We start from the raw sequence: 144179 nt of genomic DNA, 5'->3' as shown, positions 1-144179 counted from the left end.
AAAGAATATGCACATCTTGAGTGGGAAGGATAGATCATCTTCAGGAAACACAAAACCAGTGTTACAATGCAGACAAAGCCTTTAGCAGGAAAACGTTGGGGCAAAAGATGGTGACTGGAGGGAGGACTGTCCAGCACAGATGGCTTTTCACCATCCTGCAGCCTTCTCCCCTGGGAGGCGACGGAGCCAGGAGCCAATAACATGTCATGGTCTGGGCTGTTCTTCATAAACACACATTCACACACACACACAAACCTCAAATGCACAAACACACACACACACACACATACACCTATACATGACACATAAATGTACAAATATAATATGCTCTTATCCACATGCCCACCCACCACACACATGCCTACATACACACACGTTTGCTAATACATGCACACTCAAAACACAGATACACACATACATTCCCATGTACACAAGGGCACACGCACATAAATGTGTATATGTTCACTAAACAGAAGTCTCTCATACATCACACACATACACATGCACACATCACATGTATATACATCACACACACATACACAGCCATTGCACACATCACACACATGCAGGCTCATTCTACTTCACTTTTTAAATGGAACTTAGCAAAATTTTGCTGGCACACCATCTTTAAGGGTTTCCCTTGCCTCCTCCAAGCAGCTCAAGATGACACCACCCTGGAATGGGGATGCCTGCCTGCTTTTGTTCTGAGATGGCCCCAGAACATGCCCCATAAGTGCCGTCTCAGGGGCAGGCTCCAGAGAGCACTTACTTCTGACTCCCTAACTGGAGGCTCTGTCTGTTCCCTCGAGCACTGAGCAGGTGTCAGCTCCCAGAAGCTCACACCCAGAAAGAACCCACACCCTCCTAAGCGGCCCCACAGTGCAAGGAGAGGCTGAAGTGTGCAGAATCCACACTTGCTCCAAGGGAGCTTATGAAGCCAGCCCACCCAAAAAGGCCGTTGGAAGCAGAATGCATGCTTGGGTAAAGCAGCTGCTCTTTCGTGGGCCTCAGTTTCCTCAGCTGCATTGGAAGGACTCTCGGCTCTAAGAACCAACACAGCATGTCCCATGGAAGCTACATCAGGGCCTGTAGCTCATATTCCTGTCTGAGCCTCCTGATGCTACAGGCAGCTGGAGAGGAATTTAATTCAGAGGATGAGTGCACCCAAAGTCCTTGGCCACCACTGTTTATTCCCCAGGCTCTCACAGTCACTGCCACTATAAATAGCTCCCTCCACCACAGAGCCCAGATGGCCTGGCTGGGAGGCCAGGGGGTGGGAAACTCCCAAGCGGTGCATTTCCCCCCACCTGCCCCCACAGGTTGACCACAGCCAAGTGGTTTGCCAAAAACATCTGCCCACATGTTTCCTGGATGACATATTGAGCAGCAAAGGGCCTGGGGTAAGGGGCACAGCTGGAAGCTAAGGGCCTCCAGGCTGGTCTTGGACAAAAAGAGGGTAGCAGACACTGTGTCTGCAGGTGTGGGGAGAGGGTCATGTGGGCAAGTCATGGGCCAGTGGCTTTTGATCACCAAGGCCGGGGACCTGCTCACGGTGAGCTAAGATTCCCCTCTGCAGCAGGGTAACCTTCCAAGGAGATGCCCCAGCAGAGACTGAGCTTAGGGCTTTTCTTCTTTAGGGAAAGACCTTGTCCATTACATCGCAGGATGGGTAGGTGAGGACAGGAAATCAGCTTCAAATGTCCTGAACGTGGAAGAAAAGGAATGAGCCCCCTATAGTCCAAGGAGTAAGGAGTGGGCCCACCAGCAAGGGGGAAATTCCTGAATGCCCAGCAGTCATGCTGCCCTTGACCCTGGTGAGAGACGCCCCTGCTCTGGGCGTCAGGCCCTACAAAGCCCCACACTGGCTCTTCTGGGCCTTGTTCCTCCTGTCCATCAGGTAGGGAGTTGCGGGTGCCAAGGGGAAACACCCAGCTAGATGATTCCACCTACACCCTTCTTCTAGGATAGCATCACTGGCTGAAGGGGGTTCCTGGGGCCACTATCTGAAAGATGTTTACCCGGGAAGATGTAGTAACAAGGGTTCCAGTAGGGAAAGAATCCAGGCCAAGTGGTTCAATAGTGAATTAATACAAGGAAGGAGTTACAAAGGTGTTGGAAACAACCTAGAGATTAGAAGCAGCAAGAAACTGTTACTTCCCTAGGGCTGGAGGGACAAATGAAGAGAGGGTATTATCAGGAGCTGGAACCATGTCCGGCGGGAGCTGGAACTAGGAAGGAGACACAGCCATCACTGGAGACAGCACTTAGAGCAGAAAAGTCTTGAGGGAGCCTTCCCAGGCTTCTTCCTGCCTCCCAGGTGCCAACAATCTCCCACCAGGGCTTCCCATTGGATGAATCTACCGGAAACCAGCATGCAATGGAGCCTGGGAAATGTAGTCCACAGAGTCAGGCCCCCGCCCCCCCCCCCCCCCCCCCCCCCCGCCATAACACAGTGTGGAGCAGGGAAGGGAGGGATGGATCAGATGGCAAATAGGAAAATGAAAGGCTCCACTGCCTTTGCTGTTTGATGGAGATGAAAAGGTCTCCCATGCTTACCTGAGGGCAGGCGATTGCCCCAGCTGACGCCTTTGAGTCTCTTCTGATCCATACTACCTGGAGAAGAGGAACACGGAAGGAGAAATCTCTGTCACCCTGACCCCATCAGCAGGGAGAGTGGGCAGATGACCTTCCCTGGCACTGGGGAGCCAGCATATCTGGATTCCCAGTACTTGACCTTCTCAGTGCAGTGGCTCTTGGGGGCCCTGCCAGGCAGAGCTGAGAATCTCACTGTTTGTTAGCAGGCAGGGATGGCCAGCATTGTGGGGAAATAATAATAGCAGCAATTGCTGTTAAAGCATTTACTAGTCTAGACACTAAGCTTCCAGCTTTAGGTGGATTATTTCATTTAGTTCTTTTAACAACCCTCTAAGATAAGCACCAAGGGTGTCCCATAAAACTCAGAAAAAAATTATCACCGTCAAAAAAAAAAAAAAAGCATGTCCCAGGTGTCCACAAACAACTGAACAAAGTCAAAGCCCTGAAACTGAAAAATGAGAACATCCCAGAAGGTCTGAGTATGTAGTGAGGTTGTTTGAGGCCAAATTACACCTTTGGGTCAAAATAATTTTCTATTAAATGGATAGAAAAAAATTAACTTGTGTATATATTCTACGTAATAAAGCATGCCTCATCACTATGTATATTTTCATTTAATATTTATGTGATTCAACATTGTAAAAGTTTCACATGACATATTTTAGAGGAAGAAATGAGAGAGCAGAGAGGTGGAGTACCCTGCCTAAGGTCACACAGCTTGTCAATGAGAGACATTGTGTTATTCAATGATGGAGTGAACTGCTAATTAACCCTCTACACACTATTGACATTTCTTCACCTAAACCAGTCAGAAGGGGGTAATATTGGATGGGTATGTTCAGACAGTAACCCAGGCCAAACACAAACTGGGGGAGAATATGATGCCATCTTGGCATCCTCATCAGCACAATGAGTACATTGTGTGCTAAGGGAATGAGAAGAGGGTCAGGCCACACCCACGGTGGTAACGTGCACAGTACAGTCAGGAGCCTCTTGGCTTTCCCTGGATGCCCCTTTAAACCAATAAAAAGTCCACATCTGGAAGGGATGATGGAGCTCTCCAGGTCCCATTGTCATATGCAGGCCCAGAGGGATTGGCTGACTTGCCCAAGGTCACACAGCTGTGAAAGGAGACGCCCACCCTGGCCTGCAGCTACAAATCTGTTTTGGGACCTGCTTCCTCTCTGGTTCTCTAGAATACCTCTTTGCTGCTAGAGAGTTTCGAAGGTTCAAACCTAGAGGGCAGAATGGGTTGGGGTTGAATTTTCACCCACTCCTTCACAAGTTACAGGCAAGATTTTACTCTTGAACTGATGGTAGGAATTTATTATTTAAGACCTAGCTCTCTGCCTCCTGACCCTGCCCCAAATACATTAGAACCTTCTTCTCCCTCCCTCCCCTCAAGGCATAAATATTCTACAGGGCAGAAAAGGTAAATTTGTGAGTTTTCCTGTTCCTGGTGGGGCATTTCCCAGAAAAATTAACGAAGTCATCACCACTTGATAGGAAAAGGGCAGATCCCAGACTACAGTCGCGTGGGACAGGCAACATCAAAGGAGAGGAAAGCACATCTCTGCTCAGATCTAAGGCCACAGATTCCAGGCCTCTTGCCTAACTCTTCCATCAGGGAGCCAGTGGGCCCACATCTCCCACATTCCTATAGGCTGTGTTTAGAGGAAGATTAATAATCCACCAGAGCTCATGTTCTGTGGGGGCCAGCAGTGCTGGTACCTCCTGGAGTTCCTGCTCAGAGCTAATGATCTGCAGGGAGCAGAAGGCTATTTCTACCTCACTCAGAGATGGACAAGCCCATGGAAAGCCAAGCTACTTCTAACTGGGAAGATGGTATTGTATCAAACAGCTTTTGCTATGTAACAAACCACTGTAAAACTTCATGGTCTGAAACAACGGCCAGTGATTTACCTCATGATTCTGCAGGTCAGCAATATGGGCTGGACTCAACCAGGTGATTCTTTGGTCCCAGCTAGGCTTACTCCTACATCTTTGGCTAGCTGCTGGGTTTGCTAGGCCTGGCCGACCTAGAATGGTTCAGCTGAGATGGTGGGCCTCTGCTCCATGTGGCCCATCATTTTCAGCAGGGTGATCTGGGCTTTATACATGGTAGCTGGCAGGATCCCAAGACAAGAGCAGAAGTGCTCAAGGCCTCTTGAGGCCCCAGCTTAGAATAGTCATCAAGTCACTTGTACAATATTCCAATAGCTAAGTCAAGTCACAAGGCCAGTCCTGATTCAAGGATTGAGAAATGAACCCCAGCTCTTGATGGGAGAAACTATAAGGTCACATTGCAGAGGGACATGCATATAAGGAGGAGAGAAGGATTATCACCATATTTGCTAATGATCCTCCACAGAAGTCCATTCTAAATTCTTCTAGGAACAAGGTAGGGCCTCCAGAAGGTGGGGGGGGGGGTGGGGGACACATTGGGGGGAGGTATTGAATAGAACAGTCATCCAAGCAAAGATTCTGTGGCATCTCCTGATGTGTACCTACTAAGTACAAATGTTAAGCCTAAGCAGTGGGCAGCCCCTTAAGCAGGGGTGAGCTGAAGCACATGAGTGTTGGTCCATGAGAGCCAACGGTTAAACATTCAGGAATTTTTGAGCCTGTTGTTAAACTATCATAGCCTGAAACTGGCCACAGCAGGAGTATTTACACCATGGGAACTGGCAAGCGGGTTCAAATCAGGTACAAATCAGAGTGCTTTTTTCCCAGACAGCTGGTTTACCAGTACCCTACTGCACATTTTCTTTTCTAATCTAATGAGTGAGGTGGGCAGATACACAGTGGAAAACTGTAACACACTAATTCCAATGTGATGAGTGCAGTACAAGATATACACTGAGACTGGAGACTTCAGGGAAAGGAACAACTAGTTCTCAGGGAGGTGGAGATCAGGTACAGCATCATGGAGGAGGTGGCCTTTCAGCTGGGCCTCCAAGAGTAATTAAATATTGCTATGGCCAGAGGTCAGGCTACAGCCTGAGCAGACAGCACAGCAAAGGTGGTGTGCGGGGCTGAGGCCACAAGTTATCACTGGTTAGTATCAGCTTGGCTTCCAGTGACAGAAAAAAACCCCATCCAGCAGTGACTTGAGAAAGTCAGCCATCTGATTCTCTCCCCATCATGAAATTGGAAAGGCAGTTGTCCAGCGCAGGCAGCAGCTCTGCCCCCTACCCAGGCTTCACCCCACCTACATGTTCTAGCCTCTCAGAGAATGGGACAGGAACTTCTCCCTCTCTCTCTCTCCTCAGGAGCAGGGCACTGTCCACCAATCCTGGTTTTGACACCCAGCTTCCTCCTCACTGGCTGTGTGAGTCTGGACAAGTTGCTTAATCCTTTTGAATCCTGGTTTCCAACTCAGTAAAATGGAGTGAAAGTTAACTCACAGGGCCACAGGGATTTGGTGGTTGGCCTGGGGTGGGCACTCAGCAGGACCGGTTGGGGGGGCGGGTGTACACGAGAGATAGACAGACAGGTTGGTTCTTTCCTTCTTTCCAGACCCTGTCAGACCCTCCCAGCCTGTCTCTATCTGCCCTGAGGGGTGAGACCCTCTCCTTCTCAGGCTGGGATGCGCAGGAGGGCTGTGGTGGGGAGAAGGCCCTGGGGGCCTAGCCAGTGGAGTTTGCCTCCAGGTGGGCAGCTGTGCTGAACCTTGACCTCTTCAGTCCAGCTTCACTAAGGTGTCACTTCAAAGGTCTGTGGGGACACCTAGCCCCAGCCCTCAGTTCCCAGCCTGTCCACCTTTGCCCACAACCCATGCCCCCTAGAAGGGGACCGGACAGGCCCGTTTAGGTAACACCTGCCTGGAAAGGCCTCTTTAGGTAACAGTGCTGACCCTCCACTGGCAAGGCGTAGGACTGTCTGGTTGTGACAGGACCCAGGTACAAGCAGGGAGGCATTGGAAGTGGGAAGTTCTCTGGGTCAGTGATCCAAGCAAATATTTGGCAGATCAATGCTCACAGTTGATCTTGACAATCCATCATCCAGGTCATCAGGAAGTGGCTTCCAGCCACTCTCCCGCTTTCCTGCCCTCACGTGGCATTCAGGGACAGACATTTCCAGCTGGGCTCAGGGGTCCACCCATCCTCGTGGCCCGTGGCCCAGAGACCCCTGCCTTACCCACCTAACCCTAGTTCCTCCTAGTGAAAGGCCAGCTCACTTGCTCTGCTCCTAACCACCTGGCACACACCCCTGTCCCCCCCACTAGCTGGTAAAGCCATCCCTCTCCCAAGCCCTTGAGGGAGAGCATCTCAGAGGGAGTGAGGGAGCTGGACCCACATCCTGCTGAGGCTGGAGCAGGAGTCCTGCACTCTCGGAATGCTACTGATCATTGCCCGGTGCCTGGCGCCAAGAACGCATGCTGCCTCTCAAAGTGCTTTGTTCCACTTATAGGAGGGCTAAAAATACACTGGCACCGCTAAAGGCAGTCCTCAAGAGCCCAGGGGAGCCAGCAGTGGGGAGTAGCTACCCTAGCACCTGGCACAATTCAAAGGAGAAATGCAGTCCCCTCTTCAATACAAAATTAACCAGCCTCCTGGGCCCCCCTGCTGCCTTTATCTCCCAGGCTGGCCCTTAGGCTTCTTCTCCTAGAACCTGTGGACTTCCCTGCACCCCTACTCCAGCCCAGCTTCCTTTCTCTTCCCCAGCCTCGACCACCTTCACCCCTGGGTGGAGCCCAAGGCTGCCTGTATGACTATGCTTTTACACATGTCAAAACAGCAGCTCTCCTGCAAAACACCGAAGAAGCTTCCAATTCCTGCAGCAAAGCCACAATTAGCAGCAAGGCTAAAAAATGAAAATCCCCTTAGTGGGCAATAACCCAGTGGCTTAACTTCAAGAACCATGTATTGACACCCAGCTCTAATCAATCTTAATCTTTTCAGGACCTCAAGCCTCTTTGAGAATCTGGAGAGACCTCTGAACTCAGGAAAAGAACTCATCAGCAGCATTCACCAAGCAATTTTAGGGAATTTATAGATAATACGAACCCCACCCAGGATCCCATTCACACCCCAAGTGAGGAACCCTATATTTGCTAAAAGCCAGGCACTGAGGTAGACACTGAGATGGAAAGATAAACGAGAGGATTGACTTGCAGACAAGTATCAGCCAACACCATGAGTGTGGGGAGAGGCGGGAACCCTGTGTGGTGGGATCAGGTGTAGGGAGGAGGGCCAGGGTTTAACTAGGGTGTGGAAGAAGGGAGAGTACATTTGAATGGAGTTTTGAAGGATTTTGACAAACATGATTTTCCAGAGAGAAAATACAAAGTTAGAGACTTTGTGTACAGAATTTGTGTTCTTAGCAGGGCAGAAAAAGGGAAACTGTTTGGACACAGGGACAACCTAAGGACATGTACAGGAAATGAAGGGCGAGTGTATTGGTTTTCTGCTGCTGAGTAACAAACTGCCACACATGTGGAGGCTTAAGACAATACACTCTAATTATCTCACAGTTTCCATGGGTTGGGAGCAAGTGCAGATCTGCTGAGTTCTCAGCTCACTAGCTGCAAAAGGTGTCAGGCTGTGAACCCGTTGGAGGTTGATGAGGGGAAATCTGCTTCCCGGTGCATTCAGATAGTTGGCAGAATTCATTTCCTTGCAACTCCCAGACCGAGAACCCTAGCCTCCTCCTGCGTCCGTCAGCTCCTTGGAGCCCAGTGCCATTCCTGGCTGCCCCCTCCACGGGCCATTCCCAGCATAGTTGCTGGCTTTTTCAAGGCCAGCAGGAAAATCTCAAAAAAGTGAGCTGAGAGAATCTTACATAAATGAGCACATAGGGGAGTGGCACCCCACACTGAAGGGGTGGGATCCTGCAGCATGCAACAAAGCAGAGATCGTGGGGCTTCTTGGAATTCTGACACAGTAGGGTGTTCCTGGAAAGAGGGTTAGAGCCCAGGTGTGAAGGCCTTTGTAGGCCATAGTTTGGAGTAAGAACTTTATTTTGTGGGAGACAGGAAGGCTCTGAAAGGGGTGAAGATGGAAGGATAAGAATGGAGGCAGAATTCATTGCCCTCTTGAAAGGTGATTGCCATGGTTTGCGGTGGAGCAGATGAGGGTCTGTAGCCATGGGGATGGAGAATAACGACCCCGAATGGCTGACCCACATTTCCTTTTGGTTTCTATTCCAATATCCCCGGATAGGTAAGGCTCTCCCTGTCCACCAACATAAAATCACCACCTTGCCTCCTCTCCCAACCCCTCACCTGGCCTCCTTGTATTACAGGTCTTAGCACCATTTGTGTTTGCCTATTTATCTGCTTATTGTTTTTCTCTCCCTTGCAGAATGTGAGAACTTTCTTTGGCTTACTGCTATGTCTCCAGCCACTAGAACAGTGCCTGGCTATAGTATATGGTCAGTAAGTATTTGCTAACTCAAAGAATGAATGAATGGGTTCAAGAGATACACTTGTACAGACTTGCTAATCTCCACCCCACTAAAATGTGGCAGTGGAAGAAGGATGCCTTTGTGATACTCAGGTTTCTAACCTTGATAGCATGGGTGGTGACACTCACTAACACGGGAAGGAATTGATAAAATGGGAAGTGGGCACAGGTTTAACTTTGGTCTAGTGGGTCCCAGATGGTTGTGGATTAGCCAGGGCAGAACATCTGGTGGGAAATTGGAAATGTGAGATTCAGAGCTTGAGAGGTAAGTAAGAAACAAGGGAACAGATTTTGCAGCCAATGCTACTAGGGAATAGATGAAGTCAAGGGGTCATGTGAAAGAAGAGAACCGAGGATACGCCCTGAGCAGAAGCAGCCAGCATGAAAGGTAGAGAAGACGTGGGGGGCACGGGGCACAAAAGGAGTTCCTAGGAGGAAGGCAGGTCATGTTCAGTGCTGCAGAGAGTCCAAACAAACAGGTGGAAATGGAAGGGATTTAGTGATCAGAGGGTTAGGGGGCACCACCTGAGAGCAATCTCAGAGGAGTGGAGGCTCCTCCAAGAAGGAACCTGGGGTAATTCTGAGAACAGATTTGATGGTGAGGAAGGGAGGGGGGAAAAAAGGGATATGAAAAAAAATGTGGGCAAAAGAGAATCTGTGGTGGACAAAGTGCAAGCTTAGTAAACTCACCCCGAAGATTCCTTCCCAATCTGTGGGACAAGGGCAGGCCCAGAGCTGCTGAGGAAAGAAGAGACAGGCAGAGAACACATCTGAGACCCTTGAACCTGCCCATGACCTTGGGATTATCCTGGATGTTGAGAGAAGCTCAAAGGGAATATTCCGTGGGAGTGAAGTGAGGTCTGTGTCTTTTACTTTGAACCTGGTGGCCTTTGTGACCTCCTCAACTAGGAGAGGCTGGCAGAAAGAAAGTTGGGTGACTTCACCCTCATGGTTAGACAGGGCCAGTCAACTTCCCCAGGTTCCTCTCTCTTGAAGACATATGTCTTTGAAGCCCTGAGCCATCGTGCAGTAAGTCCAGCTACCCTAAAGGCTCCACAAGAAGAACCACCTCCTCACACCCACCACACCCCACCTGGCCTCTGCTGAGCTCCCAGCCAGCACATCCAGGCCATGCCTCACCTCTCACCATGACTCCTGACCACAGTCTGCCTTGTCCTCTGGGGTTTCACAAAGCCCTTCCCCCTTGCCCCACTGTGCACTCCTTAGGAAGGCAGCTTTATTCCCCATGTATACCCTGCCCAAGCCCCAGAGTGATGAGTAAGCAGGCCCTGGGGGGAGTGATAAGGAGCAGGTCCTATGGTGGCGGGCATGATCACCTGCCCTGCTCCCCAATCCCCACCCATTCCATTCCAGGAAACACTGAATATCCAGACCATCCCAGGCCCAACTGCACTCCAGGAAGAAACTGGGCCGGCTGCCCAGAATTACACAGAATGGACTTTGGGCTGATCGCCCAAGCTGGACTAACATCCCCACCTTGTTAGGAAGGGCACTCTTTCCGGAACCAAGGCCACCACTTGTCACGAAAGCCAGATGTTGGCAGAGCAGGACAGACGGGGTGGAAAGAGCCCTGATGCCTCTTCAGCCCGTTGATTGGGGGAGGGTGGGAAACCGTCACATGCAGCAAATTCTATCATCCTTGAATTGTAAGCAGCCCAGCTGCTTCTGAGAATGGGATCCAGGGCACTGGGACTCATCCTCCTCCTCCCAGCCGTTAACAGTGAGATAGTTTGGGAGCATAACAAGACGGTACTACTTAAAGCAAAACAGAAGTAAAAACTAGGAAAAATTACTCCATAGCTTGTCATTGTGTTACACTACGTCTAACCTGTACCCCCGGGGTATTTAATATAGGTTTGACTGATTATTTAAATTGCTTTATTCTCACTTATCTATTCTTTCAACAAATATTCATTGAGCATCTACTATGTGCCAAGTACCATAGAAAAGGACATATTTTCATAAATACGTATGCAAGGGATATCTCTGGAGCAGTGGTTTTCAACCAAGGTCCCTGGGGACGTTTGTCAATGTCTGTGGACATTTTTGGGATCTAGTGGGCAGAGGCCAGGGATGCTGCTAAATACCCTGCAAGACACAGGATGCCCCACCACAAAGAATGATGTGGCCCAAAATATCATTAGTGCTGAGACTGAGAAGCACCTGGTCTAGAAGACTATACAAGGAGCAGGTGAGCAGAGGGTACCTGGTGGGGTTGGGAAACTGGGAGGCCATGGTGCATGGCTGTGTGACATGACTGCTTTGCATTCTGTGCCCCTTTGAGCCATTTTGTACTGTACTTCTTCCCAGGTACATGTATTACTTTTTTTTTTTTTTAAAGAGTAACTGTGACTTGTGTTAGCCATAATTATTTGGTGGTCTTCTGTAGAAGGAAAGGAATTCGAAAAGATACAATGCCTGGCGCCAACAGCCCATGAAGTCACCAGCGTCCTCTAAACCAGGGCTTCTCAGCCTCAGCGTCACTGACATGGACCAGATCATTCTTTCCTGTGGGAACTGTCCTGGGCTCTGCAGGATGCTTAGCTGCCTGACTTCTACCCACTAGATGCCAGAAGCACCTTTCCACTCAGTCATGACAGTCCAAACTATTTCCAGCTATTTCCCAGTGTCCCAAGCTGAAAGGAATGCCTCTAGTTGGGAACTACTAAGCTAGACCTACTCTGAGCAATTCCAAGCATGAATAAGTACCCATTTGCTGGCCCTGTCAACTTACAGTCCAGCTGGACCCTCAACTAGACATATAACCATGAAAATAGGTTCAGGGCCGTGGAGCAAGTGGGGTGGGGGGTCCAAGTCACCCACAGATCCCTGAGCGTACAGATGGGCCTTGGGGCTTCTCATAAACATCCACCTATTTCACAGAGGAGGAAACAGAGCAGGGAGGTGATGCAGCCAAAATCACAGTGGATGGTGGCCAGGTGAAACTGAAACAGCTCTATTCCCTGTAGCATCCCAAGATGCCCCTCAGAGAATTTCCTTGTTCTTTATCCATTCCTGGCTCCATGCACACCCTGGAGACTCCCGGTACCCCCTCTTGAAAGTGGATCACCTACAATGGTGTGTTTTCTGCGCTCACTGTGTCTTTCTAGGTAAGTGATCACTAAGCTGTTCCCTAGCACAGCAGCAGGCTCAGGGGGAACTGGCTGGTTTGGGGACACACACAGGTATCCGCTAGATGCTGGAGGATCAAACCAGCAACTAGGAGCAGCAGACTCAGGAAATGTCCCCATCACTGTGGCCGTGGCCCCTTTTGCAGCCACAGGCAGCGGAGGCCTGGGAAAACCAGTTTATAGAACTCTCTGACTTCTCCACAAGAAAGGCAGGGAGGAATGGCAAGAGAATCAAAACCCACCTTGCTTCAATTCCCTGGGGAAAGCAAGTCAGAGTGAGCCTGGCCTTGAAGTCAACCAATCAGTCAGTCCCTTCTTTCCTCCTGGGGTGAAAAGCCAGGCTGGTCTTCCCACGGTTAAAAAACCAGGCTTTGAAGGTAGGCTGACTGGGTTTAAACCCCATTCTGCTACTTCCTGGCTGTGTGATCTCAGACAAGTCATTTAACCTCTCTGAGCCCGAGTACCTGCATCAATAAAATAGACATAATAACAGTGACCTCCTCACAGCATCATTAGAATCAGCTGAGATAAAATGTGTGCTGTTCTTAGCTCAGTGACCAGTACATGATAACTATAAGTTGTGTGATTTCCACTGCTGTTATTTTATTACTAATTATAAACATAATAATAAATGCTTTACCACAGCTCCTGAACTGATAAGTGGAGCCTGATACAAATTTTCACAAATGTAGTCCAGTTTGGGGACAGAAGGATTGGGAAACTAATGAGGAATCTCTGGTCATTTGTATAACATCCCACCGCCCATACTGGAAAATGAAAGGACCTTTAAAAAACATATTCTCATAGTGTTTTAGCTCATCTGAACAGCTAAGACACGATTGCCACCTTCATGGCTTCGGCTGTTTTCCAGCTGCGGTGTTCTTCTCATTGATCAGAGAGAAATCCCCAAGGTCTGGCAAAGGAAGCTTTTAATTGCTCTGGATGGACTGATTTTTGGCTTAGCTGCTCAAGCATATAATTGAGTGAGAGAGAGAGAGAGAACGAATCACTTTGAGATTGCTTTGAGATAAATATGCAGTCAGACCTCCCCCTTCCTGACCAGACCTAAAAGATACCCCTGGCCTGGCTCCCACAAGCTCTGGGGAAGGGGAGCTCAAAGCAGGAACTGCATTTTTCCTGACCTTTAGCAAAATAATAATGAGCGATAGTAGCAGTCGCTATCCTTTATCACTTGTGCTTGCTCTAAGTTGGATTTCCCCCAAGCAGACCCTGAGACAAGCATGCTAGTCAATGCTTTTTTTTGGAGGGAATCCTGGAAGCGCCAGGGAGGAAGTGGAAAAGATAACGGAAGCGTAAGTCAGCCAGTTAAGGATGTGCTATTACGCAGGTTACCGCTGGGGCACTTGAGGCTCAGCCCCCAGGAACCATGGTGGTCAGTGCAGAACACACGTTCAGCACCCTCTCCTTTGAGGGAGGAGGGAGCTGGGGCATTTATGCCCCAAGCCCCATCAGTCACTGGGACTGGCTGCTCCTGGAGGATATTCATTCCAGCGCAAGCCCCAAACCCCGGGGGGCAAAAAGCCACAAGGAAGAGCAGTGCAGAGCTGGGCCTTCTGGAGAGGGGATGGAAGGTGGGGTACCAAAGAGTCAAAGTAAATGACAACCCCTTATGATTCCCCATTTCCCCACTCAAAAGATCCAAAGGACTTGTGACCTAATTGAACATTGAGTCTTTTTTTTAAGTGAACGAAGTAGTTAAATATCATACCATACATATAGCATATGTATCATACCATAAAGATAGCATACCATACATGCCTGCAGTCACAAATACATGATTGCTCTACGCGTGACAACAGATCCATTTAGAGGGTTGCTTTCTTGGGCCTCATTCTACGACCCAATTGCCTGCCAGCTCTTCCAAATCATCTTTGCACCCAGGGGCTTTGCCATTATCAAAGCCACTTTTGAGTCATCTGAGTTTTCTGTAGCACATCTCCTCCCCTCCCCTCTCAGTTCTTAACTGATACCACATTTTTGGAATCTGGAGAATGCTTTCCACAGAATTTTTATCACAAGTCTTGAGCATCTGTTTGCATAATATTAGGGCAGCTAGTTGATCCATTCAACCTGAGTGTCAATCTGTGATCTCCATAATGTAACCACTGACTGTAGGGCTTTCTTAAGTGTCCTTAAAGGACTCATTCACACTCACATTGCAGCGTAAGGAATCGGTTCCAAACCTGCATTAGACTTCCTAGCCTCCTTTTAGCAATTCCTTCAGGTGACCTTAGTAAATGGCCAAAAGGAGCACCACTGGAGGTCATAAAAGGGACTCACCCAAACAGCACCTAGTTGTTAAAAAGAAAATGATCGAGAGCACCCACTGATGTGGAAGACTGTAGGGGGGCATTTCTGGAAAATAAAGTTTCCCTTATCCTGGGGATCAGCTGGAGAGTGGGGACGTCCACAGCGTATCAAAATGCTCTGTGTTAGTGGTTACATGCATACTCCCCTAATCCTCACAACCATCCACACAGTGGGGGCCTCTCATCCTGCCCATTTACAGATGGAGAAACTGAGGCTCTGAGCAGTTCAAAGAGCAGTGGAGTGACAGTGGCAGATGTGACTCCAAGATGTGCACACCCTCCCCCTTACACACTGCCACCCTGATGGGTGAGGAGAAAGCCCATGGACTAACTAGTAGACTCCCACACCAACTGGGAAACTCCCATGGGGAAAACGTCCCAGGTGACCCAGCAGCGCAGTAAGGTCCTCTCTCTGCTACCCCAGCTTCCACCATTCCAACTGGGAACTTCTACAAGGAAATGCAAAGAAAGAGTTTTCTGCATGCAGGGATATGGGGCTCCTTCCAAGAGCATTTCAGATGCACAGGCAAACGTCTGCAAGAGTTTTAAAAACAAGACAAAACACAAAAACCTAGACTTTCTTTTCTTTTCTCTTTTGCTGATCATCCAATCACACTTGGGGCGTTTGCTGATTGATAGAGCAAAAGAACCACGAGGACAGGAAGGGAGGGGTGGGACTCCCAGGAAAACGATGGGTCATGGAGTCCAAGCCCGGTAGGGCTGAGGTCACCGCCTTCTGGACACTCAGCCTCAGTTTCACCTTCTGCAAAGTGGATGCTGACCCCTACCTAGAAGAGTGGATGAAGATCAAGCAGAATGCAATGTTCTCCTCAGAGCCCAGTAATATGAGTGCCCTTCCCTACTATCTCAGCCAGCCATTCTTTGAACACCTACTAGGCACCACACACTGGGGGGAAATTTAAGACTGAGACAGAGAGAATCGTCATCTCACCCAATGGGAGAGAAAGAAAGAAACATAAAACAACCACAATCATAACAGGCCCCTGTGCCCTTTCGTATGCACTGTCTCTGTCATCACCATTTTACAGATGAGGACACCGAGTCACCAAGATGTGAGGAATTTGCCCACCTTCACATAGTAAGTGGGGCGATTTGAACCCGGGTCTGACTGGAAGTGGAGGAGAGTAGGCAGGGTGAGGAGGGCTGTGAGGGGCTGCAGAGGCATACACCAGGCCCCTCCGGAGCTGGGAGGGTGCCTGGATGGAGGAGAGGAAGGCATTCCAACAGCAGTGGAGCCCCCCACTTCCTGCCCTCTGCCAGACCCCGGGAGCCTTGCCTGGGGGGCAGCCGATGTGCCTGTCTGCCAGAACTCCCCCTCGGCCCTGCTGGAGGGCACCCCAGGCCTGGCACCAGCAGCCATGTGTGGGAGCACCCTGGTCTCCCCAAGCTGGGGGGTCAAGGGAGCCCAGCGACTGTACTTGCACCCCTGGGTCCCAGGTAGTGTCTCCTGACTTCCAGAAGCTAGGATGTGAGCTGAGAGAAAAGGAAGAAACAGGGAAGAGAAGACAGGGGGACCTGATTTCCCCCAGAGGTTCCGTGAGAGGGAGCCTGGAACCCTGGTCTGCTGAGTCCCTGCACAAAGGCCTGGGCACCCAAGGGGCACTGGGGGTCTCACTGGAAGGCTGCCCTTGGCCTTGTGCTCTCATCTCTTCACAGCTGTGATGTGCAGAGGGCTCTCAAGGGCAGGGTTTCAGTTTTGCAAACAGATCCTCAGAAAATTGTGCCTCCCAGCTCCCCGCAGTAGCCACATCAGCAAAACATACCTCGGAAGAGAAGACTGCTGTCAACAGGCTGGGAAGCAGCCCAGGAGCCAAATGCAGTTTGGGACGTTCTGTTTTAGATTAGTGAGGACCGTTGCTTCCCACTGGTGACAATAACCAGATTTGGGGGTGAGCTGGCATGCCCCTTATCATGAACAGCTGGCAAACAATCCCCAAAGCCTACCACAAGACTGGGCCATCTTATGGCCCCAACAGAACGTCCAGCGCATTGTCCTCAAGAGGGAATGAGGGGATTGCACAGGGTGGCTGCCAGGCCCCTGCCCAGCTGGGACATTCTCTCATTCCATGTTTTCCCCTTGGGTTCCTTTAAACATTTCCACATGGTCTGGTACCAGGATCCCTTAGCAATCCCCTCACTACCTAAAAAAAGGAATATGTGTACTTGGGGCTGATAGCACTTAGCTCACAATTTAGCTTCAAGTAGACAATTGTCATTTTTTGGTAACATTTTCCTATTTGGAGAACAGGGGGAGCACCTGTTGTGTGGATCTTGGTGGGGGTAGGTCCCTGCCTCCTATTTCAGCAGGCCAGCGTAAAGGCAGGCCTTGGCCCAGAGAGCTGGGACTTCAGATGTTAAGGGAGAGATGGAAATACTCAGGAACCATTCAACATTCCTTTCAAGGAGACAGCAGCTAGTGGCTGAAGCCGACAGCGGTGTCCCCCAGTGGCAGTGTCCAGAGGTGGTTTCCCAGCAAGCCCATCCCTGAACTTTTGCCTGCAGTCCTGCCACCAGACCACCCATGGCTGTGGTCAATTCCCAAACCCACAAATTTGGGCTCTCTGTGGATTCTGCAAGCCCCCCAAAATCTCCCAGTATATTCGTTTTTTGCTTAAGGTTAGCTACAGTTGATTTCTGTTGCTTTCTCCCGGCAAATACTGACTGATACGCCTTGCTGAGGATGAAGCAGCAGACAGCCAGGTTTAAAACAGATGATCCCTTCCTTTGGGGCAGGAGAAAAGGGAGTGGATAAAATTTGAACTCAGAAACACCCAGGTGATGCTGGCCCTGGAAAGGAAAAAAACATATACAGTCGGGGCCCTGGTTGTTACCTTGGCAACTCAGAATCTGTCACATGCTGAGTATGGGGCTGGAGGACATAGTCCATGTGCAGGGAGATGGGAGCAGGCTGGCAGAGAAGTGACCACAGCCCCAGGTTGCCCGGCAGCCTCTGGTTCTCCAGGCTGCCAGACTCCTCCTGGGGACTCTTTCTCCCTTGAGGTCATTTGAATGGATCTCTGCTCCTTGCCCCCAAACAGGCTTTAAGGAGTATAATGAACTTGGAGCCATTTCCTCACCAACACCTACCATCCCTGCATTTGGGGGAAAGTTTGCAGAATTGTTGAATGAATGAATGAATTGCAAGTGGTATGACATCCCATCATTTCACTTCTCTCAGAAGGACCCAGGACCTTCCTCTTCATCCTCCACTTGTTTGTCTGTGGGTACTTATCAGTGGGCACTCACGATGTGCCAGGCACCGTGCTAAGCTCAGCACCTTTCAGAGGTTATTTTCTGAGCTGGTTTCTGAGCCAGGTTCTTGAATTTAAAACTTGGCTCTACCTCGTGCCAGCTGTGCGATCTCAGGAAAATTACTTACCTCCTGTGTGTGTTGGTTTCCTCACTCATAGAATGGGGACAATGCCGTACCCTGCCTGCAGAGCGTTCTGTTATGCAGTTTAAATGTTTGCTGTGCATCTACTAGGTGACAGTGCAAGGTGCTGCGGAGACAGCTGTCACCGAGCTCCCAGTCCCTGCGCTCAGCGGCCACCCCAGCCCCCGACGCCTTCCGGGGCTGAGCCTGCTGGCCCCTGATAGCCCTTGCTGAAGCCCTGAGCGTCTGCCTGGAGGGTGCGCCCTGGGGGCTCGCGCCTTTGGGCTGGGAAGGACGGAGAGACCCACGGCAGGAGGGATACCCTCTGGTCAAGGGTGCCCGCTGCATCGCTCCCTGAAGCTAGCAATGTTTAGCTCCATCTTTTCATTAAATACAGTGAGACCTGCAGTAAAATCAAGGGAGACGTGCCCTTCATCTGCGAAGCCTTGCCCAGCTCTGGGCGGATTGGCAGCGAAAGCTCGGGGCTAGCTGCGGGGCTGGCCGAAGTCTGCCACGTAGCAGAGCCAGCCTTCTGGTCGCTAGCCCGGCCCACTCCTCAATCTGCTTCTCATTAGCTTCGCAAGTGAGCTGTCGGGGCAGGGCTGGGAGTGGGAGGTGCCTGGCCCCTCACACCAAGCTCCTCCTGCCTAGTCTGGCTCCCCCACCCCAGCCCTGTCCAGCAGCCCAGCCACCCCTGCGGGGCTCCTCGCGCGCGCGCGCACACACGCACGCGCGCGTGCACCTCTGGCTCCACCCTGCACAGGCCCTCCAGGCTTGCTTTCCTCTCCTAACCTGACACTGTAGCCCAGAGGATCAAGGGCACACGGTTCAGCATCCTCCAGGCTCGGGTTCAAATCCTTGTGTATCACTTGCTAGTTGCCTGATTGTGTTACTTTAAATCTCTGTGCCCAGTTATTTCATCTGTAAAATGGGGATAATAGTAACAGTGTCTGCCTCCTAGGGTTAGTGTGAGGATTAAATAAATAACACAAGTAATTTAGCCTGGCTTAAAATCAGTGCTAGTTGCCTAGAAGCATGAAAGGGACCATTAGAATTTGGAGTATTAATCTTCCCAAAGAGACTTGCAGTTGTTCAAGAGAGCCCTGTTTTCAGGGACAAGAAGGTGTTTTTTAAGGATAGGCACAAGGGAGTAGGAGACTGAAGCAGCCTCTCTATATATTCTGGATATTTCAAAGGCAGCCAAATTCCACATTCTGTATTCCTTGAACATTTACTGAGCGCCATCACTGTGTCAGGCACCACGTGGAAGAACCAGCTTCCTGCAGATCCAGGTGCTCTCAGAACCAGAGGCAGGAAGAAACATAAAAATAAAGGTTCACCAAGCAGCGTTACTGAAGGCAGTAATAGAAGAGTATAGAAAGTGCTACAGAAACAGGAGAGGAAACAGCCCGGAGCTAATGGTTATAGCCAGGAAACCTTTCTGGGGGGACAGGGAGCTGGGGCTCGAAGGAGGCCATCCCATGGACACAAGGCACCTCTCTTCCTGAGCAGTCAGGTGGGAGGTCCCATTTGCTCTGCAAAGAAAGCAGGCAGAATTGCTTAGTCCTGTTGACTGATGAAAAAATAAAGGCACTTTGACTAAGTGACATCTTCCCCAAGAGCAGACTATCAGTAAAGGGATATTCTTTTCCATCCCAAATTGCCAGCTCTTTCTGCTTCGAAACTTGTCAGGAGTTTGCCAGGAAGATGAGAAGATGAGGGGGAGGAGCAAGGCTGGAAAGATTAGCCAGGCTGCGGGGGCCACGGGCCTGGTATGGGGTCTGGACTTTGTCCAGTGTGGGCTCAGGGAGCCAGGCACGGCAGTGTCCACACCCTCACATTGCTCCTCAGGCTGCTGGGCCAGTTTGTCCTTGTAATTCCCAGAACTGCCCTGAAACCGGACACCTCACCATTATGTCTGGTTTAAAACACAGTGATTTAAAAAGAAGCCTGCAGGGGAGAGAAGGGGAACCCTCTGAGAAAATCATTTGCTCACAGGCCCAGTTGCTGGGACCCTTGCTTTTAAAACTCAGAACCTGCAGCAAGCATATTGACACCAAGCAAGGCAGACCGTCAGGGTCCCAACAGCCTGGAATGAGAGTAGGACAGAAGCCCAGCTCTGGCTGGGCTGTGCAGACAGGTCAGGAGGCTGTGGAGGCTTTGACTTCCCTCTCAGTGCTACAGGAGGGGAGTGTGAGGAGGGCAGGCTGGGGAGGCAGGGAGCTATCCTGCAGGCCAGGTAGCAGGACAGGAATGGGTTTGGGAGGGGCTGAAGTCAGATGGAGCAGAAGGTACTGTGGGGCAGCCAGACTTTCCAGATAAAATTAGAGGACACCCAGTTGCATTTGAATTTCAGATAAACTAGAAGTAATGTTTAGTATAAGGTGCCCAGAGATGAGGACCATGGCAATGGGGAGGAAGAGAAGGGAACAAATTTAAGATTTGATTTGGAGATAGGCTCCATGGAGACTGGCAATAAATTGATGTAGGAGATGAGGCTGTGGAAGAAGTCAAGGATGACCCCAGGCTCCAGGCTGAAGCAACAGCATGGCTTATAGGGCCACTAAGTAAGAAAGGAGGATGGAGCAGGAGCAGATTAACAGGGGGCCTGCTGGTTCCGTTCCTGGTGATGGTGAATTGGAGATGTCTGTCTCAGCCCTAGGGAGAGGTTGTAGGGCTTAAGGAAGGGCCTGGCTAGGGAACCACCAACATGTGGATAGTTCTGGACACAAATACCTAAGCAGTGAGAACTCAGAGAGCAGAGACAACGGTCCAGAATGAGACCTTGAAGACCCTCAACATTTGCAGGTCACTCAGAGGAGGAGGGCAGCCAAAGAAACTGAGTCAGAGCAGCCAGGGAGGCAGCAGGGAAATCCATAGGAGTGGACAAGATAGCAACCAAGGACCAAGATTCTGGAAGGCTGGGCCTGACCAAGCTGGAGGCTGCAAGGAGGTCTGGTAAGGTGGGAAGTGGAAACCAAAGTCAGCCTGCTGTGCCTGGAGGCAGCAAATATACCCTCGTCCATCAAGAAATACTACAGTGCCAGTGGGAGTGGGGTGGGGAATGGACAGGTGTCCATCAGCAACCTCTAGGGCAATTCCCTGCCTGGAGCCATAGAGACAATTTTTCCTGCCCTCTGACAGTGGGACCCCAGACCAATCAAGTGAAATAGAAATTGTAAACAAGGACCTTTTAAAATGTACTGAGTGATCCAGAAGCATGTGAGGGGTGAACGCACCATGGTGTACACAAGGTGGAACTGATCCACACAACATGGATGCGTTTCAAGCCCTATAGGGACTGGAAAAATCCAGACTTGAAAGAGCACAAGCAGTATGAGTCCATTTATAACACGTTCTAGAACAGGCAGTACCAGTCAATGATGAACTAAGGACGTGAATAGGGGCTGGCTCTGGGCACAGGGTTGGGTGGACTGACTGGGCAGAGGCATAAGGGAACTTCCAGGTGATGTCATGGTTTGTACCTCGATAGGGATTTGACTCACGCAGGTATGTGCATTTTCCAAAACCCAGTCAATGTTACCCTTAAGATCTGGACATTTCACTGTGTATGCATTTTACCTCTCAAAATGAACTATAATTATTCAACTCTGATTAACGATACACATGCTGAAGTGTTTAGGGGTAAAGTGTATTGAAATTTGCAGCTTTCCTTGGAAGATATAAAAAAAAAATGAGGTGGGTTGATGGGTAGCCATAGAGATGGATGGATATGATGAACCAAACAGAGCAAAATGTTATCCAGCTGGTGGGTATATGGGTGTTCAACTTTTCTGTATGTTTGAAACTTTTTATAATAAAATATCTGTGGAAAATAGACAAAAACGGATATGAGAATAGTTTTCATCCAACCCAAAGACATGTTTATAGTGAGAACAAATTGGTGGTTACCAGAGGTGGAGGGGCATGGGGTGTGGAAAATGAAAGAAGAGGAGTCAAAGGGTACAAACTTCCAGTTATAAATAAGTCCTGAGGGTTTAACATACAGCATTGTGACTATAGTTAATAATGCTGCATTGGGTATTTGTAAGTTGCCAAGAGAGTAGACCTTGAAAGTTCTTACCATGAAAAAAAATTATATGTGATGGATATTAACTAGACTTATTGTGATCAGTTTGCACTATATACAAATATCAAATCATTACATAGTACACTTGAAACTAATATGTTATATGTTAATGTGCCTCAGTTTATATATATATGTAAGTATATATAGAGAGAGGGAGAGAGAGAACATGCTGCACATGAGCACACGAGCAGCAGAGATGCCCAAAGCTGTGGCGTGAGTTGCCATCTGACTAAGGGCCAGCTAGGCAGCTTCTTACACCAGAAAACTGTCCCTTCTCATGGAGGATACCCAGGGTGAGAGGCCAAACAGCGGGACTAGAGTGAAGGAGAAAAGCCTGCATAGGTCGGCCAGGAACTGATCTAAAAAGACAAGTCTCTGGAGCCTGTGGGAGGGTGGACAGCTGGGTGTCCTGGCCCCGGAGATTCAGATTGGGATACTTACCTCCCTCAGAGAGTCAAAATACAATCAGGCTTCCAAACAACTCCTGGACTCCAGTGGTTGAAACATGCCCTAACTAATTTGCCCATTGGTTGTGGGTTTTGAATACTGTTCTAGCCGTTCTGTCTGTTCATCAGGGGAGTAGAAACCTCCAGTACCTCCCCTGCTCCAGACGTATCCTGAGGGATGTTCATCACAGGGGGAAAGTCTGGCAACAGCCAACATGTGCGTGGTGGGAGGTGCTGGTTATGATGGTTTATAAATGCAGTGGAATTCTATGGAGCTATTGATTAAAAATCAATGAGGTAAATCTATGTGTCCTAAACTTCAGATGACTCAATTATTAACAAAAAAATAACATTAAAACATATAAATGTAATGATCCCATTTATATAAAATTACATGGGGGTAAATGTGTATAGATATATATAAATGGATATGAATACAAATACATATCTGTATTATACGACACTGCACGTTTGTGTCCCCCCAACCCCAGTTCATAAGTTGAAACCCTAACTCCTAAGGTGATGGTATTAGGGGGAGGGGCTTTGGGAGGTGATTAAGTTTGGGTGAGGACATGAGGGTGGAGCCCCCAGGGGGATTGGCACCCTTGTAAGAAGAGCAAGAAACTCACTCTACCCTACATGAGGACAGTGAGAAGATGTCCATCCACCTGTAAACCAGGGAGACGGCATCACCAAATCCACCAACACCTGACCTTCGGCTTCCCAGCCCCCAGACTGTGAGAAACAAGCGTTGTTTCAACCACCCAGTCTATGGCATTCTTATTGCAGCAGCCCCAGCTGACTAAGATAGTATGGAAACACACACACATACACACAGCACCATAAAAATATTCACCAAAATGCTAATAATGGTTACCTCTCCATGACGGAATTTGACTTTTTTTTCTTCACTTTCTTCTTGGTATTTTTCTGTATTGCTTAAAATTTTCATAATAAGTACATATAATGACACATTAATGAAACAACTGCTTTCAAAGATAATTTTGTCAGAGGTTTTAGATTACAGTGACATTTGCAAAATGCTTAAGAAACTGTCACTTAACCCTAAATGCTTCCGGCTGCCTCCTGTAGTCCTAACCTGTGCTCTGAGGAAGAGAGACTTTTGAGGTGGCAGGTGGGCTGAGGACGCTCTTGGGGTCTGACTGGGTTCCCTCCTATCCCTTCCCTGAGCCCTGAGACAGGAACAGCAACACAATTTGTGGAGCCCAGCATAAAATGAAAATGAGGGGCCCCTTGTTCAAAATTAAGACTCAAGATGGCGACAGGAGAGCATTAACGTAAGCACAAGGCCCTTCTGAGCTCAGGGCCTGTGTGACTGTGCAGGTTGCATGTCTGTGAGGCCAGCCCTCTCTGGCGAGACCATCTGAACAAATTACAGAGCATCTGCTAACAGAGAAATAGCCAGAAAGGAGGCAGGGAAAATGGCCAAGGAGAAGCTGGTCAGGGCCTCAAAATGCTGGGGCCTGAGTGAGAAACTGACTCACACGGACCCGCCAACTCACAGGAATCTCACAGGCTGACGTGGTAAACATTCACGGTGTGCATGTGGACCCCCAGCCCTCTGAGATGTGTAGGGCTTACCAGCAGGCTCCCTGGGCCCTGGGGGCTAAGTATCATTAATTAGTAACAGGTACGTGAGCAGGGTAATCAGGTTAGCCGAGGGGGTGTGGTAGCTGTCCACTGTGTGGGGTCCCCTGGCTGGCCGGAGGAAACCTTCTCCTGGGACCTCCCATACCCTGGACACTGACTGGCCCCCTTGACCCTACCTGTTCTCTTCCCACCCTGTCTCTGTGGGGCCCTCACCCCAACACCACACTGGAGCTGCTCCATGCAAAACCTGTTCCTGTGCCTCCCACCACCCATCACACCCCCGCACCTCAGCTCCTGAGCCCACAAAGAGAGCCTGTGTTGGAGCCGTGGTGCTGAGCCAGCAGACAGCCCATACCTCCCCTGTGCCTCTCAGCACAAAGGCTGGTCTGTGCGCCCCACCGGGAGGGCCCCCAGCATCCCTTCCTCTGCCAGGCCCTGGGATCCAGTCATCAGAGTCACCCATGAGGCTGCCAAGTCTGAGGACAGCCAGGAGGCCCCTGAGACAGGGACATGCTCAGGTGAGGTGACTTGAAGAACTCCAGAGTGTTCAGCAAGAAACACCGGTTCCAGGCTCTCCGGCAGGGCCTGGACAGCCCCAGCCACTCGGAAGCCCCTCACTCCCTCTAGGTTCTGACCTCCTGGTGGCTGAAGGCTTCCATCCAGCCTCCACCCACCCAGCGGGGTCCCTGCCATTAGCCTTCCCACAGCCTCCAGCCCACCCTGAACAAGACATTACTGAGGGATTCAGAGACCTGCCCTGGTCCCCACTGTCTGCAGACAAAAGCCAACCCACACACCCAGGCATCCAAAGTTCCCCTCACCAGAGCCACCTTCCCCCCCAAGATCTGCCTGCCCCATTCTTGGGCCTGTGGCTCCAGCCCCATTTGCCTTCCAGCTCTTGAGACATTTGTGCTCCAGATGAACGCAGGGACAGCCCTTAACTTCCTTCTCCCCATTCAAACCCTGTCCCCTCCAGTCACCTGGATACTACAAGGAACATCCCTTCCAAGCCTTTATTGAGCCAAGCACAGTCTCCTCTGTGCATCTTTCCTTTGGGGCCTCAGGACCTGGGTGGTGGTTAGCTCTGGGGGTGCCATGTCCTATTCGCCTTTGGGCACACAAGAAGTGCCCTGTAAGTGGGCCTTGGAAGAAGCAGCTGGTTTCTCTTCCATGGACCGGGCAGCAGCACTCAATGCCCCTCCCTACCTCTGGCCCCCCCCGGGGGCCACCTGCACTTAGGTAGACAGTGTCCAAGAAGAAATGCACCTTTCACCCCTGGGACCTGCATGGCTTGGCTTGGCCAGCTGGAGGCCTTCCCAACCACTCAGCCTGCCCTCAGAACAGCCCAGAAGTAATGGGGATTTATGTCTCCAGGAGCCTCCCTCCACCCACAAGGGTTAGGAGCTGGTGGATAAACCCTGCAGCTTGCCCTTCCTGGTGGGACATTGCTGAGGTGCATCCTACCCATTTCCTCAGAGGACCCCGGTAGAGTGGAGCCCCAGGTGCCCACGCTGGTAACACCCACGAGTACGCCTACCATTGGCCTCCCCGTCCTGCCTCCCAGGCCCCACACCCTCCCTTGTGCTTCGGGGAATCCCCTGGCAGATACACTGCTGGCACCCAGGTCCCTGCTCATGCCTGCTGTGGTATTGAACAGCACTCCAGGCCCTCTCCCAGGGCTTCGGGCTCATTCCTGCTCATTCACAGGGGCTTGTTGATAGCAAGGACAACTGTTCTGGGTGCTCCCTGCTCCACTTCCCCTGAGCCTTTGGGGGCTGCCACTTTCTGGGGAGAGCTAGAATTTCCTCTTTAGGTCAACCCCCTGGTTCTGGCTGTCAGGCACTCTGGCTGCTTCTCCAGAAAACTCCGCTGTGCATGCCTGGTCCCCAAGTCCTATGAGCTCTGGAAGGTTAGGACTCAGCTGCCCTCTGCATCTCAGATCATTCCCTGCCTGCCCTGCACCCAGGACAGCTAAGCCTGGGTGGCCAGTCCTCCTCTTCCGGTTGGATCCAGCCCATCGAGGAGATTGTGGGTGGGGAGAGCCCGCCCCCTGGCTCCTCCCTGCTTCATCTAGTTCTGGCAGGAGCTCCCAGCAGAGGATCTCCTCTTCCCAGTACTGGAAACACTCTTGCTCCCCAGCCCTTCAGGTGGAGTGTGCAACAGCTCCTCATGGCTGCTAGCAGGGCTTTGACACCCCTTGCTGGTTCCCTCTACTCTGCCTACCCGGCTGTAAGTGCCCCTCCATTAGGAAAATGTCCTTGGCAGTCCCCACAGCGTCTCTCCCGTCTCCTGGCTTGTGGCCGGGACAGCATCTGGCTCCCGCAAACCGTAAAAGTTCAGCATTCAACTCAGATGGCCTCAGTTCAAATCGCAAGGCCACCATTTACTTCCAAGCTGCTTGGCCTCTGTCAGCCTCTGTTTCCACACCTGGAAAATAGGCAAAATAACAGCAAAACTGACCCTTGTACTCTCAACATGGCAAATACCAGACGCCTCTTCCGACCTGCTCAGGAGAAGAGGGGATTCCAGAAGGGCGCACGGTCCTGAGGAGAGTGAGCGGACACAGGCTCTCACCGCTGCTTCTTTTTGTCTCTGTCTGCATCTCTCTTCTTCGGCACCTCTCTCTGCCCCTCCTTGAAGGTGGCAAATATGATTCCCCTTCCACTCACAAGTTTCTATACTTAAATAAATATAAACTTCACTCCACAAAATGGGTTCACACTTGCATACTGTGCTGTGATCTGCTTTATTTGCCGGCCACCAGGCACCTGTCCCATGTCACTGAATTCTTCTCCACTAGAGAATAGATGTACAGTAACATGCTGAGCAGCCACCTGAGCACCTATTGGATGCACAACCAATATTTATCTTGTTGACCTGTCCCTTAGTCTAGGACGCTTTTGTAATAACTATCACTGGTATCTGGAACACATGTCCCTTCCCCGGAACCATCTCCAGGGTCCCTTTTGAAGCAGGGAACCGACTTACTCTCCATCTTGATTTCTTTCCTCTGCTCTTATGCCTTGATCTGGCTTCCATTTGAAGCTCACAACAGTGCATGTGGTGGCAGACCCAGCATCCTCTCTCTCCAGTCCTGCTTTGACTCACTCTGAATTTTCTGGAGCTGTTTCTCTTGGGATGAAACTATCTTCAGTTTACCCCATGATCCCTGGCAGCAGTGACTTTTAAACCATGGTTGACTTTTGCACTGAAGAATGGCACACAGCTACTCTTCCTGCCTTCTCCAAAGGCCAGCTCTGCTCTGTAAGTTCAAACAAGAGAATTCGACTGAACACACACATCCACATCTCTCCTGAGGCCTTCAAGAGAAGAAGAGGACACTGCGGAGCTTTTTAAAATATTGTACAAAATAAGATTTTGAATATCATGTCAGTCACAGTCCCTGGGGACACAGATGGCACCCTCAAACTGGGCAATGTGAGGGGAGTTTTATAATAATAGAGATATATAAAAATTTGTATGATATGTATAAACAATAGAGATATATAAAATTTGTATAATATGTATAAACATACCATAGTTTTAAACAAAGAGACTATTTACAAAAGTATAGGCAGTGAGAGGCCTCCCAAAGGTGAGGGAATGATCACTGGAACCCAGAGAGAATGACTGGGTGGGGAGGGTCCCGGACAGCAGCTGGGGCCTGTAGGAAATGGATGCACCCAACCCATGGGGCCCAGAAAGGAAGGAGCTGGGGGTACAGATATCCAGACCTCCCTTATCTTCTGCCCTCCCTATATCCTTCCATTGGATAGATCTACCTGGAAAGCAGATGTCATGGCTTCCCATCCTTGCTGGCTTAAGTGTCCAGCATCCCAGGACAGAGATCAGAGAAGAGAAGGAGCAGGGACGGCTGGGAGGGGAGCAGGGGAGAGGGCAACAGAAGGTGTATTTCCACAAATGCTGTGAAAGTATGCAATCCAATTAGAAATGATAAATCTAGTGAACAAAAACTAGGGAGTCACTGTTTGCACAACTAAATTTTTTTTTTTTTTGGTTTTACAAACATTTCTAACTAGTTACCTTTAAATAACAAACTTTCCCCCACAATTAAAGTGTGGTTCCATCTATGGAAAATTCCACTTACTCAGAGCTGTTCAGGACCCCAGACATTCAGGTAAATATGAGTATGGAGTAAACTTCGGTTGGCTTTGAGTTAAGCACATTTCCCACAATATTCCCTCCAGTGGCCTCCTTGATTGCATTCAAGTCAGGAGAGGGCAGACAGCTCCCCAGAAGGAAATTAGAGGGCTGTTGAAGTGGGGGGCAGATGCTGGAAGGCTGCAGAATGCCAGCCAGCCATTCCATGAAGGTGCAAATTAACTTGCAACGGTCACCCCATTCATAAGTGCCTGAGCCCTGATCGAAATACCAGCCTGTCCTCCCTGGCAGCTAGCACAAATATTCCAGGTGGCCCTTCCACATGGCACCATGATCTGTAAGCCTCCAATCAGCAGGGCCTTTCCCAAAGTCATTTTCCCTTGGTGCTCCCATCAGGAAGATCCAGATCTACCTGTGCACCCCTTGCCTTGGGCGACCTGGCTGCCAGTGCGTATTTTCCAAGGAAAGTCCCTATAACAGGGTCTCTTAGTGTCCCAGGTATGAGACATCACTACAAAGTCATACTTCACCGATACTAATTTAACATATGACACCAATAGATAGACCCCACTTCTAGCTCTGCTCAAACCCAAGGTCCCAGCCACCCGTGACCCCAGGTCAGCAGACGTGCAGCTGAGTCCACCATACCAGCGCCCGCTCCCAGGGGCCAGTGTCCTGCCTGACACATCATGTCAAAAACAGAAGTCTCGAAAACACACGAACCTCAGGGAGCTGGCAAGACTGTTTTAAACATGTCATGCTCAAACCCTCTCTTTCTACTAATTAATTAATCTCTTCTAACCTTATAACAGTGGATAACGGTGGCTTTATAAACTTGGAAAACAGATCCACGAAGTACCACCGTGAACTGAGCGAGGACAAATGGTACCAAGGTCAGAAGACACTGTGTGTTTAAAAAGCAGTTTTGAACAACTGACCTTTTCAGACAAATCCCAGCAAAATTTCTCCCCTGGCACTATCTCTGAGATGGCAGAGTCGGGAGGGCATGCAGGGCATGGTGGCATGTTGCTGGCCCACTCAGCAACACCTCCTGTGCCCTCTTGAAATGCCTATTGTTTCCTGATGTGGTGGCCGTGAACTGGCTGGTCCATTATGTCATATTTCCTCAATGGAGGCCATTGTCTCTTGCCAGCATCCCCACGGCACTTGTCCTCACAATGCAGGGCCCTCACCCTCATCCCCTGCTCTGTGGACAGCGTGATGCGATCCTGGCAGGGCTCAAAGGAGGCCTTCACTCCCTCCCGGCATGTGCAGAAGGGCCCCTGGTGGGACTGGGGAGCAGAGATCTCTGTCCTGGAACTGGGGCTGGACTTGGCCAACCTGAGTCAGGCAGACTTCATCACCCCCCTCCAGCCCCAGTCTTTCCTGATTATCTTCTAGACACATCACATCCCCACCCGCTGTTCGGGTGGTAGCCAGGCTTTAAGATGGACCCACCTCCCAGCAGTCCAGCCCTTGTGCCATGCCTGCTCACATCACAGAGGGCTGACCTGTGTGATGGGCTGTGGGAACAGCACAGTGTGACTAAGTCATAGCAGACATTGTGGCTCCCACCTTGCCCTCTCTGGGAACACCAATGGCCATGTGGGGAGGCCCACAGGGAGAGGAATCGAGGCCTTCTGCCCACGGCCGGCATGAGCTCGCCATCCATGTGAGTGAGCCGTCCTGGAAGCCAACTCTCTGGCCCCCATTCAAGGCTCCAGGTGAGGGCAGACCCAGCTGCATCTTGATGGCAGCCTCATGAGAGACCCTGAGCCAGGACCCTGCTAAGCCACTCCTGGATTCTGGGCCCACAGAAACTGTGAGACATTAAAGATTATTGTTGCTACAGGCCACTATGCTTTGTTACACAGGATGATTTATTTCATAGCATTAGATTAATATTCTGAGTGATAAAGTTCAAAGAAGTCAGCCTCCAGGAGCTCCTCCTGAGGTTCCAAGTGAAGTGAAGAAGGGCAGGGAATGGACATGGCAGGACAAATGTCACTAATTCAGCACACTTGGTTTCCTGATCCCTTATCAGCCTGCCTCTCTTTTACAAAAATGTAGGTGTTAAAAATGAAAGGTTGTCCAATGCCCTCCAGCCAGGAACAAGGGCCTAGGACCATCCCCTCCTATGAACTGGACACTACCCCCCCATAAAGTGAAGAGCACAATAAAATTATCTTCTTATTAAAAAGCTACACTGCATTATTGGCTACTAACATCCTGAGCTCCTTTTCATACTAATTACTGCCCAGCCAGACCCCCTCAACCAGTTCTGTGCTGGGGTAACAGATTTCTCTTCAAAATCCAACTTTTTCTCTTATTAGTTTCATCTTGACTTTAATCTAAAGTTCCAATCTGTTAAAACAACTTTCATCTTAATTGAGCTATCACTTTGGCTCTTCCCTCCAACATGTGTCATATTTGATGCCATAGTTTCTCACTATCTTCATCCAGAAAGTTGACTGAAATAGTGTTTTGGGCAGAGCTAACCCCAGAGTCCCGTGGCCCTCCTTGGATGAACACGTTAGAGAGAGTTGTGTCTCCTGCCATAAATCCCCTGGAAACACTTTCATTATCAGTGGGTTTGCCAAGTCTTCAATAAAATACTGGCTGGACCCAGGCTTATTTTCTCTCTTCACCACCACTGTCTACAGAGGAATCATCTTAGCATGTGTATTAGTTTACAGCAGCTGCTATAACAAATGATCACACACTGGGTGGCTTAAAACAATGGAAACTTCTCTCACAGTTCTGGAAGCCAGAAGTCTGAATTCAGTGTCCCTGAACCAAAATTAAGGTGTCAGAAGCACTGTGCACCCTCTGGAGGATCTCACGGGGAATCCCGTGCATCTTCCAGGGGCTGCTGGCATCCTTGGTGTGGGGCCACATCACTCCAATCATCAGTCCAGCATCATCAAATCTCTCTGCTCTGTCTTCACATCACTTTCTCCTCTGCCTGGGTATCAGGTCCTGTTGCCTGTCCCTTGTAGGGATGCTTGTGATGACATCTAGGATAATATATCTATTTCAAGATCCTTAATCACCTCCACCAAGACCCTTTTTCCTTATAGCATTTACAGGTTCCAGGGATTAGGATCAATATCTCTGGGGGGCTATTACTCAGCCCACCACCACTTGCCACCATTCACTCCCACCAAGTTTTTAGTGGATACAAATAGGCTCTGTATGCTCTGCTTATCATTTTCCAAAACTCAACTGCCTCTAACTTTTGGAATCCACCTGAGATCTATTCTTCCCCAAGTCACATGTCTAGACAGAAAATGTAATAAACAAAAATAGCATTTCTCAAGTTTGCCATTATTGCTGGCTCTCCAGCTTCCTAGAAATCTTGGGGATCCCTAGAATGTATCTCTTAAGTAGAGGCAGCCTAGAGGTTGACATCATAGTTTCTCAACTCAGACTGCCTGAGTTTGAATCCTGGCCCTGTCACTCTTGTCCACTATATTTTCCAAAGATGGCCACTCAAATATCTCCCATCCTCGCATGCTCTTCTGTAGTGTGGACTTGGCCCCCATCCCTCTGAATCTCGGTGAACCTATAAATGCTTTCTCCAATAGTATATGGTGGAAATGACCCTGTGCTATTGCCAGGCAAAGCCCTTACCTGCACTAGCAGTTTCCACCTCGCTGGACTCAGTCAATCCACAGAACCATGAATGATAAATTGTTGTTCTAAGCCATTGAGCTTTGAGGTGGTTTATTATACTGCAATAGATATTCAGATGAGCCATTTATTAACTGTGTGACCTGAAGCAAGTAATAGGCCTTAATTGAGGTTCCAGCCAGGAGCAGACCTGGCAACAAAGACTTGGTGTGTATAGTTTGACTGGTTGGTGATTTCAGGAAATTCAGATGGTAGAGAAGGGAATTGAGGAAGAGAGGAGAAGACAGCACAGAAAGAAAGCATTTATGAGCAGGTTATCATTATGATCAGTTCTGCTGAGGGCCCCTGAGAGAGGATGTAAAACTCATCTCACAGTTCTCTCAATAAAATGATGCAGCCGCTGTGGAAGACATTATGAATATTCCTCAAAAATGTAAAAACAAAGTTACTGTATGATCCAGCAATCTCACTCTGCGCACATATCTAAAATAATTGAAAAGCGGATCTCAAAGAGGTATTTGCATACCCATGTTCATAGCATTATTTGCAATTGCCAAGAGGTGGAAGCAACTCAAGTGTCCATCGATGAATAAATGGCCAAATAAGATGTGGCATATACCTACAAGGAATTATTATTCTGCCTACAAAATAAGGAAGTTCCATCATAAGCTGCAATATAGATGCACCTTGAGGACATTATGCATAGTGAAATAAGCCGGTCAGAGAAGGACAATACTGCATGCTTTAACTTGCATGTGGTAAAGTAGTCAAATTCATAGAAACAGAAAGTAGAATGGGGGTTGCCAGGGACTGGGGGAGGAGGAAGAGGAGAGTTGTTCAGTGGGTAAAGGGTTTCAGTTTTGCAAGATGAAAAAGTTCTAAGGATCCTGCACAACAATGTACATTTGGTTAACACTACATACGTGAACTTAAAAATGCTTAAGAGGGTAAATCTTACGTAATGTGTTTTCTACCACAATAAAAAATATTATCTCATCACGGAGCAAACAAGTTGGGGTGTTCACCATCAATTCCTGGCTAAGAGTCACTCTTGGGTGTTACCTCCTCACACTCCAAAACCAGAGAACAACACCCCTGCCAAGGGGTGCGGTGGGGTGTTGGGGGGGACCACCAGCGCACACAGGGACTCTCCCAGAAGACCTCCAAGTGACTGAGGACATTAGATGTTTCATGGATGGAATCTGCCACATCATTTACCTTTGAGTCTCAGTTTTCTGGGCATGAGAAATACCCACCTGGACAGGCAGTTGTGAAAGCTTATTCTGGGGGACAGATGCTCCCTGCCTGCTGCACCCTGGGTCTGAATCAGGGTACACACTGCTTAATCTCAAATTGGGGCTCCCCCCAACCACACACCCTGCCTCCCTCCAACTCTGGCTTTTATTATTATGGATCATTAAAACATTTTACCAGCTCCAAAGTTTTGGGGCTAGCCTCTGAGTTTTGCAAAGACCAGATGGTGGTTCTGGGCTCTCAGATGCACCCTTCGCCTCCTCTCTGGGTTTGACTCTGTGCTTGGCTCCATTGCTGAGTGAAGCGGACACAGAGGCAGCCCTTTCTCTCCGGCCTCTGCAAGCATGACATCACCTTCCCCAGAGGAGACTGGTATTTCCTTATTTTGTTGCATGCTCCAAGCACAGCGTTAAAAGCCCTTTCTGGAGGCTGGGAGGAAATGTACCAAAATATTAGCAGTGGTTAGAGTGGGCTGTAGGACTTAGAGACTTGCCGTTTTCTTCTTTATACTTTTTGTATTTTCCACAATAGGCACATTTTATTTTTTTATTGACAGAAAAACAAAGTCGTGGTTTTTTTTAAGCAAGCAATTTAAAAGCCCATTTGGCTGCCTCAGCATTTTTCATAGCCTCAGCTCATCTGGCCGTCCACTTCACAGCCATTATTCTCTCTGTTGTCTCCTTCTCTGTCTCGATCCCTCTGCCTTTAAACATTTGCTCCTGTCCTTTGAAAATCTGTGCTCAGTGCAGTTGATGCAAACCACCAGTCTCCCCCTATGCTGCTTGATTTTCCTTCCCACTGGGAGTATGAGTGATCCAAATTTGTTTTAAAATCTCCCAAACCAAGAAACTGACCTCATGTTCTCCTAATATGATGCATGAAGAAGAACACAACACCCCTTTCCTGGCACTCTTGCCAAAAATGTACAACCTGAGATCTAATCACAAGGAAATACCACAGAGACCCAAAATGAGGGACATTTTACAAAATAACTTCCTACACACTTCAAAAAGACTGCTGTTGTGAAAGACAAAGGAATTTGGAGGGAAAGTTCCCAATGGGAGGAGAAACAGGACAGCCATGTGCAGCATGTGACTCAGGATATTGTTTTGCTGTAAAGAATATCATGGGGACTGTTGGTGAAGTCTGAATTTCAGTAAGGTTTGTAGATTAAATCACTGTATTGAGTTGATATGTTTCCTGAGCTGGGTAATTGCACTGTGGTTATTACAAGAGAATGTCTTTCATATTTTTAAAAATTATACCACTGAAGCTTTGGGGGGTAAAAGATATAATGTCTGCAACTTATTCTCATATGATTCCAAAACATAATACACAGAATCTGGATGAAAAGTAAAAAAAAATCTTTGTTGTTCTTGCAATTTTTTGAAAAGCCTGAAATTCTGTTAAAATAAGAAGGGAAAAGGGAAAGAAATCCCACAAAGCTCAGGCACCACAAGTATTTCAGCCACGGGACTGTCCTTGCCTCACATGTGCACTTAGTCCCATGACAAGAATGTCCTGTCTGGGGGCCGGTCCCTCTCTCACCCACAGCTCCAATTCTTCACCAACCTTTCAGAATTCCCATATGGAACTATCTTATCTAATGAAGACAACAAGCCTCCCCAAATCCAGCACTAACACAGGAATCCCCCACACTGTGGATCCCCATAATTAGCACAGTGGTTCTCAACCTCAGGAGACTAAAAACCCCAAAGTTTAGAAAACCCTCTAGGTTGGGATCTATGGCTGTGGACCCAAGCACCAGGGCTTTAGAAAGCTATCCAGGTAATTCTATTGAGTAGACAAAACTTTAAAAATTTTACTATGTGTCCCACCCAGGAAGACTTAAATATTTCAATGCCTAGACTACATTCCAGACCAATCAAACCTGAGTCTGTAGGGTTAGGAACCAAGCCAACAGATGTTTTTTCTTTTTAAAACTCCCCAGGAAATTATATATCTATGATGCTGATTTTTAAATGCAAAAATAAATAAGAAAACTATCGAAAACAAATTTTTGTAAATAAAGAAAAACAATCAACTGGAAACAGGGGATTCCAAAAAGCAGCTGAGTTTGATAACCAGTGATTTAGAACAATGATCCTCAAACATTAGCTTGCCTCCAAATCATCAGGTATGGTTTGATACAGCACAGATTGCTTGGTTCCACCCAGAGTTTCTGATTAGGTAGGTCTGGGATGGGCCCCAGAGTGTGCATTTTCAGAAAGCTGCTGGTTAGGACATGCTGATGCTGCCAGTCTCGGGACCACACTTTGAGAACCACTGATTGAGACAATCCTGACAGCAATATCTTGACACCTGAGGGCATGTCAGGAACGCAGACTCTCCGCACTCCCAGAACTCTTAAATTAGAATCTGCATATTAACAAGATTTCCAGGTGATCTGTGCCCATAGGAAAGTTTGAAAAGCATTGTTTTAAAGGAAATCTGCACCATCTCACACACATTCAAGTTCCTTAGGGTCTCGAGCACTTAGGACTCTGGCTAGGATGGGTGCAGGTGAGGAGAATCCCCATCAAGATGACAAAAAAACCCTCTAGTAAAAGTTGGTTAACATAACCCAGACAGGCCAGAGCAGCCAGTCTGCTGGACCCAGATGGGAGTCCCAACTGCTCTGTTTTTCCAGCCCCCACCATGGCCAGAGGGAGGGAGAAGGCAGAGGCCAAGAAGGGGTTAACCATCCAGAGAGCACAGGTGAGGATGAAGACCCTGCCCCTTGGAGTTCAGCCCTCTGGCATGCCCCTTTGCTTTTGACCTCTGGATGAATGAAGTTGACACAGAAGCCTGACTCCCAGGCAATTCCTGGCTAATTCATTTGCTTGATGTCCTTGACCTGGGATTTGTCCTCAACCTGTAGAACACTGAGCAGAAAGACCAGCCCGGAGTTGGGTGATCTGTCACCACCATGACGTCATCAGCAGGGGCAGCAGGCCCATTTGCTGAGCACTTACCATATGCTGGTATTACCTGAGAGCTGTCCCTCACTCCCTCCTCACCATAGTTTTGAAGTTGGTGTCATTACCCCCAGTTTACAGATGAAGAATCTGAGGCTCAGAGAGAGATAAGCTAAGAAGTCCAAGACCACAGCAGTTATGAAGTTGCAAGGCCAGAACTGACTCCCAGATCTCTCTGGCTCCACAACCCGAGCTAAACCAACCTGAAGTGCAATCGTGATTGGGGACATTGGTGAAGAGGGAATTAACTCTGTTCTTGCATCGCCTCTCTTGCTTTTTCCTTTGCTGAAATGATAGAAATAAAAATGATTCTTCAATTGTGCTGCCTGGTATGGTGACTACTGGGTACATGTGGCTATTTAAAGTTAAATTAGTTAAGATTAAATACAATTTAAAATTGATTTTCTCAGCCAGACTAGCCACATGTCAAGTGCTCAGTAATTACACGTGGCTACTGTTTACTGGCATCTGACTGCTCAGATTGTAGAACAAATTGGCAAAAGTTCTACTGGACAGCACTGTTCCAAAAGATTTTACATGCCTTTCACTACCCAAGGTCATTCTTTATTCAAAATTAACTTTTTTTTTTTAAAATCGAACTTCAAATCCACAAAATTTACTTTTTGCACTGTTTTCATTTGCCACATGGGAACCAAGATTTTCAACCTTGGGAGAATGAGGAACTAGAAGGGAGGCGCCTAGTGGTAGCACATGGAATTACAACCTAGCCCAATCAGGCTCTGGAAACTGGCCAGAAGCTGGGGCCCAATAGCCTTTGGTGGGTTATTGGGGATCCACAAATCTAGGACAGATCCCATGCCAAGAGAGGATCGGCGATGAAGTGCCAGGAGGAGAAACTGAGTTAGAAAATCCACCCACTACTAGACTGAAATCTCCAGTATAATATCCTTCATGCCTAGCACAATGCCCGCCACCAGTGAGATATGTAATAAATGTTAGCTATTTAAATGATTGATTGATTGATTGTTTCTAAGGATCCCAGAACTGCACCACTGAGCATTTTATCTCTATAGCATTTTCTTTAACCAGTTGAACACATCTCTTATATTATGAAGTCAGTGCAGAAACAGGATTTACTGGTTCAAACAACTTAGCTGACAGAAAAGTGTTCAATAATCAAGAAAGATTAAGACTTTATGAAATAATTAAGAACAAAAAGACATCAAAAGTTTTTGAGTCTCTGATAAAACATGAAAAGATGCTCTGGTTTTCTCCTGTGGCAGAAAGGAAAGATGGCTTGCCTGATTAGATGAATCAGACTCTAAATGGTTCATTTATCTGTTCAGTTCACAGATACTGATTGGGCTGCTTGGGAGCCAGGTGGCAAAGGAAATGAGCTCGAGGCTGCTTATCTGAGTCCTGCACACAAAGGAACATGATGCATCCATAGTCAATCCCTGATCTGAAAGTCATCCTAGGCGGAGCATACAGGCCCACAAAGCCAGGATCAGGGAGGGCAGCCTACAGTTTGTGAGGACTCTCCTGGGGGTGCAGATCTTGACTTGGAAGAAATTGCAGTATAGATAGTGATTGAACACATCTCTTATATTATGAAGTTATTGCAGAAACAGGATTTACTGGTTCAGCGTAATTCATCCATGGTATTGCATGTAATAGCACTTCACTCATTTTCTTCCTGTGCTATGTATAATACATTGGTCTGTTCTTTGATGAATGGCATTTGGGTTGTGTTTAGCTTTTGGCTGTTATCAACTCAACTGCAATGTACCGTTTTGTACATGTCCTTTGGTGTGCATAAACAGCTCATTTCTTGGTGAGTATATATCCAAGAGTGTAATTCCTTGGTCATGTGTAATTGCTTGGACTAGGGAGGACCCCCAATGACTGGGGAGGTTTTACCTGGGATCCAAGCAGGCTGATAGACAAATATGAGTCAGTGTTATATTAGTGAGCTGGTAGCCCAAGGCTGCTTATGGGCCAGTTGTCCAGAACTGGAGGGGACTCAGTGTATGGGATAGCTTCAGAGGATAGAAGAGAACAGTGAAGAATATCATTCATTGCATGATCCACAACACACCGCCCTCCCCCAAAAACAAACGACAGCCCCCTTATTTAATTTTTTGAAATTTCCTGGATTCCAGTCTTGTGCTCCCCTGTTCTAGGTTCTGGAAAGTTAGGATTGATAAGCTTTAGGGGACTGGTGTAAGATTCATTAAGAAGGCTCCTTCTTGCTCTTTCTCTTCACAAGCCCATCTGAATCCTCTCCCAATTCTTGGCATAAGTAAGGCACTATTTCATGATACTTGTACTTTTATTAAAAGGCCTCAGATACCCAACAGAAAAAATTGGGCAAGCAATGTGGACAGACACTTCCCACAAAGTCTAGGAAACATGAGAAGATGCTCAATATCAGGGGCTACAGGGAAATATAGATTAAAGCTACAAGTTTCATGACTACACACTCATTTCAATAACTAAAATCAAACCTCTGAAAATATCAAGGGTGGGTGAGGATGTACAGCAACCAGAGTGCTCATACACTACCAGTGGGAGTGTAAAGTGGTAACATACACATGATCAAGCAATTACACCCGTGGGTATATACTCAAAAGAAATGAGCTGTTTATGCACACCAAAGGACATGTACAAAACTGTACATTGCAGCTGAGTTGATGACAGCCAAAAGCTAAATGCAACCCAAATGCCAATCCATCAAAGAACTTATCAATGTATTGTATACAGCACACACAAAAAATGAGTGAAGTGCTCTTACATGCAATAATATGGATGAATCTCAGAAACGTTAAGCAAAAGAAACCAGACACAAAACAGTACATCCTGTATAACTAAATTTTTTTATTAAGGTATCATTGATACATAATCTTATGAAGGCTTCACATGAGCAATATAGGGGTTACTACATTCACCACTATTGAGTCTCCCCCACACCCCACTGCAGTCACTGTCCATCAGCGTAAGATGCCACAGAGTCACTACTTGTCTTTTCTGTGCTACACTGTCTTCCTCATGACCCCACACACACCATGTGTGCCAATCCTAATTTCCCTTAATCCCCTTGTCCCTTCCACCCCACCCTCCCCAACCCCTTCACTTTGGTAACCACTAGTCCCTTCTTGGAGTCTGTGAGTCTGCTGCTATTTTGTTTCTTCAGTTTTGCTTTGTTGTTATACTCCACAAATGAGGGAAATCATTTGGTACTCGCCTTTCTCTGCCTGGCTTCTTTCACTGACCATAATACCCTATAGCTCCATCCATGTTGTTGCAAATGGAAGGATTTGTTTTCTCCTTATAGATGAATAATATTCCATTGTATATATGTGCCACATCTTTATCCATTCATCTACTGAAGGACACTGAGGTTGCTTCCATATCTTGGCTATGGTAAATAGTGCTGTAATAAAAATAGGGGTGCATATGTCTTTTTAAATCTGGGATCTTGTTTCTTTGGGTAAATTCATAGTAGTGGAATTCCTGGGTCAAATGGTATTTCTATTTTCAGTTTTTTGAGGAACCTGCATATTGCTTTCCACAATGAACTAATTTACATCCCTACCAACAGTGTAGGAGGGTTACCCTTTCTCCATATCCTTGCCAGCATTTGTTGTTCCTTGTCTTTTCGATGTTTGTCATCCTAACTGGAGTGAGGTAATATCTCAGAGTGGTTTTTATTTGCATTTCCCTGATAATAAGTTATGTGGAGCATCTTTTCATGTGTCTGTTGGCCATCTGAATTTCTTCTTTGGAGAAGTGTCTGTTCAAATCCTTCACCCATTTTTTAATAAGGTTATTTGCTCTTTAGGTGTTGAGGCATGTGAGTTCTTTACGTATTTTGGATGTTAACCCCTTGTGGAATATGTCATTTATGAATATATTCTCCCATACTGTAGGATGCCTTTTTGTTCTACTGACGGTGTCCTTTGCTGTACAGAAACTTTTTAGTTTGACATAGTCCCATTTGTTCATTTTTGCTTTTGTTTCCCATGCCTGAGGAGATGTGTTCAGAAAAAAAGTTGCTCATGTTTATATTAGAGACTTTTGCCTATGTTTTCTCGTGAGAGTTTTACGATTTCATGACTTACATTCAGGTCTTCTATCCATTTTGAGGAATAAACCTATGGAGATAGACAATAATCCAGTTTCATTCTCTTGCATATAGATGTCCATTTTTTTTGTTGTTTTTTTGTTCTTTTATTTATTTGGGTACCATTAATGTACAATTACATGAGGAACATTATGGTTACTAGACTACCCCCATTATCAAGTTCCCTACCACATACCCCATTACAGACACTGTCCATCAGCAGAGTAAGATGCTGTAGAATCACTACTTGTCTTCTCTGTGTTGTACTGCTTTCCTTGTGTCCCCCATGCCCAACATAATGTGTGCTAATCATAATGCCCCTTTTTCCCCCTTATCCCTCCCTTCCCACCCATCCTCCCCAGTCCCTGGCTCTTTGGTAACTGCTAGTCAATTCTTGGGTTCTGTGACTCTGCTGCTGTTTTGTTCCTTTAGTTTTTGCTTTGTTCTTATACTCCACATATGAGTGAAATTATTTGATACTTTCCTTTTTCTGCCTGGCTTATCTCACTGAGCACAATACCCTCTAGCTCCATCCATGTTGTTGCAAATGGTAGGATTTGTTTTCTTCTTATGGCTGAATAATATTCCATTGTGTATATGTACCACCTCTTCTTTATCCATTCATCTACTGATGGACACTTAGATTGCTTCAATTTCTTGACTACTGTAAATAGTGCTGTGATAAAAAGAGGGGTGCATATGTCTTTTTGAAACTGGGATCCTGCATTCTTAGGGTAAATTCCTAGGAGTGGAATTGATTGGTCAAATGTTATTTCTATTTTGAGTTTTTTGAGGAACCTCTATACTGCTTTCCACAGTGGTTGAACTAATTTACATTCTCACCAGCAGTGTAGCAGGGTTCCCTTTTCTCCACATCCTCACCAACATTTGTTGTTGTTTGTCTTTTGGATATTAGCCATCCTAACTGGTGTGAGGTGATATCTCATTGTGGTTTTAATTTCCATTTCTGTGATGATTAGCGATATGGAGCATCTTTTCATGTGCCTGTTGGCCATCTGAACTTCTTCTTAGGAGAAGTATCTGTTCAGCTCCTTTGCCCATTTTTTAGTTGGATTATTTGTTTTTTATTTGTTGAGGTGTGTGAGCTCTTTTATATTTTGGATGTCAACCCTTAATCGGATATGTCATTTATGAATATATTCTCCCATACTGTAGGATGCCTTTTTGTTCTATTGGTGGTGTCCTTTGCTGTACAGAAGCTTTTCAGCTTAATATAGTCCCACTTGTTCATTTTTGCTTTTGTTCCCCTTGCCCAGGAGATATGCTCATGAAGAAATCGCTCATGTTTATGTTCAAGAGATTTTTGTCTATGTTTTTTTCTAAGAGTTTAATGGTTTCATGACTTACATTCAGGTCTTTGATCCATTTTGAATTTACTTTTGTGTATGGTGTTAGACAATGATCCAGTTTCACTCTCTTACATGTAGCTGTCCAGTTTTGCCAACACCAGCTGTTGAAGAGGCTGTCATTTTCCCATTGTATGTCCATGGCTCCTTTATCATATATTAATTGGCCATATATGTTTGGGTTAATATCTGGACTGTCTATTCTGTTCCACTGGTCTATGGGTCTGTTCTTGTGCCAGTACCAAATTGTCTTGATTATTGTGGCTTTGTAGTAGAGTTTGAAGTTGGAAAGCAAGATACCCCACCTTATTCTTACTTCTCAGGATTGCTTTGGCTATTTGGGGTCTTTTGTGTTTCCATATGAATTTTAGAACTATTTGTTCCAGTTCATTGAAGAATGCTGTGGATATTTTGATATGGATTACACTGAATCTCTAGATTGCTTTAGGCAGGGTGGCCATTTTGACAGTATTAATTCTTCCTACCCAAGAGCATGGAATGAATTTCCATTTGTTAGTGTCCTCACTAATTTCTCTTAAGAGTGTCTTGTAGTTTCAGGGTATAGGTCTTTCACTTCCTTGGTTAGGTTTATTCCTAGGTATTTTATTCTTTTTGATGCAATTGTGAATGGAATTGTTTTCCTGATTTCTCTTTCTGCTAGTTCATTGTTAGTGTGTAGGAAAGCAACAGATTTTTTCTGTGTATTAATTTTGTATCCTGCAACTTTGCTGTATTCTGATATTAGTTCTAGTAGTTTTGGAGTGGAGTCTTTAGGGTTTTTTATGTATAATATCATGTCATCTGCAAATACTGACAGTTTGACTTCTGCCTTACCAATCTGGATGCCTTTTATTTCTTTGTTTTGTCTGATTGCCATGGCTAGGACCTCCAGTACTATGTTGGATAAAAGAGAGGAGAGTGGGCATCCCTGTCTTGTTCCCAATCTCAGGTGAAAAGCTTTCATCTTCTCATTGTTAAGTATGATGTTGACTGTGGGTTTGTCATATATAGCCTTTATTATGTTGAAGTACTTGCCCTCTAACCTATTTTGTTGAGAGTTTTTATCATGAATGGACGTTGAAGTTTGTCGAATGCTTTTTCAGCATCTATGGAGATGATCATGTGGTTTTTGTCCTTCTTTTTGTTGATGTGGTGGTTGATGTTGATGGATTTTCAAATGTTGTACCATCCTTGCATGCCTGAGATGAATCCCACTTAATCATGGTGTATGATCCTTTTGATGTATTTTTGAATTCGGTTTGCTAATATTTTGTTGAGTATTTTTGCATCTACGTTCATCAGGGATATTGGTCTGTAATTTTATTTATTTTTTTGGTGGTCTTTCCCTGGTTTTGGTATTAGAGTGATGCTGGCTTCATAGAATGAGTTTGGAAGTATTGCCTCCTCTTCTACTTTTTGGAAAACTTTAAAGAGAATGGGTATTATGTCTTCTCTATATGTCTGATAAAATTCAGTGGTGAAGCCATCTGTCCCAGGGGTTTTATTCTTAGGTAGTTTTTTGATTACCAATTCAATTTCATTGCTGGTAATTGGTCTGTTTCGATTTTCTGTTTCTTCCTGAGTCAGCCTTGGAAGGTTGTATTTTTCTAGAAAGTTGTCCATTTCTTCTAGGTCATCCAGTTTGTTGGCATATAATTTTTCATAGTATTCTCTAATAATTCTTTGTATTTCTGTGAGGTTCATCATGAGTTTTCCTTTCTCATTTATGATTCTGTTTATGTATGTAGATTCTCTTTTTCTCTTAATAAGTCTGGCTCAGAGCTTATCTATTTTGTTTATTTTCTCAAAGAATTAGCTCTTGGTTTCATTGATTTTTTTCTATTGTTTTATTCTTCTCAATTTTATTTATTTCTTCTCTGATCTTTAGTATGTCCCTCCTTCTGCTGACTTTGGGCCTCATTTGTTCTTCTTTTTCCATTTTCAGTAATTTTGACTTTAGACTGTTCATTTGAGATTGTTCTTCCTTCTTTAAATAGTCCTGGATTCTATATACTTTCCTCTTAGGACTGCCTTCACTGTGTCCCACAGAAGTTGGGACATTGTGCTATTGTTGTCATTTGTCTCCATATATTGCTTGATCTCTGTTTTAATTTGGTCATTGATCCATTGATTATTTAGGAGCATGTTGTTAAGCCTCCATGTGTTTGTGAGCCTTTTTGTTTTCTTCATACAATTTATTTCTAGTTTTATGCCTTTGTGGTCTGAAAAGTTGGTTGGTAGAATTTCAATGTTTTTTAATTTACTGAGGCTCTTTTTGTAGTCTAGTATGTGGTCTATTCTAGAAAATGTTCCACATGCACTTAAAAGGAATGTGTATCCTGCTACTTTTGGGTATAGAGCTCTGTAGATGTCTGTTAAGTCCATCTGTTCTAGTGCATTTTTCAGTGCCTCTGTGTCCTTACTTATTTTCTGTCTGGTGGATCTGTCCTTTGGAGTGAGTGGTGTGTTGAGGTCTCCTAAAATGAATACATTGCATTCTATTTCCTCCTTTAATTCTATTAGTATTTGTTTCACATATGTAGGTGATCCTGTGTTGGGTGTATAGGTATTTATAATGGTTATATCCTCTTGTTGGACTGACCCCTTTAGCATTATGTAATGTCCTTCTTTATCTCTTACTTTCTGTATTTTGAAGTCTATTTTGTCTGATACTAGTATTGAAACACCTGCTTTTTTCTCTCTGCATGAAATATCTTTTTCCATCCCTTGACTTTTAATCTGTGCATGTCTTTGGGTTTGAGGTGAGTCTCTTGTAAGCAGCATATAGATGGGTCTTGCTTTTTTATCCATTCTATTACTCTGTGTCTTTTGATTGGTGCATTCAGTCCATTTACATTTAGGGTGATTATTGATAGATTTGAGCTTATTGCCATTGCAGGCTTTGGATTTGTAGTTACCAAACGTTCAAGGTTAGCTTCTTTCCTATCTAACCATCTATCTTTAACTCACTTATTATTCTATTATAAACACAGTCTGATTATTATTTCTCTCCCTTCTTATTCTTTCTCCTCCACTCTTTATATGTTAGGTGTTTTATTCTGTACTCTTTTGTGTTTCCCTCGACTGCTTTTGTGGATAGCTGATTTAATTTTCTGCCTTTAGTTAGTATTTGGTTGGTCTGCGTTTTTTGCTGTGATTTTATTTTCTCTGGTGACATCTATTTAGCCTTAGGAGTACTTCCATCTAGAGCAATCCCTTTAAAATACCCTGTAGATGTGGTTTGTGGGAGGCAAATTCCCTCAACTTTTGCTTACCTGAAAATTGTTTAATCCCTCCTTCAAATTTAAATGATAATCTTGCTGGGTACAGTATTCTTGGTTCAAAGCCCTTCTGTTTCATTGCATTAAATATGTCATGCCACTCTTTTATGGCCTGTATGTTTTCTGTTGAGAAGTCTGTTGATAGCCTGATGGGTTTTTCTTTGTAGGTGATCTTTTTTCTCTCTCTGGCTGCCTTTAATACCCTGTCTTTGTCTTTGATCTTTGCCATTTTAATTATTATCTGTCTTGGTGTTGTCCTCCTTGGGTCCCTTGTTTTGAGAGATCAGTGCATCTCCATGGCCTGAGAGACTATCTCCTTCCCCAGATTGGGGACATTTTCAACAATAACCTCCTCAAAGACACTTTTTATCTCTTTTTCTCTCTCTTCTTCTTTTGGTACCACTATAATGAGAATATTGTTCTGTTTGGACTAGTCACATAATTCTCTTAATATTCTTTCATCCCCTAGAGATCCTTTTTTGTCTGTGTGCCTCAACTTCTTTGTATTCTTGTTCTCTAATTTCTATTTCATTTTCATTTACCATCTCCTCTACCTCTACTAATCTGCTTTTAAATCCCTCTGTTGTATGTTCCATTTTGGATGCTGTGTTTTTCAATGTTTCTATCTCTTTCTTGAAGTCTTCCCTGAGGTCTTGAATATTTTTCTATAGCTCTGTGAGCATGTTTATGATTTTTTAAAAATCTTTATTGTGAAGATTGGTGATTTCAGTTTTACTTATCCTTCTTTCTGGTGTTTGTGGGATTTTGGTTTGTACCAGATTCTTTCACCATTTCATATTTGTTATGATTACTATGGAATAATAACTTTGTGTAGGCAGGGCCCTCTAGTGCCCAGAATCTCTATTATCTGGAGCTGCCCAGCACCTGGAACAATGGGGTGGGAGGGGGGTTCTCAGGTGAGTGGTGCCAGTGCCTGCCAGGAGGAAAGAACTCTTTGCTGCTTCCCAGCTGCAGTACCAGCCTCCACTGCTAGGGCCAGTGGGCTGAGCACACAGGGAGAAGCCTCTCATTTCATCCCTGTAGCTTCCATAGGTGGTGCTGCCCTCTGGCTGGCCTGGCACAATGGCGGGGGCCGCAGGTTTGCAAACCGAAGTTGGCTGGAAGGAAGGAATGACAGGCTACATACTGCATTGGGGCACCTCAGCTTGCATTGCCAGCCATGGGGCTGGAATACCTGAAGCCCCTGAAAGTTCCCAGGAACCTATCCCAATTTCTCTGCCTTCCAGACATTCTGACATGTGTGCAAGTGTGAGGCCACTGCTTCTTTAAAAGTCTGCATTGCTGACAGGTTCCCAGGTGATGCAGCTGCAGGTATTCTGGGGACCACACTGTGAGAACCTTCACTGTCTAACGGGCAGAGCCAAGCTCAGAGGGAGAGGGGGGAATTCCAAGCTACCCAGGCAAGTGACTCGGATGCAGATGCAGGTTAATAAGAGCTTTCACACACTTCCATCATCTAATCTGGCAGGAGGCCCACACCTAAGCAGATGAGGCAGTTACAGGAGAAGAAATACAGTTTTTCCCTCAACATGACCCAACTGGGGCCTCTTCATCTCACAAAATGGCAATTTGAGGTTCCTGGTGTTGCAGGATTTACTTTCTAGGTACCCAACCCTGATAATTTGTTCTGGCTCTACTGGACCTGGAGAATTTTCTGGCAGAACACTTAAAATAAAAGCCTCAATTGGGAAAGACCTGATTTTACCCTCAAAGGTTAATCTTTGGTCCAAGATAGATTGGATCTAGCCTGAGGGTTTTAGCCCCAGGCAAGTTCACTATGGATTGAGTGAGACCAAGAAATGACAATGAAGCAGACCAAGAAAAGACTGCTCTTGGGGTAAAAGGGTTTATACCCAGCTTTATTCTCCTGGCAGTAGGTAGAACACTAAAATCATGTCTGCAGGCCTGTAATCCACCCTGGTCTCTGCCTCTGCCCAGAGCACTGGGCACTGGGCAGAGCTCTTTATATACTGACTCAGTCAGTAATGGCTAATTGCCAAGGGTGTTAAAGCTGTAGCCCAGCAGTAGACGGATTACATCATCAAGTACTTTAGGGTCAGGTGAGGTTCCTGGTCATAGGAACTTCCATTTTCCCCACATACGGGATACAAGGGCAGGGGAAATTAAGGAGGAGTACAGGGAATGAGCAGGAAGAAACTGTGCAGGTCTGAGTGAGAGACAGGGACTGAGGGAGGAAGGGAGGGAGAGCCACAAGAGAGAAGGGTAGGAAGATACTTTCTTCTTTCCAAAGAGGCCTGACACATGTTTTTTTTTAACTGAGCACTGAGAAGGGTTCTTTGCAAGATGGACACAGAAAGCAGGAAAGAAAAAGACTAAAGTGAGTCAGGTGGGACCCAAGGGGAATGAGAGCTGCCAGGGAGGCTGGCACGCCACAGGAAAGGGTCAGACTTCATCAGGATTAAAACCTCCTGTATTGAAAAGGCAAGCCACAGCCCAGGAGGAAATATTCACAATATATATACCAAAAAACAAACTTGCATTCAGAACTCATACAACTCACTATTAGGAAGGCAAACAGTTCAATGAAAAAAATAGGCAAAAGACATGAATAGACACCTCACAAAGGATATACAAATGGCTAACAAGCACATGAACAAATGCTCAAGAATTAAACACTTGTAATACCAAGTGTTGGCTAGGATGGATGGCAACTAGAATGCTCATATCTTGCTCTTAGGGATTGAAAATAGTGCACCCATTTGGGGACCACTGGAGTTTCTTTTAAAGTTAAACATACATCTACCATATGACCCAGTGATTCCACTCTTATCTATTTGCCAGAGAGCAGCAAAAGCAAGTGTCCACAAAAAGACCTATAGACAAATACAAAGAGCTGGTGGATAAAGTGAAGGTCCCTATGGCCAGTATGGCCAGTATTCTCACCTGGCCCTAGTTGGCTTGCTCACTACACACGTATGGGCAATACATTGCTATTGACTCTATATAAAGAGCTCTGCCCAGTGCTCTGGGTGACAGAGTGGTGTGGCTGCAGGAGAGCAGAGACTGGAGTGGTGGCAGTGCAGAGGACAGAGACTGAGATGGCTGCAGGGGTAGAAAGGCCCAGACGCAGAGACCAGCTTGCTACATGCAGACTTCTCTGAGTGGATGGGATTCTAGTGACTGACCTGCCACCGTGGGAATAAAGTTGGGTATAACCCTCTCACCCCAAGAACGTTCCATTATCATTTTTTGGTCTCATTGAATCCATAGTGAACTTGCCCAGGGCTGAAACCCATTGGCAAGACAGTCACACGTTGCTGAAAAAACATATTGGACATGTCAACTCTATATGACCTGTTTGCTCAAATGCTTGTGAAAGTCTACAATAAAATGGGGACGTTTTCTTAAAGGAAAAAATAAAAACTTGCACACAAATGTGCATAGCAGCTTTATTCACAATGCTAAAGAGTGGAAACAATCCAAATATCCATCAACTAAGTAATGGGTAAACAAAATTCAGTTTATTGATAGAAAGGGGCAGTAATAAAAAGGGTGAAATAACAGATAGATATAACATGGATGAATCTCAAAAATCACTGTTTAGAATAAAAAGCCAGATGAGAAAGAATGCCTACCCTATAGTTCTGTTAATATAAAATTTTTAAGCAAGCAAAACTAATTTATAGTGACAGCAGATCAGTGGTTGCCTGGAATTGAGGAGACTGTAAATAGGCACCTGGAACTTTCTGAGGCAATGAACATATCCTATTAAGGTGCAGGGACTGGTAAAAAGTCATCAAAATGAACACTTAAAATATATGATTGAATTTTCCTATGTGTAAATTATACCTCAATAATGTTTATTTTGAAAACAGCAAAAATTTTAAAAGTATTAAAAAACAAACATGACAACAAATAGCATAAGAGAAAAAGAAACAAAAAAATTTTTTTAACAATACAAATTAAAGTTTAAAAAATGACTTAATGATAAAATAAATAATAAAATAGTAAAATGGGGTACATGGAATGGGAAGAGAAATGGACCCAGATGGAGACTTGGAAGCACGGCCCAACTTGAAGAGCTGAAAAAGAAGAACCGGGGAAAAGGACAAGGCGGTGGTGAGACTCTGGTCCCCTGGGGGGTTAGGCAGGAAGCAGAGAGAGGTGGGACAGCAGAGAACAAAGGGAGCATGGAGGGGAGGAGGGCTGGGTGACCTGTGGAGGGAATCAGAGGTTCAGAGTTCCAGTTATGAAGTAAATAAGTCACAGGGATGAAAGTAGAGCCTAGGGAATATAGTCAATAATAACGTAATAACTTTTATGGTGACAGATGGTAACTACATTCATCATGGTGAACATTTCATGATGTATATAAATGTCCAATCATCTGAAACTAATTTAATATTATGTCAACTATATGTCAATAAGAAAAAATTTTTTAAATATATTAACCTCAAAGAAAGATAAGCAAATAGAAAATCTGCTGAGGAATAAAAACAAGCAATTTGCCTATAAAGGTACATAAAAATATGAAAAGTTTTTCAACCTTACTAGGCCACATGAGCATGCAAATTCAACTAACTATGAAATAATATCTCTACACTATCATGTTGGCGAAAATCAAAAAGCTTTAGAGTATAAACTATAGGTAAGTGTGTAGAGAAACAGACGCATTTGTACACTGCTAGTAGCTGTATGATCTTACGCAGTCACTCTGAAGGGCGGCCTGACAATGTTTAAACATTTTTAATATGCATACTGTATGATGCAACAATTCCTTTTCACTTTTACTACTCCAGAGAAATACTCATATATATGCCCAAGGAAGCATGTACAAGGATATGAATTTTAAACAACCCAATTACCATCAGAAGTGGAAAAGCTAGCCAAAATGTGTATTTATAAAATGGAATAATATGTAACAGTTAAAAGCAAGAGGTGGGTCTACATATACTTAAAAAGATAGAACTTCAAGATACTACTACAAACAAACAAAAATAAACAGAGCAGAGGGGCCTAGAAACAGAAACAGCTGTAGGGTGGGGCTCTTGAGAAGCTGGTCTCCTTTTTTCCCATTTTATTGATATATAATTGGCATACAACACTATCAGTTTAAGGTATGCAACATAACGACTTAACATATGTATATTGCAAAATGATTACCACAGTAAGTTTAGTTAACATCCGTCACCTCATATAGTTACAATTTTTTTTTCCCTGAGATGAGAATTTTTAGGATCTACCTTCTTAGCAACTTGCAAACATCCTATAGAGCAGTGTTGTTAACTACGGTCATCAGATTGGACATTACATCCCCAGTACTTATTTATCTTATAACTGGAAGCTTGTAACTTTCTTCTCCACACCCCCCCCCCTTATTTCTTGTAACCACAAATCTGATCTCTTCTTCAATGAGTTTAGTCTTTAGATTCCACATGTGAGATCATATAGTATTTGTCTTTCTCTGTCTTGTTTATTTCACTTAGTATAATGTCCTCAAGGTCCATCCATGTTGTTGCAAATAGTAAGATGTCCTTTCTTATGGCTGAATAGTATTCCATTTTATATGTGATATATCACATATGCTTTACCCATTCATCTGTGGATGGACACTTAGGTTGTCTTTCCATGGCTCGACTGTTGTGAATAAAGCTTTACTGAGAAGTCATTCTTAAGAGGCCAGTTCCAATGACGGGCTGAGAGTGATGACAGGGGTTAAGGAAGTAGAGAGAGCACCTTAACCAAGCAGCTTTGCCTGGAAGTTTGGGGAAGAAGAGAGTGGGCTCCTAACAGGAGGTTGCTGTAAAAGCCCCAGGAAATCCCACCTGGCAGCCTGAATTTCCTGACATCCATTGTGTATCAATTTTTCATTCATACAGAAGGATGGACATTATTTTAACTGCTGTTCTGGAGCAAAGCATGCCATGCCAGAAATCACCGTGTCCTTCTTATGTATGGAGTTACTGTATATTTGCCTTGATGAAGCCTGAAGAAACTAGGTGAATCATCCTACCTCAAGTTCCCAGGGATGAGGCTGGCTTGCTCCAGCCGGTCTGCCTTTCCCACTCCTCTGCATTGCTGGCAGAAATATGTATTGGTACAACAAATGCACATCCCTACACTTCCGCCTGGAATTATTTATTTTACAAAAAAACTCGCACACAGGTGAAACCACATACAGACCTGGTTATTCATTGTCTCACTGTAACACTGACCAGAAACAACCCAAATGCCCCTCAATAGGGGCATTAAATAAATATTAATATTTCTTAAATTATTTATATTACATATATATTGTGCTTATATATATTGTGCTTATATTATTATTTGATACATATATATTGTGCTTATATTTATGTTGTGCGTATATTTCAAATACGGCGCATGCAAAAATGAATACTGTTCAGACACACACAAAAAATATGAGAATGGATGCTTTCTATGTACAGACATTGAAAAGTTCCCATGATAAGTTTTCAAGTGAAAAAAAAGCTAGATGCATAACAATTGTACAGTATAAAACTACTTGTGTTTAAAAAAATAAACAAAAGGTGTATACGTGGGGTACAGAAGAATATATTTGTTTAAATATACCCTCAAAACAAGTATTTGCAAGTTTCCTCTACCCTGTTAAGTTTATGAGTGGGGGGCCTGCAGATTAAACTGACAAAAGATTAGCAAGAGAAAGAAGAATTTATAAATGCATACAACATGCATGCATGCTGTCATGCTCAATGTTAAGCAACTTACAATTAGAATTTGGGCTTTATATATTTATATGCCTTACTTAGTAGGGGAAATGGAAGGGGAGAAAAAAGGCTTCTATGAAAAGAACAACTAAGTTTCTTTAGGGAAGACAAATGAGTTTGGAGATCAAGCCGAAGATTGTGCTGTGTGTTTATGCAGAAGTGGGTGGTCTTTCCATCTTCGTGGCCGTGAAAGTCTCCCAAAGAGGGGATTTAGGGCTGGACTCCCCGGCTCTCTCCTGGAAGGAGAAACTGCCCCCAGAGAGACTTTAAGGCAGCCCTCATTTCTTAGAAGTTTCTGCTTTTAGTCAGATAAGGGAAACTCTGAGAAGGCTTCTTTATGCATCTGTTGGATCTCAAATGTCTTCAATTTAAGATAATCTTCATACCGGCTCTGTAATTCTGAGTGAGTCATCACACAAGGCTACCCAAGAAACTGAAAATAGTGGTTATACATTTGCAGGGCAGGGGTTGGAGGTGGAGGGGAACTGAGAGGTTGGGGACAGTGCTGTGGGGAGGGCATTTTCCGGTACACTTTTTTACCTTTTTTTCTCTTAATTTTAGAAATGAGTACACTGCCAAGTAAAAAAAAAACCTTTAAGTTCTAAGTATGTTTCTAATCTGTCTAAGCAATGATTTCCCCTACTATTTAAGAAAAAAAGGATTTTTGCTTCATTAGCAAGGCTTAACGGACTCCAGCCCTGAGGGAGACAGGAAGATTTTATCATCAGTGGCTGCAACTTCTACTGGGAAGAGGTTATAAAACGTAGCCAGGACACCCTTTCCGCCTTTCTGGAAGGGACACTTCCAGCAGTGTGTCACCTGAAAGTCCCAGGACCCTCTCCGGGTAGTCCCATCCACTCTCCAGGACACAAAGTCAGCCGCAGAGGGTGGGGAGGGTGGGCTGGGGGTGGGGCCAAGGCCCAGCACACAACAGAAACCTTGTCAGGTTCTCTGCTGGGGTTTTGCAGGTGGTGGAGGGTAAAAAAATTGGTGAATCTGACAAATGCTGGATCTTGTCCTCACTTTCTGACTCATTGCCCACGAAAAAAGCAAAATATTTTCTAGCTCAGAGAGAGAGCTGCTTGCATCTGAAGACAATTCCAAAGTAGGAACTCAAGGCGGATTGAAGGTTTTTCACATAGAGGTGCAGGTCTCCAGTGCCCTATAATTCAAAAATATAAACCCGAGAGAGAATGGATGGGACCTGGGTCTGGGACCACATCAATCCAAAACATGCCAAACACATTGCCACCTGAAGGCATCTACACTAGTAACCCCATCTACCTAGAAACCTCAGCTCTGAGTCATCTCATGCTGACCCCTGCTGCTCATCCTGATCTCAGTTTAAATTTTCCTTCCTCAGAGAGGCCTTCTGTGATCACCCAAAATACAGGTCCACCAAGCAGTCTCTAACACATATATTACCTATTTTGATTTATCTCTACATAGCTCTTACCACCATCAAATTCTTTATTGGTTTGTCATCTTTCTCTCCCAGCTAAAATGTTCTCTGATGGCACAACCATAACCGGCTCATTCTTCCCAGGTTCCCAGGGTTTAGACTGGTTGCCTAGTACATAGTGGGTGATCCATTGAGACTTGCTCAATTAATGAACAAATGAGTAAAAATTAAAGTTGTGATGTCTGTGACATATCCAAGGAGGGTGTCAAATAAGAGAGCTGTGAAGTCATCAAGTGTGGGGAAGATCCAGGCTGGAGGTACATTACTTATTTGAACATCATTAGAACAAATTTGGTGTTTAAATCCATAGGAATTGCTGAAACTCCCCTGAAGAGGGATTCAAAGAAGAAAGAGTCTGAGCTCAGAGGAATCAAAAATGTAGAGGTTGGGAGAGAAAGGGAGGAAGCAAAGAAGAGAGAGAAGAAGAGAACAGCAGCAGGAAGAGAGCTAGAAGCAGGTGTCCAGGAGGCCAAGAGGCAAGCAGAGAGGAAGGGAGCAGCCACCTGAGGGGCACACCGCCCTCAGAGTCGCCAGCATGGAGGCGTGAGGACCTCGACCAGAGCAGCTGCGGCACCATGCTGGGGCAGAAGCCCTCCAGGATGGATGGGAGGGTGAATGGGAAGCGAGGGGCTGGCAGCAGTGCGTGCCCATGACTATCCAGAAGCCCAACTGAGCTGGATGGCGGATACACTGGGTGTGGTCATAGGCAAATGTAGATCAAGGGAAGATTCTTTTTCTTTCCTGCTCAGCTTTTTATTTTGAAAAATGTCAAACTTGCAGAAAAATTGAAAGAGTAGAATGCATGCCTCTTCACTCTTTTCCTTAATCCATCATTTGTTTTGCCACTCTTACTTCCCACACACACTCCTGTATACTCACTTTGGGGTGAATCATCAGAAATCAAGTTGTAGATGACCACAGATACTTCCACACACTTTTCCTAAGAACAGGCCATTCTGCTACAGGACTTCAATGGCATATCCTACCTGAAGAAATTTAACATTACATCAGTAACATCAGCTAATAAACAGACCATGTTCACATTTCCCCCAACAGTCCATGAAAGTCCTTTACAGCTGCTTTCTTTTCTCCTGGTCTTGGATCCAACTGAGGTTCACGCATTCCATTTGGCTGTGACGCGTCTCTTGTCTTCAATTTGAAACCGTCTGAGTCTTTCTTTGTCTTTTGCGGCACTGACACGCTTCACACTTGAAGACTTCGGGCCAGTTGTCATGCAGCATGTCCCACATCCTGGATTTGTCTGATTGTTTCCTCATGATTGGATTCAGGTTAAACATTTTTGGCAAGAATACCCCAAACATGATGTAAACTTCTCAAGGGAGAGTATTTTTTAAAGATGGAAAACACTCAGCCTGGTTAAATGATGCAGTAGATCAGGGGTGGATGATGGGGAAGGAAAACAGAGAAGTGAATGAAGTTGGGGAAGGAAAACAGAGAAGTGAATGAAGCAGTGAAGTCAGAATTGGCAGAGGAGCTGGGGGAGACGCTGGGGTGGAACCACATGTAGAGATTTGCTCCTACTGGAGGTGGACATGTCTCCTAGGTTGTAGAAAAGAGGAAGGAGAAGGAGAAGATGGTGTAAGTGAATGAATATAGCCTGATGTAGGGAGGGAGAATGTTTGGAGCTGATGACTTTTACTTGCTCAGTGAAATGGGGCAAAGTTAGCAGCTGAACTTGAAAGGTGTGGGAGAGGGGAAGAAGGAGTTTTGAAGAAGGAAGATACAGTGTGACGTGGTCACTGGTGGAAGAGATAAAGTAGGCTTACTAGAGAAATATTCAAAATTGGACAGCACTGTTGGTGGGAAAATAAAATGATGCAGCCAGTATGGAAAACTGTATGGCAGTTCCTCAGAAAATTAAACAGAGAATTACCATATGATTCAGCAATTCCACTTCTGGGTATATACCCAAAAGAAATGAAAAACAGGGTCTTAAAGAGATATACACACACCTGTGTTTATAACAGTATTATTCACAATAGCCAAAATGTACAAACAACCCAAGTGTCTGCAGGTGAGTGGATAAACAAAACATGGTACATAAATGGAATGATTCTCAGTCTTAAAAAGGAAGAAAATTCTGACACATGCTCCAACATGGAGGAAAGCTTGAGTTACACCAAGTGAAATAAGCCAATCACAAAAAGACAAACCCTATATGATTTCACTTACATGAGGTACCTACAGTAGTCAAATCCATAGAAAGAAAGAAGAAGCGTGGTTGCCAATGGCTATTGGGAGGGGTGAATGGGATCTGGTGTTTAATGGAGAAAGAGTTTTAATTTTGTAAAACAAAAAAGGTCTGGAGATCAGTTGCACAACAATGTGAATATTCTTAACACTACTGAACTGTAGTACACTGAGAACTGGTTAAGATGGTTAAATTTTATGTTATGTGTTTTTTGCCACAATATGTTAAATAAACAAATAGGAAAGTTAGGCAAGCCATGTTTAGTGTCATTCATCTGTAGAGAAATCAGTCAGCTCAGGCACACAGTGCTCTCCACAATGCTTTGCTGCTCGGGCATATACAGAGAAGACAAATGTTTGTGTTCACCCAGGATTGGTCCTACAAAGGGAGAGAGGCCAGGGAATTGAAGGAGTTTATAAGGAAGTATTGTAGATGGTATTATTGTCAAGCAAATATTTTCATCACAGGGTATGGAAAAGAGTTCCCTGCCCCACTGACTTTAGGCTTGAACAGGTAACTTGCTCTGACCAATTTACAGGCAGAAGTGACAGTGTGCCTGTTCCAAGCCTAGACTTTAAGAGATCTTGCATGTTTCCACTCCCTCTCTTATCACCTGGCCATCTGACTTGACAAGAGCATTCCCTAGACAGCCACTGCTCTTTCACCCAGTCCCAGAATAAGAGATACTGGAGCCTACATCCCGGCTGTATCAAAGGAAACCAGCAGAACTATTAATAAGAAGTAAACTATGTAGTATAAGCCACTGAGATTTGGGGGCTGTTTGTTAACTGCAGCAAAGACTGACTAATACAGGAATTATAATGATAGACCTATGGAGGGAAGGAAGAAAATTACTGACAGACAGTGAAAAGATGAGGGGTTATCAGAGGTCCTGATGAAGTAAAATTATTCTGGAAATGAGAAAATGTCCAACAAATGAGCCAGGAGGGTAAACGGTTGTCAGAGAGAGGAAATATTTGAGAACAAGGTATCAACACTAATTTGAATTCTGGTAATGACACAGTCCAGGTGTGCTCATAAAAGTGGGTGGCTGAGGTGGACAATGAAAAGGCTGACAGAGTTGGAAGGCTTTATCTCTGTAGGGTAGAGTTTGAATTGAAACAACTGATTGGCCACAAGGTCTGCCCATCAGCAATGAATCCATTTAAACTGGTAGGAAGAAAATAGCAGCACTAACTTTCCTGTGAGAGCAGTAACATGTCCAAAGTTAAGACAGAGCATCTCATGGTGTTTTTAAAGTTGTTGGAAGCTATACTGCCACCTAATAGATGGAGATGCTTTGCTGTTGATAACTTCCTTATCTTTTAGAATTCATGATGCAGAAAGTCCACAGAAACATGGCTGAGAAAGAGAAAAGTGGAAGAAGGAAGATTATATCTCCCCCATGGTAAGCAAGAGCCTTTATTTTAGATGAGAATAACCCAGATATTAACTGAAAACTCTACCTCAAAACAAACCCCTTAGACTACAGTTGCTTTTGAGTGAGATAGAAGAATGTGGAGGCTGATGGCAAATAGATTCTTACTAACTGTATAGCCCAGAACAAATTACTCAAGTACATTGAGGCTCCTTGATTTTTTCATCATAAAATTGGAATAGTGATGTCTGGCTTATAGGATTGAAGATAAATTATAGAGAGCCAAGCATGTGGTAGAAGATAGAATGGAAATAATTATTATTGTGGTGGTCGTTGTGTCCTTAAGCATGAAGGAGAAATTTCCCTTCAGTGAAAGTACCTGGAATATTATTGGTTGTAGGAGTAGAAATCACATCAGCTAGCTACACAGAGGGTGCCCTAAGGAGGGTTAGTGGGGGGCCATAGGCAATCTAAAAATATGCATGGACAGATTGGAAACTAAGTTCACACAGGCAACATAGGGAAGGACTGGTCAATCAATAATTTGACCAAGTACAGTTTTAGCTTCAATAAAGATGTATTTGCAATAAATTGAAAAACCATCAATATGTCTAAATGCATGTATTATAACAATATTTTTAATGCTAACTGGTTGTCATTTTAGTTTCCTATTCTGCTGTAACAACCTACCACAAATGTGGTGGCTTAAGACACAGATTTACTCTCTGAAAGTTCTGCAGATTAGAAGTCTAAAATCGCAGGGGAGCAGGGCTGTGTTCCTTCTGAAGGCTTTAACAGAGAATCTGATTCTCTGCCCTATTCAGCTTCTAGAGGCTGCCTGTACTCCTTAGTTCATGGCACCTTTTTGTAACCACTTCATCTTTTGCTTCTGTTGTTGCATGTCCTATTACTAAGGTTGATCTTCCTGCCTCCTTTTTATAAGCACTCTTATGATTATGTTGTGTCCACCCAGAGAACCCAGGATAGTCTTCCCATCACTTTTCTCAAAGTAAAGAAAAAAAATACTTTAAAAAAGAAACAGGATCTCTAAGAACTGTGGAGCAACTGTAAAAAAAGCATAACACATGCATAACGGGACTGTCAGAAGAAAGAGAGATCAATACAAAAAAAAAATGTAAAGCAATAATGACTGAGAATTTCCCCCAAATTAATGTTAGAGACCAAACCACAGATCCAAGAAACTCAGAGAACACTAAGCAGGATAAATGCCAAAAGCAAAAACAAAACAAAACAGAAAACCCTATACCTAGGCATATAGTATTCAAACTGCAGAAAAACGAAGATGAAAAAAATCTTGAAAGAAGACAGAGAAAAAACCACTCATCTATAGAGAAACAGAGATAAACATTATATCCAACTTCTCTTCAGAAACCATGCAAGCAAGAAGAGTAGAGTTAAATATTTAAAGTGTTAGTGTTGAAAGAAAAAAATGCTAACCTAGAATTCTGTATCCTATGAAATTGTTCTTCAAAAGTGAAGAAGAGATTCAAGATGGCAGAGTGAGAAGTGAGATGGAGAACTCCTCCCAAAACCACAAATAGTATGAAAATATAGTTAATTGATACAACTAACCCTAAAACAGCAACAAGAAAGAAGGCTGAACCAGACTGCAACACAGACCTCACGAAACAGGGTAACTAGGAAAGCCTTAATCCGGCGGGACCCAGGCCCTTCCCCCACCCCAGCTCACCGGCGGGAGGAAGAGAACCAGAGCGGGGAGCGGGTGGGAGCCTGGTACTGCTGAACACCCAGCCCTGGAGGTCTGCTTTGTGAGCAGAAACCTATACTGTGTGGTGTTCTGGAGGTTGGGGAGCTGGGACAGGCAGAGTGTTTGAGAGACTGAGATTCTGGCCATTTGTGGAGGACAGGGATCCACATCTGGCCGCTCTGAAAGAGGAAAGGCAGGCGGTCTGAGAGGCTTCCTGGTGGCGAGAGGGCTACTGAAGGGGCGGGGTTTGCATGGAGCTTGCTGCACGTGGGAGGAGAGAGCTGGACAAGGTTCTCTGAGTGCTCTTTGCCCAGCAGATTGGGAACTTTGAGGCACTTCAGGTGCTCCATCCCCCTGGCTGGCTGCTCAGCTCCAAGGCCCCCCACTGTGACATGCAGCCTGCTGCACCTTCCTCCTGGCCTGCCAGCACCAGTTCGCAAACCTGAAGTCACTGAGCTGGTGTCAGGCAAACCAGAGGGAGGCCCTGCCTACAACAGCTAGACTCAAAGCACAAAGGCTTACACCTGTGTGCTTGGCCCACTGGCTCTGACACCAGAGACAGGCACCACAGATGGGAATCAGGAAGCAGATCTTTCCTCCACCCAGGCAACAGCTCTGCTCCCTACGACTCCCAACCTCACCCTAGGGGATGAGCAGCACCATAGACTGGAGCTTCTGGGCACTAGTGGGCACCACACAGAAATATGAAATGTCAGAAGAACATAGTTCAGACCAAAATCTCACAAACCCCAGAAAAAGGTTTGTGAAACTGACTCACCAATCTGCCTGAAAGAGAGTTCAAAATAAAAATCATAAACATGTTTATAGAGGTAAACAAAAACATTCAGGAACTCAGGAACGAATTTAACTCAGAGATTCAATCATTAAGAAATTCCATATTTGAAATGAAACATACAATGGAGGGATTTAAAAGCAGATTAGATGTAGTAGAAGAGATGGTAAATTGAATAGAAATTAGAGAAGAGGAATACAAAGAAGGTGAGAAACAGAAAAAAGAATCTCTAAGAATTAAAGAATATTGAGAGAACTGTGTGACCAATCGAAACAGAACAATATTCATATTATAGGGGTACCACAAGAAGAAGAGAGAGAAAAGGGGATAGAATGTGCATCGAGGAGGTAATTGCTGAAAAATTCCCCTATCTGGAGAAGGAGATAGTCTCTCAGCCCACGGAGGTACACAGATCTCCCAACACAAGGGACCCAAGGAAGACAACACCAAGACAGATAATAATTAAAATGCCAAAGATCAAAGATAAAGACAGACTTTTAAAAGCAGCTACAGAGAGAAAAAAGATTACATACAAAGGAAAACCCATCAGGCTATCATCACACTTCTCAACAAAAACCTTACAGGCCAGAAGGGAGTGGAATGATATATTTAATGCAATGAAGCAGAAGGGCCTTGAACTAAGAATACTATACCCAGCAAGGTTATCATTTAAAGTTGAAGGAGGGATTAAACAATTTTTAGATAAGAAAAACTTGAGAGAATTTACCCCCCACAAACCACCTCTACAGTGCATTTTGGAGGGACTCTTATAGATGGGAGTATTCCTAAGGCTAATTAGACATCACCCAAGGATAGACAAAGAGTACCAAATATGATTCATAACAAACAAAGAATGGAAGAGGGAGAAAAAGGAGGAAAAAAAAAAGAGGAACCTTTAGTTACATTTGATATTGTAAGAATATAGTAATTTATCCTCCATTTGCCCCATGGTCCCAAGCACATAAGCTGGTGAGAATTATGCCTGGGCTTACCCCACCTTATCTCTAAACATCCCAACCCTCCCCCAAAGCAACAGGCCGAGCGGATCCGCCACAATAAAAGGCACCACGCTGCTGCCCTCTGTCTCTGTGTGTCTGTCTGTCTCGCTGCCCTCTCTCTTTCTCTGTCTGTCTCTCTGCTGCTCTCTCTCTGACTCTGTCTCTCTCTCTCTGCTGCTCTCTCTCTGACTCTGTCTCTCTCTCTCTGCTGCTCTCTCTCTGCTCTCCCTGCTCTCTCTCCCTCTCTCTCTCTCTCTCTCTGCTCTCTCTGTCCCACTGCTCTCTCCCTCTCTCTCTCTCTCTCTCTCTCTCTCTCTCTCTCTCTCTTTCTCTCCCCACCCCCCTCTGGGGCAGCCACTTTCTCCTTCAGATAATAAAGTCTCTTGCGTAGGCCCGTGTCTCCTGAGTTATTCTGGGTAAGGAGGGTCGTGGCGAGATACCCTTTCATTGGTGCCATGACTTCAGATGAGGCTCTCCCATTGACTTTGCTCTTCCTCCGGGAACCTGAGCTGCTCTGGGAACCCTCACTGCCCGATTCTCCTCCACAGGCTCACCATCCATTTCCCCGGTTGCTCATCTTCTCGCCCAACACCAGCCTTCGATTTGGTGAGTCTCCCCTTGATGGTCGATTTAAATGCCCCTTTGGAACCTGGGAAGTGACCGTTGAGTGTCTGGCACCCCCAAGGGCTCCTCTGAGACAGGGGCACCCCTAACCATGACTTTCAGAGTCACAGTTGATCCCCATAGTCAACCCTTCTCTGCCTCTCCATGGTGAGAATCCTCACCCACTGAGGCCCGGTCTCCCTTTATCTACGTATCTACTCGACTCAAAAACTCCTGGTACCAGGTACCGAGCCTTCCCGGCCTTTTCGCCTCTGACCCCACAGTTAGAGGTGGTGACGACCCCCTAACTGTGCCTGATCTTCTCCATGACCTTCTCAATCACTCAGGGATGCCTCAGCAACTTCTGAACGGTCTCATTCTCACCATGGGATCTGGCCCTTCCATTCCCGCAGATTCACCGCTAGGGTGCTTAGTCAATAATCTAAGGCCCCTCCACCTCACTCCAGACCTCAAACCTGTTCGCTACTGTAATAAGATCTGGCCACAATATCCCTTGGATAATCAGTCTAAATGGCCCCCAAATGGCTCTTTAGATCCTAAAAATCTCTGCGACTTATACAACTTCTGTGAGCGTACGGGCAAATGGAAAGAGATCCCATATACCCAGACTTTCTCCTACCTCCGAACCAAGCTCTCTCTCTGTCTCCCCTGCAGTCCTAAACACCTACTACTTGCCTTAAAGTCCACACCCCTAAGCTTTTTTCACATTCCCAAATATCCTCAAGTGCCTATAAAACTCCTAGACAATGCACCACCACGGGCTCTCTTGCCCCTCCTGGCTCATGCCAGGAGCTCTGTCTGTCCTCTCACTGTATCATTACGTCTCAATCTGTATGTTTGTGTCTAAGTGTGTAAATGAAAAATATTTTTTTACCTCCAGATGGTATTAATAAAAGTTTATTTAAAGACAAGCGCTTGTAAAAATTTGGCATACTAAAATTTCCAGAAAATTCTAATAGAAAATATTAAGCATTAATGATAATTTAAGTTGAACTGAATAGACATGTCCTTATGGTTATCAGCTGCCTAAGTTTACCAAGTCATTTAAGTTGATGGTATCTGTTAAATCTTTCGAAGAAAAATGCTTAAAGTGAAGTGTAGTTTTGTCTAATGTGAGTAACTATTTAAGCAAGTGCCTTAAAACTTTTAACAGCTTCCCAAAATCAAATTCAAAAAGGTGCTTTTTACCTCTAGTTCACTCTGATATTTTCCAGAGGGCCCCTGGAACATGTCAGAGAAATTTTTTCTCATTGAGGAAAATATTTGGCTAATTTGGCTTATTTACCTGCTTAATTACCTAGAAGGCACTGTCACAGGGAATGATGCTGAACTTTGTTACTGAATGTTTTGTGTTACAAAAATATCCAAATTTCCCTATGACAACTGACTTACAGTAAGCTCTCATCAGATCTTTAACCATTGTCATTTGTAAGTCTTTTGTCATCTATACTCACTGTTTTATTACTCCTAAACTAGTAAAAAACTAGATTTCAGCAGAACAGGTATTAGTTACATAGGATTAAGTTAACTAAGGAAGATAATTTTGTGGAAGCTGACAATAGTTTAGTAAATGACTGCCTTTGTAAGCAGAATTGAAACTTTATCTTTCTCTCTACCTGATCCCTCCAGAATTTAAAAACTCTCAGTGACTATTTTTATATTTCATGGCAGTATGTTAATTTGCACAAGTTCAATAGAATCTGCTTTCCTTGTAAGAGGACCAATTAAAAACACTGATTATATTACCAAGGCTTTGACTGGAACGTCATACCTGAGAGACACGTGTGTAAACTCAGATATGAACAAACAGCTTTAAGGAACCAAGATTGACTTTATAAAGCCAACAAAGCCCCTTAGAAGAACTGGCCTGGTACCTTGCTTACAGGGTTCCCAGCAGCCTTACCAGGTAAGAAAGGTCACTTCCTGGCAGGTGCAGGAACCTCAGAATGTCTTGGGAACCTCAAGAAGAGAGGAATTCACCCAAATGTACAGGTACTGCAGGCACAACCTGATGGCAAGTCTGGCTTAGCTTTCTGGCCTCCAGAAGCCCTTAAAAGTTCAATCTGAAATTTCTTACAAAAAGTTCCAGCAAAGCACATTTAAAAGATCCCATGTAATCAATTACTCTTCTTGCTGCTCTTATGCAAATAATCAAGCCAACTGTTAATTATTTTCTTAATCTGGCTACTTCTAATAAAAATGAGGGTGATTTTAGAGAAAAGTATTGTTTCAATAATGCAGTCTTATCTATACTAAATCCTAATACTAGTCATTGAGATGTAAAGTTGATCCAGAATTCTAGTTTCCCCATGAAACCTGGCTATGATTCTCAATTAGACTCTTCATACTTCTAGTTCTCATATTCAGCCATGCATTCTTAATCTCATCAAGTTTGTCCTTCCAGAACGGAAAATCCAACTCCAGATGTTGCTACTTAACCTAATAACAATTTGTTCTATCTTGCCTAGAAGCCACAAAACTGCAAATAGTAATAGAAATGAAACCCAGAATAGAAGCGCCAACCTTCCGAGGCCCTCTCAACTGAGCAGTGATGAAGACCTAGCTGCACACTTTACTGCACCCCCTCTCAGCATGAAGCAGCAGAGCGGTCTTCGCCCCTTTTCCCTAGCAGCAGCTAGAATTCTCCATCTGTAGAGGGGGGGGATGAGACAGGGACCATAGGCTTAGAATAAGGTGAGAGCCTCTAGAGAAAGCAAGGCAGGATATTTGCAGTCAGAGCAATGTAAAACTACATGCTAGGTAAGGAATATAGTCAAGATATTGTAACAGCTTGGTAGGGTGATAGCTGGAACCTAGAATTATGTATATAAATGTTCTACCACTGTGTTGTACACTTGAAACTAATGTAATGTAATACTGTGCGTCAACTACCCTTCAATAAAAAATAATTATTAAAAAATAAAAAAATAAAAAAATAAAAAAATAAAAACTACATGCTAGGAAACCACCCTGTACTAAAACTATGTTGAACATTTAAACATTAAGCTCTAGAATCATTCTTCAGTGAGATCAGTTAATGTTACCCAGATAAAGAAGAGTAGCACGCGTTTTATTATGCTAATCATTTGTAATCATGTATAAGATTCACTTTAGCATACTAAAAGGCCCAAGCCTATGTGCTGTCTTTCCTCCTTCAGATCTGACGAGGTAATTTTGCAAACTGACCCAGCTGTAGACGGCACAGTAAAAGACAGGATTCTTTAGCAAATAGACAATACCTCAGCCCACCTTGGGAGCTGAGCAGGCAGCCTTTTGATATGCTCCCAGACCAAGATGCCGGTATCCCAGAGAAAAATCAAGGCAGGAAATTCCTTATGTTAACTTAATTTTTAATATTCAGAGAACACTTAACAAGTCCTTCCCCAAGGCTTTAGAGACAGTCCCCACCTTTTTGGACAGGCTCTAACACAAGACCTCAAATCCCTTACTCTCTCGAGCTCCACCCTCCTTCAATATGTAGATGATCTCCTCCCATGCAGTACCTCCCTACAAACCTCTCAACAAGATATTATTCTCCTTTTAAACTTTCTCTCAGAACACAGCTATCGAGTTTCACCCTCCAAAGTTCAGCTGTCTGCCGCTCAGGTCACATATCTGGGAGCTCAGCTATCCTCGCGCTACAAGGCCATTACCATAGACAGGAAAAAACTTCTCCAAACCATGCCCATTCCAAACACCAAGCAACACCATCCCTAACTCCCAAATGGCAAAGACCATACACGGTAATCCTTTCCACACCAACTGCAGTTAAACTCCAGGGTCTTCCCCATTAGATACACAACTCCCACCATAAGCCATTTGTCTCAGCTTATTCCCCTCCCACCAAGTCTCCCACAGCTTCCTACTCCTCCACCCTGAAGGGACCTCTTACTCCGCATTTCACGCTGCTCATCTCCACTTCCACTCATCACTGAAGAAGTTTCTGCCAGCACAGAGTCCTAAGACCTCCCTTACAACAGCCATGCGTCACGCCTCAGGATTGTTAACCCTGGTCTCAACACTTATTCTCTCACCAGACCTATCTTCCCAGTGCCAGCCCTTTCTTCTCTTTCAGACCGTCCAAAAGATTGGACCATCAAGGATTCCCTTTGCCCTACAGGTTGCTTTTCTGCCTACACATATGTCCCAAAAAATGCTATTAATTCAGCCACCCTATGTAAACATAGCAATCAGCCCAAATGCAAAAAATTTCTAACCAAACCTTTAACCAGTTTATATTACAGGATTACCAACCCCTCTCCAACGACGATGATCCTTATTGAACCTGGAAAATGCCATCGCCACTGCAGACCAAGGGCTCATCTGAGGACCGCCCCCATCAATACAAAAATGGACTTCATCTCCCCTAATCAGCAGGAAGCAGTTACTGAAGACTAACCTTCACCCCTTCCCAAATCCTCTACCACTTATAAAACAGAAAAGAGAGGAATGAAAGAATATAGTAATTTATCCTCCATTTGCCCCATGGTCCCAAACACATAAGCTGGTGAGAATTATGCCTGGGCTTGCCTGGGGCTTGAATGGGTTTACCCTGCCTTATCTTTAAACATCTCAACCCTCCCCCAAAGCAACAGGCCTAGCAGATCTGCCACAATAAAAGGCACCATGCTGCTGCCCTCTGTCTCTCTGTGTCTGTCTGTCTCGCTGCCCTCTCTCTTTCTCTGTCTGTCTCTCTGCTGCTCTCTCTCTGACTGTCTCTCTCTCTCTGCTGCTCTCTCTCTGCTCTCCCTGCTCTCTCTCCCTCTCTCTCTCTCTCTCTCTCTCTGCTCTCTCTGTCCCACTGCTCTCTCCCTCTCTCTCTCTCTCTCTCTCTCTCTCTCTCTCTCTCTCTTGCTCTCGCTCTCTCCCCACCCCCCTCTGGGGCAGCCACTTTCTCCTTCAGATAATAAAGTCTCTTGCGTAGGCCCCTGTCTCCTGAGTCATTCTGGGTAAGGAGGGTCACGGCGAGATACCCTTTCAGATATTACACATGAAGTGAGTTAAATTAGACTGTTAGATAGTAAGGGAATTACCCTTGAATCTTTGGTAACCACAAATCAAAAGCCTGCAATGGCAATAAGTACATACCTATCAATAATCACCCTAAATGTAAATGGTCTGAATGCACCAATCAAAAGACATAGAGTCACTGAGTGGATAAAAAAACAAGACCCGTCTATATGCTGCCTACAAGAGACTCACTTCAAACCCAAAGACATACACAGACTGAAAGTAAAGAGATCAAAAAAGATATTTCATGCAACTAACAGGGAGAAAAAAGCAGGAGTTACAGTACTTGTATCAGACAAAATAGACTTCAAAACAAAGAAAGTAACAAGAGACAAAGAAGGACATTACATAATGCTAAAGGGGTCAGTCCAACAAGAGGATATAACTATTATAAATATCTATGCACCCAACACAGGATCACCTATATATGTGAAACAAATATTAACAGAATTAAAGGAGGAAATAGAAAGCAATGCATTCATTTTAGGAGACTTCAACACACCACTCACTCCAAAGGACAGATCAACCAGACAGAAAATAAGTATAGAGACAGAGGCACTGAACAACATATTAGAACATATTAGAACAGATGGACCTAAAAGACATCTACACAACACTCCATCCAAAAGCAACAGGATACACAATCTTTCTCAAGTGTGCATGGAACATTTTCAAGAATAGATCATATACTAGGCCACAAAAAGAACCTCAGTAAAATCAAAAAGATTGAAATTGTACCAATCAGCTTCTCAGATCACAAAGGTATGAAACAACAAATAAATTACACAAAGAAAATGAAAAAGCCCACAAACACATGGAGGCTTAACAACATGCTCCTAAATAATCAATGGATCAATGACCAAATAAAAACAGAGATCAAGCAATATAGAGAGACAAAAGACAACAATAATTCAACAACACAAAATCTGTGGGACGCAATGAAGGCTGTGCTAAGAGAGAAATATATTGCAATACAGGACTACCTCAAGAAAGAAGAACAATCCCAAATGAAGAGTCTAAACTCACAATTAACGAAACTTGAAAAGGAAGAACAAATGAGGCCCAAAGTCAGTAGAAGGAGGGACATAACAAAGATTAAAGCATAAATAAAAAAAATTGAGAAGAATAAAACAATAGAAAGAATCAATGAAAGCAGGAGCTGGTTCTTCAAGAAAATAAACAAAATAGATAAAACCCTAGCCAGACTTATCAAGAACAAAAGAGAGTCTACACACATAAACAGAATCAGAAATGAGAAAGGAAAAACCACTATGGACACCAGAGAAATACAAAGAATTATGAGAGAATACTATGAAAAATTATATGCTAACAAACTGGACAACCTAGAAGAAATGGACAACTTTCTAGAAAAATACAACATTCCAAGCCTGACCCACGAAGAAACAGAAAATCTGAGTAGACCAATTACCAGCAAAGAAATTGAATTGGTAATCAAAAAACAACCTAAGAACAAAACCCCTATATCAGATGGTTTCACTGCTGAATTTTCTCAAACATTTGGTGAAGACCTAATGCCCATCCTCCTTAAAGTTTCCAAAAAGTAGAAAAGGAGGGAATATGCCCAAAGTCATTCTACAAGGCGAACATCACTCTAATATCAAAACCAGGCAAAGACACCACAAAAAAAAGAAAATTACAGAGCAATATCCCTGATGAACACAGATGCAAAAATACTCAACAAAATATTAGCAAACCAAATTCAAAAATACATCAAAAAGATCATCCATCATGATCAACTGGGATTCTTCCCAGGGATGCAAGGATGGTACAACATTCGAAAATCCACCAACATCATCCACTATATCAACAAAAAGAACAACCAAAACCATGTGATCATCTCCATAGATGCTGAAAAAGCATTCGACAAAAGTCGACATTCATTCATGATTAAAATGCTCAACAAAGATGGCCACATGAGTAGGGCAGTGGAAATCTCCTCCCAAAGCCATATATATATTTGAAAATACAACAAATACAACTATTCCTTAAAAAGAGACCAGAAGATACAGTACAACAGCCAGGCTACATCTACATCTGCGAGAACTCAGTGCCTCACAAAGGGGGTAATAGACAAGCCCCAACCGGGCAAGACCTAAGCGTCCCCTCCACCCAGCTCCCTGGCGGAAGGAAAGGAGTCAGAGTGGGGAGTGAGTGGAAGCCCAGGACTGCTAAAAAGCCAGCCCTAGTCATCCACACTGGGAGCGCAGACACACATTGCGTGGTGTGATGAATATTAGGGAAATGGAACAGTAAAATCTGTGAGCAGGTCCCTGCAGCCAACGCCCCTGGGACAAAAGAAAAGCGAGTGCTTTTTGAAAGTCTTAAAGGGACAGGGATCTCACAGCTGGACAGAAGTGTCCCAGCAACCTCAGCCCAGCAGCTGGGAATCCCAGGGAAATTCAGGCACTCCAGCCCCCTGGGAGGCAATGCAGCTCAAAAGCCCACACAGCAATAAACAGCCTCCCATCCGTTCTCCCTCCAGCACAGCCTCGCCATGGCAGGGGAGCAGCCTGAGAGCAGCCGCACCCAGAGCCTCCTCTGTAACCACCCAGGCCAGACTCAGAGGCTCCGCCAGAGCGCACAGACAGAGGAAGCTGGGACAGGGCACAAAGGCTGGCCGTTCTCGCAGGAGAGCATACTTGGCATGCCTGAACTTCCCCACAGGGCTCTGGGCTGCCCAGACAGCTGCCCCACCTGCAGTGGAGAAATAAAACCAGAAGCTGGTCTGAGGAGGGTAAGGTGACCAGCAAGCAGGAAGAGACTTTGTTCTCCCAGCTAACACACATGCCAACTGCCCACGACTACCTATATAGCCATGAAAAGGAAGAAGAATCTGATCCAGTCGAGACTCACCCAGACAAACCTGGAGAGGGAGCCTGGGGAAATAGATTTAACCAATCTTCCTGACAAAGAATTCAAAATAAAGGTCATAACCATGCTGATGGGCCTGCAGAGAAATATGCAAGAGCTAAAGGATCAAGATAGGAGGGAGAATACAGAAATAAGACAATCTCTGGAAGGACTTAAAAGCAGACTGGATGAGGTACAAGAGGCCATTAATGGAATAGAAACTAGAGAACAGGAACACAGAGAAGCTGAGGCAGAGAGAGATAAAAGGATCTCCAGGAATGAAAGAATATTGAGAGAACTGTGTGACCAATCAAAATGGAACAATATTCGCATTATAGGGGTACCAGAAGAAGAAGAGAGAGAAAAAGGGATAGAAAGTATCTTTGAAGAAATAATTGCTGAAAACTTCCTTCAACTGGGGGAGGAAATAGTCTCTCAGACCATGGAAACCCACAGAACTACCAACACAAAGGACCCAAGGAGGACAACACCAAGACACATAATAATTAAAATGGCAAAAATCAAGGACAAGGACAGAGTACTAAAGGCAGCCAGAGAGAGAAAAAAGGTCACCTACAAAGGAAAACCCATAAGGCTATCATCAGACTTCTCAACAGAAACCTTACAGGCCAGAAGAGAATGGCATGATATATTTAATGCAATGAAACAGAAGGGCCTTGAACCAAGGATACTGTATCCAGCACAATTATCATTTAAATATAAAGGAGGGATTAAACAATTCCCGGACAAACAAAAGTTGAGGGAATTTGCCTCCCACAACCACCTCCACAGGATATTTCAAAGGGACTGCTCTAGATGGAAGTACTCCTAAGGCTAAGCAGATGTCATCAGAGAAAATAAAATCACAGCAAAGAAAGCAGACCAAACAAATGCTAACTAAAGGCAAAAAAAAAAAAAATCAACTACTCACAAAAGCAGTCAAAGGAAACACAAAAAAGCACAGAATAAAACACCTAACATATAAAGAATGGAGGAGGAAGAATAAGAAGGAAGAGAAATAAAGAATCATCAGACTGTGTTTATAATAGCTCAATAAGTGAGTTAAGCTAGATGGTTAGATAGTAAAGAAGCTACCCTTGAACCTCTGGTAACCACAAATCTAAAGCCTGCAATGGCAATAAGTACATATCTTTGAATAATCACCTTAATGTAAATGGACTGAAAGCACCAATCAAAAGACACAGAGTAATAGAATGGATAAAAAAGCAAGACCCATGTATATACTGCTTACAAGAGACTCACCTCAAACCCAAAGACATACACAGACTAAAAGTCAAGGGATGGAAAAACATGTTTCATGCAAACAACAGGGAGAAAAAAGTAGGTGTTGCAGTACTAGTATCAGGCAAAATAGACATCAAAACAAAGAAAGTAACAAGAGATAAAGAAGGACATTATATAATGATAAAGGGGTCAGTCCAACAAGAGGATATAACCATTATAAATATGTATGCACCAATACAGGAGCACCAACATATGTGAAACAAATACTAACAGAATTAAAGGAGGAAACAGAATGCAATGCATTCATTTTAGGAGACTGCAACACACCACTCACCCCAAAGGACAGATCCACCAGACAGAAAATAAGTAAGGACACAGAGGCACTGAACAATGCACTAGAACAGATGGACTTAACAGACATCTACAGAGCTCTATACCCAAAAGCAGCAGGATACACATTCTTCTTAAGTGCACATGGAACATTTTCCAGAATAGACCACATACTAAGCTACAAAAAGAGCCTCAGTAAATTAAAAAACATTGAAATTCTACCAACCAACTTCTCAGAACACAAAGGTATAAAACTAGAAATAAATTGTACAAAGAAAACAAAAAGGCTCACAAACACATGGAGGCTTAACAACATGCTCCTAAATAATCAATGGATCAATGACCAAATTAAAACAGAGATCAAGCAATATATGGAAACAAATGACAACAACAGTACAAAGCCCCAAATTCTGTGGGATGCAGTGAAGGCAGTCCTAAAAGGAAAGTATATAGCAATCCAGGCCTATTTAAAGGAAGAATAATCCCAAATGAACAGTCTAAAGTCACAATTACTGAAATTGGAAAAAGAAGAACAAATGAGGCCCAAAGTCAGCAGAAGGAGGGACATAATAAAGATCAGAGAAGAAATAATTAAATTGAGAAGAATAAAACAAAAGAAAAAATCAATGAAACCAAGAGCTGGTTCTTTGAGAAAATAAACAAAATAGATAAACCCCGAGCGAGACTTATTAAGAGAAAAAGAGAATCTGCACACATCAATGGAATCAGAAACGAGAAAGGAAAAATCATGATGGACCCCACAGAAATACAAAGAATCATTAGAGAATACTATGAATCTATATGCTAACATGCTGGAAAACCTAGAAGAAATGGACAACTGCCTAGAAAAATACAACCTTCCAAGACTGACCAAGGAAGAAACAGAACATCTAACAGACCAATTACCAGCAACAAATTGAAGCGGTAATCAAAAAACTACCCAAGAGTAAAACTTCCAGGCCAGATGGATTTACTGTGGAATTTTATCAGACATACAGAGAAGACATAATACCCATTCTGCTTAAAGTTTTCCAAAACATACAAGAGAAAGGAAAACTTCCAGACTCATTCTATAAAGTTAGCATCACCCTAATACCAAAACCAGGCAAAGACCCCACCAAAAAAGAAAATTACAGACCAATATCCCTGATGAACATAGATGCAAAAATACTCAACAAAATATTTGCAAACCGAATTCAAAAATACATCAAAAGGATCATACACCATGACCAGGTGGAATTCATCTCAGGGATGCAAGGATGGTACAACATTGGAAAATCCACCACATCAACAAAAAGGACAAAAATCACATGATCATCTCCATAGATGCTGAAAAAGTATTCGACATAATTTAACATCAATTCATGATAAAAATCTCTCAACAAAATGAGTATACAGGGCAAGTACCTTAACATAATAAAGGCCATACATGATAAATGCACGGCCAACATCATACTTAACAGCAAGAAGCTGAAAGCTTTTCCTCTAAGATCAGGAATAAAACAGGGATGCCCACTCTCCCCACTGTTATTCAACATAGTACTGTTGTTCCTAGCCATGGCAATCAGACAAAACAAAGAAATACAAGGAATGCAGATTGGTAAAGAAGAAGTCAAACTGTCACTATTTGCACATGACATGATATTGTACATAAAAAACCCTAAAGACTCCACTCCAAAACTACTAGAACTAAAATCAGAATTCAGCAAAGTTGCAGATACAAAATTGCTACACAGAAATATGTTGCATTCCTATACACTAGCAATGAACTAGCAGAAAGAGAAATCAGGAAAACAATTACATTCACAATTGCATCAAAAAGAATAAAATAACTAGGAATAAACCTAACCAAGGAAGTGAAAGACCTATACCCTGAAAACTACAAGACATGCTTAAGAGAAATTAAAGAGGACATTAACAAATGGAAACTCATCCCATGCTCTTGGGTAGAAAGAATAAATATTGTCAAAATGGCCATCCTGCCCAAAGCAATATACAGATTTGATGCAATTCCCATCAAATTACCAACAGCATTCTTCAACAAACTGGAACAAATAGTTCTAAAATTCATATGGAATGCCCAAAGACCCTGAATAGCCAAAGCAATCCTGAGAAGGAAGAATAAAGTGGGGGAGGATCTCGCTCCCCAGCTTCAAGCTCCACTACAAAGCCACAGTAATAAAGACAATTTGGTACTGGCACAAGAACAGAGCCACAGACCAGTGGAACAGAACAGAGACTCCAGACATTAACCCAAACATATATGGTCAATTAATATAAGATAAAGGAGCCATGCAGATACAATGGGGAAATGACAGCCTGTTGAACAGCTGGTGTTGGCAAAACTGGACATTATAAATGTAAGACATGTAAGACATGTAAGACAATGAAACTGGATCATTGTCTAACCCCATACACAACAGTAAATTCGAAATGGATCAAAGACCTGAATGTAAGTCATGAAACCATAAAACTCTTAGAAAAAAACATATGCAAAAATCTCTTGGACATAAACATGAGTGACTTTTTCATGAGCATGTCTCCTGGCAAGGGAAACAAAAGCAAAAATAAACTAGTGGGACTATATCAAACTAAAAAGATTCTGTACAGCAAAGGATATCACCAATAGAACAAAAAGATGGGAAAGTATATTCATAAATGACATATCTGATAAATACAGTATGGGAAATAAAAACAGTATGGGAAAATATATTCATAAATGACTTATCTGTTAAGGGGTTAACATCCAAGTTATATAAAGAGCTCCCGCACCTCAACAAACAAAAACCAAATGGTCCAATTATAAAATGGGCAGAGGATATGAACAGACACTTCTCCAAAGGAGAAATTCAGATGGCCAACAGGCACATGAAAAGATGCTCCACATTGCTAATCATCAGAGAAATGCAAATTAAAACCACAATGAGATATCACCTCACACCAGTTATGTTTGCCAATATCCAAAAGACAAACAACAACAAATGTTGGTGAGGATGTGGAGAAAGGGGAACCCTCCTACACTGCTGGTCGGAATGTTAACTAGTTCAACCATTGTGGAATGCAGTATGGAGGTTCCTCAAAAAACTCAAAACAGAAATACCATTTGACCCAGGAATTCCACTCCTAGGAATTTACCCTAAGAATGCAGCAGCCTAGTTTGAAAAAGACATATGCACCTCTGTGTTTATCACAGCACTATTTACAATAGCCAAGAAATGGAAGCAATCTACGTGTCCATCAGTAGATGAATGGATAAAGAAGATGTGGTACATATACATAATGGAATATTATTCAGCCATAAGAAGAAAACAAACCCTACCTTTTGCAACAACATGGATGGAGCTAGAGGGTTTTATGCTGAGTGAAATAAGCCAGGCAGAGAAAGACAAGTACCAAATGATTTCACTCATCTGTGGAGTATAAGAACAAAGCAAAAACTAAAGGAACAAACAGCAGCAGACTCACAGAACCCAAGAATAGACTAACAGTTACCAAAGGGCCAGGGACTGGGGAGGATGGGTGGGAAGGGAGGGATAAGGGGGAAAAGAGGCATTACAATTAGCACACATAATGTAGTGGGGGGAACATGGGAAAGGCAGTATATACAGAGAAGGCAAGTAATGATTCTATAGCATCTTACTACACTGATGGACAGTGACTGTAATGGGGTATTTGGGGGGGACTTGATAAAAGGGGTAGTCTAGGATCCATAATGTTGTTCAAGTAATTGTACATTAATGATATCAAAAAAAAAAAGTGAAGGAGAAATAAAGAGCTTCTCAAACAAACAAAATTTCAGGGATTGTTGCCAGTAGACCTGTCTTTAGCATAAATGCTAAATGAAGTTTTTCAGAGAGAAAATGATATAGTTCAGAATGTAGGATGTGCATAAATAAAGGAAGAACGTTAGACAAAGAAAAAGTGATAGTAACATAAAAACATTTTCTTATTCTGAATTGATCTAACAACAATTTTTTCAAAAAATTATGTATTTTCAATGATTATAGCTTATGTATAAATGAAAATGTTAGAAATGATACAATGGAGACAGGGAAGAATTAGGGGCACTTTGTCATTACAACATACTTGTATTACTCATGAAGCAGTATAGTGCTATTTGAAAATGGACTTAAATTAGTTGGAAATGTATTTTGCAAACTATAGAGCAATCACTGGAAAAATTTCAAAAAGGAAGGATTGGCAGGCTAAGAAAGGAGAGAAAATGGAATCATATAAACAATTGAAACCACAACGAGCAGAAGAAGACTGGAAGACAAAAATAAGAACAAAGAACAAGGGCAACAAATAGAAAACAGTTTCCAGTATAGTAGATATTAATCCAACTATATCAATAATCACTAAACATCAAAGTCTAAATGCATCAGTTAAAAGGCAGATATTGTCAGAGTGGATGAAAAAACAAGACCCAACTATATATTGCCTACAATAAATTTACTTTATATAAACACACACATAGATTAAAAGTAAAGGGATGGAGAAGGATATATCATGCTAACACTAGTCAAAAGAAAGCAGGACAGAACAGACTTCAGAGCAAAGAAAGTTATCAGGGATAAACAGGGGTATTACATAATGATAAAAGGGTCAACTCTTCAAGGAGAGATAACAATCTTTAATATGCTATGTCTAACAACATATGTGTCAAACTATGTAAGGCAAATATTAATAGAATTACAAAAAGAAATAGATGAATCCACTATCATAGTTGAAAACTTCAACACCCTTCTATAGATCCAACAGGACATATCAATCCAAACCACAAAGGACAAATCAACAATCAACTGGATATAATTGACATTTATAGACTACTTTATCCAATAAGAATAGACTGCACATTGTTGTCAAGGTCAAATGAATATCACCAAGTTGGACCACATTTGGAGCCATAAAACATACCTTAATAAAATTAAAAGAACAGAAAGCATACCATGTCTACTTTCAGACCACAGTGGAATTAAACTAGAAATCAATAACAGAAAGATAACTGGGAAATCCAAAAATATGTGGAAATTAAGCAATACATTCCTGAATAACAATGGGCTAAAGAAGAAACCTCAAGAGAAACTTTAAAATACTTTCAACTAAATGAAAATGAAAACACAACTTATTAAAATTTGTAGGATGCAACAAAAATAGTCTTACAGAGAACTTTATGGAAGTGAATACATATACTAGAAAAGAAGAATGACCTAAAATCAATTATGTATGTTTCCACCTTAGAAAACTATAAAAAGAAAAGCAAATTAAATCCAAAGTAAACAGAAGAAAATAAAAGAGCAGTAATCAGTGAAATTAAAAACAGGAAATCAATAGAGAAAATCAGTAGAGCCAAAAGCTGATTCTTTGAAAAGATCAATAAAATCAATAAACTCTAGCCAGACTAAGAAAAAAAGAGAAGACAAAAATGACTAATACCAAAAATGAAAGAGGGGAATTCATTATAGATCCTGCACAAATTGAAAGGATGTTAAAGGAATACCATGCATAACTCTATGCCCACAAATTTGATAACCCTGATGAAATGGACCAATTCCTTAAGACATAGCATGCCAAAGCACACAAGAAGAAACAGACAACCTGGATAGGCTTATACCTATTAAAGAAATCAAATCAATAATTAACATCCTTCCAAAACAGAAAGTACCAGACGCAGATGGTTTCACTGGTGAATTCTACCAAATATATAGGAAGAGATTATACCAATTTTCTACAATCTCTTTCAGAATATAGAAGTAGAGTGAATACTTCCTAACTTATTCTATGAAGCCAGCATTACCCTGTACCAGACAAAGATATTACAAGAAAAAACAGAGACCAATATCTTTCATGAGCATAGATGCAAACATCCTCAACAAAATATGAGCAAATTGAATCCAACAATGTATAAAAAAAAGTACACATCATGATCAATGGGATTTATCCCAGGTATGCAAGGCTGGTCCACATTCAAAAATCAGTTCAGTGTAACCCATACATCACAGACTTAAAAGGAAAAATCACATGATCATATTAATTGATACAGAAAAGGCATTTGACAAAATCTAACACCATTCATGATAAAAATTCTCAGTAAACTAGGAATAGAGGAGAACTTCCTTAACTTGATAAAGATTGTCTACAAAAAGCCTACAGCTTATATCATACTTAATGGTGAAAAACTCAAAGCTTTCCCACTAAAATCAGATAAAAGGCAAGGATGTCCTTGTCACCACTCCTTTTCAAAATCATACTGGAGCTTTCAGATAATGTAGTAAGACAAGAAAAGGAATTGAAAGGTACATATACATACTGGAGAGGAAGAAATACAATTACAACTCTTCATGGGTGACATGATTGTCTGTGAGTTGCTCTGGCACATTTTTCAAAAACCAGAGTATTTTTGCAAGTCCGTGTGCACCAGTTTTTGAGTTCTCTATTCTGTTCCATTGATCAGTATGTCTATCTCTCCATAGAGACCATACAGCTTTGATTGCTGCAGTCTTTGTAAAAAGTCTTAAAATCTGATTCCTCCCTCTTTATTTTTCTTTCTCAAAATTGTTATAGCTTTTTTGGCTCCTTTGTCTTTCAATATAAATTTTACAATAGCCTTCTCCATATCTAAAAAAGTCTAATTAAGATCTTGATACGAGTTGCTTTAAACCTATATTCAGTTTGTTGAGAATTGACATTTCTATTATGTTGGGTTTTCTAATCTATAAACATACTATGTTTCTCCATTTATTTAGATCTGCTTTGATTTCTTTCATCAGTATTTTGTAGTTTCAGCATACAGATTTGTACAATTTTGTTAGAAGTACACCCAAGTATTTCACCTTTTTGTGTAATTATAAATAATACTGCATTTTAGACTTTGGTGTCCACTGCTGAATACTGGTAAATAGAAATACAATTGATTTTTATACATTAATTTGCATCCTGAGACCTCGTTGAACTCATTAATTCTAGGATGTTTTTTCTGATTTCTTGGGGCTTTTCTACATAGACAATGATATCATCTGAAAATCGGGACAGTTTTATTTCTTCCTTTCCAGTTGTGTGCTTTTTGTCTCCCCTTCCCCCCTTTATTTTCCTTATTGCATTGGATAGAATTTCCAGCATAGAATAAGAACCACGAGAGCGCATTGACTTGCTTTTTTCCTGATCTTACAGGGAAAAACATTTAGTCTTTTGCCAATAAGTATAACATTAGTGGTAACTTTTTGGGTAGATACTCTTTCTCAAATTGCAAAAGTTCCCTTCTATTTCTATTTTTCTGAGAGTTTTAAAAAATATCATAAATGGAATTTAATTTTATCAAATGCTGTTCTGCACTGATTAATATGGTCATATGACTTTCTTCTTAAGACTGTTACTATAGTGGATTGCATTGATATATTTTTAAAATATGGAACCAGCCTTGAATTCAAATATTTTGTTTGAGATAAACCTTAATTGGTCATTATGTATGATTCACTTTATATATTGCTAAATTACCTCAGAGACACAAAAACTTATGTTCCTAGATAAACCTGTACATGAATGTTTAGAGAAGCCTTATTTATAATAACCAAGAATTGGAAAGAAACTAAAGTCTTTTAAGGGGCAAAGACTTTTAAAAAATGGTAGTACATCCATACCATGGAACGCTACTGTGCAATAAATAGGAATGAACTATTGATATAAGCAATAACCTGGATCAATCTCCAGAAAAGTATGCTGAGTGGGAAAAACAGCTGATTGAAAAAGGTTGCATGCTGTTGTGAGTCAGTTATGATTCCATTGTTGAAATGATAAAATTATAGAAATGGGTCAAGGAGGGAATGGCTGCAGGAGGCAAGTGGGTGTGGGTGTGGCTACCACAGGGAAGCATGAGAGAGCCTCGTGGTGACAGAGTTCTGTTTCTTAACCATATCAATGTCAGTGTCCTGGCTGTGTTGGTGTGCTATAGTTTTGCAAGATTTTGTCACTGGGAGGAGGGGAAAAGGCACACAGGATCTCTCTGTATTATTTCTTACAACTACATGTAAGTCTACAGTTACCTCAGAAACAAACAAGTTTACTTGAAAAAAAAATCCAATTAGAAAATGGAGTCAATGACATTTTCCCAAAGTAGAACAGCACAAAAAATGACCTGTTAATTAGAAAAGCAAACGTAAGAAATATCCAGTATTAGTCCAGGCGGACTGACATCCAGCTAAGAAAAGCTCCAGAAAATGAACAGAGGAAATAGTGGGGGAAGAGATTATCAAGGAAATTATGCCATAAAACTACCAGATGGAAGGGAGTGATTTTCCATATTTAAACATTCATATAAAGGTAAATCCATAAAACATCAGAACTCAAGGCTCAAAGAACCCAGAGAGGAGAAAACCTCAGGGTCTCTATGGGGTTCTGTGGGCAAGTCATGTAACTTTCCTCTTCCCACTGCTGCCTGAGGATTCCCTTGTCTTCTGTCTGCCTAGTCAGTTAACGACTCCTCCATCCACCTTCCAGCTCCATCCTGTCCATCTCTGTTGGGTTTTGTCTCCCTTTACTGTCATTTGAGCCAAGATTCAAGAGGCAGCTGAGACTAAACACCTGTGCTCAATCTACCTGCAACACAGAAGTCAGATGCCAGAATTTTATTCTTTCTTCTGCCTCTGGCCACCTACCAGCCTCTCACACCAGGCCAGGATGCCTTCTCTTTCTCATGAATTTGCCCTTGATCCTTCCGTTCACTTAATCCATATTCCACCTGCACTGCAAAGGGGCTGGTGTGTCCCTCTGTTGAGAGACAGGGAGGTGTCTGGAATATTCAATTTCCAGAGTAACTTGAGGGGTGAGGAGAGACTTCTGCTTGCCTTAGATCAACCTTGCCTGGAAGTTAGATTTTTTTTTTTAATTATATGAGTAATAGTTGAAAGCATTCTTTTTGTAAAAATTAAACCATTACCAAAAAATTTAAACCAGCACAAAAAATTCTCCCATTACCCGCCATTCCTAATCTCAAAGTTGCACATGCATTTCTAGTCCCTCTTTTATATATTTTCATACATATTCATGTACCCATAGCAAATACAGAGTTTTATTGTTGGTTTCGTTTTTTCTTTTTTACATTTAACACCTAAGGAAACTGCATCACTCTGTAACTTCTTTGTTGTTTTCCACTCAGTAATGTGCTTCACTCAGCCACCTTTCCACATCAGATCTTACAAACCTCCCATCTTTATTTTTCACTATTACATGGATTTTATGGTTGTGGACATTACACGTTTATATAGTCATTTTTCTATGGAGCTTCTTTCCAGTTTTGTTTGTTTTGCAAGCCACACAGCAGATCAGTACTCTTCAGTCTGTGGTCCAGGGCCTGGGGCTGGCCCACAAGCTATTTATTTGCAACCTACGATGAGATAAGAAAAGAAATAGGGGGTAAGCTCTGAGAAACTGCTATAGCACATGTACAGAGTAATGTTATGTTGAATCCCACAATAAAAATCGGAGGCTTATACTTTGTAAGTCTTTGATTTTTAAGATTGCATTTCTCTAGTACAAGTTTGCAACAGATGGGAAATAAAGGTTGGATCTTGCCAACAGATTGCTGAGAAGCGCTACTTTAGTGAACAGCCTTGAGCATACCTATGTCTATCCTGGTGTGCCAGCGTCTCTTTGCTGTGGATTTGAAGAAGTGATTCTCTGGGTTATAGAAAATGGACGCTTTTATTGTAGTCAACAGAGTCAATTTGCCCTCATAAAGGGCTTAGGTCCTCTTCAGCCCCCATCGCTGTTATCTTGCTTCAGTTCCTGTTCCTGAATACCAATGAGATGGAGCTTCTTTTTAGATGCTTATTGTCTGTTCATATATCTTTTGAAGCCTCAAGCCCAGGAAGTCAGCCAGGTGCTGGTTGCGATAATCCTGTGGTAACCTCATCTCCTCTGAAGGTCCAGGCAGTCCTGGGAGGTGGACCAGGCAAAGGTATTTCTTCTTTAATGACTGATTCCTCCTGTGGGAAATGGAGGTGGGGGCTGTGCACGTATATTTGTTGGCCTGCTGGCTCAGACCTCCTTTGCCAGATGCACAAAGGGGGCTCTGGTGCTATAGTACCTGGGGAGGACAGGCTGGGAATCTACTGGGGCAGTGGCAGAGGGGTAGTCAGAATAGGAACCAAGAACTAGATCTGGAAGGCCAGGAGGGGAGCAGTGAGAAATGGGAGCACAGCACAGTGCATCTCAGTGCCCAGAAATTCTGTCTCGTGGAGGTGTCCAAGGAACCTGGGGCCAGAATGGAACAGATCCTCTGTTGGCCCACAGTCTAAGCAAACGAGAAGCCAGGAGCTGCTTCTGTGTATTCACCTAATCTTCCATCACTGCTGATTGGTGGTTTGACAAGTCTGAAGCCTCCTGAAAAAATACAGGGGTTTGTACCCCTCCAACTCAAACAGTGAATGTGCAACTACCAAGACACTGGGCCAAACCAACACTCATTTTGCTGGGCGTGTCTTTGTGCAAATATGCACCTGCCAAGCCTGGGAGGCCATTGCCAGGCGAGTGCACCTCTTGGCAAACGAGCAAGCAGTGGAGAACTCGCCTCGAGAAGCAGAGGCAGAGGGAGAAAGTTTCAGACTTGGGTGGAGACTTTAAACCATCTAACACAGTCCTTACCCATATTCCTAGCTTCAGGTACCAGCTCTCCATTTTGAGACCCCAGGGAAGTCACCTCGCTTCTCTGCACCTGTAAGTGTTCTGTGTCTTCATCCATAAAATGCAGACATGCCCACAGTGGGTGCCATGTCCACCTCTATCCTGGGGAATCTTACTGTTTCCGAGCCCAGCTTCACCTGAGTACTTTCTGGGGAGCCAAGCACCTGCTCTGCCTGTGTGCTTAGAAGTGCTGGAGACTTTAAGATGCCCAGGAGTGATGCTCAATGAAAAACTACAGAACTCCATGTATAAGTGCCCCAGCTCCTGAGGGGGCAGGAGAACCCACAGCTCTGCTTCTGCACTGTCTCCCTCAGGGCTCTCCAGTGGAGCTGGGCTCCAGCTGCACAAAGGGATGATGTGCTTAATAATATAAGTAATGCCCCCTTTCATTCCCTGTGTTGATTCCCCGCACCCCACTGAGATCTCCTGCCACAGAAAGTACTTGCACTTGAATCCTTCTAACAAGGTCAGCTTCAGGGACACCTAAACTAGAAACTTACTTTCTCAGTTGTTGGTAAGATCTAGCAAAGCTCTTGGACAAAGGTCAAGGTCATCATCATGAAATCTTGGCATGATTCTGTGTGCCCTGCAAAGGGAGCCTGGGTCACTGTGAACTGGGGACTCTGGGACTTTTGCACCCTAAGTGTTCAGTGTGAAGACTTAAGTTAGAAGGAATATAAACTGCAGAAGACAGTAGAGTTGGAGCCTACCTGGGTTCTGCCTGATTTTACTGGCTCCCAACACAACAGTTACAACTACCAGTCCCCAAATGGTGGGAATTTCTTCCAAAGAACCAGCTCTGCCAACACAGCAGTCAACCAAGGGATATGATTTGTGCATAATATGACCCATAACTGATACCAAACAAGATGTGGTCTGTGGCCTCGGTACGTCACAATGTTTGCAGAACTCATAGAGGGTATCCAACAACTAGCTGAAAAAGGCTGGCAGCAAATCCTTGAACTTCTTGTAAAACCAGAAAAAGACAGGCTTGTTGAGAGAATACAGGAGCCCTAAAGGAGCTCCCAAGGGCCTAGAGCTGGAATGATTTGAACAATAAAATAATGATTGTGTCCGATAACCCACAGAATAAAATATTCATAAATCCATACTGATATAAACTACTAGATTAAATAAACCGATGGAGCAGCAGTGACAGCTCTTTCCCACAATGGAAATGTAATCCATACATGTGGAAGGAAGTGATAATCAGCATTAGGCAGACATCCTAAGGTGGCTGTTGCAGATAAGATCTGCTGATAAATGCTAGAATCTGTAGAAGGTTTGAGGACAAAGGGATTTGCATAGTCTCAAGGTATCTCTCCCAGGACGCTTCTGACTACACAGGGGCTGGGAGATAGAAATAGCTTCATAAATTTAATTTCAGATCAAGCCTTTCAGAGAGAGACCACTTGACCAGAGATCCAGGCCATCCTGACAGAAATAAGGCACATCAGTACCATGACCCCACGCGGTGCTCCTAGCTCCATGAGTGGGGTGCCCTTGCCAATCACGACCTCCTCCCAATCACGAGGAGACCCAGACAGCCCTGAGTAGAGGAGCGTTAAGCAGAGTAATTGATTGGTACTCTTTGAGGGCATCCAGGTCCTGAAAGACAAGGAATGAAGGAGGATCGGTTGCAGACAGCAGAACCCTAGGGAGAAAACGCAGCTAAACACAAAGGCGGGATCCTGAATGCATTCCTGGAGCAAAAGGATGTTAGAGGAAAAGCACATAAGATTCTCACAGGGTCTTTAGTTTGATAAAGGGTGTTAGTACCAATTAGTCACAGGGATGGAAGTACAGCATAGGGAATATAGTCAACAATATTGCAATACCTCAGTATGGGGACAGATGGGAGCCACACTTATCATGGTTAGTGTTTACTAACGTACATAATTGTTGAATTACTATGTTGTACACCCAAAACCAATATAATATTATATATCAGCTGTATTTCAAGTGGAAAAATAAAAATAAATTGAACAATTTTTTAAAGGGGAAAAAGAAAGGGTATTATTAGTACCAAGGTTAATGTGCTGGTTTTGATCAGTGGGCTCTGGTTTTGAAGGGTAGGAGCAGGTAGAAAGAGCGATATGGGGAAATTGTGCTATTCATGAAACTTTTCTACTACATTCACTACCTCTTTTTACTATTACATTTCTGAATACAGAATATAGAAATACAGAATAAAGTTCAAAGTAAAAGTTAAAAAACATAGCAGGAAGTGTCCAATTTGTCAGCAGTGTCTTTATTGGAATAGGAATGGTCACCACATTTGCACTGATTAGAGCAATGCTCAAAACTGAGGTAACGGATCTCAAAATATTTTGAAATGTGGGAGTGGAGAAGTCAGAGCCCAGGCATTTCCTATCCTTCAAACATGCCTGGAGGTTCGCAGCAGTTGAAAATCACAAGATCTCATCTCAACAGATTAGGCAGAAACAATGCTCAGTGCCTGCCCAGTGGCTTCCCACCTTTATCAAGAGCAGCAGGGGCTCCGTGCTCAGGCCCCTGGCCCGAGCTGTGGCACAGCCAATGCCAGCACCTGATTTCATAGAAAACGATGTACATCTGTTTCAGTTATACAAACTTTTGCCACAACCTCTTTCTGGCTTGCTTGAATTTGGATCAGGAGCCAGTGCTCCATCGAGGGGTATTTTAGGAACCTTTAGAATGTTCCAGTACCTCAGTTCTAGGCCTATAGGTCTGATAACAATGTGAGTGGAGCCAGAGGACAGGTTCAAGATGTCTCTGAGGGAAAGGAAAACAGAGCCAAGAGTGACATGAGAAAGCTCTCATCAGGCCTGGGGCCCTGCACTGGAGCAGGTAAATACACGGAGAACAAGGCAGCACCCACAGAAATGCCAGGGAGTGGAAGCGAGCTCTGCCACATCTGTTCTACCCTTTAAACAAACACCAGGCTGTTTGAGGTTGGGGAAGAAATAAATATTGACAAAGGCAAGAAGCAGTACAAGGCCAGGTGGTGAGGCTACAGAGCAAGCGTGGCTTAGAGAGGGACGCTGGAGAGAGAGCTCCAGAGAATCCCCAGGCCACCACACTCCCCTCCCCAGGGGCTTTGGATGGCCTCTCTTACAGGGGTCCTCAATGCCTTTTGGGGGCAGGCCACCTGGATGGTGTGCCATGCCAGCGGCTCAGCCTTCCATGTTTGGCAAAGGTGTGGCCCAAAGAGGCCGCCTGTAATCCATGAAGAGTGCCAGGGCCATAACGTTCTGGGTAAACACTGGCCCTGCTTCAGCAGGGTGCTTGTTGGGCCCTCAGGTCCAAAGGGCCTGCTGTCATTATCAGACAGAGCTTCTCAAAATGTGGCCTCTGGTGTGCTAGCTAAAAATGCACATTCCTGAACCCCTCCAGCCCCCGAGACACTCAGGGATGAAGCCCAGGAATGTGTATTTTAGTACCTTCCTTTGTGATTCAGATGCCCCATGAGGTGAGGCCCAATAGAGGCATTTAACAAAAGGGCAAGCTGGAACCCCCAGAGAGGGGATCTCACCCAGGGAGTGAGGGCAGCCAGGGAGGAGAGCCGGATGTCCTGGCCTTCACCTCTGCATAGCCTCACAGAGTGGAGCAGTCAGACCTGCCTCCTTCGTGGGCTGGGAACACTTATGTCTCCCTCCAATATACATTGTCCAGATAACCCCTGGGCTTCGGGTGTCTCAATCCCTTCCTATGGGAAGGCATCCCTGAGACCCCACCTCTAGTCCAGCCCCTGGGCTTCCCTCTCTCCTGGCACTGTCCACACTGGAAAGTGATGAACCACCGACCCTTGGATGGCCCACACAGCATGGTGCCTGGCATGTGGACAGGGGTCTCCCTGCAGCACACACAAGCCCATTCCCACCTGGCTGCTCTAACAGTGAGCATGTCCCCAAACCAACAGCGCAGCCAGAGCCCTAGGGCTGCCTCTCACTGGCCTGGCAAGGTCAGGTGTCTCTGTCTGTGACCAAGTCTTCACAGGCCAATCACTGCAGCTGGAGGGGGAGAAGGCTCTCCTGGGCCAGACCTCAGTGCACCCGCCACGGCTGCAAGCACAGGTTGAGAACTGCAATGCCAGAAGGGCAGAGTATGGAAATGGAGGAGAGGCACCCCAAGGGAAAATCAGGGGGTTCTGCAAAAAGGAAGGAGGTCAGCTGGTAAGCGAAAGCCAGCACATGTCCATTTCCCTCTCCTGAACTCACAGGGGGGTTCAGCCATCGTGAGTGCTGCTCTGATGTGGAGTCCACTGCTCTCTCCCTGTCTCTCCTACCCGCCACACCTGGTTCTGCCTTCTGGTGCCACCCACAACCTCTCCTTTTGTTTGCCTGATTGCCTTTAAAGGGCTTGCTACTTGCTTTCATGCCCCCACCCACCACTCCAAACTCAACACCCCTCACATCGGCACACCCCAAGCCCAGCATGCCAACTCTCTTTGCCCGGAATTCCAGCCCCCACCGGTGCGGCGGCCTGCCCAGCCATAGACCCTGCGGGTCACCACACACAGACCACAGCCCTGCTTGTACCCTCAGTGGCTCCCCATTACCTGCCATCCAAATCCTCACTGGCATTTAAGATCCACCTAAATCTGGCCCCCCAAATGTTACTGGCAGTCAGTCTTTAATCCATAAGCTTGTCCTGGTTCTTTATAATAAAAAAGGTCAATCTCCAAATTCTCTGACCCTTCCAGAGATTGGACCTCCTATGACCACTCTTTCCTTCTATGTTATTCCCATGTGGGACAAAAAAGATACCAGCAACCTCTGTACCTTCCCCACACTTTGCCCTCCCCTAAAACTGCTCTAAAAAACATTGTCTTCATTAAAAAAGAAGGCACCTCCTGAAAAAGTGAGAGAGCGAGTGCATGTGTGTGCTTGAGCCGGGGGTGGGGTTCACACCTGTGTGTGCAGAAGAAAGGCAGAGGGTACTCCGGCAAAGCGCCTCTGGGTCCTGCCATTGCACTGACTTTGCTTTTCTGTATTTTCTACCTTAACATGTAGTTCGGGGGAAATTTTTAAAAGTTTATGAAACTTGCTGAACAAGAGGCAATTTATATTAGAAAAGGCACCAACCATGAAGTTCAGCAGGAATGCACTTGAATCTCAGAGGTTGTGTGGCCCTGAGCAAGAGACTGATGCCTTATTTCTGAGCCCTAGTTCTCACCTGCAACACTGGGGGATGGCAGCAATTTACGAAAGTGGCCACAACCTTTGCAGCTCCTTCCATCAAAAGATAGAACTGGTTTTTCCTTTCCTTGACCCTAGTCTGGACTTAGAGGTTGCTTTGGCTAACAGAATGTGGCAGACGTGATGGTGTGCCAGCTCTGAGCCTAGGCCTCTAGGGCCTGTGGCTTCTACTTGCTCTCTTGGAAGTGCTGGGGATGAGATCACATGGAGCCGAGATGAGCTGTCCTGGCTGAGGCCATTCTACGCCCCCAGCCCCCAGCCCCCAGCCCCTGCACACCTGGCAGCTGATCTCAAACAACTAAGTGAGCTCAGCTGCCTGAGCAGCAAGATGGGCCCAGCTATTCAAAATAAACAGCTGCTATTTTATGCCACTAATTGTTGGGGTAGTTTGTTATATATCAATAGCTTACTGATACCTATGCTAAAAAGGTCCCTACCTCACGGCCTTTGCCCTTGCTCTTCACTGGACCTGGAACCCTCTTCCCCCATATATCCACATGCCTCTCTCCCTCACCATCCCCAGGTCTCTGCCAGTGAGGCCACCAGCCAGTCCGCATAAACAGCAGCTCCACCCCCCTCACTCTCCCTCACCTCACCTCGTTTATGTGATTGTTTATTGTTTCTCTTGTCCCTACTCTCGCTGTAGAATTTAAGCTCCATGACGAAGGGACACTGTCTGTTTTGTCTCCTGCTATCCTTGATGCCTAGCATGTGGTGGGGCCCGTGGTTTGTAGGGTGAATGATGAGTTCATCTCCTACCTCTCGACTCCTCTCCGCTGGTCACTGACCACTTCTTGCAGACCAGCTCTGGGCATCCCCCGTCTGGCGCCTTGCTCTGGACCCTCACTCCTCTGAATCACTGTTCCTGGCATTTGACCACTGTGGTCAAATGTGGCACCTGACATCCTTTAGAGCATAAAAAGGACTTAGATGCTTATCTACTTGATGCCCCTTTCCCTCCATCTGCTGTGAGGACACTCCCACCCCTAATTATTCACATGAGAAACCCAAGGATGAGTGACTTACACAGAAAGATTGGGGTATTTTGAGGCACATCTTACCCAGAGCTCCCTCAGACCACTGGACAGAAGAACCTCCTGCTACTGTTCCCTGCCCCGCCTTCAGGAGACCCCACCTTTTCTCCTCATTGCAGATGGCCTGGGGTCTGCCCTGTCCCTAATATGGACTAAAAGAGCCCTCACTGCAGAGAAGCCTCTGACAGCTTCCCCCCTCTTCAGGGGACTCTCATACTGAGGGAGAACAAGACCGGAGGACAATGGGCAAGAGCAGGTAACCCTGACACAAGGCAGGAGAGGCTACAGCTGAGAGCCAGCTGTGGGCACCCGGGACGCTGCCCACGCCTCCTCCAGGGGCCTGCCCCTGCTCTCTCTGCTATTGTGGTATTTCTAAAAGTGTCTGAAAAGGCACTCAGGGGTGAACTTGGTGGATAGAAAGCCCCTACCTCCTACTCTAAAACATTTGCCACCTCTCCCACCCTGTGGGGCTCTGCCTGGGAGCCACCCCTTGCCCACCACCTCAGGGGCCCAGGAAGGTTCAGAAAAGCAGTGCCTCTCATCCAGCCAGGGAGGGGCCTCCCACTGAAAATGGACCCTCCCCCACCCGCAATTTGTCTCGGGAAACTGCTGAGGAGGCAATAAAATCAGAGAGGAGGAGGAGGGGTGAGGCCCGGAGCCTCTTTTTAGCTGATCAGCTATGGGAAGAGGCCCCTGGAGGGAGGCAGGCCCTGGGGGTCGTGTGGGTATCTGTCACCTGCGGGCGGAGGGCCCCTCCAAAGCCCAGGGCCCCAGCTGCAAGCCTCTGCCTTCCGGTCAGATATCCTCTTCTCTGTGCAAGGGGAGACCCGAGGGACTCCTGGCTGCACCATGTCTCAACCTTTGACTGTGGGCAGCTTGGCTGAGTCTCTGAGCCTCATTTTCCTCACCTATAAAATGGGGGTGATGAGCACCCCTGGCTCCACAGGCAATCACCAGAATTCACCTGGACAAAGTGGTTCTAATTCCACCTGCATTTCGTAACTACCAAGTGAGTTTTGTAAACTACCAAGATTTGGGCTGTACTTGGAACATGGAAATCAGAACCTTCGGGGGTGGGCCCAGGCATGAGCGTTTAAGAACTCTCTCACAGCGATAGCCAGGTTGAGACTAGACCTGTGGAAGTGGCCACAACCCCTTGGTTCACCAACACCAAGTTACATGGCCTATTTGGGGGTCGCCCTCCCAGGCCCTCCCCCTCCTAGAATAGAGGCTACTTAAGGACAGGGCCCTCACCTGTCACGGCCACTCTGTATCCCCAGGGCCTGCGACAGTACCTGGCACAGAGTGTTTGCTGAATGAATAAAACCTTCAGCCTACAGGGAGTCCAGGGAAAGTGCCCAGCACTTGAGGGGCATTTGGAAAGACCTCAACACTCAGTGTTCCTTCACTGGTTCCACAAACACCTGCTGGGCACCCCTGTGGTATGGGTATTGTTCCAGCACCCAGGCACGTCAGATCCTAAAGCTGACAAGCCCTGCCTACTCTCCTTGCTCTTAGAGTTCACAAGAGATGGAAAACAAGCTCTGCAGAGAGAGTAAAGACAGTGAAGTTTGTGGTAAAAAAATTTTTAACAGAGTGAAGTGCATCAGGAATTAAACACTGTGGTGTGGAGGGCCTCCCAGAAAGGTGAGATCTGAGCAAAGATTAGAAGCACCAGACAGAAGAGCCAAGGGAATACAGGGAGAGAATTCCAGTACAGGGAGTGGCAGAGCAAAGGGCCTGAGGCAGATGTGTGCTTGTGGTTTGCTAGTGTGAATGAGGGAGGGGTCCAAGGAGAGAAGGTCTCTCCTCAGGGAGGTCAGGGGCATTCCAGCCACCATTACTGAGGAAGGAACCGCCACAAATTCAGTGCATGAAACAACTGCCATCCTTTTATGGTAGGAATTCTGTGGGTCAAAAGTTTGGATGGAGTTCAGTGGGAATAGCTTGTTTCTATTATATGATGTCTGGGGCTTCATCTGGGCAGACGTGACTGTTGGGGTGACAAGAAGCACTTCACTGCATCTGGAATTCCTCTGAGTGCACTGTCCAAAGAGTAGCTAGCCACCAGCACATGTGGGTATTTAAATTTAAATTAATTAAAAGGGAACAATTTAAAAGTCACTTCCTCAGTTGCACTAGCTGCATTCGAAGTGCCAGACTTAGCAAATAAAATTGCAGGGGGCCCGGTACATTTAGATTTCAGATAAACAACAAATTAATTGCTTTAGTATACGTATCTCCCAAATATCATGAGGTATACTTACACCAAAGAAGTACTTATTGTTTATCTCAAATTCAAATTTAACAGGATGTTCAGTTTTATCTAAACCCTAGCCAACATGCGGCTTATCGCCACTGTATGGGGGCAGCACAGATAGAGAGCATTTTCATTACACAGAAATTTATATTGGACACCAGTGACCCAACACACTCCTTCCCTCACTAGCCTGGTTCCAGGGCTGGGATGACTGGAAGGATGGATTTTTCTGGGAATGTGGCCTCTACTGCCTGTGACTTGGCTTCTCCCAGCATAGCAGCACTTCTGTCCCATTGTATGATCACAAATGTGTCACACTAACCCAGATTAAAGGGAGGTGAACTAGATTCCCATGACGGGGAAGCAGACAGAACACATGGGGCTGGAAACACTGTTGCAGACACCTTTGGGAGACACAACCCCAACGGGGGGCAGCATATCTGACAGGGCAGGGTAGTTGTTCGCAGAACAGCTTTGTGCTTTGATGCTACATCACATGAGTAATGGGAAGGTGCTCTGTAGAGGAGGGTCCTGATCAGACTTAGGTTTTAAAATGTTAAGAGATAACAGTAGGGAGGGAGAGCTTATCTAGGCTACAGCTAAGCTGAATTGGACACCCGCCAGTACTGGTGAGGCCAGAGTGCCATGACCAGTCCAGCCCTCCTACCCCTACCTCCCCCTCAGCTTGCTGGACAAGGACATTTGCAGTGGCACCTCACATGGGCTTCGTCTCTGGCCACCAACTCTAAAGCAGGCCATATCTGGGCAGTTTCATGTCCCCTGCCCCTCCTAGTGCTTTAGCAGACAGGACAACGGGGTCAAAAGGCGCTGCAGACTGAAACCAGACTTTAGAAAAACACTTCGTGCAAGCCCTAAAGGGATTCTCAGCAGGCCTTTCCAGTGTTTCCCTTGCAACCTCCCAGACTCGGGATTTCCTGTCTCATGGGGAAAGTCGCTGAGCAGGCCAAGATCAGCTTCAGGGAAGGAAGGAATGGGGCTTTATCCATCATCACCTGTGTGTGCTCACTGCCTTCTTCTCCCCTTGTCGTCTGAGGATCTTTTCCCTGTATTCTTCCTCCTCCTTCTGCCCCCAAATACATGTCCAGCTGCTTGCCTTCCAACATGACCAAATCCTGGGCTCCTGGTATAGTCAGCAGCTCTGAGCAGCAGAGAGGCCCCAGGAGCTGCAGCTGGAGCCAGCTGGAATTTCCAAGGCTGATTCTAGCTCAGAGTTTCCACACTCCAGCAAACCACTCAACTGCTTTGCAGAACCCTCCCTTACAGGCGTGACAGGGCAGTGGGAGTTGGGACTCCATCAAGTATGCCAAGAATTACCATGTGTGCTGTGCCTGAACCAGGAGTAATGGTGCTAGCCTAACGCCCCAGCAGCACTGCTTTCATTTGCTGTTAAAAATCTTGCCTTCTTTTAGGCCAATCCTGTGGGATGTGAAGAGTCCCCTCCTGTGGTTTTGCAGCATGGAGAGGACATGACAGAGAACACACAATCCTCATTCCATCTCCAAACTCCACCAATATAACAGGATGTGTCATTTTTGTGATGTGGCAGTTAAAAAATAAGGCCAGTAATCAACAGTTCCTGAAACATAAGCAGCTGGCCAGCCTTGTATGTAATCTGTGCAGCAAAGTTTCAGCATAAATCCTACACTCGTCCCCCAAGCCCCACCTCCATAACGGATGCTAACAATCCCCCTTTAGCTGGGAGTGTCCCAGATGAATGAACGCTGGAAGGCAACCATCAGAAATAAAAACACCTGTGGGTTGGGACTGGGGCTCTTCTCCTGAGGGTTTCGAGTATTACAGGTCTCACAGTTTAACCAGCTTTAAAGGAGCTTTGTAAAGCATGAAGTACAGCATGGAAGTAAAATCCAAATTAAAATTTAAACTATCCTAAAATGGCTATGTAAATCATTCTAACTAGCAAATGCTTTGCAGAAGGGCACAGGGTGGGAGGGCCAGCCAGGAGGGCCAGGATGCCTTGGGCGTCCACTACACCTTGTCTCCAGGGGTCCTGCCTGGGCAACGAAAGACAAAGATGCCAAAGAGATGCTCAGGCCTCTGGACTGTGGAGACCATCAGAAAGGGAGAGATACTCAGCAGTTAGGAAGCTCCAGAAATGACCCGACTCTGGCATACTGAATTGTTTCCTATAAAACACAATACATATTATACAGATAGGAAAACAAACCAGAAACCTATTTAATAATTGACTCTTATGAGATGTAGAAAAATAGGGGACTTTTACTTTTGGTCTATACATGTGTGTATTGTTTGAATTCCTTAGAAAAAGCATTGCTTTTAAAGTAAAAAATGAAGATCAAGAAACGGTAAAGGCCTTTGAAGGGTGACAAACCAAAATTTGCCTAAGGAATTTCTACCGTGCCCACGGGCAAAGGGAACCTATCTGCGTTGAGGGGATGGGATGAGGGAGGGTACCCCCTCGACATTGCCATCCCCAGGCTTGAGTTCATAACCAGTCACTGCCAGCTGATGCGTCCTGCCTTCCTTACTTGCATGTCACATGGCTTGGTTCTGAACCCTCATTACCTCGCAGCTGTTTGACACCAGTCCCAGAAGTCAACTTCCCAGCAGGGAAGGGGCGGCCTCAACAGGAGGTTGTCTTGGGTCACAGGAATCTGAGCCCCACATGAATCCTGGAGAGACCTGCCGGTTTGGGACAACACCGTCAGGAGTAACGTGCCATCTCTGATGCCATGGCATTTCTCTTCCTGCTACGCCATCATTTGAGCAATTCTGTGGGAGCAATTCTGCCTCCCTGGCAGCTGCCCCTCAACCAAAGGGTGCAGTTGCCCTGGGTGCCTCTGCCGCCTACAGGCGAAGGCTGGTGGTGCAAGGTGCTTACTTCCCATCTGTGGACAGTAGCTTCCACATGGAACTCACTCCGTGCAGCGCTGGGTCCAGGCACTCTCTCAAATTAACCTCACAAACCCCCAAAGTGGGTGGGCAAGGTGAATGTTGAGACACCCAGAAAAATAGGGGTTGAACAAGAGGACACGTAGGGCAGCAGCTGGCCCACCGCTTGTGTTTTGTCATCGTGAGGGCAATGAAAGCACCAGGTCACCTCAACTTTCTACCAAAACTTTACAGACCAGGTGGCCTTCCTTATCTACATCCCATCTCCCTTTAGGGAAAAATGACCTACGAACTGCAGTTGGATGTGCCACAACGCAGCTTCCCTGTATCTGTTAAGTCTCAAAGTAACCCTTGCCCTAAAAGTACTCAGTGGCTTTAAAACACCCTAACAAAAGACCTCACCAGATTATCCTCATAGCCCAAATTCACCCATTGACTTGAATAGGTATTTCTAAATGTCCTACTGAAGCCCACCTGCATCTTAGCCAGGTAGCTTCCCACTTGCCTTGCCTGCAGCCGAGGCCAACACAGAAGCCACCTTCCCTTTGACCTGCACCCTCCCGCCACAGGCTCTGCTGCACGTTGATCAGTTGGGATCTTGCCCTCATGTTTCAGAATGCTGGCCCCCTGGTTCTTCATAACACTGAGTATCAGACTGCTCCTAACGGCTATTCATCTGACTGGATGGGTAGTAAAGGGCCTGGAAATATTCCTCACCATGAACCCCAATTTCACAAATTTTATCAGACCCACTGTGACTTTGTTATCCAAGGCCTAGAGTACAGAAGGTAAACACACCCAGAATCCTAAAACTTGAGATCATGGGTACAAATTAGAGAGGCACCTAAACCATTACTGCTGTTTACGGAAGGTATGCCTGGCTCAGTGCAGGTGCCCGGTAAGGCCGCTCAGCAGAGGGCCAGGACTCAGACCCCAGCACCCTGGCCACCTGACACCCAGCAGCAGACCTGGTGCAAAATGCAACTAGGCCCCAGTTATGACCCAGCTACACTAAAGAATCACCCACCCAACCACATACAACAGTCATGCAACTGTGGGGAGAATGGGGTGATGGGTAAGGACAGATGTGGTTAGGAACCTAAATTGGAGTGTTTAAATTCACTCATTTCATGCACCACGCTTGAAACGAAGGGGCTAGAAGCTACTGTGCCATGCCCATTTAGTAAATCTTCGAACTACGTAGACTTGGCTGGGAGGCAAGACTTCTAGAAGTCTTACAGGAGTATCTTCCCAACAGTTAATGACAAAAGCAAACTTTCTCTCCCCTGGTAGAGACACAAGGGCTCTTGTGAAAACCTGGTAGGCACAAGTGCTCTATCACCAGTGATGGACAGACAGGTCCTTTCCAAGGACACAGCACCACTTATGTTAAACCCCATCAAAGATGCAAACCTGAATGGATCATGAGCAGAAAGCTCCCCACATCTGGGGCCCTTATCAAAAGGGTCCGGTAGTCGTAAAAATATTCATGTTATGATTAGAGCAGCAGCCAGGATTCCAAGCAGAGATGCTGAAGGCTTCACCACCACCAAGGGAGGGTTCACTACAGCTGCAGTCCTGGGGCACATGAGCCCTGTTTTCCACAAAACAATCCATTATGGTAGCATGGTTTATTACTTTATTATATATTTTATTTTAAAAAATCCAAGCACACACATACCCCCCCATCATCATTAGGGAGGGGGCTCACATCTTAATGCAGATCTGGCCATATTCTTTAATAGGCTGTATTATTTGTTTTTATAACCTTAAGATACTTGTCTCTTTTCAAATATTTATATCCCAACTATAAAAATGGAGCTGAAAAGGGTGTATAAAGATAAATGAGATTTTCTTGTTGTTCTTATAGTACAAATTCACAAGATAACTAAGGAGCCATGAGAGTAAGGGGGGAAATTACCTCAATGAAGAATGGATATGTCTATGGTACCTGCAACAGGCAGCTGAATTACTGGTTTTCATTGGCACCTACCCTAAAATAACTCATTTGCAGGGACATGGAAACATGAAACAGTGAGACAGCATGTGCCAGGCAACTGTCTATTTGTTTACAAAAGGCACATGTTACCCTCACCCTTTCTTTAAAAAAAGTCAAGTTACAGGAGAACCCAGTATGTAAGATTCTACCCACTTTGAGGTATTAAATGCATAAGGAAAAGATTAGTTATGTCCAAGTAGCATGCAATAGAAACATTTTTAAACCAACATGGTTAAGTGTTAAGATTTTTAGAAATCAAAATTATTTATTCACATCATCTTAAACTGAAGTCAAAGGTAATAAGTCTTCTGTGGTAATGATTTAAGTGCAAGTACACTGGCTTTCCCATCATGTCCTTCATTGAGAGAACAGGCTGATCAGTTGCTCTTGAACAAGTCAATGCAGCTCTGCAGCAGGGAGACGTTGTTCTAGAGAAAAGCAAAATCAAGGCAGACAATGAACCTGGAGGCCAAGGTGTCCTCAAACCCATCACCTCAACTTTTAAGAACAGCCAGAGTTGGTGACTTTCTTCAGTGAAGACACTGAACCACAACCTTTGCCCCTCACCCCATTTCATACTAGGCAGTTAATCTCCTTCATTAGATCTGGGACTGTTGCCCACCCCAAGCCAGTCCTGCCAATTTGGTTTCCTGGAGTTGACCTGAATGCTGCATAAATGAGTTTTCTTTGAAGCTGATGGTCTTGGAAAGACAAGATAAAATGTTGCTAAAAATTAGTTACAGATGAGATTACAAATGATAAATATTTAGATAGGATTTTGCACAAACTACAAAGTTCTCACTTTAAAGGAACCCAGAAAACTTAGAACACCCAGAATGTTATGGGTATGATTTATGTATAAATGATACTTTACAACTCGAGGAGGTTATCCCCCAACAAACATGAGACTAAGAAGTGAATAACTGCTGCAGGCAAAATAAAGGGAGTCAATACACCACAACTGTTGGACATTTTCCTGATTTAAACTAACACTGACAGCCAGTGATGGTTCCCTGCTCCGGAGGTTCCTGCGCTCCGGGGGGTGGGGGGGGTGGGGGGGGCTTCGATCTTTGCTGCATCCAGCTACCCAAGGAGCTGTCTAGAGACCTGAGTGACTGGCTCTGGGCACCAAACATTCCTAGAAGCTCCCTCATGGATTTTAATGTGCACTCAGCACTGACAGTCATTCTCCATCTTTTTTGTGGCAAATTAAGTTACAGACATTAAATTATGTATAGGGAAGTTTTTCTTCTTTTCTAAATTAAAGAGGAGTATCAGATGACATTAGCAAACTAGAACACATTTTGAAATGTCTTCCATGTAAACTCCAGACAATGAAGAGTTCGTAAGGGCTGACAGACACATTCACTAACCAGACCAGGCTCTTCAGAGTGCAGAACAGCACAGGGGAGTAAGACCACAAACCAACCCCACCTGTCCGGTGACAGTGCGAACTGAGAAGTAACTTGAAAAAATCTTAAAGAGTTGTTGGCTTAATCTGAAGAATACACTTACCCTGGCATGCTTGATTTCCAGTTCAGACATTTCAATTAGATTCTTTCTAAATGCTGCCACTCTCTTTCGTTTGAAATTGATTAGTTCTATAAAAAAAAAAAAGAAAGTTTATCAGTAATTGAACAATTTTCATTCCAACATAATTTTTACAAATAAAGGACCTCAAGGCTTTGAGGCATCTCACTTTCTCACATTTTTATTGTGTCTCCAACTGAGACCCACACCAGTAATTTACAGACAAAAACTAAAAACTTGCAAAAAATGTTATAGTGATGTGTTGTAATGATACTTAGGATACACTAGGCTGAGTAGGTCTGCCCCAATGTCAAGTCAAGCTCACCTCCTTCCTCTCAGCCTGCACAGACCAGAACTCAGCACTGTTTCCCAGGATGCCTGCCCACACCATCATTTGCACTATGCTGTTGAGAAGTCCTTGCTATTGCCTTTAAATTAGCACCACCACCCAATCACCGCATGTCAAAATGTGGACATCAGCTACTGCTACTGATTACTTGGATCATCTCCTAACAAGCAAGCAGCCTTGCCCTTAATGTCCAGGTACCAATGCTTGTGGCAAGATGGCTGGAGTTGAGGCACACGTACTTGCACCAACGCAAGGGTTTTGGGTTGTGTGTGTGTGTGTGGGGGGGGGGTGTTCATGATTATTTTTAAATTTTGAAAAGTGCTACTCTTGTTTAAATAGCTTTTCTGTGGATGTGATCTGTAGGATAAGCCATCCTTTCTTTTCCTACTGCCGCCCAGAATTCAGGATTTAATGCCTTAGCAGAAATTATGGAAAACTGAAAGCAGCCACTCACTCCCTCCAGTGTGCCCATAACTTCATGGATTTAGGCTCTCCGCCCTGTAGCCTTCCTCCTTACGCCTCTGGCCAAACCCCCCTGCCAGAGCTCAAGTTGGGGCTCCGGTCTTCTCAGGAGCCCATACCTCCTGCACCATGTCTGTAAAGCACTGTCCAAAAGAAATAAGATGCAAGCAGCCACATTAAAAAGTAAAAACTTGCAAAAAATGTTATAGTTATGTGTTGTTAATGATACCTTGGATACACTAGGCTGAGAAGGTCTGCCCCAATGTCAAGTCAAGCTTGCCTCCTTCCTCTCGGCCTGCACACAAACCAGAACTCAGCACTGTTTCCCATGATGCCTGTCCACACCATCATTTGTACTATGCTTGTTCAATGGAGACTAATTAGTTCAGCCACAAAACTTAGAAAGAACTTGGACCAAAGGCAAAAGGTTAAGACCCATTAATCTCAGCATTATTGTACTTAAATATCATACATCCAAGCTTACATTTTTAACAATCTGACAACACAGGTACCAATCTTAAGAACAGGTCTAAGTTGGCATCATTTTGAAACTTTGTGGTTTTTCTTTAATACCCTCTAACCTGTGAGAACCCCTAAATCTAGCCTATATAATAACTTAACATTTCAACTGAGAATGTTGAAAAAAAGGCAAGAATTTCAGGGCAGCAGGGAGGTTACTTTGAAAAAACCCATGACAACGCCCATGTGAGTGTTATCTGCATGCCATTTGCAAAGTTTTTATACAGAGAAGCTCTGTCCCTTACAGTTAAAGCATTGATTCTGAACAGATATGAGCCAAGACAAAGCAGCAGAGCTTTTATTTGCTCACTGCTATTATCAAGACATTTCCAGACATGCCTAGATTTTGGAACCATAGGGAAGAAAATGTTCTGGGAAAATGTCTTAAAAGGAAATAGGATTTCGAAACCCGAGTTTTAGGGTAAATCAAGTACAAGAGCACCATAATTACATCCACATTGTACGTAGATGACACACTGTTTATGTTTTGCTCTGGCATATTCCATGGCACCTGAGAACTACAGGGAAGTGAGATTCCCCTATAGAAAAGTTTAGTTATTACACTCAAGTTTAATGGAAATGGTATACCATCTCCCATTAAAGTTAAGCTATTTTAAAAAGTTCCCTACTCTAGAATGGGGGAAAGCAAGAAAGGGAATGGAGGAGTGTGTACTTAGCTATATGCATGTGCAAACACCCCTACTTCCCTGACTGTCAACTGAAGGGCCTTAAGCAGAGACATCCCAGGAATAATGAGCACACTTAGCACTCAAAGCTTGTACTATTCCCTAAAGAAAAACAACCTAGGCTCCTGATGAAATTGCAATTTCCAGGGCTAGAGTAGAAAAGATTTGCACAGAACATCTATCTAACTGCTCAAAAGAATAGGGGGTATTTATAAGGACATGCCAGCTCAAAGGTGCTACCTGGCTAGATCTAGACAGGTTGGACACCAAAATAACTGAGCACAGTAATGTATTTGAGAACTGTTTTCAAAAGTAGGACTCCAAGATTCTAATCAAAATAAGAAAGGAAGTGTGAGAGAGATGGGAGGCTTGTACTTAAAGGATTACACCAGGTGCTGCCTTGGAAAGGGAATGCAGGGAACGCTAGAACTGAGGGAAGGGAAATCGCCTTTCTATGCCATCAAAGGTTGGTGCAAGCAACAATCAACACAGGCTACATTTAGGGAGAATGCCAGATGAAAAATAGGATGTATGTATGGTCTTATGATTGTCTCACTGCATGGATATGCCCATAATTAGGGGGAGTATTTTTGCTAACTACTGGCACCAGGGGAAAATATTAACTACACAGTGGAGAAATTGGACAACACCTGATTGGGTAATCCAAATGAATATGAGGGGAAGATGAATGTGTCCCAAGGACACATTACTTACACAGGATTCTGCTGGAAATGCATAACCAGAACCTAAATATGAGGAAATGAGCCATCCAATAATGAGGATCATTCATTCTATTTTAAAGAAGAGGACGTGCAGGAGGATCATGGGAAGATGGCAGTGTGAGTAGTTCAGAGGAAATCTCCTCCCCAAAACATATATATTTATGAAAATACAATAAATACAACTATTCCTAAAAGAGACACCAGTGGATGCAGTACAACAGCCAGGATACATCTACATCTGTGAGAACTCAACATCACACAAGGGGGTAAGATACAAGTCATGGCTAGGTGAGACCCGAACACTCCCCCACCCCAGAACCCAGCGGGAAGAAAGGAGTCGGAACAGGGAGGGAGTGAAAGCCCAGGACTGCTAAACAACCAGCTCTAGAAATCCACACCCAGAGCACAGACACAAGGTGCATGGGGTGCTGGATATTAGAGAAACAGAAAAGCAAAACCTGTGGGCAGGTCCCCGCAACCGGCACCCGAGACAAAAGAAAAGCGAGTGCTTTCTGCAAGTCTTAACTTAAAGAGACAGGGACCCCATAGCTGGACGAAGTCGTCCCGGCACACTTAGCCAGCAGCTGGGAATCCGAAGGAACCTTAGGCGCCCTAAACACTGGGGAGGTAGCACAGCTCTAAAGCCTCTTACGGCACTAAGCAGCCTGCCAGTCATTCCTCCAACTGGCACGGCCCCAACATACCGGCCCAGTAGTGGGAGACTGGCAGTGCGTGCCGAGGGCGGCGGTGCCGGAAGGGACCAGGAGCAGATCGTGTGCACCAATGGCGCCAGAGGGGACCAGGAGAGGCTTGTGCAAGCCCGCAGCGGCAGCAACCCAACAGCCCGGGTGTGGCTCGTGTGCACTGGCGGCAGTGGAGCCAGAGTAGCCCGGTAGAGGCCCGCGCGGGAGAGCCCCGTGAGCACTTGCATTAGAGCCAAAGGGAGCAGGCACTCTTCCAGCAGCTGATCGGAATCCCAGCCCAACGCACAGCCACCCGGGCCAGACCCAAAGGCTGCTGCTGGCAGACAGCTGCCTGGCAGGAGAGCCACTATCACAGAGGAGCGCACCTGGCATGCCTGCCACTCCCCGCAGGGCTCCACACTGCTCTGACGGAGACCCCACCCACTGCAGCTTAGGGGACTAACCCAGTGTCTGCTCCAAGAGTGTGGGTAACCGACACAGGCAGCAGAGAAGGGCAAGGCATCCAGCAAGAAGGAAAGGACTTTCTTCTCCCAGCTGATACACCCGCAACCTGCCTACAGGCACCACGATCACCATGAAAAGGCAAAAAAACTGAGTCCAGTCCAAGACAGTTCAAATAACACCTGAGAGAGGATCTGCAGAGACAGACCTAACCAGTCTCCCTGAAAAAGAATTCAAACTAAAAATCATAAACATGCTGACGCTGCAGAGAAATATGCAAGAGCTAAGGGATGACGCCCAGAGGGAGATTACAGAAGTGAAACAAACTCTGGAAGGATTTATAAGCAGAATGGATGAGATGCAAGAGGCCATTGATGGAATAGAAACCAGAGAACAGGAACACATAGAAGCTTGACACAGAGAGAGATAAAAGGATCTCCAGGAATGAGACACTATTAAGAGAACTGTGTGACCAATCCAAAAGGAACAATATTAGCTATTATAGGGGTACCAGAAGAAGAGAGAGAAAAAGGGATAGAAAGTGTCTTTGAAGAAATAATTGCTGAGAACTTCCCCAAACTGAGGGAGGAAATAGTTACTCAGACTACAGAGGCACACAGAACTCCCAGGAGAGGGGACCCAAATAGGACAACACCAAGACACATAATTAAAATGGCAAAGATCAAGGACAAGGACAGAGTATTAAAAGCAGCCAGAGAGAGAAAAAAGGTCACCTATAAAGGAAAACCCATCAGGCTATCATCAGACTTCTCAACAGAAACCCTACAGGCCAGAAGAGAATGGCATGATATATTTAATGCAATGAAACAGAAGGGCCTTGAACCAAGGATACTGTATCCAGCACAATTATCATTTAAGTATGAAGGAGGGATTAAACAATTTCCCAGACAGGCAAAAGTTGAGGCAATTTGCCTCCCACAAACCACCTCTACAGGGTATCTTAGAGGGACTGCTCTAGATTGGAGCATCCCTAAAAAGAGCACAGAACAAAACACCCAACATATGAAGACTGGAGGAGGAATAAGAAGGGAGAGAAATAATCATCAGACTGTGTTTATAATAGCTCAATAAGCGAGTTAAGTTAGAGAGTAAGGTAGTAAACAAGCTAACCTTGAACCTTTGGTAACCACATATCTAAAGCCTGCAATGGCAATAAGTACATATCTTTCAATAATCACCCTAAATGTAAAAGGACTGAACACACCAATCAAAAGACACAGAGTAACAGAATGGTTAGAAAAGCAAGACCCATATATGCTGCTTACAAGAGACTCACCTCAAACCCAAAGACATGCACAGATTAAAAGTCAAGGGATGGAGAAAGATATTTCATGAAAACAACAGAGAGAAAAAAGCAGGTGTTGCAATACTAGTATCAGACAAAATAGACTTCAAAACAAAGAAAGTAACAAGAGATAAAGAAGGACACTACATAATGATAAAGGGCTCTGTCCAACAAGAGGATATAACCATTATAAACATATATGCACCCAATACAGGAGCACCAATATATGTGAAACAAATACTAACAGAATTAAAGGAGGAAACAGAATGCAATGCATTCATTTTGGGAGACGTTAACACAACACTCACTCCAAAGGACAGATCCACCAGACAGAAAATAAGTAAGGACACAGAGGCACTGAACAACACACTAGAACACATGGACCTAATAGACATCTATAGAACTCTACATCCAAAAGCAACAGGATACACATTCTTCTCAAGTGCACATGGAACATTCTCCAGAATAGACCACATACTAGGCCACAAAAAGAGCCTCAGTAAATTCAGAAACATTGAAATTCTACCAACCAACTTTTCAGACCACAAAGGTATAAAACTACAAATAAATTGTACAAAGAAAACAAAACGCCCCACAAACACATGGAGGCTTAACAACATGCTCCTAAATAATCAATGGATCAACGACCAAATTAAAATGGAGATCCAGCAATATATGGAAACAAATGACAACAACAAAGCCCCAACCTCTGTGGGACACAGAAAAAGCAGTCTTAAGAGGAAAATATATAGCAATCCAGCCATATTTAAAGACAGAAGAACAATCTCAAATGAATAGTCTAGTGTCACAATTATCAAAATTGGAAAAAGAACAAATGAGGCCTAAGGTCAACAGATGGAGGGACATAATAAAGATCAGAGAGGAAATAAATAAAATTGAGAAGTATAAAACAATAGAAAAAAAATCAATGAAACCAAGAGTTGGTTCTTTGAGAAAATAAAATAGATAAGCCTCTAGCCAGACTTAGTAAGAGAATCAGAAACAGGAAAGGAAAAATCATGACAGACCCCACAGAAATACAAAGAATTATTAGAGAATACTACAAAAACCTATATGCTAACAAGCTGGGAAACCTAGGAGAAATGGACAACTTCCTAGAAAAATACAACCTTCCAAGACTGACCCAGAAAGAAACAGAAAATCTAAACAGACCAATTACCAGCAACGAAATTGAAGCGGTAATCAAAAAACTACCCAAGAACAAAACCCCTGGGCCAGATGGATTTACCTCGGAATTTTATCAGACATACAGAGAAGACATAATACCCATTCTCCTTAAATTTTTCCAAAAAATAGAGGAGGAGGGAATACTCCCACACTCATTCTATGAAGCCAACATCACCCTCATACCAAAACCAGGCAAAGACCCCACCAAAAAAGAAAACTACAGACCAATATCCCTGATGAATGTAGATGCAAAAATACTCAACAAAATATTAGCAAACCGAATTCAAAAATACATCAAAAGGATCATATACCATGACCAAGTGGGATTCATCCCAGGGATGCAAGGATGGTACAACATTCGAAAATCCATCAACATCATCCACCACATCAACAAAGAGAAAGACAAAAACCACGTGATCATCTCCATAGATGCTGAAAAAGCATTCAATAAAATTCAACATCCATTCACGATAAAAACTCTCAACAAAATGGGTAGAGAGGGCAAGTACCTCAACATAATAAAGGCCATATATGATAAACCCACAGCCAACATCATACTGAACAGCGAGAAGCTGAAAGCTTTTCCTCTGAGATCGGGAACAAGACAGGGATGCCCACTATCCCCACTGTTATTCAACATAGTACTGGAGGTCCTAGCCAAGGCAATCAGACAAAACAAAGAAATATAAGGAATCCAGATTGGTAAAGAAGAAGTCAAACTGTCACTATTGCAGATGACATGATATTGTACATAAAAAACCCTAAAGACTCCACTCCGAAACTACTAGAGCTAATACCGGAATTCAGCAAAGTTGCAGGATATAAAATTAACACACAGAAATCTGTAGCTTTCCTATACACTAACAAAGAATTAATAGAAAGAGAAATCAGGAAAACAATTCCACTCACAATTGCATCAAAAAGAATAAAATACCTAGGAATAAACCTAACCAAGGAAGTGAAAGACCTATACCCTGAAAACTATAAGACACTTAAGACACTCTTAAGAGAAATTAAAGAGGACACTAACAAATGGAAACTCATCCCATGCTCTTGGCTAGGAAGAATTAATATTGTCAAAATGGTCATCCTGCCCAAAGCAATCTACAGATTCGATGCAATCCCTATCAAATTACCAACAGCATTCTTCCACAAACTGGAACAAATAGTTAAAAATTCATATGGAACCGCCAAAGACCCCGAATAGCCAAAGCAATCCTGAGAAGGAAGAATAAAGTGGGGGACATCTTGCTCCCCAACTTCAAGCTCTACTACAAAGCCACAGTAATCAAGACAATTTGTTACTGGCACAAGAACAGAGCCACAGACCAGTGGAACAGAATAGAGACTCCAGACATTAACCCAAACATATATGGCCAATTAATATACGATAAAGGAGCCATGGACATACAATGGGGAAAGGACAGTCTCTTCAACTGATGGTGCTGGCAAAACTGGACAGCTACATGTAAGAGAATGACACTGGATCACTGTCTAACCCCATACACAAAAGTAAACTCCAAATGGATCAAAGACCTGAATATAAGTTATGAAACCATAAAAACTCTTAGAAAAAAACAGGCAAAAATCTCATGGACATAAACATGAGTGACTTCTTTATGAACGTATCTCCCCAGCAAGGGAAACAAAGGCAAAAATGAACTAGTGGGACTATATCAAGCTAAAAAGCTTCTGTACAGCAAAGGACACCATCAATAGAACAAAAAGGTATCCTACAGTATGAGAGAATAATTCATAAATGACAGATCCAATAAAGGATTGACATCCAAAATATATAAAGAGCTCACACACCTCAACAAACAAAAAGCGAACAATCCAATTAAAAAATGGGCAGAGGAGCTGAATAGTTCTCCAAAGAAGAAATTCAGATGGCCAACAGACACATGAAAAGATGCTCCACATCACTTGTCATCAGAGAAATGCAAATTAAAACCACAATGAGATATCACCTCACACCAGTAAGGATCACCACCATCCAAAAGACAAACAGCAACAAACGTTGGCGAGGTTGTGGACAAAGGGGAACCCTCCTACACTGCTGGTGGGAATTTAAATTAGTTCAACCATTGTGGAAAGCAGTATGGAGGTTCCTCAGAATGCTCAAAATAGAAACACCATTTCACCCAGGAATTCCACTTCTAAGAATTTACCGTAAGAATGCAGCAGCCCAGTTCGAAAAAGACAGATGCACCCGTTTATTGCAGCACTATTTACAATAGCCAAGATATGGAAGCAACCTAGATGTCCATCAGTAGATGAATGGATAAAGATGTGGTACATATACACAATGGAGTATTACTCAGCCATAAGAAAAAAACAGATCCTAGCATTCACAACAACATGGATGGAGCTAGAGGGTATTATGCTCAGTGAAATAAGCCAGGCGGAGAAAGACAAGTACCAAATGATTTCACTCATATGTGGAGTATAAGAACAAAGGAAAACTGAAGGAACAAAACAGCAGCAGACTCACAGAACCCAAGAAAGGACTAACAGTTACCAAAGGGAAAGGGACTGGGGAGGCTGCGTGGGAAGGGAGGGATAAGGGTGGGGAAAAAGAAAGAGGGCATTACGATTAGCATGTATAGTGCGTGGGGTGCACGGGGAGGGCTGTGCAACATAGAGAAGACAAGTAGTGATTTTACAGCATCTTACTACGCAGATGGACAGTGACTTTGAGGGGGTATGTGGGGGGGACTTGGTGAAGGGGGGAGCCTAGTAAACATAATAATGTTCTTCATGTAATTGTAGAATAATGATACCAAAATAAAAATAATAAAAAATAAAAAAAGAAGAGACTATGGTCTTCAAAAAGGTCTTGGAAAGTTGAGAATTCCCTCCAAGTTAAAGGAGACTGAAAAGCTATAATAACTGAAGGCAACATTAGACTGGAGGATATTGGGACAAGCACCAGAGCAAGAACAAAAGCAGAAGCTTGTATGGTATTGTTTCCCAGATTACCAATGCAATGTTACCAACAGTAGCAGGTGAGCTATAGGGACGTTAATAGAAATACACAGCCAAATTTTTAAAATAAAAGGAGCATGCTATATACAACCTAACCTGAAAAGGTTTACCAAAAAAAGAAAAAACCCCATGTTTATAAAGCACATGGGATGCAGGTATGTGCAAGTGAGAACATAGAAGGTCAGACCAAACAGCAAGGGGCTGCTGAGTAAGGGATGTGAGGGGGTTCTCTGCACTATCTGTACAACTCTGCTGAAATTATTGCCAAATACAAAGCAGAAAGGAAGGAATGGCTCTGCTCAACCTTCTTTTGCAGATTCAGAAAGCTGTTCAAACTTCTGGCAGCATTCCTGCTGTTGCGCCTCAGCCACCTTGACATCCCTGCTTTTCAACCGGGCCTTATCCAGGGCTTTGTTTGAGTTCTCATAGTCCGTGAGTGCTTTGGTGCGTCTGTATAAGAGATCCTGAAAACAAAATTAACAGATGACATGGTGTCTACCCTGAAAAATCTCTAAAGAACAAAACAGGGAGACTAAGTATCTAAACTGCACTAAAAAACAGCCCAAGTACTGAGGTGTTGATGCACTGAAATGCTACATGGCAAGAACCCAATCTATATCTACGTTGTTATTTTTAATCTCAAGATTAGCTTGGGAACAGCAACTCCTAGGGCTTTGTTGAGAGCTTTTCCAGAATTCTTTATGTAGATTACAAGGAAAAACCCCAACACAATTTTTCTAGTTGATTCAATAATGGAATTTAATTTCAGAAAATTAACCACTGTGCACACTGAACAACACACAGGTCCTGCTGAGTGAGTCAAGTGATGGATAGCAAGGCGATGGATAGCAAGGCAGAGTTAGAAACATTCCAATAACCTCGTCCTATAAATACCACCTTAGGGATCTACCCTAAGGATCCTGCTGGAATAGAGTCTGCAGCCTTATGGCAAAGCAGAAGTTACTTCCAGATCTAGAATGAGGAAGTCATGATACAGGTGTGACAGATGCATGAGGTCTCCAATTACCTTTTTTTATATATATTCAAAAAACCTAAGTGTTAATCAGCTTTAAATCCATTAAAGCAGAAGACATACTATAAAAGATAGTCTGACATATGTAAAAAAAATATAACCATAGACTAAGAAAACACATCCAAATGTTATTTTAGTTAAGATCAACTATGAGGAAAATAATTTCTACTTCTTGTTGACACTTCTCATTATATATTTTCTGTATCTAATTTTATGTTGCCTGATTTAGTGTACTTTACATAAAATATAATTTAAACATTTTAGTTCAGGAGAGTGTAGATAGAAGAATGAAAGTCATCCCTGAAGGTCATTCTGCTTACCTCTCCGTGTTGCTTTTGGTAAGTAACACTTTTTATGTCTCAAAGGCTACTGGACAACTACAATTCAATGAAAACTAACAAATCCCAAAACCTTTTTTGCCTCAGAAATGGCCCTTTGCGACATCTGTTATGTTCCATATCCAAAAATCTATTATCCCCCAAATTGCCTGCCTACTGGACATCACCCCTACAGCTCTCAAGGGACACAAACTAAGGATACAAAGCCACAAAAAAGGCTCATCAATGTGAAAAGACCTAAAATGGCACCAGAGGATGTGAAAGGAGAGACTCTCATGAATGTGCCCTCAGAAGAGAACTGTTAACTGAGAGACCAATTTCCCGTAAATATCCGATTTACAGAAAACTGAGACACATGTCCTGATTAGTGCACACACACCAATGCACTTCCCGCTACAAACAAGCATCCCTGCAAAGGAACTTACTGCTTAGACTCTGGCTTGACAACCCCCTTTACACTCCTTGCCCTAAACACACCCAGCCTAAACTCTCAATGAACTCTCCCTGTATCTTGCTATAGCATGCATTTCCTGAACTACAATTCTTCTGCTATTCCCAAACTCAGATTTTTGGTAATTCAAACTTTCTTCAGTTTACTTTTTTTTAGTTAGGCTGACATCACTTACACAGACAACTCCGATAGTTGCCTATTTTCCTCCATTTTTAACAAAAAGAAAACACTTCCAACATCAGATTTCTTAGCCTTGTCAAGGTGGTCTTGCTATACTCTGATGAGTTGAATTCCTGTCTTACCTTAGCAGCCTCTATGTTCAGCATGTAGTATCGGAGGAGCTCTGTCAGCTTTAAATCTTCATCTGAGGAGACACGATTCTCTACTTTCTGTAATAATAAAAGTGAAGGTCATCACCATCTAAGCAGAAATCTACAGATCATAAAATACAAATTATGAAGATCGACATAAACATCCTTACCCTAAGTTTTTCAAACAGTTCAGCAACCTTCAATAGGTACCTGAAAATATACACATGATTTTGGTTTAAGGTCTTAAATCATGTATCAAAATTATGTTTGTATCAATATTCTAAGACACAAATGGGTAGATTCAGGAGTCCAGTCTTGGTGCTTTACTCTGACCAAAGTAGTGCTCTCATCACAACTGGCCCAATCTAGTGAAGATGGCTACAAACTGAGAGGTTCACAGTGCCGCACTCATGGACACCAGCCTCTCTTGGTGCCCCTTTGGCCATCTTGCCACAGAGAACCTGTGTCTCCAACACAGTTTTTGCCCAATGCCAAAGCTGTGTGTTAACCAAGATCAGTTTCTAATGAGCCACCATGAGGGGCATACCAAAGCCAAAACCACGCTATTTCTTCACAGTTCTGTGTTAGCATGACTTCCATGTTCAAATCAGATATACTACCACCTGTTATACCAAGCCTAGGTGTTAAGTAGATTACTGTCTCACACCAAAAATGCCCAGGTAGAGAAAGTAAGAACAATTCACATAAAAAAAAAAAAACGTTGAAAAGTTGACTGGGGGTATTACATTATCCTTGTGCCCATCACAACCAAGTGTCAAGGTAGCCTAGGGCAGCCATGTGAAGGGGCAAGCACCATCTGCCAGCGAACACACAAGGCAAACCACTCCAAGATCATTCCAAAATTAAAATCACCAAGAAACGGAGAGTGTAACAGTAAGTAAGGCTCTGACGTGCAATAGCTGCCACATCTGGTACAGAAGTACCCGAGTTCCAGGGGTGTGAGAGATATGTGCGTTAGACTATCACCTATGACGAACTTGTAGAGCAGAAGTCTATATAGTCATCACTCATACTTTCAGTTCTACCAGGAGGTAGCGTCTGGTTAGGGGATTGGGGAAAATGCTTTTCCAACTAAAACTTACTTTTTGATAACCGTAGGCTCCTCTAAAGCCAGGCTGTGCAAGCAGGCTGCAGTGTGGATGTAGTCATCCGCAACACCTACAGGAACAAAGACAGCCCTTTTTGTGTGAACAGAGCTGGCAGATCTGCAAAGCTAAGTGGCTAATAGGTGAGTGGTATTTACTTTTATGGGACCGGGTCATTTTGTCAGCTTTCCCACACGAATCCTTGATCCTATTGTAATAGTTAATGAGGAAATTCCTCTCTTGCTCAAAGAAGTCATCTACCTCCTAGAAGAGGAAAAAAAATAAATTTAAGAAGAAACACTTTTAAGAATATGAATACATATTTTGTGTTAGAAGAAACATTAAGGAAGTTCTTGCATAAGAATTTAACCTCTACGGACTAGAGGAATATAAATTGACAAGATACTGTTTCATACTCAAGATTAGCAAAAATCAAGTGCATTCAGAAAATGTCAACAGAGGGAACCATTTTAAAAAGCCATGTAAGCAATGCTCTAAGATCTGCCATGATTCTGCCTGGTGGGTTGTTACCTACTCTTGGGTACCTGCAACCATGTGTTGTATCTGGGGGCCGACGGATGAAATTTGGTTGGTTCCAGAATGGAAAGTATATGGCATCTGGTGGGCACTGAGCAGGGACACCAAACATCCCATAGCGCCGTGGGTACAGGGCAGTCCCATCCTCCTTGAACTGTGCCAAACAAATAGTCCAAGAGTATCCCAATTTTTGACACTACCCTCCCTGCTCAGCATCTTCATTCTGGGCTCCTCACTGAAGCCCTCAGGTGGCAAAGGCAGACACTGTTAAGGAAACTGGGCTAAAAAATAGAGGGAGCTGAGGAGTCAAGAAATAAGTAATACCTCTAATGGTTACGAGACTTGTATAGTAATTTGATTTTCTAGAAAAACCCTGTCCAGTACAAATATGCAAGCCACATGTGCCATTTAAGGATTTTCTAGTAGCCACTTTATAAAAAAACAGGTGGATTACTCTTAGTATTTCCTTAATTCATTATATCCAAATAACAGAACTGTTTTTTTTTCTTCACATCAAGTCCTTGAAATGCAGCATGTGAACAAACTATGTGGTTCCTTAATTATACCAGCTAACTACACAGGAGGTATTCAACAGCCACATGTGGCTGGGGCTACCAAAAGGGACAGTGTGGTTCTGGAGAACAGCATGGCATACTGATCTTGCAACTTATCTTTTTAAAAAATAATTGAGTAACCTTTCTCCTTAGAGAAAAAGGAGAAAATGAAGAATTAAGTGTGGGAAGACACTTGTTACTCCTCCTAGGGCAGAACTGGGTATTTGGGGAAAGTAAGTGAACATATAATGAACAGATAAAAATATCTAAAATTTGAGAAGTTTATTTACATTTCTGAGAAGTTAATACCATTTGTTTCACAAATATGTCTTAAGAAATAAAAGATCGCTTAATCACACAAAAATCAAGAACTTTCTAATACAACTAAAAGCCACCTACCTTAACTCCAGAAAAAAGGACTTCATCAGCACTTTTCACTACACTTTTGAAAAAGCCACCAAACATCTCTTTGGTATTTTTCCTCCTAACACTTAGCTGAAGAAAGAATTCCAAAAAAATAATTTATGATATATACATTTTTCTAGGTTCTTTAAAAGTCCTGTATACACTCCAAGTAACGCTGCTACTAGTAAAGACACACACATAATACACCTCTAATTCCATCTCCACATCTAAAATATAAACACAGGCCATAATTCTACAAGTGTGACTTCAGAAAGATTTTGAAAAACTATATAGGCACCAAATCTTAAGTGCTTTTTAATCCTTGGTAGAATTATTGTTGTTTCCTGTGTTTATTAAATCTCACTGGTAAGGTGACACTGAGGAAATCTCTTAAGTCAGGGCATGCTTCATATATATGAACTAAGAAGAAACAATATGTGCATACTTTTTTCTTTTAAAAGGCATATAAGTCTCTTTCAACAAGGAAGCCAGGAAGAAAACAAACGCTGATGGACTTCAGTTTGTTTGCTCCTTGAGCAGAGACTGCAAAACTTGAGAAATCTACTGCACACCATCAATACTGAGGTTTTACCATCTATCAATTTTACTTGATGTCTCAAACATTAGAAAAATACCAAATTCAAGGGTGGATAACACTTAAATCCTTAAACTGTTTGCCCTCTTATATATATTGTACAGATCAGAAGACAATATGCTTTGTCTCAGAGCTACAATACTATTCTCATACATTTTAGACTTTACCAGTCACAGCATATACTCTTAACTGGCACATGAATCAGACAGGTTTCACAAAAGTGCATAAAAGTCTCTTTAAACAAAAGATAGAAGAAACTGGCTTCAGTTTCAAATTCAATTGAGGGAGAAGATCAGCCTTTAGAAGACAGTGATTTATAAAAAGAGCTCACACAATGGATCCAAGCAGGAGGGGAAAGTGACATATAAAAGGTTTCCATTGTGTTGGTAAGAAATTAAGAACTTTTTAAGAGTCAATTTTTTAGAAAATATATCATGTGTATTTTTAAAGATTTGGTCTTATAAATTTTAACTGAATCATGGAATAGAATAAAACTGGATCAAGGGAATAAAAATGCCTTACATCCTGATCATACTCGAGGAAAACATGAAAGTTGCGATCTTTACTAAGAACAGGGTGGGAAGAAAGCCGCTGAAGGAAGACTTCATGGGAGGACACGGTCTTCTTAAAGACAGCAAGATACTCACTGAAAGAGAAGCACATAGGCCTTCAGTTGGCTTCACCCAACTGCTCCCTGCTCACGCTCTGTTCATGCCACTAAGCAAGTATCTGCACCAGGCCAGAACACTCTGGTGTAACTTTTTATCTAATTAGGGAATAAGGCAGTTTTGGAAACTGTAATGAGCCAAGGAAGGGGGAAGTGGTGTCATCAACTTCCCAATGGCAGACACTTGAGTCTGTTCTGTGTGCTTCATCCTCAGAGCTGGTCGTGACAGGCACCCAAGTGCATACTGACCCCAGATAACAGGGCCTTGGGGCAGAGCACTGAAGAGTACTGCTGTACTGGGCACCTGAATTTCCAATACGCTGATAGTGGAAGAGGGGAGGGAGCCAAAACAAAAAGGACAAGGATGGTTTAATTTTAAAAAAATTAACACCTCCAACTACAATTTAGAGTAATTCATTTTTGTTTGAAATAATAAATAAGACCAGATTAAAATACACTTCCTGCAGACCTGGATTTCTTAAAAACCAGGAATGTGATCATTTAGAATGTGTCTGTAACAGCATTCACTGCAATCTAGTTTCAACTATATTTCAAGTATCCAAACTTTGAGGAAGAAAGTTTTGTATATTTATCAGCAGCATGAAGAATCATTTATATATAAGACACAAAGGTTTACTTCTTTACTATGCCAGACCTGCATCATTCCATTGACAAATATGACCTACACAGGGGAAAACAATGGCTCCATCCAGTGTCAGTGGCTTCTAAGGAACCAACATCTCAAGTACAAAGACCATGCCCCACACTATTAAATGTAGTTTTAGAAGACTGCACTAGGCCACTAATTAACTGCTAGACTTACAGAGCCCCATCAAGAAAATCCACTTACGCTTCCAGCTCTTGCTTCATCTTAGCAAATTCTTCTTTGGTCATAGACCCTTCACCCTCTCCCAGTTTCTGCATCTTCTCTCGAGGTCCATCAAAGTCAGGCTTTGTAGGAGCAGGTGGAATCTAACAGACACAGGTAACTTGTGAGCACTCTTGTCCCAGCAGTAACGTCCTAGTCATTGCCTGCACACAGGAAGCAACGAGCCCAGTGGAGCTACCTAAATGTCAACCTCCATTTTTCTCTTAACCTTATCTTACTCCTTTTGGGCACTCAAAAAAGTGTCCTCCCCACAATTGGGCCCTCCTTTGAAATCATTTGTTCAGTTTATCCATTACAGTCGACTGGCAGGGAACAATAGCGTTTCTTCTGCTTCAGTGTCAGAAGAATTTAAGATTTATATATTTCAATCAACACTAAAATGAAATGGATAAAGTATCAACTCTTGTCTCTAAGCTTCAAAAAAAATTTAATTCCACAGAAAAGTCAAAAGATTCTAATTTTCAATTGGCATTCTTAGACACAAGATTCAGAACCAATTTTGTTAAATTATTTGGTTATATTCTTTCAGTTTGTTCACAGGACAAAATTCTTTTAAAATCAGTTATGCCCTTTCCTGCAGTCATGCATTAACTCTCAAGGGCTGAGTATAAAGACAACTGCCTCCTTTGCTCCTTGAGCAGAGACTGCAACACTTGAATACATCTATTGCATATCATCAATACTGAGGTTTTCCCATCTATCAATTTTACTTGATGCCTCAAAGAAGACATTAGATACCAAATCCAAGGGTGGATAACACTTAAATCATTAAACTGTTTGCCCTCTTATATTTATTGTACAGATCAAAAGACAATAAATATGCTTTGTCTCCGAGCTACAATACTATTCTCATACATTTTAGACTTTACCAGTAGCAGCATATACTCTTAACTGGCACATGAATCAGGCAGGTTTCATAAAAGTGCATAAAAGTCTCTTTAAACAAAAGACAGAAGAAACTGGCTTCAGGAATTATTTGATTTTCCAAAATGCACTTACAATAAGCCCAGCATAGTCTATATTTTCAATAAGAGTGTCATGTAGCCACACAAAGTCTTCATGTTGCCGTGTAACAGAAAACTCCGGGCTCTGAAATGTGGGCAATGTGGTCTGTAAAGAAAGCAGTGAGAAGTTAAACTGGCAGCCACCACTTGTAGATAGCGTGGTTTAAGTGTCCTGGGCTGCACTATGGGAGAATTCTGCACAATAAAGTATCACAGTGAGATCCTGTCAAGAACAAAGCAACAATACATGAGCTCCCTGCCACCACAAGTCACAGCTAAGACCCACCATGCTCCTCGGGTTTTTTTTTTCACATACTCTACCTTTCAGGTCAACTCAGGCAGGTATATTCATGTACCTGAGACATCCTAATCAAGACACAAGGTGTTAAGAGAAAAGCACGTGGGAGAGGACCTTACAGACAGCACGTGTGGGTGCTGAAGACGGCATACGCCAAGAGCTGCAGCATCAAGCTAACTCAAGCTGTGCCTCAGCTATTTACTTTATTCAAACCTGTGCCTCAGTTTCCTTACCTGTAAAATGGAGATCATGGAACACCATAAGATTTTTGTGAAGAGTTTGTAAAGGGAAAACCACATAAATTAAATCCTTTACTGCCTGACATAAGATAAGCATTTGATATACTTTAACTAGTGTGAAAGAGAAAGGCTGAAAATATTCCCAAAAGAACTGATTTTGAGAAATTATATTTTTTTCTACATTTTTCACAATGGTATAATTCTTTAGTTAAAATTAAAATGTGGAGGAAGAAGAAAGTCTCAAATCACAAGAAACAGGTGGGGTGAAAGCCAACAGCTCAGTAAACATGGGAAAAAGCAAGCACTTCCCATGCATATCAAACAAGAGAGGAAGATTTGAGCTGTGTTAGGTAGGTGGCTCCACCTAATATCGCTTTGCCTGGTGTGCTTCAGGGAGCACAAGCCATGCCAGATAGCAGCAATGCCCACAGCCGTGGGGCTCCACCCCAGGGGAAACGCTGAAGAACACTTATCTGATGTTCACTACAACAGGCAGAAGGAGGGAGGTTCCCACCCAGCAGCAATGCTACACTACAGACAAGACAGCAACCATCTCAGTCCAGGCAGTCTCATCTCACAAACACAGTGAATGACAGGGCTGCAATCTAGCAATGTCTTCATTACTAACGTCATTCTGTCACTCACCTTGGTGTGTACTGTAAATTTGACTTTATCTCTCTCACTGAGTGCATCAGGTATGTCAATCTGAAGCGAGGGATCAACATTCAGGTCCACAGATACAGATCTCAGCTGAAACACATTTTTGGCTATTAGTCTCAAAGTCACTTTAAAGTAGAAGCTAGTAATTAAAAAGTAATCTATAACAAGATTATTTAGAACAAAGTCAGTTGAGATACCTCTTGTTTATTTGAACCTGTGGAGAAACCGGCTCTTAAATGCAGGGTGGTTCCAAATTATTCTTGTAATCTGAACAAAGCAATTATATTATTCTAATGCCACATTTTTTATGTCTACATGAAAAATTCACTTACTCAAATACAAAGAACTATACTGAGAGGAATGAATTGAAGAAAATGAATCTTGAACTTCTTACACAAATGCCCAAATTACAAGAACACTCCAAGGCATTAAACAGATCAGACATTTATCTGAAGAGTGGGGAAAATAGAGGAAAGACACAGCAAACAGTTATGTGGGATAGGATCCTGGGTGGGAAGATAAGAGAAATCCAGCTCAACAGTGGACCTATTTCCACTGAGGGACTGTTTCAAAAAAAATGAGAAATCTAGACACAAGAGGTAAATTTTAAAAACAATTCCTTGAGTTCCCAAGAGGGGCAGAAGATGGCGGTGTGAGTAGAGCAGCGGAAATCTCCTCCCAAAACAACATATACCTATGAAAATATAACAAAGACAACCCTTCCGAGAATAAAGACCAGAGGACACAGGACAATATCCAGACCACATCCGCACCTGAGAGAACCCAGCGCCTCGCGAAGGGGGTAAGATACAAGCCCCGGCCCCGCGGGAGCCGAGCGCCCCTCCCCCCCAGCTCCCGGAGGTAGAAGAGCAGGCAGAGCGGGAGGGAGACGGAGCCCAGGACTGCCAAACACCCAGCCCCAGCCATCCGGGCCAGAGTGCAGGGCGCTCGATACTAGGAAAACAGGGCAGCAAGAACAGTGAGCAGGCACTGGAGGCTGGGTGACAGAGGGCATAAGAAAAGCACGCGACCATTTTTTTTTTGCTTTTTTTCTGTTTTGTTTTGGCGAGCGCTTTTTGGAAGTCTTAAAGGGATAGGGAACCCAATACTAGGGAAACAGGGCAGAAAGACCAGTGAGCAGAGGCCTGAGGCTGGCACCGGAGAATAAAGAAAAACGAACGACCACCTTTTTTTTTTTTTTTAATTAAAAAAAATTTTTTTTTCTTTTTTTTTTTTGGTGGGCGTTGTTTTGTTTTGGCGGGTGCTTTTTGGAAGTCTTAAAGGGGCAGGGCGGGTCACTTAATCCAGAGGTAGGGAATCCGGAATCTCTGGGCACCCTAAACCCTGGGTTGCAGGGAGCAGGGAGGCCCCTTACGGATATAAATAGCCTCCCAGCAGCTCCTGCTCCAACGCGACTCCACCATTTTGGAGTAGCTGCCCGAGCCAGGCCACGCCCACAGCAACAGCGGAGATTAACTCCATAGCAGCCGGGCAGGAAGCAGAAACCCTGTCTGCGCGCAGCTGCGCAGCACAAGCCACTAGAGGCCGCTGTTCTCCCAGGAGAGGAGGGCCACAAACCAACAAGAAAGGAAGTCCTTCCAGCCGTCACTCCTCCCAGCTCTGCAAACTATTCCTATCACCATGAAAAGGCAAAGCTACAGGCAAACAAAGATCACAGAGACAACACCAGAGAAGGAGACAGACCTAACCAGTCTCCCTGAAAAAGAATTCAAAATAAGAATCATAAACATGCTGACAGAGATGCAGAGAAATACGCAAGAGAAATGGGATGAAGTCCGGAAGGAGATCACAGATGCCAGAAAGGAGATTGCAGAAATGAAACAAACTCTGGAAGGGTTTATAAGCAGAATGGATAGAATGCAAGAGGCCATTGATGGAATTGAAATCAGAGAACAGGAACGCATAGAAGCTGACATAGAGAGAGACAAAAGGATCTCCAGGAATGAAACAATATTAAGAGAACTGTGTGACCAATCCAAAAGGAACAATATCCGTATTATAGGGGTCCCAGAAGAAGAAGAGAGAGGAAAAGAGATGGAAAAGTATCTTAGAAGAAATAATTGCTGAAAACTTCCCCACACTGGGGGAGGAAGTAATCGAACAGACCACGGAAATACACAGAACCCCCAACAGAAAGGATCCAAGAAGGGCAACACCAAGACACATAATAATTAAAATGGCAAAGATCAAGGACAAGGGAAGAGTGTTAAAGGCAGCTAGAGAGAAAAAGGTCACCGATAAAGGGAAACCCATCAGGCTAACGTCAGATTTCTCAACAGAAACCCTACAGGCCAGAAGAGAATGGCATGATATATTTAATACAATGAAACAGAAGGGCCTTGAACCAAGGATACTGTATCCAGCACGATTATCATTCAAATATGACGGTGGGATTAAACAATTCCAAGACAAACAAAAGCTGACAGAATTTGCTTTCCACAAACCACCTCTACAGAACATCTTACAGGGACTGCTCTAGATGGGAGCACTCCTAGAAAGAGCACAGCACAAAACAACCAACATATGAAGAATCGAGGAGGAGGAACAAGAAGGGAGAGAAGAAAAGAATCTCCAGATAGTGTATATAACAGCTCAATAAGCGAGCTAAGTTAGGCAGTAAGATACTAAAGAGGCTAACCTTGAACCTTTGGTAACCACGAATTTAAAGCCTGCAATGGGAATAAGTACATATCTTTCAATAGTCACCCTAAATGTTAATGGGTTGAATGCACCAATCAAAAGACACAGAGTAACAGAATGGATAAAAAAGCAAGACCCATCTATATGCTGCTTACAAGAAACTCACCTCAAACCCAAAGACATGTACAGACTAAAAGTCAAGGGATGGAAAAACATATTTCAAGCAAACAACAGTGAGAAGAAAGCAGGGGTTGCAGTACTAATATCAGACAAAATAGACTTCAAAACAAAGAAAGTAACAAGAGATAAAGAAGGACACTACATAATGATAAAGGGCTCAGTCCAACAAGAGGATATAACCATTCTAAATATATATGCACCCAACACAGGAGCACCAGCATATGTGAAACAAATACTAACAGAACTAAAGGGGGAAATAGACTGCAATGCATTCATTCTAGGAGACTTCAACACACCACTCACCCCAAAGGATAGATCCACTGGGCAGAAAATAAGTAAGGACACGGAAGCACTGAACAACACAGTAGAGCAGATGGACCTAATAGACATCTATAGAACTCTACATCCAAAAGCAGCGGGATATACATTCTTCTCAAGTGCACATGGAACATTCTCCAGAATAGACCACATACTAGGCCACAAAAAGAGCCTCAGAAAATTCCACAAGATTGAAATCCTACCAACCAACTTTTCAGACCACAAAGGCATAAAACTAGAAATAAACTGTACAAAGAAAGCAAAGAGGCTCACAAACACATGGAGGCTTAACAACACGCTCCTAAATAATCAATGGATCAATGACCAAATCAAAATGGAGATCCAGCAATATATGGAAACAAATGACAACAACAACACTAAGCCCCAACTTCTGTGGGACACAGCAAAAGCAGTCTTAAGAGGAAAGTATATAGCAATCCAAGCATATTTAAAAAAGGAAGAGCAATCCCAAATGAATGGTCTAATGTCACAATTATCGAAATTGGAAAAAGAAGAACAGATGAGGCCTAAGGTCAGCAGAAGGAGGGACATAATAAAGATCAGAGAAGAAATAAATAAAATTGAGAAGAATAAAACAATAGCAAAAATCAATGAAACCCAGAGCTGGTTCTTCGAGAAAATAAACAAAATAGATCAGCCTCTAGCCAGACTTATTAAGAAGAAAAGAGAGTCAACACAAATCAACAGTATCAGAAACGAGAAAGGAAAAATCACGACGGACCCCACGGAAATCCAAAGAATTATTGGAGAATACTATGAAAACCTATATGCTAACAAGCTGGGAAACCTAGGAGAAATGGACAACTTCCTAGAAAAATATAACCTTCCAAGATTGACCCAGGAAGAAACAGAAAATCTAAACAGACCAATTACCAGCAACGAAATTGAAGCGGTAATCAAAAAACTACCAAAGAACAAAACCCCCGGGCCAGATGGATTTACCTCGGAATTTTATCAGACATACAGGGAAGACATAATACCCATTCTCCTTAAAGTTTTCCAAAAAATAGAGGAGGAGGGGATACTCCCAAACTCATTCTATGAAGCTAACATCACCCTCATACCAAAACCAGGCAAAGACCCCACCAAAAAAGAAAACTACAGACCAATATCCCTGATGAACGTAGATGCAAAAATACTCAACAAAATATTAGCAAACCGAATTCAAAAATACATCAAAAGGATCATACACCATGACCAAGTGGGATTCATCCCAGGGATGCAAGGATGGTACAACATTCGAAAGTCCATCAGCATCATCCACCACATCAACAAAAAGAAAGACAAAAACCACATGATCATCTCCATAGATGCTGAAAAAGTTCAACATCCAGTCATGTTAAAAACTCTCAGCAAAATGGGAATTGAGGGCAAGTACCTCAACATAATAAAGGCCATCTATGATAAACCCACAGCCAACATTATATTGAACAGCGAGAAGCTGAAAGCATTTCCGCTGAGATCGGGAACTAGACAGGGATGCCCACTCTCTCCACTGTTATTTAACATGGTACTGGAGGTCCTAGCCACGGCAATCAGACAAAATAAAGAAATACAAGGAATCCAGATTGGTAAAGAAGAAGTTAAACTGTCACTATTTGCAGATGACATGATACTGTACATAAAAAACCCTAAAGACTCCACCCCAAAACTACTAGAACTGATATCGGAATACAGCAAAGTTGCAGGATACAAAATCAACACACAGAAATCTGTGGCTTTCCTATATACTAACAATGAACCAACAGAAAGAGAAATCAGGAAAACAACTCCATTCACAATTGCATCAAAAATAAATAAAATACCTAGGAATAAACCTAACCAAAGAAGTGAAAGACTTATACTCTGAAAACTACAAGTCACTCTTAAGAGAAATTAAAGGGGACACTAACAGATGGAAACTCATCCCATGCTCATGGCTAGGAAGAATTAATATCGTCAAAATGGCCATCCTGCCCAAAGCAATATACAGATTTGATGCAATCCCTATGAAACTACCAGCAACATTCTTCAATGAACTGGAACAAATAATTCAAAAATTCATATGGAAACACCAAAGACCCCGAATAGCCAAAGCAATCCTGAGAAAGAAGAATAAAGTAGGGGGGATCTCACTCCCCAACTTCAAGCTCTACTATAAAGCCATAGTCATCAAGACAATTTGGTACTGGCACAAGAGCAGAGCCACAGACCAATGGAACAGACTAGAGAATCCAGACATTAACCCAGACATATATGGTTAATTAATATTTGATAAAGGAGCCATGGACATACAATGGCGAAATGACAGTCTCTTCAACAGGTGGTGCTGGCAAAACTGGACAGCTACATGTAGGAGAATGAAACTGGACCATTGTCTAACCCCATATACAAAAGTAAACTCAAAATGGATCAAAGACCTGAATGTAAGCCATGAAACCATTAAACTCCTGGAAGAAAACATAGGCGAAAACCTCTTAGACATAAACATGAGTGACCTCTTCTTGAACATATCTCCCCGGGCAAGGAAAACAACAGCAAAAATGAGTAAGTGGGACTATATTAAGCTGAAAAGCTTCTGTACAGCAAAAGACACCATCAATAGAACAAGAAGGATCCCTACAGTATGGGAGAATATATTTGAAAATGACAGATCCGATAAAGGCTTGACGTCCAGAATATATAAGGAGCTCACACGCCTCAACAAACAAAAAACAAATAACCCAATTAAAAAATGGGCAGAGGAACTGAACAGACAGTTCTCCAAAAAAGAAATACAGATGGCCAACAGACACATGAAAAGATGCTCCACATCGCTAATTATCAGAGAAATGCAAATCAAAACTACAATGAGGTATCACCTCACACCAGTAAGGATGGCTGCCATCCAAAAGACAAACAACAAATGTTGGCGAGGCTGTGGAGAAAGGGGAACCCTCCTACACTGCTGGTGGGAATGTAAGTTAGTTCAACCATTGTGGAAAGCAGTATGGAGGTATATCAAAATGCTCAAAACAGACTTACCATTTGACCCAGGAATTGCACTCCTAGGAATTTACCCTAAGAACGCAGCAATCAAGTTTGAGAAAGACAGATGCACCCCTATGTTTATTGCAGCACTATTTACAATAGCCAAGAATTGGAAGCAACCTAAATGTCCATCAATAGATGACTGGATAAAGAAGATGTGGTACATATACACAATGGAATACTACTCAGCCATAAGAAAAGGGCAAATCCAATCATTTGCAGCAACATGGATGGAGCTGGAGGGTATTATGCTCAGTGAAACAAGCCAAGCGGAGAAAGAGAAATACCAAATTATTTCACTTATCTGTGGAATATAAGAACAAAGGAAAAACTGAAGGAACAAAACAGCAGCAGAATCACAGAACTCAAGAATGGACTAAGGGAACCAAAGGGAAAGGGACTGGGGAGGATGGGTGGGTAGGGAGGGATAAGGGGGGGAGAAGTAGGGGGGTATTAAGATTAACATACATGGGGGGTAGGAGAAAAGGGAGGGCTGTACAACACAGAGAAGGCAAGTAGTGATTCTACAACATTTTGCTATGCTGATGGACAGTGACTGTAAAGGGGTTTATAGGGGAGACCTGGTATAGTGGAGAGCCTAGTAAACATAATATTCGTCATGTAAGTGTAGATTAGTGATACCAAAAACAAAGCAAAAAAAAAAAAAGGGCAGTTCCTGTGTGGTAACCTCCAACGAGTTCTACACAAGGGTATAAAGGGCATATAAAAGTGTAGACAAAGGGTCTGTTTGTGTTTATACAGAGGATCAAAGCCTAATTGGGCTACCCCGAAAATGAACTAAGATACGATATGAAAAAGAACTTCCAACATCTGCACTCTCTGGAAGACTCATGCCAGAAGATGATCATCAAAAAACCCCAACAAAGATCCACGCACTGCTACAGCTGTAGATGCACTCATCCCACCAGTTCCTGGACTTGCCATGGGAATGAGGAAGGAGATATCTAAGCTGGCCTGTGCATACAGTAAAACAACAAATTTGACTGGATCTATACTGTTGGAACTCAACCAAGAATTTGGAGAAGTACAAATTGTAGCGCTCCAAACTCTTACAACTACAGACTATTTACTGTTAAAAGAACATATGGCATGTGAACAGTCCCCAGGAATGGGTTGTTTTAATTTGTCTGATTTCTCTCAGACTGTTCAAGTTCAGTTGGACAATATCCACCATATCATAGAGAAGTTTTCACAAATGCCTAAGGTGCCTTAATGGTTTTCTTGGTTTAACTGGAGATGGCTGGTAATTACAGATATGCTTTGGTTATGTAACTATACTCCTATTATGTTAATGTGTGTGCGCAATTTAAGTAGTAGCTTAAAACCTATATATGCTGAAGTTACTCTACAAGAAGATATGTCAAAGAAATAATCAATCTTCCCATGTTTTCTTCCGCCTGCTACTTCTATAGCTTTTCTTCTTCCTTCCTAATTACAACCCTTAAATAGAATTCATGCCTCATATCAAATTTACCGAGTATCATAACTCCTCCAAGTGGTAAAGATACCTCAAGACAAATGCTGGGCATAGAAGCCACAGGGCATAAATATGCAAAGAAGTAAAAAGCTAACCTTTTCAAACAATAAGGCTTCCCTCTCACTTACCAACTTCACATTTCCCTGTATGGCCCCAGAAGATGACTGGTTAGCCAGAGACGGGTAAGATTCCTCAAGGGAGGAACAACCTAAGACAGGCACAGTCGCAGGGGGGCCATCAGGTGAGAAATTGGGGATCAACAGAGGTGAGGCTTAGAACCTCACCCCCCCTGTTCTGAGAGAAATCTTCTGCATACGTGGATGTTTTATTGCCCTTGTCTAGCTTGGATGAACACATAGTCTACAGGCACACACCTGATCATCTACATTTGCTCTCTTACAACACTAAACTATGTTTTCTACCTTTATCTTGTATCTACCTACCACTTCAGCATTTTATTAAAAATAATAATAATAAAGAGAGAAATGTGGTATCCACATATAAATCAAGTATAAAAACCAAATGAGTATTCATATTTGAACTGACTGTTTAGAGTTCATAATGCATGAGCAAAACCGAAAGTTTCTGTGATGACTGCCCTTGTACTGTTCACTATGTAACTTATTCATTATGTAAGAATTTGTTCTACATGTAAGAACTTGTTTGTTATGCCTCAGAAGATTGGAGACTGACGAAAATTAGGCTTGGGGTGGATTAATGATTGTGCATTGAGCATTGACTCCCCTATACAGAATTTTATTGTCGTTAACCATTTGATCAATAAATATGAGAGATGCCCTCACAAAAAAAAAAAAAAAAAAAAAAAAAGGACAGACTTCCAATGGTAAAATAAATAAGTAACCGGGATGTAATGTATAGCATATGGAATATAGTCAGATATTGTAACAGCTTGGTAGGGTGATAGCTGGAACCTAGAATTATGTATATAAATGTTCTACCACTGTGTTGTACACTTGAAACTAATGTAATGTAATACTGTGCGTCAACTACCCTTCAATAAAAAAAAAAAAAAACCATTCCTTAGTTAGGAGAATCCCACTGCAGATACACATAAGGGACAAGTATGAACACTGCCCTGGAAGCAAAAGTGACTAAGAGTTGGAAATTCAGAGGAAAAATAATACCTAACTCCATTTTTGCCAGTTTAAAAAGAATTTCTGGAATAAGTGGACTGTTAGGCTAAAGTAGTTAAATTAGCTTCACTACTGAATTTTTAATATGATGCATTCCTAATTCTTAAAACAGACAAGATAAAGATCTGACACAAGTCATAAGAGGCTGCATGGACTAACCAACTCATGCCCGCCTCTTCTTGAAACTATAAGGTCAAAAAGTAAAGTTGTCCTAACACTCACTGAACACAAGAATGCCAAATGAAGACTAGAGCTAAACGGATGAGAGAACAGGGAACACCAAGGTACTTCCCTCTAAATTTCCCTTTGGATTCTTTTCTACAAAATAGTAAGTTCAAAACCAAGGACTGATGAACTTTACTTCTGAAACTAGAAAAACTGGTTCCATCAGGTATAAAAAGATTAAATATATTCATTACTAAAAATGCCTGGATTACCCCCTCTCCTTTCTATCTTAGCTGTCAGCACTTCCCTTTTTCCGTTAGCATTGCAACTAAGAAAAATTTTTAACTGCAAAAACCGGAATTAGCCCTTTAACACTGGCTTTCCTCTAAGCAGTAAGCTGTAAATTCTGTCACCAGAACCTGGTTTTAACATCAGGAATTAGAAGGATTGCAATATACTTAGCAACCGTCCCCAACTTTTCAGCCTAAATACTTCTTCCAAATGAATTCTTGATGACTCCTATGAAATATTTGCTTGTCTGGCTTAATTTTCACATGCCCACTTATGAGATCTCTGCAAACAAAGATAAAGCTTCAAGGTCAGGGATGTTTCATCACAACTGTGACTCTAGCTCTGACATTATTTCTGATAAAAACTTCCTTCCTTCTGGTAATTCACCCCTTGGCCAAAACAGTGTTCAAAAAGATCTCAAAGTTCACACTAAAATGTGACTGCAGGGAATACTGATCACCCCACCTACGTTTGCATCTGTCAAAGTCAGTACAAGAATACAGAGAAGTGGGTGAGGTGTAAAAGGCACAATAGACACTGGTGGAAATACTGGGCAGCCCACAGGTCTAAGGTGCATTTAAATAATTGCCATGTTCCCTGAGATTCCATTTTCTAAAGTCACAAATCCTAGTTTCTAGCCATCTCTCAGTTTCTGACCATGTTAACAATCCCATTTTGGCTCACTACAAAACAAACTCAGTGAGCCTGCAAGCTCCACATGGAATTACCTTTGGAGTTAGAACTGGAGTACCCAAGGGGAATGTTACTTAGTAAATGAGGTTCTTTTAAGCACCAGTCAAAACTACAACAGACTCTCCCAGCAACTTTTTGTTCTACTGAACAATTACCTCATTTCACCTCTTTTCCCATATTCCGAAACAAACAGGTAATAGCCCAGACTATTTATAACTGTCTTCCTTTCTTGTCAGCATAGAAATACTTTTTTTTTTGGTATTAAGAGTGCAACGAGGACACAAAGGAGTAATGAAAACCACTAGAGGTTTTGAAAGACTGCACTGCAGCAGGCTAACAAGCACCCAAGCTTCTCCAATGGTAACCATTTTTGGTATCCTATCACATAATCAAGGGAAACCAAACTAGAATCTGACCATGTGTCCTGGCATGACAGTCTGTCTTACCAAAAAAATCTATGTAACAAGAGTCTGTATTTGGGCCTCAAAGAACTATCTGGAAAAAAGGACACTGGCAAAATTCAGAGCATTCAGGCAATCATCAACTCAGTGGCCCCATCACAAGTAAAATTTCCAATACTGCCACAGATAAATAATCAAGGAGTAAGAAGTTGTGAAACGTTTAAAGCTTCTCAGTCAGCATTGTAACCTCACTCCGGATGCACCGAGTGTGATTCAAAGCTCAGCATTCCTTCTGCTTAGTCAACAATAACACCCCATAGTCCCATGCCACAGCACTTGGTAAGTAAATGACCAGGATGGAGGGCCTAAGGAATGGGAGGCACTCCTCCATATGCTTTCCCCCATTCACCCACCTTTATCCCCTATCCTGAGTGAGCAGCCAGAGTACCACTCAGCCCTGCTGGCAAACACCTTAAGTCTCTGACTTGGGCCACAGATGTCAGAACACCTGGAATGGATGTTTAAATCAGTGGGGAAAGGCAGGCTTCAGAACCAACTCTGACCTTGGGCACATTAAAATTTTCCATTTCCCAGTTCCCTTAGTTCACCTGTAAGACTCAAATTTTAAATGTAACTGCCCTCAAAAGATGGCATGTAAGTTTTAAAACTGCCCTTTTTGTAATTTCCACAGAAACCCATTGCACTACTTCCCTACCAGATTAATTCTTACAGTAAAGTTTATAATGATCTTCGTGAGAAGAGAGTTAAGGTGTAAACAAACAGCAAATTTCTAACCGTTTCAAGAAATCTCAACGTTTAGTACAAGTCTGAAATGGAGGGAAAAACTGATAAAGAATTCCTATGCATTTCCTTACCTGCTCATATAGCCTCCCCAGCTGGGGCGCCTAACACTGAATGCAGGACAACTCTGCAGAGCTCTGGGATGCTGAGGACAACTTTGATCCAATCCTGCTTACAACTCACGTTGGTACAGAACTTAACACCATGTGCAGAGCTCCCTCTTCAAGAGGTTTAATGGCTCACCTATGGCATAGTGCACCTATGTGACTGGACAACACAGAAGCCTGGAATCTCTAATTCAGGACCCACAGGAGGAACAAATATTAAATAAAGGTTAAATGTTATGACAACTATAGACCAACTGGTTCTTCCCTTCCTATATATATATATATATATAAATCAAGCCTGCCAGTATAATATCTTAGTCCTCAAAAACAGAAACAAAGGCTTCTGTAAGATCTACATCTCCTAACATTGATTATAGCTATGGAAGTTAGTCATAAGCTTAATTAAAAAACAATAAAAGGCTGCAGTGTGATCAGATTTCCACCACTCATCTTGGTGAGATGGGACCCAGAGGGACCCAACCCTGCTGATACCAACCGTTCCTACCGGTAGTCCACCAATCCACAACTGTCCGTGGTAGAACACCGCAGACCGCAGGGCATTTGGAGGCTACGAAGCCCCAAGTTCCTAGAACAGGAACTGAAGCTAGGAAGAAGGTCAGTGCAGGCACTCAGCGAATGGATAAACCAAATCATCATTTCACAAGGCTGCAAGCCCATGAACTAGTCAAATCCCTACTTGGAACCAGAAAGAGAGATAAGTTCAATCATTAGTTTAAATAACATTCATTTCAAGAAATCCACCTAATTACTAGGTACCTGGATTATTTTCAAGTGAGTTCACAAAGTGAAAGGCTTCAACTATACGATTATCTCCTAGCACAGAAACTCTACTGGGATTCAAAACAACACTGCTAGAGGAAGCAGCTACAATAAATTTTAAAAACCTCATTTTTTTCACTCAAAGCTAAATGAAATCTTCACCCACTTGATGGGCTTCACCCAAGCCCATCATGGCTCCCTCCCAAAGGTTCCCTGTTACATATCAAAAGTCCACAGCCACATCCGCTATAAATCTGATATATTACACACTACTCATGTTGATGAGGGTTATTTAAAACATCCACTGTCTGACCTTTATGGTCTTACTTTATGATCAATCCAAGGTGAAATAAATAGGTCTGAGAATAAAATTTACCTTCACCACCATGACTCGGCGACACAGGTAGAGCTGTCTCAGCTGAGACTTATGTCCTCCTAAGTTTGCAACACAAATGGCAGCAGCATGGAAAAAAAGGCTGCCTGCCTCAGGATGAATTTTTTTTCCTGCTGTGAGTCAGACACCACACATTCCCCAGATCATTCAGATGTAAATACTCCAATTCCTTATTTTACCACTCCCCAGCTATGAGTATCCATCATCACCAAAAACCACACAAAAGCCAGGACGCTGGCAGCACCTGCATTTGTATTCCTCGCCATTTAGGGTGACTAGAATGCCCTCAAAAACAAGTAAAGATAACCTGTTCACATACAAAATGCTTACCACAGGTTAACATAAACAGTTAGTTACTTTCCTCTTCAGACAACACAGCAGTGCCTGAAAAAGTTACAAATCTGTAAATGGAAAGGGGAGAGGAATCAAGCCAAACAACTCAATTTCTAAACTGAGAGGTTCAGTCCCTCCTCTACATCCCAATCGGCACTTACACTCCTCCCTGTGTATGCTTGCCCTCAGGGAATGAAATGGCTGACAAATTCCATGTCCCTCTTTTGGAAAGGGCATCTTTTAAGAGTAATTCAAAGGCCCATCAATCAGAAAAGGTGTCATAGATGAAGAAACCCTTTGGAAAGCTAGATTATGCAAAGAAACTTAGAAACAGCCGACCTTACAGAGCTCTGAATTACTTTCCTCAAAATAACTGGGTTCACTGTACAATGTTTCTCTAAATACTACCTAACATGCCTTTCATCACTGGCTATTTGAGGCATTCAGGGTACTAACCTACAGAACTATTCTTCCTAAATTTTGCTCTAGGCCCTGATAACAGAAAACAAAATGTTTAAAAAGCAGGATTTTAAACAGTCCTACCCTGCCGTGTATCTCAGTGAACTTCGCTCTGGCCCACAATACTGCTAAGTGCTATGGGCAGCCTAGCCTCAGTTTCCACTGTCCAAGGTGAGCAATGAACTCCAACAAAAAGTAAACACACAGCTGTCTCTTTGTAACCCTTAACTGCCCAGAACCCACTGAAGAAAACTACCTTTTTAGCATCTCTAAATAAGTTCAATATTGGGGGGAAAACATTCTAACAGATAGTCAACAGTGCTTATGTACTATATAGCATGTTATTTCCTCTGAATTTATCAATCAGATCCAAAAAAACTTGAAACAAACTGGCACAATAAAGGAAGGTTAACCTCTGTTATACAACCATCACTGCTTTAGAAACAAAAGTTTAAACCTGATTCTCAATCAAGGGACATCTGACTATGTGTCTGCCTGCACTTTTGACCATCACTCCTGGGAGGAAGGGAGCTAATGTCACCCAGTAGAAGACAGGAATACTGCTCAAACTCCCTACAACGCACAGGCCAATTCTCCACAGCAAACCAGCAAGCCCAAAACGTCAACAGTACTCAGGCTGATACCTCTTGGCTTAAAACTAAGGCTGTAGATTAGATGCAGCCACATGAAATCAATATCAATGACTTGCTCTCAAAAGAGACACCATCCATGCGACACCCAGTGTCACCAGTGGAAGTTCAGGTCAGGCCTAATAGTACCAGGTGGGGAAGTGCCATCACCCAGCCCTTGCAATGCATTTTCTATGCTCTCAACTTAACTTCAGTCCATTAGAAATTTAGAATCGTAAAAAGACCCAGGAGGCAATTAGGACCCATGCTCCATTTGCCATAGGTTCACTAAACTAATGGAACAGACTCACCACCATAGAAAGGCACACACTGATCTCGGAGTGGTAACCTCAGCACCATGCAGTTCTTTAAATGGTATTTCAGCAAATGGAAAGCCTGGAGATCCTAAAAGGTGCAAAATGAACGGATGGGCAACTATTATTTTTATGAGAACAAGGTTCTGCACAACCTCCAATTATTTCTTGCTATCCACTAAAAAGCAGTCACCTGAGATTTGCTGGAAATGGATGGGGGAATGCAGTCCTTTATCATGAGGTTGGGACCTAACGTTGTTAACTTTGTTAACTTTTTCAGTGCTAAACTTGGTAGAACCCTACTTTTCTCAATTTAAACGTTAAAACAAAAATCTTTTCCATCAGCAGAGCACTAATTAAAAACCATGTTAAATCATGTAACTCTTCCCCTAAACTGCTTTTTGGGTTAAGGAGACAAATCCTTACACCTTCATCTAACACACATGACTAATGTGTCAGGCTACCAGATATAAGCCAATACTCCTTGCAGTTTTGCTGAACTAGCCAAAGGGCACTGCATGAACATTCAACAATCCTCATCAGTTGTTCCCTACATTATTAGCAGGTCTCATTTCCATGAGCCCCTATACTTATGGAAATTCCAAAACAAATAATCAGAAAGCTTAAACTTAAGACATTTTTGGTAAAATGTAAAATATTTCAGTTGACTAACAAAGCTGTTACAGGAGTTTGCTTCCTGTTATTTTTACACCTGTGCCAAACTCCCTTAGGATGAACTCCCTTCAACAAAGCATCTAGACTTGATCCACTGCACAGGACTAGCTAGTATCAAGAGATCAGGAAGCAAGATGGAGCCACGGGTTAGAGTAACAGTTTATTAAGTTTTATTATTCCCTTACTTCTGTGATTTTAACAAAATAAGGAGGAAAATAATTCTATGTAATTCTTCCCTGTAACCACTAAATACAGGAGTCAGAAAATAGCTTTCATAATCCTGATTTTGCTGGAGGATCTGAATGGTGGGGAATTTATTTTAAAAGCCAGCTGTACCAATGGGAAGGTCGGCTTAAGACGTTAAGTCCTTTTAAATAGCTGTCCAAAGCCGACTCCAGATCAAGAACAGTAATTATCAGGAAAAAAAGAAAAAACCAAATTGCTGGCAAAACTCCTATTAAGCACCTAAACTTAACTGAGAAAGCTACCTTTGGAATATTCAACAAAGGATCGTAGTCTCAAGTTCCCACTTTCGTTTTTCATTAAATAATTTACTTCTTTCAGCTTTCAAAAAAAAAATACCAAGACCCGACCCTCACGCACGAAGCTGCATGCACTTCAGGAACTGATACAGCAACGATACCCTTTTTAAAAGATGCCATTTGGGTTAAATTTGAGAGCGCTTTGTATTTTTAATTCATTTTATCAGAAAAACTTTTGTTGACGATTCTGCACAGAACGCTGTGGCTCATACCAACCTCTATGAATTGCTAAACTAAAATCTAAGCGGCCAATAAAAGGGCAGAGGCTTGTCTCTTATATCTTTAATCAGATGTAGTAAACCTGGATTTATTACATTTGTTCCCTTTTAGACCCCAAGATGTAAGCCGCATGCGGATGATTTGCATAAACACTCAAGTTTTAAAATTAAGAACCTGAGTTCAACAAGTATTTTAACACCTACTAACAATTACAGCACTCCCAGCGACGCATTTAGTGTTTGTGAAGTTTTAAAGAACACGCTTCAGATTTCTGACTTGGTGGAATTTCCCCAGTATTCGGGCCAAAACGTCTTCTCAAAGAGCAGACCGGGGGTTTGGAGGCAACAAAAGCAACTGCCGTTTGTTGCACGTCAGGTGGATTCACGTTCAGTCCCGTCCTCACAGCAACAAGGAAAGTTGTAAGAACTTCTAACGCTAAGAACGCGTCCTGGGATCTCGAACTGAGCGCGAGGGCCCGGACGGCGGGGGCGGGATACCAGGAACAGACCCGCGTCGCCGGCTCCCTTTCGGTGGGGCCGCACTCACGACGGCGCTAGCAGCCCCCGAGTGCCTGAAGGGTGAGGGAGGGGTGCGGGGTTCCGGTGAGCCTTCCCCGGCGCCTGAAGGAGGGCCTCACCTTGCTGCGGTCTTCCTCCTGCTGCTGCAACTCGGGAACCGCGGCCATGGCGACGCGGGCCTCGAGCGAAGCCGTCTGGCTGTGCGAGGAAAGAAGAAGCTAGGCCGCCGCCGCCGCCGCCGGGGTGCCTCTCAGGGGGTGGCCGCGGCCCCGCCTCCGCCAACCTCCCTGCCCGACGACTGCAGGAGGCCTTAGGACTCCGCCACCATCCCAGCTGCCCCGAGAAAGGCCAGCGGCGCCCCACGTGCTCCCCCAGAGCGGCCTCCCCTGTCCCCGCTGCCGTCCATCTTGGAGCCGGGCAAAGAAGCTACGCGGAGCCTACCCTCGCTCCGGGCTACGCGGAAACCGCTGACCGCGGCTGCGACGAGGACGCGAGGCAGAGAACACTTCCAGCGAGGCACGTCTTAGAAAAGACAGCGCTGAAAGTGTGGGGGAATTTATTACTCAGCCAGGGTCCAAGATGGCGACGAGCTGTGACGTAAACAAGACATCGTGAGAGCGAAAGGGGCGCGATTTGAGGAGCCCGCGCTTCCGCCCGAATCACGATCTCCTGAGCCTCTAAGGGAGGTAAAAAGGTTAGGGGCGGAGCGTGCGCGCCGCAGTGCTTGCTGGGACTGCCGTGCCGTGGGTGGAGCCTAACTCGAGACCAAAGCGCGGGACGGACGAGAGTACGAGTCACAAGAGGTCGTTTACGCTCTGGGAGTTAAGCGGAGCGTGGGGACTTCTAAGGTACCTGTACCTGCCATAGGCTGGGCTTCATTTAAATCGGCTCTTTCTTAATCTCAACTCCCATTCGACGGGCCCCAGCGGTCCTGTCCTCCCCTATGGCGGAGCAGGAGGCTGCCTTCTGGGGATCATTGGTGGGCACTGCTGACCACCTCTTACCAGCTCGGACCTGACGGCACTCTTCCGAAGTTCGATTTCCACGTCTGTAAAATGGTGTTTCAGTAATGCAGGGGGTGAAGGTTAAATGAAAAATCTCCACACGGAATACTTAGCAAAGAACCTGGTGGTTAGGGATCTAGTTAACTGTTTACTGTTGTGGCCACCGTAGAACGGCTCGTCCCGTTTTCTTTGTGTCTCACGTCTCCCTAAGTGTCACGTTTCTTAGGATTGAATACTGGGGACCTTTTGCCCCAAACTGTCTACTCTTGCGCATTTATTAAGTACTGGTCCTTCTGGTATTGATGAGAGTCTGGGAATAGCGTTGTATAAACACGTCAAAAAAGATTATTGAACACAATTTAAATGTGCAATATCGTACTAATGCAGCTTTCACTTTGGTAGTTTAAATATTTAACATTTGGTATCTAACATCCCTTTTCTCTTTAATAGAAGTGCAAAAATAAAAAAGGCCATCTTACCTTGCAAGTTGACTAGAGGGAAGTGAAAAAAATATCTAGAGATGAAGGCATTTCAGACCATCTGCAGGCAGCTCAGAAGTTCCACGGGGTTTTCTGTAGAACCAACCCGCCATGTGTATTTCTCCACTTCCGCTTACTCGTGTAGCCGGAAGAAAAAATTGAACCCTTATGAGGAAGTGGATCAAGGAAAGTACTCTGATATAGTACGGTCCGTCTTGTCATTCAAAGGCCGTGCTCAGACTCCAGAATCATTGTTCGAGGAAGATAATTTACTCTATGGACCTTTGAGGAAGTGTAAACCCCCAAAGCAAGCTGAGGAAGCAAGAGTTCCAGAAAACTGGTTTCCTCTCCTCAGTTCAGAGAGAAACGTCAAACCAAATGCAACAAGTGAGCCTACACTACCTTTGAAAATCCCTCTGCAAAAGACGGTGACTCCAAGTGTGACCCGGGTCCTTCAGCAAACCATGACGTCAGAACAGATTTTTTATTTGGAGAGGTGGAAACAGCGGATGACTCTGGAATTGGGAGAGGATGGCTTTGCAGAATATTCTTCAAGTAATTTTCTCAATCCTGGTTCTGTATGGTTACTGTGTTTTCCAGAATATAGAGCACCAGTGTCAAAAGAACGAGGGTTTTTTTAACCTTAACTAGTGAGGAACTACTTTCAAATGATAATAATTAGCATTAAATAGCACTTATGTATATTACTCAATCCTTATGACAGCCCCCCTGTAAAGCATAGATACTATTAGCCCCATTTCACAGATGAAACTGAAGCACAGGTCAAATACTTTGACTAGATGATTTATAAAGTTCATAAGCTACGAACTCACATAAGAGAATTTCGTTTTCTTTGATTATGGAAAAGAGTCAATCACCTGATAATGGAATTATAGTTGTTTGGTAGGCATTCTGTTCAAAATCTAGTAAATAACTCCCCATCCTACTTACCACCATTGACTCATACATTTAAAGACTGGCAATAAGCAAGAACACATATCTGTATTTAGATCTTGGTAAATTGAGATAATCAGATGCTCTTAATTAGTAACTGGGAATAAATAAACTTTAGCTTTCAACTCCTAACTTACCAGTTTAGCCAAGTGAGAATAGCTTCCTTAAAACAGATTACATTCTAAAGCAAGATGAAAGACCATTGGCACAAGTGAATTAGCTGGTCCCATCAGGATTATATAGTCGTCTTCATGTTAAAGCTAAATTTTACATTGATCATTCCTTAGCCTATGCTTCCCATGGAGCAGTACATGTACCCCTTGTGGGTACATGTTAGTATTCGTTGGTACGCAAGCATTTTAAGAGTAATGCACTTATTTTGAGCCATCTTAGCAAAACTTGTATGCGGGTAGGTCATAGTAAATATATGGTCACATGTGATTTAAAGAAAAATAGTTATATAGGTGGCACCAGATATGGGAAAATGGTCAAGAACGTAGCCCCTTATAAGATCCCTCAGCTGTGTGCAGCAAGGAATATATGCAGGGACTAATTGCCTTAATTAGTAACAACCACCAAACTCTGTTTTCTAAAGCAACATTTTTAAAAAATATTTTAATGGCATCTTAAGTTTTTTATTTGTACCACTGGAGTTTAGAATTTACATTGCTTACTCATGCGAAGTTGTTTGGATTTTTCCTTAAACTAGGAATGTCACAGCTCATGGGAATCCTGAAATTAGTGATAATAAAGGTAAAGGCCGAGACCTGCTGGGTCAAGTGGGAACCTAGTTCTGTAGCTCTTGGCACAAAGGAGTGCTCTGGTGGCCCCCTTGGTAAAGGACAGGAACTTCTGTTTGGAATGTGAATGAACTTCACAACCTCAGGCAGAAAGAATACTGTGATGGTTTTCCTTAGGCTACTTTGTCAATCCAGGCTACTACTATGATGTATTTTTCAGTTAACTCGGGATAACCTTGACAAATGGGTGGAATCACTTTTTTTTCTTAAGAAGGCGATCATAATCACATGCAGGTAGGTGTCATGACCCCATCATCACCAAAAAGAAAAAAACAAAAATCACGTTGTAACGCACTTAATAGGTCAGGAGAGACATTTTTTAAAATACTGAATTAATAAATTCCCTTCCGCTTGGTCTTACCAAAGGCAGGAGCATAGAGATGTGCCCAGAGCTGGCATTCTCAAACAATTTCCCAAGCATCAGTTTACGTTTTAAAGATTGCCAAGGATAAAAGTCTGCCTTACTCTGATTTACATTTAAGTGATCATAGTGGAAAGAGTTGGGGTTTATTTTTTTTCAGCTTTTTGCTACACTGATTGTTTATTCCTAAAATGTTACCCATCTTTCCAGTTCCGTAAGTCAGAACTATTCATGACATTTTTTTTTAATGCACTTTATATACTGGACCTTGAAAATGGTTCCTTTTCATACCTTTAATTTATTGAGTGAATACTCCAACTTGCTGTTATCTACAATAAGTCATGAATCTTTTAAAATTTAATTTCACAAATTGATTCATGTTTAATGTTTTTGAGCCTTGAAATCTAAGGGATCCTGTAATCTACATTCCAGTGTTTATTGTCTTTTATATGCGAAGAATTTAGCCAGGGGTGAAGCAGTGGGGAATGAGTTGTGTATTTGCTTGGCAGTTGATAAAGCAATTTTTCTTCCTGTTTTCATCATGTTTATGTTCTGCTTCGTTAGGCTAGTCTGTAGGTGAAATGCTGTACTTCTTTTCCCTAGGTTTAAATACTATCAGCCTCAAATTTCTTGTAAACTTCATGTGCTAATAATAATAAGTCCAATTGAGCCAAGTAAATTGGGAATAGAATAACCTAGTTCCTCAACTGAATTTCATGTAACTCTCCAAGTAATTTCTGGGAAGCATTCCATTTTTTGCCAATGGTATAACTTACCTTTCAAAATCTTTGTAAAAGTCACTTGACCAATGTAATCTCGTTTGATATAACTTCATTTGATGAGATTGTTTTCCTTATTTTCTGTGTGTCTGTCTCCAAGCATGAGTATTTCCTACTCGGTTTCTGTTTGTATCTAAATGATGGTCCCTGAATTTGCCTCCCTGGCTCTGCTGTGTGGTGGACTGGAATAGACATGGACTCTGGTACCAGGCTGTTGGTACAGCTTTTAGCTTTTGGGCAAATTAACAGCACTGTTGAGGCCTCCTTATTCATTAAAGTAGGGGTAACAATGCTTAACTTGCTAGATTGTTGAGTTTGAAAGTTAAGTAATATTTTGAAAATGCCATGGCCACTGCTTAGTGCAACAATGTCCTGTCTTTCTCTCCTTCCCATATTAAGAATCAAGTGAATACATAGTATACCTTGCATCTCTTGAATATGTTTATGTTCTCTTAAAAGTGTAGAGATATACAAATACCAGTCATTATGTCATACACCTGATACTAATTAAGGTATGTCAAAAAATTTTTTTTAAGTGTATGAGGAAGAAGATTCAGGACAGAGCAACTGTCTTAGGCTGTTCTAGCCGTAAAAACAAAAAAAGTGCAGAAAAAGAATGCCACACATTTTTCCACTCCCATCCCCAGTCCCACAACATCTAAGTTGTTTTTTTTATTTGTATTTGTCTTGCTTTTTATTCCTTGCCAGTCACTAAACCTGTTAGTAAAAGGATTTCCCCACCTATGTTAAGTTTCGGTTGTAAAAAGAATTGTAAACAGAAGTACAGTTCCCTAAATGTCTTAAAATTATTTATCACAACCAATTCACTTACTAAAATGGATAGTTAGATTCATAGAACCATAAACTAGGTATGGTCCTTAAACCCCCAGATCTTTAATTCTAGCTTTGGCCTAATTGTACTAGAAATACTTCATTTTGATCCATTTTATTGTCTATGCTATTCTAGTCCCTTTAGTTTTCCAAGTGCATTCTTAGGTGTCACAAGAGGCTAAAATGTGATATCTTAGGAGCTGTCACTTAAAGGTAACTCTTGTGTAATTTTTAATTTTATTCAGAGTCTTTTAGAAAGTATTATTTTGTAATACTTTGGTTTTTTCTTTGTCCCCTTTCCCCCTGATTTTCTTTTCAGACATATTTTTACAAGGGAAACGGTTCCACGAAGCCTTGGAAAGCATACTTTCACCCCAGGGGAACTTAAAAGAGAGAGATGAAAATCTCTTCAAATCTGGCTACATCGAAAGTGTCCAGCATATCCTGAAAGATGTCAGTGGAGTGCGAGCTCTTGAAAGTGCTGTGCAACATAAGACCTTAAAGTATGTAGGTCTCCTGGACTGTGTAGCTGAGTATCAGTAAGTATTACATTTTTTCCATCAAAGTGTGGAGGTAAATTAATGCAGAGTGAGACAGATAGATGGTGCCAGTCATACACTACTTTTTCTCTTAACTCCTACTTTAAGGGGCAGCCTCTCTAAAGTCAAAACCTATGTGATACTGTAAAATAATTGGGCATGGGGTGGGAGGTTAGCATGGATACAGGAGGGAAGAGCTACATAATCCATGTAAATCTTTGTTTCAAATCAAAGTATTTGGTGGAGAAAAGGTATAACTTCATTATCCCTAGGATGGCCTGTTTCTGAGCATGTTCCTCCTTCCCCTTTCTCTCAGGAAGGTACTAAGCATAAGATCCAGTCCGATTTTTGCATTTTCTGTCCTGTTTTACTAAAAATATCACCTTGATCTGTTGGACCTGAAAATCAACTCTTCCTGCCTTTCTGGCAGTGTTTGACATGGGTAGCAGCTCCAAGCTTTACTAAAGCTTCCTGTAGTTTCTAAATTGCTGCTGTTACTTTTTTTCACCACTTACTTACCTTACTCCAGATTTGAAGGATTGATAGAACCTGCAGATACCCCTATTCCGAAAAAAAAAACAACTTGAGCAGTACAACAGGATGGGGTACAGGGTAGGATCTGTCAGTGTAACCCTTGGAAATCTAGTTAAAATTTAAGTTTTAAGAGAATGACAGACTATTTATTAGTGTGGAAACTGTTTAGGCCACCTAACAGTTCTGTGCCATAGCTGCCTCAACTGAGAAGTGCCCTGTGTGCCTAGAAATTTAATGGGTAATATTTTGGCTGGCCTTTAACAAAGGGAGCCATGAAGTCATTTCTACCTTAGGCCTCCAAGAAGTTCCTGACACCAAACACTTTCTGTAGGGATTATAAAATATGCCCACAGTGCTGCTGTTTATTGGTTTTTTGCTCTTTAAGTGAAGAGCATCAACATTGAAATGATGAGTACTGAACACTTGTGAAACCAAGGTTTTAGTACCATCATCTCTTACAGAACATACTTTCAGTTTTTTAGATACATGCCCAGAAGTGGAATCGCTGGATCATTTGGTAATTCTATTTTTAATTTTTTGAAGAATCTGCTGTGCTGTGTTCTGCAGGGACTTATACCATTTTATATGCTCACCAATAGTGCTCAACAGTTCTAATTTTTCCCCATCCTCACCAACACTTGTCACTTTTATTTAATAGCAGCCATCCTAATGAGTATTAGGTGTAGCTCATTGTGGTTTTGATTTGCATTTCCCTAGTAACTAGTGATGTTGAGCATCATTTCATGAGCTTATTGGCCATTTGTATATCTTCTTTGGAGAAATGTCTATTCAAGTACTTTGCCCATTTTTCAATTGTGTTGGTTTTTTGTTGAGGTTCAGGAGTTTTCTGTATCAGATAAATGAGTTGAAATATTTTCCCCATTCTGTGGATTGCCTCAGTATCTTGATACACAAGTTTTTTAAATTTTTCTGTAAACCAATTTGTGTATTTTTTCTTTTGTTGCCTATGCCTTTGGTGTTATATCCAATAAATTATTGCCAAATTCAGTGTCATTATGCTCTGGCCCTGTATTTTCTTCTAAGAGTTGTATATAGTTTTAAGTCGTATGTAAAGTAAGGTCATAGATCCATTTTGACTTCATTTTTGTGTATTCCAGTCCTAAATTATTTTAATGACTGTAGCTTTGTAGTAAGTTTTGAAATGAACAAGTGTGAGTCCTCCTATTTTATTCTTTTTCATGTTAAGAGGAATGACTGGTTATTTCACTGAAAAATAGAAGTGGCAGGAATTTTTATTTTCCCAGTATCCCTAGTAGTAAACTGTCCTACCCTTGTATAAACTTTTAAGGCAGGGACTAGGTTTTCTTATTTGTATTTTTGCATATAGTTGGTGACTATTGAATGCTGATGGATTTGAGCCCCAGCTTTGGTTTATGAGCAAGATATTTCTGAGGCACCATGATGCTTATCTTTTATGACGCAGACTCTGCTACTGGTCTGTTGAGGTTTATTCTGATAGACATTTGAAGGAAAATCAATTAAGATAATGGATGTAGTTTCAATTCCCCTGTCAACTGTTAAAGGAAAGCAGGCCATGGAGGTCCAAAGGAATTGGGGAAAGTTTAGAAACTGAAACCATGGAAGGTTGTTTCCACCACACTCAGGGGGGCCTGTGCCTGTAGCCCTCGTCCGTGCACTTTGGGAAGCATTTTCCATGACAGACCCATTACTGACCTGAAAAACGAAAGAGAACATCATACCTTTCTAATTCTAAGAAATAAAGCTCAGGGGAGCTGTCTCTTTAGAATATGGAGAAAAGAAGCAACGGTCATTGGGTGACAAATCATAAGTTGTATGTAAGAGACTTTAACCTAATAGAGTTTCTCAGTTTAAACTATTACCTACAAAGACCTCCTTTGGTTTCTTCTAAGGGGCAAGCTGTGTGTGATTGATTGGAAGACATCAGAGAAGCCAAAACCTGCTATCCGAAATACATTTGACAACCCCCTGCAGGTTGTGGCATACATTGGTGCCATGAACCATGATACCAACTATAACTTTCAGGTCAGGACACAGCCTCTACTTAAAGCTTTGCTCCATGCTTGTTTATAGCGCAAGTCCTTACAGTTTTTATTCTGTTTGTATCCCACTGCTTACTGTGTTCCTTGTCCTTCCACCTTCAAAAAGCACTTCCCCCACCTTGACCTGTGTTTTTTGTTGTTAAGTTCTTTAGTAGTCACAGTCCATTCTTCAGTGTCTTATCTCTCACCTTTGTGTTCTTATATGTCCTGGCACAAGGTTTCATCAGCCCATCCTAGAAACTGAGGGCTATTACTGTAGATTGTTTTGTTTTAAGTTTGCCCTGGAGTAAGAAGGAAATGAACCTAAACTGGTCCTATTAAAGAAATATTGGAATCACCCTATGTTTCTTCCTAGGTTCAGAGTGGCTTAATTGTGGTGGCCTACAAAGATGGATCCCCTGCCCACCCACATTTCATGGACACAGAGCTCTGTTCCCAGTACTGGGTTAAGTGGCTTCTTCGACTAGAAGAATATATAAAACAGGAAAAGAGCCAGAATATTCAGAAATCAGATTAGGGAGCAGGACACTGTTTGGGAACAAACAAATACTTTCTCACAGTTTGGAAAGATTTATTGAAGTTTGCTGTAGAAATGGAGATGCTACAGAATCTGAGAGCTACATTAACATGAGTGAAAATATTAATTTGTTGGAATTTATTGCAACCAAAAAGCCAGAAAAATTTAAAGAGCTGGACTTATGCATGTAAAAGACTAAGTACACTCCCTCTGACTGTCACATACTTGAAAAACCAGCAGGCAGGTCAGCACAGTGTAGGTGGCTCTTGGGCTCCCCCGTAGACCTTTCTCTGACCTAGGCAGGATGCCCAGTCTTTGAACTGAGATTGGAAGGCAATGAGGCTTGGTAAGCCAAGCATTTCCTCTGGGTACACTAGGAGGAGAAGGAGCCGCGCATGCCAGGGAGTGTATGGAAGGAGAGTGCACATCACCCAACTACTACTGCCAGTGCAGTTTCCTTACATTCTTTTCTATTTTGAGGTAGTCTGTATATTTTATTCATAAGAGAAAGCTTCCATTTAACATATTTGAAAAATAAATACATGGTTCCTTAGCTTATATAAGCATTGCTGTCTGGAAAGATAGAGTATATTCACCATGTCACTGGCAGTATCCCTTGGCATGCCGCTTAACTGCCAAAAGTAGCCAGAATCCCAGTCTGTAGTCGTAATTACAGGGATTCTAGTAGCTATATTCTGGTTTGAATCAGTGGATCATGTACATAGAGAAAATGTCATTTATGGGATCTTTCATCTGTGAAGAAGAATAGTAAAATCTGAGAATTTTCTGTGTTTGGTAAGTAATAAAATTTATTAGTTGTCCCTGGGTTCAGGAGCCCTAAGTGCCTGAGACAGCCCTAGAAAAAGGTTCCCTGTTTTATGGATTGGGTTAGCATTTAAGTTTCAGTTGCTCTCTTCAAATAGTAGAGTGCTACAGTCACTTTTTATCTTTTATTAGCCATTAATTATAAGAAATACAAGGTGTGAGTAAAATAATGAGGCTTGTGGTTTTATTTAAATGTGTGTGTATGTATATTGAATACTTTCATAGACCTGGAAATTGTTTAGATTTTGTTTTAGAAATTCAGAATTTTAGCGCTGGACTAGTAACTTTGGTATGTGTTCTATGTCAATGCATACGAGAAGGAGGTGTTCTCAACCATTGTCACCCAGCATGCAAAATGAGATTCCAATAGAGTAGGAATTGACTCAATACACTTCTGCATTTTTTTCAAGTAGCATGTATTTCTTTAGCCTATAATTTTCAAAATCAAAAATCAAGTGAGATAATTAAAAGTTGTATCAGCAGATTTTGTCACACTGCTCTAAAATGACTCATCCTAGATTTAAGAGACTAGACCTAGCAAGACCTCATTAGTAGAGTTCTCTTGGGTTAATATCAATGCACCTTGGACCCGTCACTTTGTGCCGAGTCTCAAGCTAACAGGAGTTACAGAAAAGACCCTCAGAGTCTGACCAGAAAGACATGGTTGGTATGAAAACAGTGTAGGCAAATCCCTGAGCAGGCATCCCTGAACTACACAAGAGCACACCCATTTCTCACTACAATCCTGATGTCCTTCAGATCTCACTAACTAAAGACTTTTCAATCCTCTGAGAGGGATGTCAGTGGAAAAAGTTATTTTCTTGATACTAAGGCATAAGAGGAGAAAGCCAAATCTGAGTTTCTAAATGAGTCATGACTTTTCAAGCATTACCATGTTTGTTCTAATTTTTGGATACCACCTGTCCCACTAAATGATACGGCATATTAAATTCCAGCAAAATGAAACAGGATTTGCCACAGGGAGAGATTCTGTAATTGAGGATGATGGAAATATTGTTAAAAGGTATAAATTGCCTTGCTGAAAAGGCTTCTTGAGCTTTGAGACAATCATTAGATTCAAGACAATCCACATTTTTCCTTTGCAGTTGTACACACTCACTAATTCACTTAGCAGCTGAAAAAAGCTCCATGCTGGCACTAAAAACCAATTTTCAAGTTTTTCCAAAAACACTGCACTTTTTTTCCCCCTCAGACTTGGCCTCTTGCTCAGAGCCATCAGGCCCTGTTAATCTGAGAACATTAACCTATAAACCTAACAGTTCTAGGAAAACTTGTCAACACATGACCTAGGGTTTCTTATATTGCCCTGCTAAATACAGAAAGAGGGTTAGTCATAAATAGTGTTTCTAGGTAACTAATTTGCCTACTGGTTTTAAATGAAGTTAGAGAGGAATAATTTGTTTTAATTATTGAGTCTTTCCACCTAAGCAATTAAACATTTAGTTATAACCTACCTTACCTTCCCTCCCTGCCCTTTCCTGCCAAAAACAAAACAAAACTGAAGCAAGAAATAGTAAAAACTTTACTTTTAAAGACCTCAGTGTTTGGAGCTAGTGCCCTAAAAAGCATGTAAACCAATCACTAAGGCAGAACTGGCTTCCTACCGCCTTCCTCCCCTTTCCCTCCCCTTTCTTTCCAACCTCAGCAGCTTAGAGTTAAGCAAAGGAATGGTGAGGTGCTTCTGCTGAAAGTCTAACCAATGAGCCTCCTAAGTTACTGATACCATAGAAGAGAGCTAGAGAAAATCTCTTGGGTAGTTACCCTGATGGAGCAAAAGGTTTGTATGTTGCCTTGACAACAATTGTCAGGTTTGAGTGATGCATTTGTCAAGATCCAATGATAAAATGATGTCTGGGTTAGAATAGGGTTTGAGTGTTTTCCGTTTTGCTCAAGAGAGCAGAGTAGGTAGACAAAATAATACAGATAAATGTAAAAGCCCTTGTCTTCATTTCCCTGATCCCATTTACGTCTCTCCCAAGACAAGCACTGTCTTAAGTTTGGTGTGTATCTTTCCAGCATGTCCTTTTATAGTTTTACCACCTGTGGTCTCCATGAATTATATGTGGTTTTGCTTTCTGTATTTTTTATTTTTGCTTTCTTTGTTTCAACGTTAGTTTTGGCGCTCTATCCATTCCTGGATCTAGTGCGTAGCTTTTAACTGCTCTGCAGCTTTACTGTCTCACTAATGGGCTGTTAGGCTAACTGATGTTTCGCAACTACAAAGAAAGCTGCAGGGAAAAGACAGCATCATGTGTGTGTGTGTGTGTGTGTGTGTGTTTCCAGTATACACAAAACACATGCAAGTAGTGGAAACAGGGTAAAAGTGACCTTGAGCAGGTTACCTGACCTTTATGTGCCTGAATTCCTCATTGGTAAATTGGGGGAAATAACAGTGCCTACTTGTTAGAGGTGTGAGAGTTAGTTAGCACTTCGGACAGCACTTGGCACCTCGTGGGAACAAAATAGATGTTAGCCATCAAACCTATACACATCCCACGATCAAACCTGTACACATCTTTGCTGGGTCACAGCATGAACATTACTGACAAATTCCTCTCCGAAATAGCAATACCAACTCTCTCTACACCCGTAGTTTCTGAAATTTCCTACTTTTCCACATATTCACTAAGAGAAGAGTTTCAAGACTTTTTTTTTTTTTTTACCATCACGATGGGATGAAAACTGTTTTCACTTGTTATTTTGAACAGTATTATTCCTAGAATAAAGTCTGCTCTCAAACGGTATTGCCATCTAGTGGTAGGAAAAGTAGGCTGCATTTACCGGGCAGAAGCCAAATGCCGGTGCACCTAAGCATTTGCGTATGTAGGGGTAATTTGGGCATCTTAGTCACTACCACAGGTCTGGTTTGAGGTAAAGCCACTGCGTGAGGGTTCTGTTATCTTCCCACCGCTGTTAGGCAGTTTACGCTAGTCTGCCTTTTTCCGGTATGGCACAGACCCACCTGCAGAGCCCCACGTGGCCCCATATCTGAATGCATCGAGGTCACTGGCTCAGTAAAGAGAAGTGAGATAAATTAGAACGAGGCTATTCACAAACTGGCAGAAGCCTGCGGCTCCAAGCGGGGCGGGCTTTCCTTGAGCGATCCTAACTTCCCTGGCCAAGTTCATGCATCAGTGCCCTTCTCTCAAACCACCACAGAGGGCTGAGCTGACAGTCTCAATGTTTTTCCAAATCAGGGGCTTGTACTGTCTGCTATGAAGACTTATAAAATCAACGTCTAAAAAGATTTAAGAGTGCATGAAAATGTTAAATATTAATCATCAAAGAAATAGGTACATTTTAAAAGATCTGTATAAGAATGTTCCATGAAAAATAAGGGTGCAAATAAAGTGATATTGTCAAAATGCTATATAACATGTCTTTAAATAAGTACTGTCACTAAATTAATGGGCTATTAAGGGCCTAAACAACAAGCAAAAGTCAGCCGTAATAAGAAACATCTCTTCAGGTTGAACCAGACTGTGTCCCACAGCACCAGGCTCATGACTATTTCAAATCTATCATTAGTGCTGATAACTTTGCCTAAAATAGCTTCCCTTCCTTCCCTTGTTCAGTCAAATCTTTTTTCTAAGTGCTTGGGCCTGAACCCCAAATCTACCTAATGTCAGCCTTACCAACAATGCCAGAAAAGAGATGGTGTAGTGCAGAGAGTAGGAGTCTCAGAAGCAGGCAGACCTGGGTTCAAGTCCTAATCTTGCAATGTTAGGTGAGTCATTTCAGTTCCCTCTGCCTGTTTCTCATCAGTAATTTGAGGATATCACTGACCCCAGTGTTGTCTGAACAATTAACATGGGGAAATGTGTGGACAAGGGTAGAAGGGAAGTGGGCACTGGGCAAATCTTAGTTCCCTCCACCTTGGAACTGACTTCAGCTGGACAGATATGCAACTTTGTACTGCTTGCTTAATGAACTGTCCTACATGTGAATGCTTCCTTTTTCCATTACCATAGTCAGCACTTAAACTTAAGGTGGAGGTGTGTTTAAGAATCAAAGACAGGCAATCACTACAGAACATGATAAAGAAGACAGGTGGTCACAAGCTGAGAGACCTGGGTATGTCTTAATTCAAAATCAAGAAAGTAAAAGTAATAGACAAAAGCCCCACAGAACAGTTTTAAAAGAGGTAAGTGGAGGGACAAACAACAAAGGGGAGACTGCC

The 144179-nt window shown here is 43.3% G+C and overlaps 2 protein-coding genes, 1 long non-coding RNA gene and 1 other non-coding gene across 6 annotated transcripts; 1 reads left to right on the top strand and 3 right to left on the bottom strand.

Annotated features, from left to right (window-relative positions):
• Positions 1-64004: 64004 nt before the first annotated feature.
• LOC130683943 (uncharacterized) lies at positions 64005-64938 on the bottom strand. Its single transcript, XR_008998078.1, has 2 exons — positions 64233-64938; positions 64005-64119 (listed from the first exon to the last, which is right to left on the bottom strand). It is a non-coding gene; the product is annotated as an uncharacterized LOC130683943 (long non-coding RNA).
• A 29470-nt stretch (positions 64939-94408) lies between these two features.
• SNX5 (sorting nexin 5) lies at positions 94409-130889 on the bottom strand. 3 transcript variants are annotated; one of them, XM_036892139.2, is made up of 14 exons: positions 130755-130889; positions 130433-130511; positions 114137-114241; positions 112950-113060; positions 111912-112033; positions 110917-111040; positions 109794-109889; positions 108462-108567; positions 108301-108376; positions 107368-107407; positions 107189-107275; positions 105369-105528; positions 95685-95770; positions 94409-94597 (listed from the first exon to the last, which is right to left on the bottom strand). In XM_036892139.2, exons 2-14 carry the CDS (start codon positions 130478-130480, stop codon positions 94547-94549), a joined length of 1212 nt encoding a protein of 403 aa, XP_036748034.2. In that variant the 5' UTR covers positions 130481-130511; positions 130755-130889; the 3' UTR covers positions 94409-94546. The 3 variants fall into 3 exon arrangements, with proteins under 3 accessions (XP_036748034.2, XP_057358681.1, XP_057358680.1); XM_057502698.1 differs by lacking the exons at positions 130433-130511; positions 130755-130889 and adding an exon at positions 128357-128450; XM_057502697.1 differs by lacking the exons at positions 130433-130511; positions 130755-130889 and adding an exon at positions 126607-126633.
• Positions 125878-126112, bottom strand: LOC118915892 (small nucleolar RNA SNORD17). The gene has a single exon (XR_005026219.1). It is a non-coding gene; the product is annotated as a small nucleolar RNA SNORD17 (small nucleolar RNA).
• Positions 130890-131008: 119 nt separating the features above from the next.
• MGME1 (mitochondrial genome maintenance exonuclease 1) lies at positions 131009-140148 on the top strand. Its single transcript, XM_036892140.2, has 5 exons — positions 131009-131161; positions 131768-132351; positions 135841-136060; positions 138487-138619; positions 138992-140148. The coding sequence occupies exons 2-5, from the start codon at positions 131838-131840 to the stop codon at positions 139151-139153; spliced, it is 1029 nt and encodes a 342-aa protein (XP_036748035.1). The 5' UTR covers positions 131009-131161; positions 131768-131837; the 3' UTR covers positions 139154-140148.
• The last annotated feature ends 4031 nt before the right edge of the window (positions 140149-144179 follow it).

Source organism: Manis pentadactyla, chromosome 5 (assembly GCF_030020395.1).
Source record: "Manis pentadactyla isolate mManPen7 chromosome 5, mManPen7.hap1, whole genome shotgun sequence".
Taxonomy (NCBI): Eukaryota; Metazoa; Chordata; class Mammalia; order Pholidota; family Manidae; genus Manis; species Manis pentadactyla.
Note: the sequence above shows the minus strand (reverse complement) of the source record. Positions and strands in the feature narration are given on the sequence as shown.

Excerpts from the sequence above, each read along its gene's own strand:
- SNX5 (XM_036892139.2), bottom strand. The coding sequence starts at position 130,480 with ATGGCCGCGGTTCCCGAGTTGCAGCAGCAGGAGGAAGACCGCAGCAAG. Across the intron at positions 113,061-114,136 it reads AATTTACAGTACACACCAAG|ACCACATTGCCCACATTTCA; the intron begins GTGAGTGACAGA and ends CTTTCTTTACAG. Across the intron at positions 111,041-111,911 it reads ATGAAGCAAGAGCTGGAAGC|TGAGTATCTTGCTGTCTTTA; the intron begins GTAAGTGGATTT and ends CTTCTCTTTCAG.
- MGME1 (XM_036892140.2), top strand. The coding sequence starts at position 131,838 with ATGAAGGCATTTCAGACCATCTGCAGGCAGCTCAGAAGTTCCACGGGG. Across the intron at positions 132,352-135,840 it reads CTTTGCAGAATATTCTTCAA|ACATATTTTTACAAGGGAAA; the intron begins GTAATTTTCTCA and ends TTTTCTTTTCAG. Across the intron at positions 136,061-138,486 it reads GACTGTGTAGCTGAGTATCA|GGGCAAGCTGTGTGTGATTG; the intron begins GTAAGTATTACA and ends GTTTCTTCTAAG.